Source organism: Cheilinus undulatus, linkage group 18 (genome assembly GCF_018320785.1).
Source record: "Cheilinus undulatus linkage group 18, ASM1832078v1, whole genome shotgun sequence".
Classification (NCBI taxonomy): domain Eukaryota; kingdom Metazoa; phylum Chordata; class Actinopteri; order Labriformes; family Labridae; genus Cheilinus; species Cheilinus undulatus.
Window position 1 is genome coordinate 41,053,449 of NC_054882.1, and position 136,877 is coordinate 41,190,325.

The following is a 136,877-nucleotide window of genomic DNA, read 5'->3' on the forward strand; positions in this document are numbered from 1 at the left end:
AGAACGTTCGCTTCAATGAATGTGCAATATGGGGCATTTACACGCAATTGTACTGGGAGGAGAAAATGTAAATATATTATTTTAGCACACGCAAAGCGATTCATCAAACCTGAAAGCAATTTTGCTGATAGAAATTGCAACTATATTTAACACGTCTCGAAGGGAGGTGCAAACCGTTTGTATGCTTAATTGCGCACACATGGCTGCAGTTATTGTGGCAAGAAGGAAACAAGAAACGATGGAAGAAGATGCAGAGAACGCATTTTTCACCCTTGTGTGAACATTTTTGGAATGAATGAGGAAACAGTCTTTTAAACACATCTCCTATCCAGCCTTGCCATTTTGGAGCTGTTGGAGGAACTCAGAGCAGATTTGGAGCCAGCCAGGAGAGGACTCATGCAATACCTGCAATGACAAAACGCCTTGAAAGTTTACATTTTTTGCATCTGGGTCATTCTGACGTATGGTAGCTATCACAGCTGGGATCTCCACATTCCGTTTTTCTGATGTTCTGTGTGAAGTTGTAACACTTGACTTTTCTCAAGTTAGCGTTAAGCACACACAAGGGGGAATTTTTTTTTTTTTTGTTGACAGTGGATAGAGTCAGAAACAGGGAAGAGAGCAGGGAGAGACATGCAGGAAATAGTGCCACAGACCGGAGTCGAACCCGAGTCGCCTGCGTACATGGCGCGCGCCTTAACCACTCGACTACCGGCGCACCACAAGAGGGAATTTTTAAGGAAAACAGAAACTGCAAAAAAATGCAATTAACAACAATTCTGAACAAATACAATCAATAAATCTCTCAAGAGAACATAATGAGTTTAAAGCACTTCCCATTTAAGTAACAGTTCCCCAGAACATAAGCATACGCCGTGCGTAAACTCAAATGAAAAGAAGATCACAACAAAATTAAAGATTTTATCTCGGTCTTTATAATTTCATAATAAACTAAAAGTCCAAATCTAATGAAAACAGCAACCTAGTCCTTATCAGAGCACTTTTAATTGTCTTTTAAGTCTTTTTATAATGTCTGAGATGCACGCAAATGCAAAAGTCTATAATTCAGTCTCCTCCGAAAAAACCCCCACAATAAATCCACATAGCAAAACCCCCAAAAAACAAAAATATGCTATCGACCTCTAATTACTGGTATACCAGATAAAAAATACAAAAACAAGACTATCTCACCCAGATCCAGGACGCATAATCCCACAGGGAAAAATCTTTTTCTTCTCCCCGACTCCCCGAGGGCTTCTTTGCTGTAGCTCATTTAAGTGTTTATTGGCTTCATCCATCAACTCCTCAAATTCTTTAAGGTCAAATTTCATTTTACATGTTCAGCCCTCATTCTTCTAACCATGAAACACGCGAAACCCTCATTTAAATAGGCGTATATCCAACACGTTTGCACCTCTTGTCATTTGTGTATTCACTCTTGGTAAATCAGCCGTAAACCGTGGTCCAATCCCAAACGCAAACTTCTAGATTGCACACACAAATCAGTACACGCAAATTGGGGTCTTAGTAGATCTGGCCCTCAGTGTGCTGAGACAAAAATGTTGGATTTCACTTTTACAGGGTCCTTAAGACCTGAATGTACCTCATGTTGTCATGGCTCCAGCCATGCCCTGGGCTGTGTTAGCTCCACTTTGCTCCATCCTAATTGCTGATTTTCTCCATCTGCTCTGACCTGCTCAGTTCCTCCACATTAGTGGAGTGTCCACATGGACGCTTTTATTCCAATCTGATTGAAATCAACCCGATTAAATGTTTTGGGTTAACCGTTTACATTGTGTGTGAGATCTATCTGGGTATTTATATGTGCCTGTTCTTATTAGCGGCCACCGCGTCAATGGTCACCACTAGCAACCATAAATCATGTGACACACAGGTCACATGATTTATGGTTGCTATTGGTTTCCAGTGGTATATAGTCCCGCTGCTCCATTATTTCTCCGTCCCACATTGAGGCCGACATCCCCTGAGTCTTGGCTTCTCCACTACCGGCGTTTGAGTCTAGTGTCCCGTTTCTGCTGGCGAGAACGGCTCCTGACAATACGTCACCACGCAGTTATGTCAAGACGAAGAGCATGCGCAGAAAGAACGTGTCAGATCAATTGGGTGAAGGTGTTTACATGGAAGAATTTTCCCTCTGATCAGGTCGTGAAAGGGTGTAGACCACCCCTCTGCAACCGATTAGATTTTTAATCAGATGGGGCTTGATCGAGTTGATTTAGGTGTTTACATTCAGCATTTCTAATCAGGTTGAGGGTTTCCCCCAATTAGAAGTGTCCATGTAAACACAGCTATTGACTCATCGAGCTCAGCGGTTTATCAAGCCTGATCCACCATCCAGTCACTGTCAGATCATTGTTTCAGCCACATGATGAACAGGATTATGGATAGGGAGCCTTATCTACCTCGTTGTAGCAAACATGTACATCCACATTGGTAGAATCTGTTTGCAATCTGTTCCTTGACTACCCTGATAAAGGCCAAGACTGAAAGGTGCTGTGTGTAAAACTGAATATCAACATCTAGAAGTGGGTTCTAGATTGCATTTCTCTGCTGGAAACTATGGCAACCAGTTGAATTTAATGTGTATCTGTAATGTGAAAACAATACAATACAATATAATAACTTTATTTATCCTTTTTTCCTCTATGTTATCATGGAAACATGTAAAAATCCAAGATGGCAGCATCCATGGAGGGGACCCTCCCTATGTATGAATTAAAGGTTTATTCTGAGGTTTTTTTTTTTTTTCAAAATAGCTATTTTTGACTTTAGATGACTAAACACTTATTTAGATAGACCGTTTTAGAAATATTTTGCTTTATTTTACCAAGTTTGTTCAGCTAAATGCTACTATCCTAAATATTACACACTGCACCTTTAAAATGCATGCTTAGCAAAGTTGGTCTCTAAAGTTCTACTATTTGTGAAGTTTTCTCTTTCTGCTTAGTTTCTATATGCAAAGATAAACACAGTAGGAGTACACTTCTGGTTTGTGCTTTTCAAAGTAAAAGCTCAGTTTGGCTTTTCTTTGGACAAACTCCCTTTGAGCAGAATTCTTTGATTCTGAAGAGTTCCCAGCATGGGTTCAATACATATTGAATCCAGTCACTTGCAGGGAGATTCACTGAGGTGAAACTTAAGAAGAATTACAGAGCTTTGACAGCAGGAAGACACGGCCAAAATGCAGCACATTCGAGCCTCGTGTGAGAGCAGTGACAGTAACAATAGCTGCAGTTACATGAGCTGTTTTTCACGATCAGATTAAATTCATTCAGATCAGAGATTAAGACGTCTCAGTACACATGGACACTGGAAGATACAATCCGACTCAGATACGTGTGCTGATGCAGCTCAATCTGATCTGAATAGAAATTTTCTGACATGCGCTTTATCGTACCACCGGTTAAATCTACCGACAATTTGCCGTAGGAGAAGAAATTCTTCTTCTGCACCTGTAAACAAACCACCTGACTTACGATGGGAACAATATGGATGTTTTTTAATATTAATTTTCAATATTTACATATTTCCAGTACAAATTTCCACTCACTTATCAATTTCTAGCTAAAATTATAACAAGGAAAGGTCATAATACGATGCAATAAATGAGTTAAATATGGTACATTAAACTGGTTCTTTGGAGCAGGGAGGCACATCATAAAAAGATGCACAGCAGAGCGTACAGCAGCGCATCACCAAAATAGGCTGATACAAACTGCATGATTTTCAAGACTGAAGGAGATAAAGGTATTTTGTCTCCTTTTGATGTTTTTTTTTTAGATGAATTATTTAACCACCGTGCACAGCTGCACTTCACTCTCTCCTTGAGTCCAGCCTTGCCTGCACCTCTGACTAGTTTTCTGCATCTCAGGCCTTAAAAGGATACTTCAACATTTTGGCAGATTCGCCCATTGCCATAATTCCTATAATCTTAGTAATAGGTTTGTTTCCTTTAGTTGTCAGTGCTATGAAACAATTATGGAATGTTATGGAGACGGAGATGTTTTAAAGCTAAATGCGAAGCAGGAACTACCAAGTAACTACAGCACTGCCACCAGCGCGCACTGTGTCACTCCGCCCAGTGGTTTACTCGGAAAGTAGTTCAGAGTATTTGCTTCATGTGTCGTAATGTTACATAATTATACATTATTATTTCATAATATGGTGAATGTGCAGGGCACGACTTGTCCATGAGAGCGTTTTGGAGTTGTTGGATTGTGTATTTGATGAGTTTGATGAGGGAAAGCCAAAAATACCGTATGTCTTCATTGAGTTGGCACAGCAGCACCGAACTCAGCAGTGGCAATCTAAAAATAGCTTGCACGGACAACTAAAGGTAACGAACCTATTACTAAGACTATAGGAATTATGGCAATGGGTGAATTTGCCAAAATGTTGAAGTATCCCTTTAACAAATATCAGAGCCAGAGGTTTTTGTCTTTGAAAAACAAACTTCTATTCCTGTGGGGGATTAAAACAGCTTTTCTCATGATAGCAAATACTTTCTCTGTGTAACAGTCCATCAGCCACAAGTGCAGACATCCTATCTCCCTTTGGTGAGTGATTCAGTTCAATGTCAATCTGATTTAACCCCTCATTATAAAAATATGTAATGCCAAACTAACACCAACTTACGGTTTAATTTTATGCCAACATGAAATGCAATTGTCTTGATCACTAAGGTTTAAACAGGGCATTGTTTATAAATCTAACTCCAAATCACATCAAAATTCCTCTCATAACTGTAAAAACAAATTCTTTATAACTAAAAATTTAATCCTAATCTGTACACAGGCTGTCCTATGACTTGGTGCAGTGCTGGAAGGCTTCCAATATTACGCAAGGAGATGGGTCAGTTCATGACGCATGCAGGGGTGTAAGGGGGATTCTGATAGAATGGATATGCAGAACAACGACTGTAGGGCTCATACGTGCCTTAAAGTCAAGTTTTCACTCAGTAGGTGAGGGTTGTAGCTCTATGAGCAGTACAGGAGTGCAGAAGTCCAGGCCAAATCTCTGCAGGATCCTCCTCTCTCTCTGGACTCTGTGCACTGATCCCAGGTCGGGTGAAATAATCTGGGGGTCTGATCAGATATTGTGGACAGCAGGTTGCCGTTTTAAAGCCATAAACAGTTCTGTTGAATGTATATTTATAATGAATGTTCCAGTCCTGTAAATTTAGCATCAGTGGGCCCTAAAAATGTTTAAAAATGTGAGAAAATTGCTATGTGATACAAGAACAGCATATTTACGCATGTCCTGTTTAGATCATATCTTCGAACATCGAAGATATTTTAATGGTTTAATGGGTGGAAAAAAAATTCCAATGTCTGTCCCTCGGCTTTCTGACCTTGAAATATTTTGGGATAAAAGCTGTTTTACACCTTTAGAATGCTCGCTCTTTTTTTCAACTCATACCCGTGCGAAAATATTGGTTTGTAGCATTTTCATTCTGATCAGACATTTATTCCGATTACAAGTCCATGTAAACATACCTATTGACATGTAAGTGCTCCAGGATTCTCACATTGTCTAGTTGCTCCGGCCTTGCACTCAGTTCTGCACCCAAATCATGACCTCTGCATTGTGTTGTGGAGAAGGAGAAGGCAGGATCGAAGCTTTCATGACCACTGGAGCCATTTATTCTGTGCAAAACACAATCTTTAACTACAGCAACTCATTTCTGGGCTTCAACATGCACACTTCTTTTCTCAGTAGGGCATTTGCCGTCTGAATAGATGCATGTTTGCTATTCAAAGATTTCACATACCTGTGCCAAACACAATGCTGTAACTACAGTAACTCGTTTCTGGGCTTCTTCAGGCACACTTCTAAAAAAGAGACAACAAAACTGGAGCACACCACGTAAAAAACACACACACACACACACACACACATGCTCCACTAGCCTAGCTTAAGGTTGCCAAGTTATCATAATCAAAATAAATGCAGTACTTTGCATAAAGACACTTTAAAATGTTTTGCAAGATAAGTATTACACTTAGAAAATATCCATGAGCCTAACAATACACAGTTTGAACCACTTTTTAGCACTTCAACCCAAATTTGAACAATGGATGAACAGGGACATAATCAGATACCAGTATGGCTTTGGCCAAGAGTAGAGCGAACAAACAGGAAGTGATGTCATCACATGACGTATGCAGAAAAAAGACCGATTTCAAAACAAAATACATAAACCCATGAAATGTACACTGAAACTTTAAAAAGAGAAAGATTTCAGTATCAGAAATTGGAGAGACTGTAAGACGTGTGCTAGCTTAGCAAACAAACGGCTAACAAGCTAACAGGCTTTTTCCTAAAGTTCAGTTGCAGATATTGCAGTCCAGCGAATTTGCATCATTAAAAACTTGTTCAGTTGTTTTTATGTGACATAAAGTCATATATTCATCAGCTGGTTAAGAAATATAGCATGATTTATTTGTCAATGGGAAGTGCTGGTAGATCATCTTGACCTTTAAAAACATGTTTATAATTGTAAGTGAAATGTAAGGAGGCATGATTAGACAAAAACTACTTATTTACCATACAAGAATAAATCTGAATGGTTTGATAAGTTAGCTTAGTTCCTTTTATCAGATGAGGACAGGTAATGACAAGTAAAGTCATACTTTATTAAACTCTGAAGGGAAATTCACAGTTTACACTCTACTGTTTTACATGCTACACACACATAGTCAGAGTGATGGCCTTGCTGCTCTCATTGAAGCGCTGCCGTGAGCTGTTGGAGGTTCAGTGCCTGACAGTGCTCAGGAAGTGATCTGGCACCTCTCCAGCTACCAGGCCAAAGTCCAGACATGGTCCAACCGGGACTCGAACCAGCGACCTTCTCCCTTATTCCCAGCCTAATTCCTTCCAGACTGAGCTACTGCTGTCCAAGCACTGTTATAATGTTATTTTTATTATTATTACATCATTATTATTATTATTGTCATTATTATTATTATTTACAGTCTAGACTTGCCCTCTTTGTAAAGCATGTCATCAACTTCGGATGTGAATTGGCACTATAAACAAAGATTGATTGATTGATTAATCGAATGATCAATTGATCAGTTGATTGATTGATTGACTGATCATAATGCAAAAGTTCTGCACTGGTTACGGCTCTGCTAACTGGTCAAACTGTGGACTAAAGTGGAGAGGGAGCATCCAGATTGTTCTCCTGGCTCAGGTCTAAAGCCTGCATCTCTGATGGTATGGGGTTGCATTAGTGCCTATGGCGTGGGCAGCTCTGACATCTGGAAAGGAACTATCAATGCTGAAAAGTAGAGAGAGCTTTTAGAGCAGCATGCTCCCATCCAGACAATGTCTCTATAAGGGAAGGCCTTGACTATTTCAGCACATACCACATCCATCACAACAGCATGGCTTCGCAGGAGAAGAGTCCGGGTCCTGAACTGGTCTGCCTGCAGTCCAGACCTTTCACCAACAGAGAACATTCGGATCGTCATAACAGGAAAAATCGGGGCACAGATGGTCTAGTGGTTAGGTTGCGGGTGGCTCGGGTTCAAGTCCGGCTTGTGGCCTCCCATCTGACCTTACATCACAGAAACCAAGTAAATACCCCCCCCCCCCCCATGTTGTTTGACTGACATGTAAATGCATCAGACTAGATTGTTTCCTGATTATCCTGAGTTATCCAGTTAATGTTGCAAAGTTAATGCACCCATTTTTGAAAAATGCTCTTCAGGGAATACTTTGTGAAAATGAACTAATCCTCAGTCTCTTTGACATTAGAAACCATGTTTTCTTTTCAGCATAAATGTGCAGTGTTTTTCTTTGTAAGCAGTGTTTGGTTCTGTTTCTGTTCTTTGTGCTGAGTCTAGTTTTTACCTTCAGGTTACAGCAGCTTTTTGTATGTAGTCCTCAAAAGGAAGAGTCTGAAAGTGCTAGAACACAAGGCCACTATGTGGGAGAAAGGAAAAAAGAGAAAAGATCAGAGTAAATTTGCACAACTAAGCTTCTGATTTAGCTGAACGATCACATTTTCTGTAACTAAATCATATCAGACATGAAAATCCTCCTTACATGAGGCTAAGTAGAGACGGCTTTTTGCCAGTACAATCTTACCAAAGATCAGAAGTGTTAATTACTTAATTAAGCATAATTATGTACTGTGCCTGATTAAAATCACATATCTCATTGATGAAGGCTTGATAATCTTAGCTAATGCTCCTTTAAATCTTTCCCTGGTAAACGGACTTAGAGCTGCATGCCTGGATTCAAGATAGGGAGTTTGAATCATAGTTTTTTCTTCTTCCTGATGCAAATCATGTCCAAAATGACCATTTAAACAGCAGTTCATGGCTGTAAATGAGTATGTTTAGGCCTTTTTGGTGATTCTCTGCACAGCCCTCTTCCTTTCAATCAGTAACCCACTACTGATCTCCTCCTCTTTGATTACCAGGTCTGCCAAAATGCCACTTAATTTAATTTGTGAATAAATCCCAGCATGAGGTACTTTGATTTACAAACAGACACAGAGGAGCTTCTCCTTTTTTGCATTCTGCTCGCCCACCAGCAGCAGACCTACTTTAAATGCTGGTGTCTTTGGGTTTTACATATTCATGAGCTCTTTCTGCGGTTCCACACTGAAGGCACGGAGATCCTGTCTGAAGCTTCTTTGTCATAATTTAAAGCAGCATCATACTTTGTCAGCTCTCATCCCCTGAGCACGATGGTTCTGCCTTGCTGGCTCTGAAAGTGGTGACTTGTGCAAACACCGGACAATTATGCAGCTATTCCTCCTTCAGAGTAACACAATGCAGCATATGGAATCCTTCATAGGAAAAAGAAAGAGTGACATATCTCTTTGCACTCTTTGCCTCACTGAAGACTCAAACTGATCAAATGTAGAGTCTGAAAAACTTTAAAATCATTTCTAAAACCAACTACAGCCAGTGAAGAAAAGCCAGGATTGGGTGGATGTACAACCCCTTGAGGATTAGGCTCTTCTTGATTAGAGCCTAATCAACATTTAAGCTTATTTTATCTTAATTTACTAAACCAACTTTATAACTCTAGCAGCAGGCGTGTCAGTTGAGTCTCATCTTGACCTTACGTAACCTTCATTCTGGCTGCCAGCCTGCTGCAGTCTGAACACATCGACCGTTAGGACGGTTTGGGATTTCCATGACAGGATGGGGATTAAAAAAAAAAAAAAGGAAGGAGGACTGTAACATAATAGGAGAAGGAATATAAAACTGCATTAATCACAATCACCCTTTCTAGTTAACTATAAAAGCCATACATTATTAAGTATAGTGCTGTCTGATTATGAGTGTTATCATAGGCCTTATATACAGAGACCCCACATTCATTAGTAGGACTGTACACTTCTTATATTCAAACATTTCTATTTATTCAGTTATATATGTGTGTAAAGCTTATATACTACATGACCTCAGGGGGAAAAGTCAGAACAGAAGTTTCTGTTTCTTGTTGACCCAGCATTTCAAACTTTAACTGTCAGCAAAAACAGTCTAATGTTAATATAGTCTGTAGCATGCTTACACTGGTACCTTGGTTCTTTTAAAGGCACTTTTCTTTTATCTGTTCAGTTTTATTTCTGACAAACTAAACAGGAACAGTCGATGTTTTCTCCTCCAATAGGAACAAACTTCAGGACGCGCCCTCCGGTTTGAATGAGAGCGGGTGCAGCTCTGCTCCAGCAGCTGCTCCGCTGTCTGTTTTTTCCTGGTTCAAATCTGCTCTGCTGATGCCTTCAGGGGCTTTAGGACACAGTGAAATGCTCTGTGGGTGGAAGTCAGAAGGCCATGAGTCATAGATATACAGGCAGACATGAAGAATGCATTTATAAACTAGCTGCATTCTCTCCATTAACTCACTGGAGATTTTGTTGCCTCCTGAGAAGAATCACTGTTCTGTTTTGAGCCTTTTTTCCTCCCTTTGCTCATTTTTGGAGCTTTACCCTCATGATTGTGTGGATCCATGGTGACAAAAAGGCAACAAATGAATACATATGTTAACAACTGACTGAGACATCTTTAATCTCCCTTTTTCCCAACCATTTCCTTTTTTTAAGAGTTTTGTTTCTTTCATCAGTCATTGAGTACCTTTGAAGGAAGTGCCTTGATAAGAATGCATCCGAACAGACAGAAAGAATTAGCTGCAAAAAATGAAAACAATGAATTAGGAGCTGCACATTTCCCCTGATAAGTCCCTTTGATTCTGTTTGTTACTTTGGACAATTTTAACATCATTACTTTTAAGCCATTGGTTCTCATGGGGCCTGGGACCCCCTAGCAGGGCATCAAAATCTCAGCAGGGCGCATGGCTTTTTCTGCTCTGAGGCTGTCAAGCTTAATTTGAACATATGGACATAGATCATGTTTTATTGTTTATATGTAGGCCATATGGTGAGAAAAACATGTCTAGTGTCTAATGTCAAGTACTGAGTAAAAAGTTAACAGAGAGGCCAAAACATGGAGGTCTGAGATTTCTGTCAACGACATGAAACGGGACAGAAGTTAGGCTTTGACAATGGAAGCACACAGGGCTGCCCCTGGCCAAAGCAGACTCTGGTGTGAGCCCCCCCTACACTGCATGAGCCCTCCACTGACCATCCTCAATCCAGGAGACTCACTCAACATTAAAACAAAAACAAATACAAAGTCTATGAAATGTTTTACTTTGCCTGAAACAGTGAAAAAGCTGAACTTATAAATGTCCTTAACCAGGATAACATACTAAACATTACCACAGACCTGTGACTTGATCGTTGCAAATGATCATTGCATTTAACAATCATATTCCTTGATACAATAATCAACCATTTTTAGTTATCATCAGTTTCTTTTTTTTTTAAAAAATGTTCATCACTGTGGGTTCATTATTTTCATCCTAATATTAATCCAAATAGATTAGATATGTTTGATTGGGATCTTTTCCTTAAAACTAACCTAAATAATCTCATTTTGAGGGTTGATTGACTCATGTGTGATGCCCAGTTAAAGTTTAAGTTTAGCTTATGCTTTGTATATATTTCCTTGATCGTATTCATTATGCAAACACCAGCCTGATGTGCAGAGAGGGGGAAAAATAAAAAAACACACAACACAAGGCTCCCTCCATTTGATGAGGCCTTACACGCTTTGTATGGTCTGCATATAGGGAGGGGTGGTTTTGGCAGCACATAACAACAAAATGATTTCATCCAAAAAAATCTGTTGCATTCTACATCTAATTATGCCACACTTTATAAAAAAAATATCCTGGTTGGAGATTCCTGTTCTCTTATTGTTATTGTACTGTAAGGAAATATCATTTTTCATTTTAAAAAAGCACATTTGGTAACCAAAAGTACCTACTCAGTACTTTGACTTTTCCTTGAGTAAATTCTAACCAAAGTAACTGCACTTTTATTTGAGTATGACAGTATTGTGCTTTTCCAGCTCTGCTAGAGCTGCATCAAAACTTCATTTTATAATACTGTTACATTCAAATACATAACATTAAACGTGTACCTTTAATGGTATATTCACCCTCTCATGTGACGAGCCAGAATCCATCTGCTTCAGGTTCTTTGATTCTGTTTTTAAAGTCATGAAAAACCCTCTATCACTATTTTTCGTAAATTCCAACGCAATTTCAGCTCTTCTGCACAGTTGTAGCTGCCACAGCGAGCCGTTCGCTGAAGTTTACAAGGTGTCACTGAACGCAGCATGACTGTCTCTGTGTTGTGCCCCGCCCCCTTCGGCCTCAGCTCAACTTCCTGCCTGCTGCCATAACTTCTCTGTTCACAACAGTACAGTAGGACAGTATTCATACAGCAGAGACAGCAAACACCTGATGAACACGGAGCTGTAAGTCTTCCACATCATATGAAGACGTTTTGAAACTGTTAAGCTTTGTCGGTGTTCTGTTAGATTAACGATAACAGGGCTAGCTTTAGCAAAAACACGGAAACTGCCTGTGGTTTAGACCGCCGATCTGCTTTAGATTACTGTACTATAATGAGCGGCTCAGATCTGCGTCTTCTTACACCGGATTGACGTCTTTTGTAACCGTGATTTACCGTAAGTCAACACGTTTCCAACGTTTATGTATTACTCTAACGGTAGCTTAGCGTGTACTCAAGTTATCCGTAGACAGTCTGCATGAAATAATCACCGACTTTAAATGAAATAAATGCATACAGTGAAAGCGGCTAGCATGACGAGCGAACAGAAGCAGTGGACGTTACAGCCGTTAGTGGGCACGTGCGAATGGAAAGGATTAAAGCAAATGAGTTAAGAGCACGAGCTGTCAAACTGAAGGGGGCGGGGCTTCACGCTGATGTACTATTTGATTTACTGGCGTGATTTTAAGCTCATGCGAGGAGTTTTAAGCTCTTTTTAAGATAATATTCAGTGTACCACATCGTTATTACCAACCAAAGCAAACTGTATTATCATGGGAAAAATACACAATACTTAATCAGTTATTTTCACTTCTTTAAACTGATGGTGTGGGGTAGGTGTCAGACAAGCTGACTAAAATAAATCCATGTCCTATTTTCATGTTAGTTGCATGATTTAAAATTAATCAGGCTGGGATGTTTTGCCAGTGAATACAGATAGATATTTTAGCTTACACCTTGCTAAAAGTTTTTTATAATTATTGTGCAATATAGCCTCTTAAAAAAACAAACAAACAAACAAAAAAAAAAACAAAAACAAAAAAAACCTTTGTGTACCAGTGGCTATAACCTATATTCCCTTTGAGCTGGACCTTCGTCCCTCCATGCAGCCCCATAGATGCTTCTCATGAGCCCCAAACCAACGTCCAAGCGTACAGATGAGGACAGAATTATTTGACGCAGCTTTTCCAAACATTCCTGTTTTATTTGAATGCTAACATTACTTTACTTTGCACACAAAATTATTTCATGAAACCAAAACCTTCTAGGGTCAAAATTATTAGCCCCCTTTAGAACTGACCTTTTTGCTGAGTCGTTGCACAAACCACTGTGTTACAATGATGTGATTTGACTTTGCAATGCTCAAAGCTTGTAAAATAAAGATAAAACTGAGGGTTATCTTCCAAGTTACACGTGGTGTAAAAACTTCAGTAAGGGGTTGAGAAAGATTTCAAAGACTGGAAAGGAAACTAGTGCCAGATGTGTCTAAAGACCCCAGGACAAGTGCCAAGACACTGACTTAGCCAAGTTGAGAATTGTATTCTCAAAGAAGACAATCACAAGAGCCCTGCATGGGATAGAGTGCAAGGTTGCAGACCAAGAAAAACTCCACTTTTGCAGAAGAGACGCCTTCAAACCAGTCTGAAGTCTGCCGAGGATAACGTGTTGAAAAATTATGCATACTTGAAGCGTGTCATTTGGTCATGAGACCAAACTAGAGCTCTTTGGCTATAGAGACATGGCTTATGTTTGGAGAAAGAAGTTAGAGGCGTATAACCCAAAGAACGCCGTCCCCACATTTCACTGTCAAATGCAGTCAAGTCTTGCTTACATTCACCTGAAAAGTTTCCTCTAGATTATTGGAAAAACACACACACTCCTTCTGAGTGTTTTTCTGACAATTTGCAGTTCTCAATTGGCCAGAATTGTAGAGTCTGTGTGAAAGAAAGCGCATGTCGGGTAGAAGGAATGTTGTGGTGGGGGAAAATGACTCATTCAGGAAAACGGACCATGCCGTCTGAGCTTTATTTTCCCTCTGAGAAATAATGTGGTGCCTCTTTGTGCTTCTGTGGTGCCAAGAACGCCCTCTCCATTTTTACTACCTCTGTCAGTTAAGTTCTCTCAAGGTTTTTCCTCTCAGCTGCATCTCCTGAGGGCATGCTGAGCTCCTGCACAATGCCTGCCAATGCTGCACAAAGCCTGTATGCATAGACGGTATACATGCACACTACTGGTTTTTTTCTATCATCATGTCTCTAAATCACACAAAGCAAAGGGACAACTTATCAAAGCTTGGTCTAAAATTGTCACGTTTTCACAGGGGAAACCTGGTGTTGATGTAACTTGATACTTCTTCATAAAGAACAGTCTCCTCTCATGTCATAGAAGGCTGCAGTAATGAGCAGTTCAGCAGCTCTGGGCATAGAAGATGGAATAAAATTAATCTCTGTAGACAAATTTAATCCTTTTGTGTTGCCTGACCCTTCAACCCTTCAGTGACCTAAGACTATTGATGTCTGATTCATTATCTGCTCTGTGGCAACTTTTCAGTTTTTAAAGTACAGCTGAGGCCAACGTTAAAGACCCTGTAAAGTAAAAATAAATCTGTATTTAGGTTTGTCGCATGATAGATCACTGTGTTATGAATCCCCAGGGCAAATTTCAGTCACATAAAGCATCTCCAAGTTTATAAAATTAAGCTTCAAATCATGAAAAATGAGGCAGTAAAATCTGCTCCAGGATGGTGTGGGTGTGGACACTGGCCACACGGGTAGTTTGCAGCATTAACCCCCTCACTCATGGTGTCATACTTGGAAAAATATTTTCCTCTGAAAACATAAACCAATAAACCAGGTAAGAAATGAAATGGCCTAAATCCAGAATTCAGTGTCATGTAGATCTCAGAGTTTTCCCATGTTTACAGCAACCATATTCCAACATTTCTAGAGTGTTAAGACAAAAACTTTGGATTTCACTTTACAGGGTCTTTTTCCAGTGGGACAGACTTCTTAAACACCTTGTCTGTACAATGCATTAACTGGAATTAGCCTGTATTCATTTTGGGCACGGGGATACCAAGCACTAGTGCCTAATGATTTGTGTGGATGCATGCTGAAAACAGTTTAATACGTGATAGCTCAGCCTGCCTACAGAGGTGGTCTGGGATACCTTCATCCAGACTGGATTAGTTATGTGGACATAACACTAGTACAAACTAAAGCATGACCTGGAAACAGAGGTGATCTGCTGTATTCTATAGTAAACAAAAGCACAAGTTTCTTTATATCCATCTAGCCAGAAGTGACACAGCATGTGTGCAAAGCATAGCCAAAGCTGCATTCTCACCTAGAAAGAGCAGTTACTTGAAATTTAGATCAACTTGCAATATAGTCTACTGCAATTATAATTAAACTGAAATGTGTGTCAAAATACCAGTTTAATGTTTTTTTGCAGCAGAGATGTTATGGTTAGGGATGTTTTTGAAACACCCGAGAATCAATAACGTTTTAGCTTATCGATACTGATAAAGAGTCTCACAGGCTCTGTGACATAACGTCATTTTAAGATAAGACTGGTGTTAAAACATGCATCAGTTCTTTTAAGGGGAACATAAACTAAAAGCACGTCAGCATTGTGCATCACATTAAACCAGAATGTGGAACCTTCAACTGTTGGCTTGAGGAAACAAAAAAACGCTGCCTGTGAGTTGCATGCAATCATAATCACCTGGGCTGGTAGTAATGGGCTCTCATATCCCTCCCTTCAGCTTCTTCAGAACAGTTTTCTTCCTCAGATGAATGCTGAAAAGTGTTCCGGAACTTTGTAGCAAGTCCTGTTTGTTAAAAATATTAATCCAGTGTAGAAATCCGCAGTGGAATCGGCAAAATTAAAGTTAGTGAGCAAACTTAAGGAACTGAAAGATGGAAAATATGATGTGTTCAGGTAACCTTAGTAGATTAGACGACTGTATTCTATATGTTATGATGTGTTCAAATGTCACATAAAAATGGGAAAATTTAGTTTTTGATGAGAAACCTTAATAAAAACAGTTATAAATATGAAGAATGTGTTCATATTTGAGAGATATACAATAGATGTGACAGACTGAATCATAGTTTTTTTAACGTAAACACTATTTAGCTAAGACCACTCGAGTGTAAATATTTGTCTCCATTTTGTTTTTCCACCAAACTATAGAAAAGCATCAATAGTGGTATCAATAACGACTCTGATCAATAAGGAGTATCAATAAGGGTATCAGTATCAATAAAAATTAACGATCCCCATCCCTAGTTATGATCCACATATTCAAACATTCAATTGTCAACATTTTTTTTCCTTTTTTAAAATCCTTCTTTAATTGTTTTTGTTTTTCTTATTAAAAATGAGAACAACATAAAAATGATCATTCCTCTCAATAAAGCAATTCATATCAAATTTGCTCTATGAGGCAAAATTACCTAAATTAGATTTTTTAAAAAGCTGTCAGCTCTGGTTTACTCTATCTAATATTGTGTTGGTTTTAATCTATAATGATTTATTGTAGGGTTACATGATATTGGATTTTTGATGATATTGACTATGTAGATATTTACAACATAATTTTATCCGATATCAATATTTAAATGTAGTTCAGATGTAAGACACCTAAAACACCAGTTCTTAGAACACAAAATTGCTGTTTTGAGGATGAACAAACATATTCAGTCCTTAAACACACTTCTGAGTGTAAGGAATGATGATGGATAAAGAAAAAGACTTTCGCTGAAGTAGATGAGTTGGTACAGCCTTAAAATCCGCTAACTTGTTTGTTCATACAGCCCATGTTTACAGCCTGTATAGGCAGATTTTCATAGGCAAAATATGGGTTGAAATGTTCATATTGGGTGATACTGATGATAAACTTTTTAAGCTAATATCTGCTGATACAGATATATGGCTGATAATATTGTGCATCCCAAATTTATTGCTGAAAAATACACACAGAGAGGCTTAAAAGGAAATCACATACATTATCACAAAATTGGAAAAAAATCACAAAGAGAGTATTTCCCCAAATCATTCAGCCATAGTTAGCATCATAAACTAGAGGGATAGTGTAACCACATCAGTTTCCCTTAGGTTTATGATGGTAGTGGTGGCCTGGTCTAGCCTGGCAGTTGGCAGGAAGCTAATTTAAAAAGTGAAAAAAATATGATACTTGGTGTTTCTCTGTGTTTCTGCATACAAACTTCATTCATTCCCTGGGGGAGACAGGGCCCAGGTCAATCCAAATGGAGGAGGAAGTCCAAGAGAAAATCAAAATTTTCATTTTTCAAAAACTGGATTTTCTACAAGGACTATTAATTGATAAAATTGATTTATTGTCTATCTGATAAACCATCTATCTTTTTCTGTCCCAGCCCAAATGCCAAGGCTGATACTTCCAATGCAAAGGACTTTCTCTTGTAAGCTCCAGGCTTGGTCACTACAGAGTCCTGTCATTTAGAGAAAGATACTGATATGACACAAACATGCTTAAATGGGATGAAACACCAAAACAAAGACCCTGTGTTTCCCATGGTGCATCAGTGCCATGTTAGAAACTGCCTACTTCCATGTTGATTTACATTTTGTATCACAGCTTACTGTCATAATGTGTTTCTGTATTTTTCTTTACCATGAATTACCAGCCGATAGAGTCATCCTGCTGCTCTACTTTCAGGCCTAGGTCTGGTCATGACGCAGCAGGAACAGCAGGACTTCATGGAGAGTCTAGAGGCGGCCCTCTCCTGGATGCGGGCTATCCAGGAGAGGCTGAAGGCCAACGACAACACCCAGGGGCCCCGTGATGCCCTGGAGGCCCGGCTCAGGGAGACAGAGGTGAGCTATTACACTGACCATTGACTTCACCCCTGATCTTTGGTCCTACTTTAGTCCCCTGACATCAGACACCAGAGAGAAGACAGCTGCTGCTTCAGCTCTCTAATCAGGATACTGTCTCTGAGAAGGCTGTACTTATGACCAGATAATCATTTATTTATAATAGAAATACAAACAATGAAGCAAATGTGGAATCAGACACACAGAAATCTTTATAACCTTAATAGGGCTGTTCAAGAAATAAAATATGATAGAGCATGTATCACAATGTTTGTTTTCATTTTTCTAAATCAGTTCACCTGCTGCCTACATCAGCACATTAATTGCATTCAAAAAGTCATTTTATAGAGGACGTCGATGGCCTAGCAGTTAGGTAACACCCCATATATGTGGGTAGCCTGGATTCATCTCAGCTTACTGTGACTCCTTTCCTGCTTCTCGTTCATGAAATATAATTAGCACTTAAGATACATTCCAACATGAAGCCTGTCATACATACATGTATTATTTATCATGCAATCCAAGCTATTTACTAGGAAAGGACCTTTCAAGCAAAATAACTATTTCAAGTTGTTGGCAATTCTTCAAACAATATTTGAATAACCTTCAAAGCACTAAATGATGCTAACAGACTGTGAAGCTAACAGATGTGAAGCTAACAGACTGTGATGCATCCCAGAGAGATGAAGAAATGCATGAATGCATACAAATGGTGTAGATGAATGGATTAAATACCTCACACTAAGGCATTTTTTATTATTTAATAGTAGGTGGTAAAACGTCATTTAGATGTACTACAGCCAACCTGCAGTAGTAGTACCGCATTAGAGCCAGGAGCCAGTAAATCATGGGAAAAATATGTTTTTAATGTGAGATAAAAGTCTTATGATATTTTTGCACACCGAATGACTTTTTGAATATTAGAATACTTAAAAACCATTTCATAACTTATTATTTAATCCGCATCCAAAATGCCAAACTGGTACCAAATGAAGAGCCGTTTGGGAGCCTGAAGATCAACTCTTATTGCCAAGCTGAGCCAAATGATTCAGATCTCTTTAAAGAGAGATCACAACAAGGGAGGCTGGACAGAGATCAGCAGTGGAAATACAGGCAAAATCAGGCTTTATTGTGACAAACTGTACTGAACCAATCCAGACTGTTTTTTGGAAACGGATCATACAAGTGTTGTCAGACACCGTTCCTCCAGGTTTAGGATGGAGGCTTTTATCTATTCCTGCTGTCATTTCTCTATTAGCTTCTAGAACATTTTTACTAAACGTGTTGCTACTTTTGGAACTCAAAAGTAGCGCAAGAGTTGTTTTGTTTTTTATTGTTTTTTTTTTTTTTACAAATTTTATTTGAACGGATGGCACTGATGTAAACAGTATGAAACTTTGATGTTTTGATAGCGATTCTCAATGCCAACATCACTTTCAGCCCCCCATCTGGAGATCTCCTGTGTGACTTGACATTATCTTCAAACCCCCTATTTATGGTTTCATTTTTATGTGTAGAAAATCCATCAGTCAGAGCATGAAGGTCGTGTAAAGATGGACATTGCGCTGGTGGCAGCTGAAAACCTTTTACAGAGCGACGATGAAGAGCTGAGAAACCAAACCCATGCTAAGCTCAAAGACCTGAAAAGCCTGTGGGAGGAGACCAGCACCTACATCATCCACTGTCACAGGTAATAAACAGTTAAATAACTTAGAGCAAACTGCAGCGGATTTAAAGGAAATATGATCTACAGTACATTGGCTGGTGGTTGGAGTGTGCCATGTGCATAGCCTGTGGTCCTCCAGGCAGGCAGCTCAGGTTTGAGTCCATTCCTACATGCTATTTCCCACTCTCTTGCCTTGATTTTCTACTCTTACTGTGTTTTCTTATGAAAGGCTTAAAAAAAGACTAAAAATCAACCTGAAATACACAATGAAATAAACTACCCTTGCAATGTTTGAATCACTTTGACATCTTGCTACCTTTTTGGTACAGTTTCTCTATGTTTGGAGAAAAGCTTCACTATGTCTTTCATGTCCTTCACTAGTTTTATTACTTTTTTGCTTAAAAGCTGAAGACTGCGAACTAAGTTGCTGTTGGCATGTTTGACATTGTGTGAGACAGCTTGATCCTTCTTTGTTGTATAAAATATCCAAGTGTTTTATTTGCAATCAACGATTTTTTGACAAGCCTTTTTGTTTATTATTCTCTTGTGCCATATTTGACTTTTTCCAAAGTTCAATTACAGTTTTCACATACTGTTGGTAGTCTGCAGTTAGTCAGACACACAGCTCCCTCTAACCCTTCTTTGTGTTCTTCCTCTCTCACCCAGTCGGATCGAGTGGGTGTGGCTGCACTGGAGCGAGTACCTGAAGGCCTATGAGGAGTTCGAGCTGTGGCTGACGAAGCAGCAGCGTAGTCTGGATGTCGAAGTGGAGCTGCAGCTGGGGGTGAAGGAGAAGCTCTGGCAGGTGGATCAGCAAAGAGTGATAGTGAGCGACATCCACGGGCAGGCGGCGCTACTGGAGCGGCTGCTGGACGAGGCTGCAGCACTGCACAACAGAACCCAGGATCCTAGTGTGGAGCCGCAGGCCCAGGAGAGGCTGCAGGAGGCCTACAACGAAGTCAGAGACAGAGCGAAGGTGAGGACTGACTCTGCTGAAGCACACAAGCACACATAAACAGTTTGTTTACGCTCAGAGCCATGGCAGCACGTGTCTGAGAGATGTGCTACCATTTAGTATTGAACTTTTTTGGGTTAGGGCTAGCATATTTAAAACAAATCCTAGCCTGTAGAGGTGTTCAACATAATTGGGGTCATTTGATTTTGCTCTGCCAGAGTGCTGTTTTAAACAGCAGCCAAAAATAACACGGCAATGTAGCTGTTAGATTTGAAACGTAGAGAAAGATATAGATATAGATATATCCACATATATATCCACATATTCTCTGAAATGTATAGTACATCCTGGCTGGCTGTGGTAGTACTTATTTCTGAGTAAGACTGTTGAAAGATAATGAAAGATTGTTCCTCCTTCAGAGCCCAACAGGCAAACATGGGCAGAGATTTTTTTGTCTTGAGAGTAAAAGGAGTGGGTTAATCTGCATTTGCAGGAACAATCATTCAGTTGGAGACACATTTTGATTTATTTTTTTCCCACATCAACAACTTCAGCACTTTAATGCCTACTTTTTAATTTAAAAGTTGGCTGTGGCTTATATACAAAGGCAACTTGTATATCAGCATAAAGTGATGAGACAAACGTCATTTCTGCAACTGCGTGCAGCTCCCACAGTCACTCACTGCATGAGACCTAACACCATTGAAATTCCATCCTCTTTCATTGTGTATTGCAAGTGGCTGCATTGGCTCCACTGCTCTGGTTGACACTGCTTGATCCAAACCACACCAGCATGGTTAGCCACTTTTTAATCGCTTTTTTCCTCATTAGGTCATAACTGTGCGTTTAAAGGAAATGGAAGTGTACTGTTAAGTAAATCAACTGTAAGGAGTGCTGGCTTGACTGGAAACAATTTTCAGTAATGACAACAGGGGACAGGTGAAGGAGGGCGGAGCGACTTGGAGGCTGTGAGTCTGTCTCATCACAGTAAGGCTGACATTTCAACTACCATAACATAACTAGTAGATGTGCAAACCCTATACAGTGAAAACAGATGGTACTAAAGTCCAGCTCAGACCAAAGATTTGTTGTGTGACTTGAAAGTTTTAGATTGTCTGGGGACACTCGCAGCTGTCAGAACTGAGCCATTGCAGTTCTTGGAAAACAATCAAGATTTCTGATCCAAAGAAATTCAAGAACAAATGAGAAACAAAGTGATCGAAATCTATCAGTCTGGAAAAGGTTACGAAGCCATTTCCAAGGCTTTGGGACTCCAGAGAACCACGGTCAGAGCCATTATCCACAAATGGAGAAAACCTGGAACAGTGGTGAACCTTCCCAGGAGTGGTCTGCCAACCAAAAGGCGTCCAAGAGTGCAACAATGACTCATCCAGGAGGTCTCAAAAAAACCCAGAACCACATCCAAAGACCTGCAGGCCTCACTGGCCTCAGTTAAGGTCAGAGTTCATGACTCAACCATGAGAAAGACACTGGGCAACAATGGCATCATGGGAGAGTTCCAAGGCCAAAACCACGTGACATAAAAGAACACAAAGACTTGTCTCACATTTGCCAAAAAACATCCTGATGATCCCCAAGACTTTTGGAGAAATATTCTGTGGGCTGACCAGACAAAAGTTGAACTTTCTGGAAGGTGTGCGGCCCGTTAGGGCTGGAGTAAAAATAACAGAGCATTTGATAAAAAGAACATCATGCCAACAGTCTAACATGGTGGTGGCAGTGTGATGGTCTGGGGCTGCTTTGCTGCTTCAGGACCTGGACCACTTGCTGTGATTGATGGAACCATGACTTCTGCTGTCTACCAGAAAATCCTGAACGCCAACGCCCAGCCATCAGTTCATGACCTCAAGCTCAAGAGCTCTTGAGTTATGCAGCAGGACAACGACCCAAAACATACCAGCAAGTCCACCTCTGAATGGCTCAAATAAAAAACAAAATGAAGGTTTTGGAGTGGCTAAGTCAAAGTCCGGACTTAAATCCACATGAGATGCTGTGGTGTGACCTTAAACGGGCAGTTTATGCTGGAAACCCTCCAGTATGGCTGGGTTAAAACAATTCTGCGAAGAAGAGTGGGACAACATTCCACCACAGCGATAAGAAAGACTCATCATCGGTTCTCACAAACGCTTGATCTCAGTTATTGCTGCCAAGGGTGGAACAACCAGTTACTGGGTTCAGGGGGCAATTACTTTTTCACGCAGGGCCAGATAGGTTTGTATTTTTTCCCTTAATAAATAAAATCATCATTTAGAAACAGCATTTTGTGTTTACTTGGGTTGTCTTTGTGAGATATTAAAATTGGTTTAATGATCCGAAATATTTAAGTGTGATAAATATGCAACAAATCAGTTAGATAAAAACCCTGATGTGCATGTTCCTACTTTGTAATGAAACTTTGTTTCATTATGACAGTATAAGTCACTTTCAGTATTTGATCCTTACATTAACAGTGAAGTTTGAACAGAGCTTTGCTTTCAGCTCTGCTCATGTTGGTGCAGGAAGAGAACAAACAAAGAGATGCAAGTTTATTTGCATAGCACTTTAATGCTTCCATGCAAATCAAAGTGCTTAACAGGGACATATAAATGCATTTAACAAGACCTTCAGAACACATTATAATGCTCTTAAAAGAAACAGTTCAAACCAAGAAGAAGACGTCTGTGTCTTACTTCATTTAAAGGTGCACCAAACAGTAATAATTTAAGTAAGGTGACAGATTTATCAGACCTCTGGTATTCAGAAAGCTTGTTTCTCAGAGATGCATTCCTTGTTTGATCCTTTAAACACTGAGAGAATCTTTTCCTGATCACCTGAGGGGTCTGGATCCTTCATAGCGTACCTACCAATAAATCATACAGATTTAGTCCCCAAACCATTTGGCCCTTAGCCAGGCAGTAGTATTGACACACAAGTCAAATGTGCATAAAGTGATTTAAGGACTGGTATAATGTGCTTTACTTTATAAATGCTCTAAACTGCAGCTGGCTGAGGGGATTTTTACTAAGACACGTAAGGACACTGTACGATCGTATCGTGAAGAAAAAAAACCCAACAGTTTTTAGTATGAACAAACTGAATGTAGTTTATTCTTAGGATTTCCAGCAGGTTCCAGAGGTACTTCAGGTGGGCCACGAGAGGTCATTTACAATAACTCAAACCTAGAGATGTGACGTATCCTTAATTATGCTGTGCCACAGTGGCAGTAGCATCTTAATATCTTTGTGGACATGTGATGGTTTCAAACGATAGGTTCTTCAGGCCAACAAATACATTTAGTTTTTTTTGTTATTTTCTGTCGAGCAGCACGAAGGGAAGTGGGAACTACAGGTACCATTGGCTCTTGTGTCATCCTTTGTGCTCCACTTTGTAGCTTGATCTTACAGTGTGAAAATGGTCGATGCTACGAGTTGTAAGGGAGAACCAAGTAAAAGAGTGGGGCGGCAATATGCCATCAATGCATCCACCTTGCCTAAACCAGGGAAGAAGAAGGAAAAGTAACAAAGTTTCTGAGATTATGGAGGCTTCAGTGACGTTCAAATGGGATGTGTGGAAGATCAGCGAAGATCAGAGCAGAATCCAGTCAGGCTGAAAGAGTCTTGAGGAAGCCTTCACAATCCTGATTCCAAACAACAGTGTGAGGGCTCAACAGATCTCAAGGTGTATCTGTGAATATATCACCAAAGACTTGCAGCTATTTCAGTCCTGGACTATGAAAGTTTTAGAAGGTTATTAAACACCCTGGAGCCTAAGTTTAAGTGTCTATTATTAAGTCAAATGCACACCTATGGAACTTTTTGCACATTTTGTAATATTTTAAGTGAAGTCTTTGTTTAATAAATGCAGACATCACATTTTTTCTTTTTTTTTTTTTGATACTACCATAAATACAGTACTGTGGACTTCTTACCTAGGTATTATTGTACCGTGACATTTTGATACCTGTACATCCCTTCTAAAAACCTTAGAAATTATTAAAAAAGAAAACTAGATTTTAAATGATAATAAAACACTTGATTGCAGGTTATTATTTAAATCTCACACATAGCAAAATATAGCCAGAAGTGTTAACTCATGTACCTTTTTAAAGGTGCAGTGTGTAATATTTAGCCTAGTAGCATTTAGCTGAACAAACTTGGTAAAATAAAGCAAAACATTTCTAAGACAGGTCTATCTAAATAAGTGTTTAGTCGTCTAAATTCAAAAATAGCTATTTTAAGAAAAACAACTCAGAATAAACTTTTAATTCATACATAGGGAGGGTCCCCTCCATGGATGCCGCCATCTTGGATTTTTACATGTTTCCATGGTAACACAGAGGAAAAAAGGAAAAAAAGGATAAATAAACTTATTGTATTGTATTGTATTCACATTACAGATGCACATTAAATTCAACGGATTGCCACAGTTTCCAGCAGAGAAATGCAATCTAGAACCCACTTCTAGATGTTGATATTCAGTTTTACACACTGCACCTTTAAGAGGGGTGAGAGGAGACGCTTATCTCATGAGATGAGACGAGATGAGATGAGATTTTGGCCCATGAGACATGAGACGAGATTTAACACTTTTTTTTAATTTTGGAAAAAAATATGAGTGGAAAATATGTCCTTCAGATGGCTGAAAGTCGTAATTGGGAAGCATTTAGGTCTATTCAGAAATGTTAAACTAACTCCTCTCGTACTGAGTAGGCTTCAATGCTTACACACAGTTTATCTTGTCTAACTCTGACTCAAACTGTACATTTAAATGCTCGTCAAATCAAACCTTTCATTTTAATATTCTACCACATCTTTATTTTACTACACTATGCACTCATTGCTGCAATTACAATAATTATATTCAATATCATATTTAATTCTATATAATAAAAGCATGTAGATTATTTTGAAAGTACTTTAAACACTGTTTACAACAGACTGAAATAGAAAGAGCTGCATAAATAAAATCAAACTATTTCTCATCTTCTTTAAGGACATCCATATTTAAAACACTCATGAGAAATCTTTCTGTCAATAACACATTTGCTGTAATGTAGAGAAATATACTGCCTGGCCAAAAAAAAAGTCGCCACCTGGATTTAACTAAGTAAATAGGTATCAGCCTCCTATTGAATAGTGACTGCATGGGCGATTATCTTTCGGCTGGCAACAAGTTATTTAACCCCAGCTAATGCAATGAGTAACTTCTCAATTCTTAAACAACCATGTCGAAAGACACATCCTGTGGTCGTGGAAAAGATGTTAGTCTGTTTAAGGAGGGTCAAATCATTGGCATGCAAAAAAGGCTTCAGTTTGCTAGGGAGCATAAAGATTGGACTCTGGAGGAATGGAAGAAGGTCATGTGGTCTGATGAGTCCAGATTTACCCTGTTCCAGAGTGATGGGTGCATCAGGGTAAGAAGAGAGGCAGGTGAAGTGATGCACCCATCATGCCTAGTGCCTACTGTACAAGCCTATGGGGGCAGTGCTATGATCTGGGGTTGCTGCAGTTGGTCAGGTCTAGGTTCAGCAAAATTATGTGCCCAAAGAATGAGGTCAGCTGACTACCTGAATATACTGAATGACCAGGTTATTCCATCAATGGATTTTTTCTTCCCTAATGGCATGGGCATATTCCAAGATGACAATGCCGGGATTCATCGGGCTCAAATTGTGAAAGAGTGGTTCAGGGAGCATGAGACATCATTTTCACACATGGATTGGCCACCACAGAGTCCAGACCTTAACCCCATTGAGAATCTTTGGGATGTGCTGGAGAAGGCTTTGCGCAGTGGTCAGACTCTCCCATCATCAATACAAGATCTTGGTGAAAAATTAATGCAACACTGGATGGATCTAAATCTTGTGACATTGCAGAAGCTTATTGAAACAATGTCACAGCGAATGCGTGCTGTAATCAAAGCTAAAGGCGGTCCAACGAAATACTAGAGTGTGTGACCTTTTTTTTGGTGGCGACTTTTTTTTTTGGCCAGGCAGTGTAGATCATTTTAACATTTTGTGGTCTTTTTTCACCAATGCACACACATAACGCTCATCTGAGCGTTATGTGTGTGCATTGGTGAGCGAGTGTGTGTCTCTGTTCTGCCAGCTGTCAGACAACAAACAGGGCGCGTTTAACTGGAGCTAGAACTTCGGGTTTTTTGGAGCTAACAATGGAGTCTACGGCGCTCAGACAGAATTAGTTTTGATAGTTTACTGCTGCAGGACAACAGCCCGTCGTGCTACGCATGTTAAGCTTCTGACTGATGATACGCACAGCCAACAGCTGATGGATGTGTGACTGACACATGGTGAGAGGAGAACGAGACATGGTGAAGCGGCGACTGTTTCGAAGTTACAAAGTCACAGACATCCGCACTATAAGGAAGTCTGCGCACATACACAAACTTGCTCAGGCTGCAAGGGTTTCCAGTTGCAGCATTTAATCATTTCCCTCCGTTATGATGAACTTATTATGCATTGGCGGATCATGTGCGGCCCCAAGTAACGCACGCGGAGGAGGGGGTGGGGGATGAAGCGAGAGCTGAATAGGTCACGGATCAGCTCTGTTACTTCACTAGCTGTCATACCAACAATTTTAAAGTGTCCAGGGAATCTCTGTCATCTTTTATAACTTCCGGTTAGGTATTGTTTTCTGTCAGGAGAGCTGCTGCTTCTGGTGTCTGTGCAATATTGATCTTGCAAGATGATTCTCACCTCGACAAGAAATCTCGTGACTTTTAGATCCCAAGATCTAGTCACACCCCTACTTTATAATATTTATTTTGTCTGATGTATACAACCATGGTTTAACTTGGATCAACCTGTGATGCTTGGTTTACTATTCTACTGACACTTTCTCCCAGTTTAAATAATTTATCAGCATCTTCAGAGACATTAATGCCACTAGACATACAGATATAAATAATAGAAATGGAAGTTTATATTAAAGTGATTTTGCAGATGCCTGATCAGAACAAAAAAAATGGCACAGGCTCATTTATTGTACTCTGTGACCCCACAGACACTTATGAGTAATGGTAATGTTGAAATTCTCTGTTTATAAAACAAAAATCTGATAAATATAAGGTAAATATTTGAGTCTTATCTTATAGATGTTCTAGACGTTTTTCCGCTGACCCAAACAAGAGTTTTAGGTCTCAAATTATGTCGTAGCTTTTTGAAGTTTTAGAAAAGCTGCCTTATAAAAACACAATATTTATGCAAAATACAACATGAAGACAAAATATTACTATTAAGAGGAATGTAAAAAGAACAGATACATCAGCTGTAAATATCGGCCATGTGTACAAATAAAGTCTGAGGCGTCTGAGGTAGACCTAGGTCAGCTAAAGTCTTTATTATTCATCCTCAGTGCTTTGACTTTGAAGTGTTCTTAGGTAGGACTGCAGTTTTTAGTCTGTACTACATTTATATACTGGTATCAGTATTGGTATTGACTCATTTGAATTTGAAAATATTGGCATTCCAGAGATCATCATCATCAGGATGTCCAGAAATCGGATATGCACATAAGTGTTAATAAAATAATCATTTTCAACATTTTTTTTTTTACTTTCACTGCTTCATATCTCTTTAACAACTTCAACCCTGACCACTAAAAAAAGAATGTCACAATGTCAAAACACCATGTCACTGTATTTTTTATATGGTAAAAAACACAAAAACACCATATTTCCCATATAAAATGATCTAGAAAAAAAAACTTTTTTTTTCAATAAATACAGTTTGGGCCGTGTCATTGTTGAGTAGTAAAATTGATTTTGATGCATTGAAATTTTTTGTAGTGCCAAATTCCTTACTTTAGTTCCATCTGTCCTTGTACATCCATTCTGGACATAGAGAAAACTGTTAATAAAATACTCATTTTTCTTTTTTTTTTTTTTTTTTTTAACTTTGACTGCTTCAAATCTCTTCAACAACTTCAACCCTGACCACAAAAAAAGAAAAAAAAACAAAGACATTCAAAGTTACACCCTTTTTATGCCAGTTATTGTTCACTATGCCTATGACTTGGATTCAATGAGATAGCGTCCATTCTAAACAGATGAGTCTATCGGAGCGAAAAACACACCAGTTTTACCATCCTTTTCCTCTACCAAATCATATGCAAGGGGAAACATTTGTTCATGTTAGGTTTATTTTATGTACAGGCATAAAAAATCTGAGGATATATGTAGGATATGAATCACAAACGCGCATTTTCGGCTCTAACCAAAATGTGATTGCGATTACGCTCATTACGCACATATATAAATTTACTGCATATTTGACATGATATAGTCTTACCTATTGATCAAAAGAACCTGTGCATCCTCATATATGTCTATCCACTTGCTATGAAGTGAGGGCAAAGTTTAAATTGGTCAAATGTCCCCCTTTCTTAGTCCCAGTCTGCAGAACACAGAAACTGCATTTTTCGACTATTAACACCCCACTTCCGGGATGTCTGGTTGTAAACATAGATGCAGATTCGCACCCAAGCACACACGTAGGAGCACACAAACTTTTCCTTACACATGTAGCCCACTCTCAGATATCCATATCCAGTGGCATGAATCATTCATTTAATTCTGATGATGTGTAGTGGATGAAATAGTGCTTCAAACTCTCTGAGTCCATGGAAGAAGTCCTGCATGCACTTTGCTGAAGGGTCAGTGGTACCTGATTCATCTGCTGGATCACTGTGGAATGGTGAAATTTAGAGCCCTGGTGATTGAGTGACTGCATAGAAAGGTTGCTGTACGTTGTTTTGGTGCCATAGACACACAATTAAAAAAAACATGTTTTTAATGGAAGTCTGTTGTCCAGATTTTGGACAAACACGGATGGAAGGATCAATAGTATATCAATAGTAATATTTGGTGTCAATAGAGTTCTATGGGCAACACACACACACACACACACACACACACAGACACACACACCCACACATATATATATATATATATATATATATTTATTTATTTATTTATTTTTTTTTTAATATGAAGAAAAATAATAACTTTGGCCAAATTTGATGCCTCAATCTATAAAATGTGACTGTCAACTTAAAATAAAGATGATAAAGGTATTGAAAGTCCTCAAAATGGACATAGAAGGATCCAAGTGTTAACTGTTCTGTTTACAAACATCAGCTATCAGCAACATAATGTGGAATGAACAGATCAGTTATCAGTGTTTATCTGTTGGGTTCAATCAGTTTTATCCTGTTATCAGGTATATATAGCTGCTGAATCAAATCAGAGGTTTTTTACAGAGAAGAGACAGAGACCAGTTAGACAAATTGTGCTTTGTTGTCCTGATGGCATACTCGTAGTCTTACACAAAAGGAGTTATAGAAAAAACATTGGTGTCGCCATCATCCCTAATTTTCACAATTGTTGCATCTCTACAATCTGAGGGACGTGTTCAAACAGGAAGTAGAGTGGAGCGACAAGCTCACCGTTAACTCCTGATGCAATCTGTGGCAACAGAAACACATTGATTTTTCATGAGTGTTAGCATGAGAAATAGTGCGCTGTCCTGTTACAGCTCTAGAAATGAAGGATTGCTCTGGCTTTGAAAACTACAACATTGCTGCAGTCATTTTTAAATCAGACATGTCAGTGTGAAACTCTACATACACATGGACAGAATAATTAGCCCCCCTATGAAAATTTCAGTTTTTCTCAAGTATTTCCCTAGTGCTGTTAAACAGAGTGGAGAGTTTTTCACACAGCTTTTCCAAACATCCTAGTCTTTTTTGGATTGGATATGATTTGATTATTTTACTTTGTCTCACAGATAGATTTCAAAGACTCTGGAATGAAAACTAGTGAGAGATGTGTCTAAAGACCCCTGAACAACTGACAAGACTCTAGTGAAGGACTTAGACAAGTCAGGAACTGTAGCCTTAAAAGAAGACCATCACTAGAGCCCTGCAGGAATGGACTAAGAGGTTACAGACCAAGAAAAGAGAAGAGACACCTTCAAGCCAGACTGGTATGCTAGGGACAACCTGGAGAAGGATTATGAATACTGGAAGTGTGTCCTTTGGTCAGATGAGACCAAACTACAGCTCTTTGGCCACAGAGACGTTGGTGATGTTTGGAGAAAGAAGGGAGAGGCAAGTCACCCAAAGAACACCGTCCCCACAGTGAAACATGGTGGTGGGAGGATTATGCTGTGGGGATGCTTCAGTGAGTCTGGAACTGGAAACCTTGTCCAGGGGGAAGGAACCATGAAAAAGAAGGCTATGTGGAGATTTAGAAAGAAAACCTGAAGCAGTCAGCAACAAGACTGGGTCTTCCAACATGACGACAACCCACAGCATACGTCACTCCTGGTGAAGAACTACCTTCAGAAGACCAAAGAGAGTGTTACTGACTGGTCTGCACAAAGCCCTGACCTAAATCCCAGCGAAAATCTGTGGGGTGGACTGAAGATGATGGGCCATGACAGAAGCATGGTCTGGAGGACCTTGAGAGATTGGCCAAAGAAGAATGGGATGGGATTCCTTAGGAGACGAGTCAGAGACTTGTTGAAAACTACAACAAATGACTGCAGGCTGTTATCCAGAAAAAAGGACACACTATTGACAGTTAGCACCAGGGGGGATAATAATTTTGACCCTGGTAGTTTTTGTTTTTTGTGGAATATTTTTATTTCTGTGTGTAAAGTAAAGAATAATAATTATAGCATCCAGAATAAAACTAGGATGTTTGGAAAAGCTGTGTTAAAAAAATCTTTGCTTTGTGTAACAGCACTTGAGAAAAACATTTAAATCAATGACATTTTCATAGGGGGGCGGATAATTTAGTCCTCGTGTAAATCAGACATGCAGTGTGAAAACTACATATTGCACCTTTTAAGACACATAAGTAAGCTGGTAGGATGTGCAGAGTAATGCACAGAAGGAGAGAAAACAATGAAATGGAAAACAAACAAAGACAGAAAGTGAAATTGAAGCATGAAATGAAAACGTTAATCCTCTTGAGTAAAACAGAAAATTCCTTTGTTTGAAGACGAAACAACTTCTCTGGACTTTAACAATTATAGCTGCAGCTTGAAGTGGAAAGTTTTAATGTGCTCTCGTTCCTTTCTTCCCCATAACGCTGAGTTATATACTTGTACACCTACACATGAGTTCATGTTGACTAAGATAAAAAGCTGGTTTCTTAAAGGATTTAAGGAAAAGGAACTGTGTCCATGTGCTGAAAAGGATGGTGTGGTTTTATTCAGCCTTTGTTCAAATAGAAAGGTCTCATTGGAATATTTCTTTTACCTTTTATGTCTGAAGAAAAAGGTAGGAGCAGGTGCACCACAACATAAAAACAGACTCCAAAGTCAAACAAAGCATACAGGAGCTCAACAGAATCAGGGTTGATTAAAGGAGCTGTTAAGGGCATCAAAAAGAAGAGTTTGACGCACTTTTGAAGCTGTCAAAGGATTAGAAATTTTGTTTGCCGTGCAGCTCTTTTTTCAGTCTGTAGGGTATAAATATAAAGGCAGATTCATAAAACTCTGTTCGGACCTGGAGGAGGGATTTCTCTGATAACACGCTTCTAGCTTTAGGTCACTGAACTTGTTTTCTGTGAATTGTTGCCCACAAATACTTAGTGACCAGGTCAGTGGGTAGATGGAAAAAATCCATCAGCCAAACATAATAAACAATGCTTTTGTGTCATATGTGCTTGCGTAAAAATTCACTAACAAAACAATAGTCCATTGGTCAATTAGTTGGTCGATGAGTTCTCCTTCAGCTAAAATGTCATGGTTCAGACTATTCTGCAGGGAGAGAGAAAGAGAGAGAGAGAGAGAGGGTGAGAGAAAGAAGAAGCTGGCAGTGGTGGGCAATCAAGAAAGAGCATACGCTGGCAGACAAATCAGCAGATGCAGATAAATCAGATGTTATTTTCTGACTATTTTCACAGCCATTCTAACAAACTCTTAAAAAACTTTGAACCGCATTGCCATAAATGTAGTGGTCGAGCAGGATTTGGTCTGATAAAACTGTTGAAGTGGTGCTATGAAAGCTGCTCTACTCTGTCAGGTTGCACAGGCATCAGGCGTGAACAGTCCTTTTCAAGTCCAGACAGAAATTCTCTTTTGGATAGCAGTCTGGTCTTAAGCTCAGCCACTCCAGAACATTCAGCTTGTTGTCTTTAACCCATTTCTGTGAAGCTCTCGCCGTGTGCCTCAGGATTTTCCTATATTATGCTGCATTGTTTTTACCCTCTACCTTAACAGTCCTTCCAGAGCCAGCTGCTGAGAAGCATCCCCACAGCAGGATGCTGCCACCACCATGCTTCACAGTGGGGATGATGTGTTTGTGGTGACGTCAGTGTTTATGTCCGCCCAACATAGTGTCCTGTCCAATGGCCAAAAAGCTCAATTTTGGTCTCATAAAACTAAACAACTTTCTTCCATGAAGCCTCTCACATGCCTTTTGGTGAATTCTAGTCCAGATTGAATCTGAGTTGTCTTCAAAGTGTCTTTCTCTTTGCCACTCTCCCATAAAGCTCTGACTGGTAAAGAAGCAGTCATAGGTGTCTTGGTGGCCTCTCTCACTCGTATCCTTCTTGCATGCTCTCTCAGTTTGTGAGGATGGCCTGATCTAGGCAGATTTACTCATGTGACATATTCCTTTATTTCTTCATGATGGATTTAACTGAACTCTAGGGGATGTTCAGAGCCCTGGAAATTCTTTTGTATCCATTGCCTGATGTATACTTTTCAATAATCTTTTCTCTGAGCTGCTTGGACTGTTCTTTTGTCTTCATGGTGTAATGGTAGCCAGGAATACTGATGAACCAGTGACTGGACCATCCAGACACAGGTGTCTTTATACTACTGCTATAACTGAAAACTAAGTAGATGACTATCAAGTATAGGGCAAGCCTATGGGAGATTCCGCATGCAAGTGTTGACCCCGCCTACATCTCTGATTCAGAGGGAAGAGAAAGATGACCAACAAATGAGTGCGTGTTTCAATGATTCTCTTCGATGTATTGCAGGATGACATGAGCTTATATACAGTGTGACAAACGAAAGCAAGTTTTACACGTGGCAATGTAATCTGTCTGAGAATTTTGTGTAACACGAACTAAGCAACAAAAGATATTACATGATGCATGATATAGAAAGTTTGAGTTACCCTTTGTGCATGACACAAGAACTTCCTGAATTATATGACTAATTACAAATTGCAAAGTAATCAAAAATAATGTCTGCCTTATACCGACTACAATCACTGAGACACATTCGCTGCACTCAGGTGATCCCTGTTTCACTGAGACTACTAGCACTGATAGCACTGCTGGACCTCTGTTGAATTAGGTCAGTCACTTTAAAGAGAGTGAATATTTATGTAGTCACTTATTTGACATTACAGATTCTTATTTAATTGACAGTACTTTGTAGAAATTAGTTTTCACTTTGACTTAAAAAAGTTTTTTGTTTTTTGGGTTTTTTTTTTTTTGTTTTTTTGTCAAAAAAGCCAAATTCTATAGACTATTATTGAGTTATAAAATCTATTTTAGGGGTAAAACATCTAGGGGGATGAATACAGGCACTGTTTAGCATTCATATTGCCTGTATTTTACATAATTATGGGCACTGATCTGTTTAGATGCTAAAAGCTTGTAATGTTTTTTTATGTTTACTTACACTTCCAGTAAGGGAGGACACTGTCAGTGATTAGGTTGATCTGGAGATAAAATACAGTTTTTCAGAAAACTTCTTTCTAATCATTTTTGGATAACCAGTGTGTTGGTGCTCAGGGTGTAATTTCTTTGTTTGACAACAGGCCTAATAATAAGGTATCATATTCTTCTACATCAGATCACAAGTTTAAGTTAATGGACTTGAGACTCTGAAGTGCTTTCTGAGTCGTCTAACCAGTCCAAGCACTTGTTACACTTTATTACTTTACACTGTCCAGACCCATAGGTCACCATTACACGTAAAAACATACAATACAAAACACCCATATTCACACCCATTCCCTCCACATTTACAGAACAATTGTAAAGGCTGCTATGTATTGTTGTCATCAGTTTTACTAATCCAATTCACACACATTCACAAGCCATGGATGCAGCAGTAGAGCTATTAAAGTATTTTGTAATTTTCCAGCATGTCCTGCACATAAGAAATGTTCACTAAACAGTGAACACATTAAATGTTTAACAAGACTGTTTATAGTAATGAAAGACAAAATTAGATTTTCGTAAAAAATGTACAGGGCCTACCTACAGTCACTTTTCTTTAAATGATGATTTAAAAAAACCCAAAGTGTCATTAGTGATTCTCTACTTTCTGTATTATGTACTTTCATATTTAGGTGATTGCATGCATGTCAGTGTTTGTGCAGGGCAGTGAGGCTGTCATCAATCTGCAGGTCAGTACCAGGAGACATCCCTGTGTCTGGTCTCTGCTCTGTAACAGACACTGAACGTTAATGCATGTATGTTTAAGTGGTGCTAGAGAGACTTCACAAAATGTTTTTGACTGGATGGCAAATGCTAAATCACAGTCATTGATGCTTGGGCAATTTAAAAAAAATGTTTTAAAAAGAAATGCATTGTTCCAGGCTACTAGTAAGAGCTAGTACTCCACTAGTTCTACTAGTACTCTGATTTTTAGCTCACTGGTAAACTAGTCAACAGAAATTTTGGTTAACTAGAGGTTTTTGGCTAACTTGTGTCCCTCCAGACCCTACTAGTAAAGCAAAATTGCCTACTGGTAGACAACTTCTCACTACAAGTACTACTATTAAACTAAAAGCAAATTATTTTACATTTTAAGGCTTACTATCACTATTAGTAGGGCTAAAAACAATCTACTAGTAGTATTAATGGGCATTTTTAGTTCTACTTATAACACTTACCACTAGTAGGGGAAGTCGTGTGCTAGTAGGGCCAAATTGAGTTTGAAAAGAAAGATACTTTTCCTGAGATTCTCAAGGATGCTATGATAATCAACCAGTAAAATAAAGAACGATTAATGAGTTTTATTGAAGTGCATTGATCATAATTTAGTTGAGTGCACATCTTTCCAACCTCTTCTGTATAGAATCGGTCCTGATGAAATTAATAAAATCCAGAACACTTTTTGTTAACTAAGCTGTGTCTGCCTCTCTAAGCAACACAGTGACTTCAGCCTAATTATTTGAAATGCATTCTCAGATAGAGCTGTTAAATCAGTCTGTAGTTGTGTCTAATAATCGTGATCTGTATATCAATCAGAATAATTAGGATTATTATATTTGCTGTAATCCAGCAGCTCCAGTGGACACTTGAGGAACTGCAGCTCATTGGTACTGAGACATTTTTTTCAGTCTTGGATATTGCTGCTTTGCACAGACATTTGCATCAGTTACAAAGCTCATGACAGCATGAAAGAGTTTGAAAAAGGATGAAGATACGTGCATATAAATTACATCATCATAGTCTGATACTGAAGAGACAAACTTCCATGAAAGTGAATATCTACTTTTTCAAAGAACTAAGTCAAACTTTAGTCTGATTTTGTTTGTGACTGTGGGCTTGACTGGTTATGAGAGTGTGATGGGGATGTTTATGCTGCTGTAATATGAAGGATTTCAATTAAACTTCTTTTTACTTCAGTGGTTTACTCTTTTTAAGTGAATTCCTCAGACAGCAAAATGAATCTGATCTTAATCAAAAGTGTGTTGATGTTAGTCTGTGCATTTATATTCAGAACCAATATTTGCAAAGTCAGACAACATTCGTCCTCTGTTGAATTTCAGATGTAAATAATTCACATTTGGAGTAAAGTTGTTGTCAGATTAGTCAATCTGGCTGATTTTCTCCCTTATGAGCTCCACAATGAATCTGCTCTTCCTCTCCTCTTTACAGATGACTCTTTCATGTGTCAGTCAGATTTAACCACACACCCACGTCCGTCTTTACCTACATCCTGCTTTCACTCCAACACACCGGCCCGCTGGCACGGCTGAACATTTCACTCCAGATGGGAAAGTGGTGATTTCAATAATGTTTTGTTAGTGTGGGAGCATCCGTCTCTCATGAAGTGACCCTGTTTGCTAGTCTCTTCGTGAAATAACAAACAGCAGAGAGAGTCACATGAGAATACAAATTTACATTCTGGCTCCTTGCTCAGAAACCTGAACCTGAAGTGTGTGATGTGTTCTGAAAGTTGTTCATTTTTGCTAAAAATTACCCCGAGGTGTTTCTCCTTCTGTGCTAGGAGCGTCTGTCACTGCTTCAGAAGATCGCTGAGGAGCACCAGACCTACCAAGGCTGTGTTCAGAGGTTCCAGTCGTGGCTGCTGTCAAAGACCAAGGAGCTGACTGATCTGATGGAGAGGGAGGATACAGCCGAGAACAAGCTCAAAGCCTTACAAGTGAGGAACAGAATTAGGATCAAGATGTTTGTTGTCGCCATGTTTGTTGTCTCAAAACTTTCTTATTGTTATTTTCAGCTCTGGAAAGGTAAGGGAATACTTTTCAGACCTGAAGTTGATATTCTGAGCTGTGCAGCTCGTACTTCTAAACTCTAAAACTACCAGAAAACTAAATTCAACTATCCTTATTGCTAAGCATGCTGTACAGGTCTAGGTTATGTTTCTAGGTGAAAAATTTCACATCTGATTAAATGCAAGTTATTACTGCATTAAGTCAAAAGTCAAGAAAAAACTCAGAAAACAGTTGAAAATGGACACTTGTAACTTTAAGGTCACATAGTGTGCAAAATGCACTTTTCTTACAAAAATATGTGCCCCTGACCTGTCCATAATCCCCCTAAGAATCAGACCCCCCTCCCCCAATCTTAGATTTTCATGATGTCATGTGAGGAGTTAGCCACGCTTCCAGGTTTTGTTGGCATTCCCTGTTTGGAATAAAGTTTGGCCCTCCTCTCCTGATTCTCCTCTCCAGCTGAGAGGTGGATCAGGAGAGCCACACCCATTAAGCCGCATCCATTTCCTGAGAGGGGAGGAGTCCTGGGCAGAGTCGCACAGCTCATTAACATTTAAAGCCACTGACACAGAAACAGCTTGTTCTGAACAGGCCTGAAACAGAGGGGGTTTTAGACATGCAAAAATCCAATACTGGAGTGTTTTTTTCTGCAACAAAATCCATAGGCATGTTTTGGGGACCTCTTAGACCAGTATAGACTTGTCTTAAAGGGGTAAAATATGTGACTGCAGTTGGGAAACTGTAGGTACTTGGTTAACAGAAAAAAAGCATTAATGGTATGGTAAATGATGCCCAGACAGCATGAGGTCCACAGGTCAACCGAAGATGTAAAACCGATCAGGGAGGTGGAGACATTGCTATGTCTCTCCTCTGCTCTTGCCACAACACTCACTGTGGCATTCTGCTGGAGTTCAGAAACACACAGCAGTGTTTCCCCTACCATTCTGTTGGCGCCCCTCGGCACCCCTCCGCCCCCCTTTAACGTTAAGTTAATTTATTCAACTGTATTTTCTATACAGTGCCAGATCACAACAGAAGTCATTTAAGGACATCTTTCCTATAGAGCAGGTCTCTACCTGGTCCTTTTATTAAACAAACTAAATGGCCTTTTAACTGATTTATCTTGTTTACATGAATGACTTTAATTTCTAAGTCCTGGTTTTCTGCTCATTCCCTCTGACTCCATGACCAGAGCTGAGCAAACCCACATGCTCACTGACCAGAGAGCCTCGCCCCCTCCTCCCCAGGTCAAAGCTGGGGTCTAATGTTTGCTAGGAGTTTTTGACTCAGTATCATGAGAGAGTGTTCTCCAATGCAACTGATTTATCCTCTAAAGTTGTGTATGAACCGATGCCCGCTTGTTTTACTTCCAAGATGGTTAAACGAGCGCTGGATTTCGGCACAAGATTGTAGCAATGGTGCACAATTTATTAAATTCTCACAATAAGTCTGACACTTGTAATACAGGGAAGTCATGCAATCCCCTATATATCACGCTGCAAATGGACAGACGCTGGGAAACATGGTTAAAATCAGTGACAGCTGGGCTCACGTCCGCTCCAACTCCCTCTTGATCTTCTCACCACAGCAGGCAGAAATACACACGGTCCCTCACAGGTGTGCCATGAATATCGGAGGGGATCAGTTCCTATACAGACTATGACTGAACGGCCCATCCGTGGGTCACATGACGATCATTTTATCATTTTAACATTTTAACATTCAATCCTCAGGGATCAATAAACTGGTGTACAACCCCTTTTGTCGTTTTATTCCTCGTGTGCAATTTCGGCACTCCAGTTTTAACTTATTATAAATTCTTAAGTTTTATTTTGAGTCATCACACTGACATGTCTTCTTGGTCCAGGCTCTGGACGACGTTGTAGCAGGTGAAGAGAAGACCCTGCAGCATATCGAGGGCCTGGCAGAGGGTGTGAGGGGCAACACGTCTCCTGCGGGGGCCGAGGTGGTGGTGGAGGAGGCAGAGGAGCTGAGGCTGGGCTGGCAGAGGCTAAGGCAGGGTCTGTATGAGGCGGAGGACGGCCTGCGCTCCAGCCTGGACTCCCACACTCAGTACATTGCCCGCTGTCAGCGCCTGGGAGAGGACATCGGACGTCTCAGGGGGCTGCTGCAGGGACTGGACCAGGAGCTGGTGGAGGGCCGCGAGGCTGGGGACCGTGCTGACCACACGGAGGAGCAGATGGTGGGACAGTGGAGGAAATACACAGTAAGTAACAAAAGTGACAGTTTTCATTATTTTCTCCTCTTCTTTGTGCTTTCTCTGGGAATCTAATTTTGGTGTAAAAATCAACAGTGATTTTAAGTTCTGTTGTTCATGCAGTTTTTATCATTTGAGGCTTTTATCCAAGATTAAATTGTTTTTATCTATTAATGACTTCACGCCAGTGATTAATGCATTAATTTCTGCTCGTTTGGGTAGCTGTCATGCATTTTACTTTGAAGGTAATAATGACACAATAACAGTTTAAATGCAAAAAAAAATTGAATTTTAAACACACTAAAAAGGATGCAAAGTTGGCAGGTAAGAAAAGCTGTCTCTGTATCATAAATTATTCAAATAAATATCTTAAAAACATGCCAGTAGGATAAGAAAGGGAATTTGGTTTAACTTTTTTTCAGTAAGAGGTTTAAACAATTTCACATTCAGAGATCACCAGTAAAGGAAATGTGTCAGTATGAATGTGTCCATCATAGGAAACATGAGCAGAGCACCGACAGTGGCATGGTATCGTAATAATATGTAGAAATATTTAATTCCAGTAGGTGTCAGATACTCATCCCTAATGAACATACTACCCTGATCCTGGCCTCCTGGTCATCTTGGAATTCAGTGAAATAATTTAATGGTATATTTTTTAAATCTTAAGTCAAATCAGCTCCCCCGTACATCTCTGACCTCTTAAATGTCTACACCCTAGGGCTGCACGATTGTGGCCAATATGATAACCACAGTTATTTGTGTTAATTTTGAGGTCATGGTTATTAATCCATTTTAATTCAAAGGACATTTTTTAATTGATTTTATTTGTTTTGTAAACCTTCCTGCTACTACTGTCTTTCGAGGACTGAGCATGCTTCTCTGCTAGGCTGCTAACAGTGGAGCAGTTGGTGTATTTAGATCAGTGATCATCAACTGGCGGCCTGAGGGCACGTCAGGCCCCCTTAGCTTTCCATCTGGCCCCCGAAGTTTGATAGCTCAGGAAATGTGAGGAGAAAAAATATGCAGTGGTATTTAGGTTATCTTTTTGAATCCCCATAGCTATTAAAACAGCCCTGAAAACAGCTGAGATTGGAACACTTTCAATAGGAATGACTCAGTATTATGTTTTACATAAATCCACCTATCAGCCATTATTAAACATGGTTCATGATTATCACAAATGAATCAGCTGTTCTCAATAAAATGTGCTGTTTTCTCCCATTGGGGTCTTTAAGAGGGCTATATCCATGCATAAGAAAAACCACTAAAGACCTGCTTCCTGCACAGATTTTCCACCAATCAAAGCATGTTAGCATCAAACCTGGTGATGGGCGGCACAACAGCCCCAGAATGATGTGGCAAAAATATCTCAGTCTATGTGATCTCAGTGCTAATGGCTAAAAATTACATAAATTTCAAAGAAAATAAAAATGTTTTGACAATAATTTGTTATAAAGGCTAGTGCTTGAATAAATATTGTTGATGAGTCCTAATATAGATATAAAACGTACATAGGAATGTGAAAGAATGAGACCTAGTGTTCAGTATGAATCCTCTTCTAAGAATATATTTTATAGAATGGTACATAAAGAAACCAAGACATTTTCTCATCAAACTGCTCTTTGCTGTGCTTTTTTTTGTCTTATTATAAATATATATATTTTTTTACTGTTTACAGATAATTTACTTCTGGTTTGTCAAATGCTCTTATTTTGAAGGACAAACGAACCTCTGCTTCATCGCCAGTTATGGTGCTAACTTAACTACAGCTAAATGTTCGTTCTCATCAGATCGTATTAAAGATGAATCATGAGTTAAACTGTCTTAACCGATAAATTTACCAACAATGCCATTAACTGTAGAGAAAAGGAGAAGCAAAGGCCAAGAATCATACTGGTGTTCTCTGTGTGCTCATGAGGAAGAGAAGAGATGAGAGACATAAGCAGGTTGAAGTCAAATAAAAATACATAACAGATAAAAGAGAATATTCACAAAACATGATGTGAAAGTGAATATGATTAAATAGGTTCACGTATTTCTAAAGACATATTTTACAATGAGTGCGTTTACATGGACTTGAGTATCCCGGTTTCTGTCGGGTTATATTTAGTATCCCAGTTTCTCTTTGTGCATGTATATGTCTTCATAAACAGGGATATTCCAGTATCCTGGCTACCTGGAGAACTCCACAAGAAAACGGGATCCTGTGTCATGTATACGCTGTTTCCCGTTTTTCTGTCAGCTGTACACTTCCTTTGCAGGCGCAACTTTGATTAAACTTAATTTAACTTAAGATACTTGTAAATACTGAGCGGCTGTGTCTGCAGCAGATCAGTCTATGAACTGACAGCAGTTTTGTGTCAAAACATGCTCATACTTAGATAAAACGTGAACTGACCAGTTTAATTTTTCAGCCATGAATGAAACGTGAGCGTAGTTTACTGTGGAGACAGAGAATGAGCGCTCACGCCATGAGTTATCAGGAATTAGAGCTCTGTGAGCTGAAGATGGAAAGACGGCACTCAGTAAGCATCCTGCACAGTTTGTCAACGCCTCCCAGTCCTGAAATTTAGAAACAATGACTCTTCCAGTGCACTTTTCAGAGTAAAAGCATATTCTTTTCCAGACTCCAGTTTAAGCACCCCCCGTATTTACATGCTTTATTTTGACAGTTATTTAGTGAAATAAGTCAACTGCAAGTTGCTTCACTCTTTTTTAACGTCTCTGCCAAACTTTCATAGTATTTAATCATAATAATTCTAATAGTCTAATAGTCATAATAATTTAAAATGTAAATTCATGTTAAGCTTATTCATTTAAGACCTCTCTTTCACTACTTGCCATCCTCTCAGTCTCTTTTTTCTGCAGATGCTTTATTAGCTGTAAGCACACATTCGTAATATTAACAAGATTAATTTTGTTTTCTCCAGTTGTTGGAACGAGGCGGATACCGTTTCTTTAACGTGATGTTGGCATTTAATTATGTTAAGCCCAAAATAACCAACAGTGAACTAATTTCTCTCAAATGTCAAACTTCCTCGTTTTACAATACAATACAATACAATACAATATAATACAAGAACTTTATTTATCCCCGAAGGGAAATTCAGTCGTCTCAGATTCTCATCTGTTTACTTTAGAATTATACAGTCTAATTGCTGATGGTATGAAAGATTTTCTAAATCTTTCTGTCTCTCTATGTCTATCTTTCTTTTATGGTGTAAAATAACATCACAGATGCCTGCACAGTGATCAGAAACCAGAGACTAGTTTTTCTCATGTGTACAGGGATATGAATAGCCAGGTTTTCCTGTGCTCATGTAAACACAGTATCCTGGTTATGATAAAAACCAGGATATGACTCATAACCGGGATACCTAGTCCATGTAAACACAGTCACTGATGACCATTTAGTTTTCTGTGGGCGCAGTACGTTATTAAAACGTAAGTGATTACTAACAGTTGTGTTTCTTTGGTTGTGGGAATGTCAAAATCATGATGGAGATAAGATAAATGAACTCCGTTACACCCCTTTTACATCCTTGACGTCTGCTGATCAGCTACGCCTCGTTGTCTAGGTGATTGAGCCTAAACTGTGGAACACACTACCTCCTGAAATCTAAACACCCCCACCTTACCAACTTTTAAATCGTGACTTAAAACTGATTTTTGTTCTCTGGCTTTTGATGATCCGTGAGAGTTAAATGATCTAGGTCTCTATGTGTCTTTTATCTGCTTAATCTCTATGTTTTTATAGCTTTTATTTGTTTTTATGTTTTTCTTTGTTGATTTTGTAGCGTTCTTATTTGTTTTAATGTTTCATATTGATTTTTTTTTTTTTATATTCGATGGGTTTTTATTTCTGTGTTGTGCAGCACTCTGGCACATAAAAATGAAGTGGATTGGATTTTTCAGAGCCTTTTCTCAACTTCACATTAAATATGCAGACACTGTAACCTCCGTCAGCTGTTGGTGTCAAAAGTGTAAAAGCTTCACTTTTAGACAGATTTCAGAGGTGTTGCTTGCGTGTGTTTCTCAGATAGTTCAGAGTAGTATTCATCAGAAACATATTGTACATTTCAGCGTGCTCTTTTAAGTGATATTGGCCTTCAACAGGCAGACAGCTCTGTGTCTACAGCGCTCTTTTTCTGAGGAGGATTATGTAAAATTACCTTGGAATAAACCAGACAGACGCTTTCTGTAGAGCTCTGCTGAACCCAGCCATCAGGAACGACAGCACTAAATATGAAATGGAACAACTTGCCAAACAGCTTCAGAAATTTTCTTCTTTCTCTTCTTTAACATTAAAATATCCCCTCTACCATGAGAAGGATTTTGTCACTTCCATCTAATTTTTCTTGTACTCGTGTTCTTTCCTTCTTACTTGAACAGCCTGTCAGCTCTACTGCTATTTAAACAACAGCCCATACATCATTTTTGTGGCTCTCTTCTAAATTCTAGACCTGAGAAATGGTCTAGAATCCCATATGGTCATAACACCGATCCACACTATCACCTTTAAGGTATACCTTTATTTTGAAATTCCCAATACACACTTTTTTCACAGTGACCACCCATCTATGATTCATCATGAGCCTTGTTGATTTACATCTGAGAAAGGCTGCATGACAGCAAGACAACAAATCATTGTGTTTGTTTATTCTAAGATTGATTTGATTGGGTCAGATTTTCTTAATTGGCTAAAATATGCCAAGCTCAGCTTCCTGTTGGCTCCTGCCCACTGCTGTAACTCACATGAGTGTTTACAACTTTCCCTTTAAGAGACACTGCCACATTTAAGCGTCAGACTCATCGTCAAGCTTGATACTTATTAAAATCTGCCCCCCCCCCCCCCCACACACACACACACACACCCACACGCACACAGCATTGTTCAGGATGTAATAATTTTTTTTCTGTGTTCTTTCTCCCACCGGTCAAGGTTCATATATTGAACATGTTTGAAGTAAAGCAGCATCCTTTTGATGATCAAAAATCTTATTTAGGAGGTTAAACTTTGATCCTGACAGTTTCTTCGTGTCTTTCAAGCTTATAAAAATGTTTTTTTAGTTTTGACCCCAGTATTTCTCCACAATTTATGGACTGCAAATGGAAGCACAGTCTCTGAGGGCTGCCTCCATAATATTTTGGGTCAGTCATAAAAGAAAATGCCCATATTTTGATGCACAAAGAAGAAGCTTTCAAACAAGCTCTGCTGTTGACATGATTTAAATGCAAGTGCTGGTCCTCAAATGACAGAAAAGCTTTGATCAGGATGGTGGTAGTAGGATAATTTATGCTTTTACACTGACTGGGATAACAACAGCTCTGATCACATCTTTACTACAGACAAATTTTGGTTTGTCATTTAAACTAGAGCTGGGGGATCTGGACCAGTAATCATGCCTCCATATTTTTTTGCTGAATGGCAATATACAATTTACATCTCATTTTTTTTCTAATATAGGCAGAAATTTACAGCAAATATATGCTGACATTTACAGCTGATACAGGCTGATATTTACAGCTGATATAGGCTAATATTTACAGCTGATACAGGCTAATATTTACAGCCGATATAGGCAGATACTTACAGCTGATATAGGCTGATATTTACAGCTGATTTAGGCAGATATTTACAGCTGATATAGACTGATATTTACAGCCGATATAGGCTGATATTTACAGCTGATATAGACAGATATTTACAGATGATATAGGCAGATATTTACAGCTTATTTAGGCAGATATTTACAGCTGATACAGGCAGATATTTACATCTGATATGGGCAGATATTTACAGCTGATATGGGCAGATATTTACAGCTGATTTAGGCAGGTATTTACAGCTGATTTAGGCAGATATTTACAGCTGATATGGGCAGATATTTACAGCTGATTTAGGCAGATATTTACAGCTGATATAGGCAGATATTTACAGCTGATATAGGCTAATATTTACAGCTGATATGGGCTAATATTTACAGCTGATATAGGCAGATATTTACAGCTGATATGGGCAGATATTTACAGCTGATTTAGGCAGATATTTACAGCTGATATAGGCAGATATTTACAGCTGATTTAGGCAGATATTTACAGCTGATATGGGCAGATATTTACAGCTGATTTAGGCAGATATTTACAGCTGATATAGGCAGATATTTACAGCTGATATAGGCAGATATTTACAGCTGATATAGACAGATATTTACAGCAGATTTAGGCTAATATTTAAAGCTGATATGGGCAGATATTTACAGCTGATATGGGAAGATATTTACAGCTGATATAGGCAGATATTTACAGCTGATATATGCAGATATTTACAGCTGATATAGGCAGATATTTACAGCTGATATGGGCAGATATTTACAGCTGATATGGGCAGATATTTACAGCTGATATGGGAAGATATTTACAGCTTATTTAGTTGATATTTACAGTTGATAAAGGCAGATATTTACAGCTGATTTAGGAAGATATTTACAGCTGATATAGGCTAATACTTACAGCTGATACAGGCTAATATTTACAGCCGATATAGGCAGATATTTACAGCTTATATAGGCTGATATTTACAGCTCATATATCATATATACAGTATATGATATTCACAGCTGATATTTTTGTTGTTAAAATTGTAAGAAATGTTCATATCTGCTAAGAGCAATAACTGACTGTCTAGGCGTATATCTACTGATACAGATACATCATGTCTTCAGTGTTGTGCATCTTGAGCAATTTTATCAAAGTAGTCCTGTCATCATTATGTTTTCTGTGTGTGGCTCAGTTAAGAGAGATTTGACACCCTTGATCTTTCCTCATATTCAGCTTTAATGTAAACAACAACATATTTCATGCTCCGTGGCTCCCTGCATCTTTCTCCTTTGCTATTATCTTTTTTATTGTTGCACACCCTTGCTATTTTTTCCTATTTGTCATTTTGATTCCTTTAGTCATACACAATCGTCGTTCCTCTTTTCGTCCTTCTCAGAGGTGATAAAGTGTGCGTGCCATGACATGATGACTGGAATCTCTATCTCCATCAGACTACATTCTACAACCTCTATATCTCACAGACCTGCCCCCCACCCCCTGGAAAAACAATCCTGCAGTGCTGTCAGTGAGGCTGCTTTATTACTTGGGAGAATCTCCTGAATGCCTTGGAGAGGTGTGGTCGCAGTCAGAGTATTACCTCTAACTCACTGCCTCACACTGTCACATATACCAGCTTATCATCTCTTTGTCTACTTGTGCATGTGGATTGATATGCAAGCTGCTTGTAGAAGGAAAGTGGGAATAAACGTGAGGAGGTTTTCCTTCACAGAGTTAAGATTTCATATCTTTTAAAATAAATGTGACAGATATAGAAGAGAATCAGCAGGAGGCTGTTCAGAGGAAGAGTTGTGTACCTGCGGACCTGCAGAACTGCTTATGCTGGGTGTGACTGGAATGCCAAACAACACGTGGACTCTTCTATCTGTCATCTCGACAAGCTGTCACCTCCCTGTGACTCTGTCTGTTTTCACTTTTTGGAAGATTGCAAACAACTTAGTTTATCAGCTACACACATATGGAGCCGAAGTGTTTTAACACTCTGAATTTGCATCTGTGTAATGGAAAGAAATGCCAAAAATGCTCCGCTAATGGCCCTAACATTAAAGAAAAATCAGAATGCTCTTATTAAATTGAGAGTGGGCGCTTTTCTTTTAGAAGCATTTTTGTTATACTTGATAAAAATGTTTCCACAATAATTCAAATCCATCAAAGAAAAAGTCACGTTTTTGTGGCTGCAGCAGGACTGCAAAATGTTCATCAAGATATTTAATTCAGAACAAATTAAATTACTGGTTATCTTACCTTCCTGTTGACTTAGCTATTTAGTTGTTTGTGTACACTCTGCTGGCTCATTTATTGCTCACAGTGGGACTTTTGAAAAGCTTCAGCTCCAAAAGTAGGAAAAGAAAGCCAAAGATTGATAGTACGAGCTCGCAGAGCTTTTCCTTTGGCTATATGATTCGGTAGTTAGATGTATGAGATGTCTGCATTAAACTGATCTGACACGACAGAGACATCTGTCTGTTAATACAGTTATTTAACCCGTAGAGCTCACAGCTATGTTTTTCACCATCATGTCTCGTCTGGACTTTTTGTCTTATAAAGCTTGTAAAAAATCAACCCTATGGTCGACAGTCAAGTTCTATACAGCTTTTTTTCAGGACAACCCTGGCTTTAAGAATATATCTACCACAGTAATGCCACTTAAACTTTAAAAAAGTTAGAGGACTCTAAAGTCAAAAGACAAAGACAAATTAGAATTTGAAACTCAATTTTTATTGATAACAGAGTAAACAATAGTAACTAAGCCTTTTCTTTGCCCAGACTTGTTCTCCCATCTCTTGGGGACAAAAAAATGAAGAATAAACATTTTGTGACTAACGGTTTACAAAATATCTACATATAAACATAAAAGTCCTTGCGCTTTTTTGCTGTTAGATTCATTTGTGCCATTCCTTAAAGCAGTAGAGATGCCAACAGCTTGCCATTGGTCGACATCCCCTCCCACAATGCATTGCGGGTAAAGAATATGGCCATGCCCATGGCAAAAAGCTGAAGTAAATGATCGAAAAATGGATTAAAAATTAATTAAAAAGATGCCTCTTATCAGATTTAACAACATGGATTTCATTTTTAAAGATACAGTTACAAAGCAATTTACAGGGGTGTGCCTGCAGAACAAATCCATCCCACCAAGCTCTAAGAGTTAAGAACAGCCAGCATTAACAGGGATGATGTGAGCCAAGACTGATGTTAAACTGATGCATTGGTGCATCCCTAATATCACTCTGTGAGCTCCAGCCCTTCAATCTTCCTCCTATTTTCTAGCTGCTCCTTCATGTCATTTTTATAGTTTTTTGGTAATTCTGATAAGAACAAACATAAAATCTCCCGATGACTGAGTTCTGCGAATCATATTTTAATCATTTTCCACGTCAGGGATTATGATTTTAATAGTCTGAGCATCATCTCATCAGTAAGAGTTCATGGACAGGTCCATTTTGCCTCAAGTTAAAAGGTTATTCTTGCATTTAATAAAGGTATTAGTGAATTAAATTTTCAGAGCAGATAGGCTTATAATCTAAAATATTCAAATTCAATAAATGATTTAAAAAATGTCTGAGCTAGAAGGACAAAGTGTGGTAAAGTCATTTTACGAGAAGTTCAGTTCCTCTTTGATGCTTCTGCAAAATAAAAACTGCATGAGGAACCTTTGGAAGGGAAGTAGCATTTACATGACAACAGCTAGATTATATTGCCACTTCCCTCTCTGCATCAGCACTAATAAAGGATGTCTTGGTGTGTCTCACTCAATAATTCACTGTCTGATGGGTTTTTTATTCAATCAGCTCTAAGGCTGATGAGTCACCGAGCCGAGGCACAATTTAGACTGGATTGGAGTTTTACAATGTTTATACTCCCAGTGCATTTGTATCTCTTTACAAAATATCTCCCAGACACAGTGTGAATCATCTAGAGGTGAGCAAAGTGACGCTTTCAAAGTACAATATCCTGAACTTTTGCGCTGAAATTTCTAAATTAATTAGAAAATCACTAATCCTATATCTCAGATACATTTTTAGTTCAATATTTTCAACATTTTTTAAATCCTTCATTTTGGTACTGTGGTTGTAATGGTGCTTTTTTTTATCAAAGCAGTTGCAATGACAGAGCTGCCAGACATCATATGATTATAGTTTCCTTGGAAATGCTACATGTGACATCAAACACCAGATACAGTGCCTATAAAAAGTATTCACTCTCTTTGGTACCCATTTATTAATTTTATGTATCAAAAATGGTAGATATAATTAGGCTTTTTTGACAGAAGAAATAATGACAAAAAAACATATTTAATGTCAAAATGAAAACAGATCTCTACAAAGTAATGCCAATTGAACAAAAATATGTGATGCAAAATAAGTGACTGCATGAATATTCACCTCCTTCAGAAAATAAATCTTCTCCTAAGCCGTATTTCTTTGCATACTGAATAAGATTGTCCTCCAGGATTTTCCTATGATTTGCAACATTAATTTTACCCTCTACCTTCAAAGCATTTCAGGACCAGCTGCTGAAAAGTATCCCCACACCACGATGCTGCCACCACTGTGCTTCACAGTACTACAGCTTTTTGGAAAAGCACATCATTCTACTGTTTACAGAAAGCGGAAGGGTTAGGGTTAGGAAGAACACAGTATCTACAGTCACACATGGTGGAGGTTCAAAGATGTTTTGGGGTTATTCTGCTGCCTCTGGTGCTGAGTGCCTTGACTGTGTGCAAGGAATCATGAAATCTGGAGACTATCAAAAGATTTTGGGTCGAAATGTAGGGCGTAGTGTCACAAAGCTGGGTCTGCGTCAGAGGTCATGGGTGTTTCAGCAGGACAGTGACCCGAAAAATACCTCAAAAAGCACCAAGAAATGGTTGGAGACAAAGCTGGAGAGTTCTAAAGTGGCCAGCAATGTCTCCGGATCTAAATCCCATTGAACACCTATGGTGAGATCTCTAAACTGCTGTTGCAAGAAGGCACTCTTCAAATCTGAGATACCTGGAGCAGTTTCCAAAAAAGAGTGGTCCAAAATTCCAGTTGAGAGGTGTAAGAAACTTGTTGATGGTTATAGGAAGCTACTGGTTTCAGTTATTTTTTCCCAAGGGTGTGCAACCAAATATTAAGTTGAGGAGGCCAACAATTTTGTCTGGCAAATTTTTTGAGTTTTGTGAAAAATTATGTCAATTTTGTCTTTTTCTTCTGCTTTTTTTTGTGTTGTTTCTGGAAAAATTCCAGGGGTGCCAATACTTTTGTCCATGACTGTAGGTGTCTTGGTGGCCTCTCTCACTCTCTTCTTCTTCTTGCATGGTCACTCAAACAGCCTTTATCAGTCCCAGCTAGTTTCACGGATAGTTTATCTTAATTTGACTTGGTTTATCAGTTTGTCTTTTAAAACTTCAAGTCATTATCATCTCTGCTGCATACTGTCACTCCTCCAGTTGTGTGTCTTCTGCATGCTGCATCCATAAAGGGTTAATTTTTAAGGATGTGCATATGTGAAACATACGTGATGCGTATTGCGTATACGTGATGTGCATTGGGGGGGCGGGATCACTAGTGGCCCCACTATACGATATTATAAGGAACATTTTGCAATACACAGAGTATTACTATACCATTTATTGTGATATATTGCTATTTATGCCATTTTTTCAACAGTTTAGCTAATTTAGCATTAGCCTTGCCTTCATTTTTATTGTATTGCTGCGGTATTTTATTTGCATGCCGCACTCTTTGCAGACCCCATGTGACATATCCATGTTGTTCATGCCTTGCTTGCATTCCTAATGCCCTTTCCCAGCTTGGTTATACTAACTTTCTCCTGCTGTATTGACTGGCACCTCTGCCGACTTCAGTGGACAAAGGGCGTAACAGCACCATCAAGTGGACAGTAAAGCAACTGATGCTCCATAGGGTCCATAGGGTTTAATATGATGTCGGTCCACCCTTTGCAGTTATAACAGCTTCAACTCTTCTGGGAAGGCTTTCCACAAGGCTTAGGAGTGTGTTTATGGGAACTTTTGACCATTCTTCCAGAAGTGCATTTGTGAGGTCACACACTGATGTTGGACAAGAATGCCTGGCTCTCAGTCTCCTCTCTGATTCATCCCAAAGGTGTTCTACTGGGTTGAGGTCAGGACTCTGTGCAGGCCAGTCAAGTTCATCCATACCAAACCCAAGCCCATCTCCTGAAAAACAAGCCCACACCATAATCCCCCCTCCACCAAACTTTACACTTGGCACAATGCAGTCAGACAAGTACCGTTCTCCTGGCAACTGCCAAACCCAGACTCATCCATCAGATTGCCTGATGGAGAAGCGCAATTGGTCACTCCAGAGAAGGCATCTCCACTGCTCTAGAGTCCAGTGGCGGCGTGCTTTACAGCACTGCATCCGATGCTTTGCATTGCACTTGGTTATGTATGGCTTGGATGCAGCTGCTTGGCCACTGAAACCAATTCCATGAAGCTCTCTATGCACTGTTCTTGAGCTAATCTGAAGGCCACATGAAGTTTGGAGGTCTGTAGCCATTGACTCTGCAGAAAGTTTGCCACCTCTTTGCACAATGTGCCTCAGCATCCGCTGACCCCGCTCGGTCATTTTATGTGGCCTACCACTTGGTGGCTGAGTTGCTGTCATTCCCAATGGCTTCCACTTTGTTATAATACCACTGACAGGTGACTGTGGAATATTTAGGAGCCAGGAAATTTCTCCACTGGACTTGTTGCACAGGTGGCATTCTATCACAGTACCACGCTGGAATTCACTGAGCTCCTGAGAGCGACCCATTCTTTCACAAATGTTTGTAGAAACAGTCTGCATGCTTAGGGGCTTGATTTTATACACCTGTGGCCATGGAAGTGATTGGAACACCTGATTTCAATATTTTGGATGGGTGGGTGAATACTTTTGGCAATATTGTGTATATATGTATATTTATGTCTCAACATAAGATGTTAAAATTATAAATGTTGTTTTTCGGAATTGCTGCAGTTTTTTCACAGATGTATAATAGCAGCATTAACACAGCTGCAGCTGATAAAGATAATTATAAATATGCATCCTTTAACAGCCACTCACGATGATTGTTTATCTATCTGCAGCCGGGTCTGTCTAATGTCTGTTCTCTGTTTACATGAGAAGCCATCATGGTGGTGCTATTGTGCGTGCTGGCTGAGTGGGTGAAGAGATGGCGCTTTTATAGCTGTTATTAGGGGCTGATGACATTTTCTAACTATGATTGTCCAAAATGTCAAACACTTAACTGTTTACTTCCTTGTATTATAAAACAAAAAAAACAAGGAAGAGAGGCCTGGAAGTAAAACAACAAAGTGATTGATCAGTTGGAGGGTAACAGCTACATGTAACTTACAAAAATGGGTATAAAGTAACACATAAAAAACTTCTAAGGTAGGCTTAGGCAAATGATGAGAGCACTGACAATGGAGCTGGGTCATATGGTCTAACATTGATATTCCTTTTGCTCTGTGAGGTAGCAGTATTATGTCACTGTTTCACAAAACTAAAAAGAGATAATGCGTTTTAATACTCTATTTCTTGTTAAGTTTCAGTTCACTCCTGCAGAGGTGTGTCTCACTGCTGCTGACAACACCACATTTCCTGTTGTGAACCTTCACAATAAAAGCACTCAAACAAAATAACAGTTATGGACACTAATTGAAAAGAACTTGTGGACAGTAGCATGTTTATTGTTGATTAAATTAGCTTTATTTATTAAATTAGTGAGTGTAAGGAGCCACAGTGTTTACAGTTGTTTTTCTGACCTTGTCTAATGCCACAGCCCGCTGCTTTAAATCACCACGGTCCTAAAATAAACATGTCATCATCTAAAACACACCTTTAAACAGTTTAACAAGAAGGAACACTGTAGTGCTGGGCTAACGTTAAACATGGTGGATCTGCTGCAGTGCACAGCTTGTGTTAAAGCCTCAGACTGGCTGACAGATGCTCTGAAAGTGTGAAAACTCACTTCATGTTGCTGTTATTGCAGACATCGAACTTCACGTTGGTTATACTGACACACATGGTTGGAGTTCAGCTGGCTACCTGGCTACTCTCTCTGTGGCCCCATCCACATAAAGACGAATTCAAGCGTATACGCAAAAATTTCTAGTCGGATTGGCATTTCATCCACACAGAAACAGCATTTTGGGTGACTGTAAACGATACTTTTTGAAAACGGGTCCCAGAGTGCATAAATCCGTAAATGACTACTGTTCTGTCTCCATGTGGACGGCTACCTACATCTTTCCTGAAACGATTATGCCACAGGCAGCATAGCTCCCTTAAGGCGCCTGCGTGGGTCCAGCCAAAACAATAATAGCAGACTACACAGTTGTGTTCGTGCTGCAGAAGCTACTGAGCTTGTTATGGCTTTTACAGAAAAATCTGATGCTCCTTTACCACCACCGTGAAACGCACGCACCATATGTCCTAAATCCAACGCGGAGAACAACCAGAAAGGCAACTAGAAGAAAGTTTGTGGCGGGTTTTCTGGGATCTTCTTCTTCTCTTTTGGTGCATTTCCGTGGCAGCAACACAGCGCCACGTACAGGCTTGGCATGTGCACTACAGCATTTCCAGTTGTTTCCAGTGGTTTCATGCTTATGCGGATATTTCCTGAAATGATCCTGTCTTTACAGAAAGCTTTTTCAAAACGAAACGGCAATATATCATTTCCGTCTCCATGTGGACAGGGCCTGTGACTGAGCTGTCGTCTGTCACAGATCTGTGTTACACTACATTTGTCTACCTATCACCATGGCTGGTAGTTTGAGCTAACCAGCCTAAGTTATGTCTCCTGTGTTCACTACAGTACTAGGCATGTGTTTTAACTAGAGATAACAGTGTTATTTCTGTGACAGAGTTTTACCGGTCACAATTGATTGATACCAGTTTACCATCCACCACTAATATTCTTTAATTTCCTGTGTCATTTGGTCTGTTAATGTTATGCCTTGTATTATCTTTTCTCATGTTTAATTTCTTCTTGTCTTGCAGGGTGTGAGGAATGCCCTAGCAGGAGAGGAATCCCAAGTGGAACTTTTGAAGGCTCAGCTGAAGGAGCTGTTCAGGTTCTCAGAGGACTCGAGACACCTTTCTGATGACGTCCTGGCTGTGGTCAAAGAGCATCAGAGGTAGGTGACGGGACTCCTGATGCTTTCTTAAAACAAGGAAGATAAGCTGCAGAACACATGAGGGATAATTAAACACCACAGGTTATTTCTTAAAAATATTACAACTCCAATTCCAAAAAGAGTTTGGCAAATAAAAACAGAATTCAAAGATTTTCAAATCTCATAAACCCATTTTCTATTCACAAAAGAACATTAAGAACCAATCAGTTGATGATACTGAGACATTTTACTATTTTGGTCTGTAAACGTCTGGGAAGTGAGGAGACCAGCTGATGGAGTTTTGGGAGAGGAATGTTGTCCCATTCTTGTCTGATGTAGTATTCTAAATACTCAATAGTCCTGGGTCTTCTTTGCTGGATTTTTTCTTTTATGGGAAAGGTGTGGACTGCAGGCAGGCCAGTTCAGAACCTGTACTCTTCTACTGTGAAGCCATGCTGTTGTGACGGATGTGGTATTTGGTTTAGTATTGGCTCGCTGAAATATGCAAGACCTTCCTTTGAAAAAGACATCTGGGTGGGAGCATTTGTTCTAAAACCTCTTTATACTTTTCAGCATGGATAGTTCCTTTCCAGATGTCTAAGCTGCCTATAGGCACTAATGCAACCACATACCACCTGAGATACAGACTTTAGAACTGTGTGCTGATAAATAGAATTTCAAATTTTGATTGCCATGACCACAGAACAGTTTTCCCTTTTGCCTTGGTCTATTTTAAATGAGCTTTGGCTCAGAGAAGACCGCAGTGTTTCTGGATCGTGTTCTCATTTGGCTTCTTCTTTACATGATGCAGCTTTAGCTTGTATTTGTGGATGGCGTGGTGAGCTGTGTTGACAGACAGCGATTTTGGACGTGTTCCTGAGTCCACTCAGTGATTCCCAGTAGAGCCATGCCTGTTTTAAATGCAACGCCGCCTGATGGCTCAAAGATCACCCACAGACCTTCAGCCTTGTCCCTTGAGCGGAGAGATTTCTCCTGTACCCTGAATCTTTTGTTTACACTGTAGATGGTGGAAGATTCTAATTCTTGAAAATTTTATATTGAGGAACATTTGTTTGAAATTGTTCCACAGTTTTGAGATGCATTGTTTTGCAGATTGGTGAACCTCTGCCTCTCTAAAATACTCCTTTTAATTAGCTGCAAAATTTTCCTCCACCTGTTTTTTTATTATTACTACTTACCTTTCCACCTTTTTATCACCCTGTCCCTACTTTTCTGAGCTGTGTAGCTGCCATCAAATTCAAAATGAGTTAACCTTTTTCATGAAATGGAACTTGACTAACATACCTAAGAGGCATACAACAGCAACAGTAGTTATCTAGGTCACAGAGGTATATGACCATCTGGCGTTAGTTTTAGTTATGTGTGACACATTTCTCTCCTCCATCCTCCTTTGGGTATGACACTCAGTTTTCCAGGTACCCAAGATTCATAGATCTGCACATGCAATCACAGCCTGTGTTTCTGGACATGTTGGGGTTAAAGATCTTGAGCGTTATTGGCTGGTTCCTGGCTTGCTCTCCCCTCAGGCAGAGACTTTGGGCAGAGGCTTAACCTGAGGCAAGGGAGGAAAAAACAGGAGAGAATCCTTTTGAAAGTGGTCAAAAATCCCAGCTTTGGTTCTCCTGGGATTGAGGTTTAGTCCAGCTTGTATACACACGTGTTGTGCAGTGGGAGGAGGGGATGCTACAGTGTTGTTACAGCAACAGATATCTGATTGTTTTCTCTCTTTGTTGGAGCATTTGATTCACTGATTGCTGCAATGTTATGAAAAAAATGACAACAAATACAACCAAATCTTGAAGAATAAATTGCCCACCCAAGCTTCAAGTCCAAACAAATCATTTCAGGTTCATATTTGTTTAGTTACAGATGAATCTGACTCGTCCAATCTTTGATTTGTTTAGCACACATATTGAATTCCTGCATGGGAGCGTAGTCCCCAGGTGATATCATGATTCATATCAGAGCCCCCCTGCATAGTTACAGCATGACATGTTGTTGTTCGCTATAATATGCACCAGAGAGAGCGTGGAGAGGCCAAGAGTGGCGCCTCCGGGGAATTGAAATGTCATCTTTATACACTCAGGTATATAATTACCCATCCACACAAAACAGCCCCTGTCCTTCAAAATAGGATTAACAGTCACAGTTCTCCCCAGAGTACAGAGGTGTTTACTGTTTGGAGAGAAAAAAATGTTGCCGGCTTGTAACAGCAGTTAAAATGTTTCAAATGGGCTCATTTTTAACGAGGTTGTCTTGTCGAGTTTTCCTCATTTTGACAGTGAAGGAGGTGAATTTATTTTAGAGTTCAGAGGATACAAGTTTAAATACTGCTGAGGGCTGGGAAATATATAGGGATATATTTCTAAATGACACAGAGGCTAAGACAGTGCCATTTATATCAGTGTAGGTTGTTTTACTTCTGATTAAAAGACATCAGACCCAATGCTCCATTAAAAGGTTGTTTACTGTCAGAACTACTAACAGTTATATGCTAATGGATCACAAGATAGCCTCTTTGGTTTTTTTTATTGGTCTCAGTTGTCATTTTTTGTTTATGGACTATAGTTTTTAGAGCGCTGTTTCACGGAATCTGTATGGATCAGTCTCCACCAGGCTGGGGTACAAAGTTGAAGCATTTAGTAGCTGATAGTTGTTAGTTAGCAGCATGACAAATGCAGACACTTGGAGAAAGAAAGGAGAATGTTAAATATTCCATTCCTTTGGTGAATAAGCATGTCTATTGCTGCTCTAACTTCACTACAAATCTTCATAGGGGTTCTCAGCAGTAAATTAATTTAACACCATGATGACACATTTTTATTGACCCATGAATTACAATTATTGAAAGTGTGGTTCTGTTAGTCTGTCAGCAGACACGAGCAGTTTCCAGGCTGCAGACACATGCTCTTGTGTGTGTTTGTGTGTGGGGGTGTGCGTGTGTGGGTGTGTGTGCGTGTGTGTGCATCCTGTATCATGTTGGTGTGTCTCTCAGCCCAGACCTGACATCAGAGAGCAGGGGAGCTGCAGGCCGAGCTGCAGCAGTGGTTCAGACAGAGAATCTACGCCCGTGTTGTGTTAAGCTGGCAGACCCTGGTATGAATGTTTACTCATGATGATGAGTTTATTTCTCTGAGTGTATGGACTCACAGAAAAACCGAACAGAAGGTAATTATGTGCATTGTTATCAAAACTATGACAAAAAATGTTTGTTAACCTTTTTCATGAGGAAGAGGGGACTAGGATTGGCAAAAAGTAGATTATTAAAAACTGACAATAAGCTTATTTTTTACAGCAGTGGTTCTCAACCTGGGGGTTGAGACCCGCTTGGGGGTCGCGAGACACTGAGAGGGGGCCACCAGAACGTTTTTGCCACTTAAAACCCATTTTTGTCCTTTTTAAACCCTTTCCATCACTTTTTTTCTATCTGTTTTTACCAATTCCAAACCAATTTTTGCCACTTTCTGCCTATTGTTGCCCCTGTTGACCCATTATTGCCTTTATCAGTCACTTTTTACAACTCTGTTTTCCCATTTTAACCAGTTTACCCATTTTTGTGAGTTTATGAAATATTTATCCCATTCCACCTAATTTCCACCTACTTTTTTTACATTTTTGGATCTTCAGCCATTTCAGCCACTTTTTAATCCCCTGTTACCACTTTTTGTGCCCATTTTTGCCACTTTAACCCAAATCTTTATAAATCTAATTTCAAAACCTTTTTCACCATTTTTGCCATTATCAACCAATTTTAGCAATTTTTAACCCAGTTTAATTATGTTTTGAACAATAGTTATTTTCATTTAAAGAAAGCTATTCACTACACGAATAAATAGAAATATTTGTTTATTTGATAAGAGTGGTTATTATTCTGGTCAAATATAAAATATAGTTTTCACAACTTAATTTCACAGTGGTCCATGGTTTTGCTGACCTCCACGGGCCCCCAGTTTGGCTGGGTCCCAGAGATCTCCCCCTTTATCCCCCCTTAGGGACATCCCTCTCTGCACTATTCTTCAATATGCATGGCTGTGTTCAACCACCTCCAGGTACAGTGGGGATCCCCGGTCCCTGGTACCTTTATTTTGGGGGTCACGAGCTGAAAAGGTTGAGAGGCATTGTTTTACAGAGACTAGGTGAGACCTTGTTCTGGACTGGTGTGATATTTCTCCTCTGTGTATAAGCTGCTGTCTGTTTGAACACAACCAGAGCAGAGAGAGAGCAGGAGGAGCAGGCGTGTCTGCGTGTGTGGAGCAGTGTGAGAGGAGCTGATATCATATCAGCATGTTTATGACATGATGGAGAAAAGCTGTTAAAGAGGCGCTGTTAGCCTCTTAGCTCATGGCTTGTTGGCTCCCATTCATTCTTCTCACCATCAGCTCCACAGCACACAGCATGGAGGGATACCAAGCCACTGAGAGAGCCACAGAAATGATGTATGGGCTGTTTGAATTAAAGGAGGGAGAGTGAGTTCTGGCATCACTGAAGACATGTTGTCAATGCAGAGGAGGAACACATGGGTTCCTTGGTATCAAAATGCATTGTCAATTCCTGATAATGCACTGTCTGAACAATCCCTGCCTTCCTTTTTGTCTCTTCTTTTACATAAAAAAATGTAAAGGTACATGTTGTTCTAAATTCAGCTCAAATATTATAATATTTCATTTTGGTCTATATTTCCCAGCCCTAACCTTGCTTACATTTTTATCAACTGTTTAAATGTATTTATCAAATCAACAAAGGTGTCTGAATTAGAGCTGCACAGGAAATAGCTTTCATAATAAACACATTGCACGAGTCTGAATTTATAGCAATAAAACTGAAAACAAAGTATCGTATACTGAATGGCTCAATGATGAGAGGGCATTTGACAGAGCTGACCCACATGCTACTTACTAAATAGCTTCATGGCTAATCTATGTAAACTTAATCTCCTCCTGCAGCCCCACATTGAACAGTGTGGATCTTTATGATTGGAGGCAGTATGAAGAATGTGAAGAAAGGTCAACAACAGACTGAACAACCATGACAAGGATGGTGGAAAGCTCTGCAGAGAAACTCATGCAGCTCGTTGCTTTTTCTGCATTGATCTCACCTTAATAAGATGTGAAGGCGTTTGCAGTGTTTGTTGTGTTTATTGCACAAGTTATCCACACACGGTGCTCGTCTTAGCAAAGAGTAATTTGGTCCTGAAGTGCCACCTAGTGGATATTTATGTATGCAGAAAAGTCAGGCAAGTGTATCAGAAGGGTAGGGGTGCATCCACAGTGCATGTCAACTGGCACCCATGTTTACATGCACTGTGCACACCATGAGTTGAAGAGAGGAAATTCTGATTGTGAAACTACATTAACCCTTTACCTACTGAGTCAAAAAAATGGCGATTTTGACATATTTTGTTATTATGGCTGTAAAATAGTCAGAAAATGCCCTAAGTCTGAGAGCTTTGGTCCCTTTTCCCAGGAGTACTTGAACTTGGCTTTTCAACCTCTGGTTAATGATTATTGCACATTATATGGAATTGTCAGCAGTTTAAAAGAAGAAAAACACAAAAACAGATTTGTTTTTCATGGCTTTTATGAGAAGAAATTTTGTTATTGCTCATGAAGTTTTGATTTGACATTTGAAATGTGAACCTATACATGTTTAGAACAATCACCAGTCATTTTTTGAGTCTAGGACTCTGGGTGTGCAAAACACAGTGCAAAAAATAACTATATACATAGGCGACAATTAGTGCAAATAAAGGTGGAAAAATGCATTCTCAACATTCTCAAGTATTATATTGTTATTGCACATGTCAGACACACACAAATGCCACTATCTAATGCTATTTTTTGAAAACAAAAACACCACTCTCACTCGCTCTCCTTTTACTCTCTTCCTTCACTCTCCTTTCTCACTCATCTTCTGCCAAAGCCGCCATTTTCGCGGTGCTGTTTGACATTACCGTGATATACAGAGCTTAACAAATTTATTAGACCACCTGTCATATTTGTCTCAAAGACCATCTAGCATCATGAAGTGCTTTAATGCGGACTCTTTCATTTTCAGTCAGCTCTCCACGTTTAACCATTTTGAACAGGAATGAGGGATTTCAAACTGAATTCACCCAAATTTGAGCTGGCTCACTGGGCTTCTCTGAGAAGTCAGAAATGAATCAAGCATAATATTCAATCACTAAAACTCATTTTTCTGTTCAGGAATGCAAGTAAATAACTATAATTTGACATATTAATCAAGAAATGTTAATGTGCTTTACTATTTTTTCAGTTTTTTTGTAAATCAGTAAATTTGAAAATTCATGGATAATAATTATAACTCTATTTTAGCATTAAAAATATCATTTGGGTTAAAGAGCTTCTACATATTGGTGTATTAACCATTGCAAAAACATAAAAATCATTCTGGTAATTTCAAATGCTGTTAATTTAGGGCAGCTGTGGCATAGACCTTACTTTGGTTAGGGTTAGGGTGATCTAATAAATTTGTTAAATTTGTTGGAATTTTTTAGATTGAACAAACTTTTGAGGAGTAACTGTGTTGAGAATCAGTGTAGTCGCAGTCTCGCGATACTTCTGGTGTTTTGCTGTGGTGTTTTGCTATGAATGCCCACGTCATATGGTTGTGAGTACCATAATGAATCATATATGTGCGCATGCCCACAATTCTCAGCTTTCCAACAGCATTAGAATTTTTCTGATCGGACAAACTTTGACAGAGTAACAGTAATAATACTCCAGACATATAAAATACAGCGCCGGCACTGGCTCAGTAGGTAAAGAGTTAAGCAAAGACAGCTGAATATTGCATTTGATATGAATACTTGGAATATATACTAGAGTATTTGAACTTTGCATCTCCATCAGTTTACGAGGTATGCTAATAAAAACAAGACCAATGCTGTATTAAAATCTGATTGAACATTTACATTTTTCAGTCTTTCCTCTTCAGTATACTCAGTAATACAGTAGGTCTTCTTCAGACAGTTGTCTCAGAACCTTGTCTCCACTTCTGGCACAGACTAAAAGCATGTTCCTTTGAGCACTGATTGGATCTTAGGAAAAGTCACACAGTGCTAGATCCAGCTAGGTCAATAGGAGGTTGATTAAGCACTGTGATTTGTTTTTGGGGACAGAAACTGCTTTGCAGAGAGCGCAGTGTGAGCTGGTGCATTGTCTCGATAAGAATGAAACCATTTTTCCACAGTTGTGCTCTCATTCTTCTGACTTTTTATAACAGTTTTTCAAGAACCTGTTTGTATAAGTGATCTTTCACTGTTGACCCCTCTGGAACCCACTCTTTCAAAATGATCCCCTTAATGTCAAAGAAAACAACACGGCCTTGAATTTAGACCTGCTTTCTAATGCTTTCATCCTTGGTGACGATTGGTCAATGCATTCACTACTGTTTTGGTTTCAGGATCGTATTCAAAGATCCAACCACTTCTGCTAAAAATCCTTCAATTTGTTCCAAAATTTCTCCACAAATTTGCTTTCGTTTTTCCTTCTGATCAGGAGTCAGAAGTTTTGGGACAACTTTTGCACACGCTTTTGTCATGCTCAGATTTTCATCCAGAATTTACCGAACTGTCCCTTTGTCTAGGGAGACGCCGCCATTCTTATACTGAGTCGCCAATCATTTCGGATGTTTTTTTTTTTTTTTTCAGTTTGTTGAATGTGTCCAGAAGTTTTAGATGTGCATTAGTGCTCAGAACTTTCCTTTCTGCCTTCACAAAATCTTTGGTGCCATTCAAACACACATGCAGATGTGCCACAAGATTCAGCTGCTGTTTTTTTTTTTTTCAGTTTCACCAAAAATTTCAAGTTCATGCATTGCTCAACTTGCTTCAAGCTTTTAATTTTCTGACATCTTAGCAAGAACACACGCACTTCAATCAGCAGCTAGCAGTGAACTAAAGACGTCACTGACTGGAAACTTACAGCAGCTGTGTGTGAATACCCAACTTTTTCTATACAGCACTGTGACTTTGAACCACGAGGTTTAATCCTCATATGAGCAGGAACATTATTTAAAAGCCATACGGATTTTACAAAAGCAAAAAGACTGTGTTTCTCTTTTTCATATTTCAGTCCATTTACATCATATTCATTACATGTTTTTATAATTTTTTATGTTCCCAATGGGTAAAGAAAGATGCTTTTCAGAGAATATTACTCGCACGAAAAAAGAGAAAATTTAAAAGGGTATTGTGGGAGAAAATGAAGACGGTAAAGACTGAGAACTTACCTTAGTTGTAACTCTGGAATGCAGAGTAAACCAGCAGTAGGGTCTTTCTAAGGCAGGGGTGTCAAACTCAACCAAAGCAGGGGCCGAAATCCAAATTTAAGTCTGACCAGAGGGCCCAACAGGGTCAACATTTAAACATAAACTGTCGACCTTATTTTCACAGGTAATACATTTAAGGGGGAGAAAAACTGATGATAAATGATTTTGAAATTTAAAAAAAAATGAAAATGATAAGTTTAAAGGCTAGAAAATCTGAGATAAAAAGTCAAAATACTAGTTAAAAAGGTCAGAACACAAAATCAAAGTGAAATTAATGTTTTCAAAAGGCAAATATATGAGATAGAATGTTAAAATCATGAGTTTAAAGGTCAAGATATGAGATAAAATACAAAATTATTAGTTTAAAAGGTTGAAATATGGGGTAACAAATCAAAGTTAGGAGTTGAAAAGGTCACAATATGAGAAGAAAAATCAAAATGTTGAGTTTAAAAGGTTGAGAAGTAACTTAATATTTAAGATGGTGAATTAAAAGGTCAAAATATGCTATTTAAATTCAAATTTAGGAGTTAAGAAGGGCAAAATATGGGATTAAATTTGAAATCATGATCTTGAAATCTCAAAATATGACTTGAAATTTAAAATTGGAATCTAAAAGTTCACAATATGAGATAAAAAGTCAAATTTCTAAGTTTAAATCAGAATTTTGAGATGCAAATTGAAAATATTAAATGAAGACACAAATGAATTTCTCTCCCCCATTCCTTACTTTCTGTCTCATTGTTGTTACTCTTAACTTTTTCAAAATTTTACAACTTAAAGTATATGTTAAATCTTCATGGTTAAATTTACATTTCTATACTGGAGGAAATCTGCAGACCTCAGACCTGCCGGCCAGTTCTAATTAAAATATGATGTGATCCTGCGGGCCGTGCAAAACTGCACCATGGGCCGGATTTGGCCCCCGGGCCTTGAGTTAGACACCTGTGCTCTAAGGCATCACATTTTGCCCTCTGTGACTCACTGATAGTCTCACCTGTCCACATTTTATTTGTTTTGCATGTAACCAAAGTTTTCCACATAGATTTAAACAAAACAAAACAAAGATTTTTCTGTCTGTAGCACTTTATTCTAACCTTACATTGGCTGAGGGGTTCCTTTGACCATCTTATTCTGTTGTCCAGTCTTTCAAAAGCTCTTTTGCTTTCTCCAGTGCTGGTATTAAGGTGTCTCCAAACTGAGACTGCGTGTTTCTGAGTGCTATTTACTGAAGCTGCCAAGTTAAAACCTGTAAGTTTCTGTTTCTCCTCCTGTGATATGAATTTGTCTGCCTCCTCAGTTATGTTCAGGGATGTCCGGGTTCTTATTCTATTTTGGTTAGAGTGAGCAAATAGTTGAATACAAATCTGAATGTAGAGCTTTTTTAGCTCATTTCTCTGAACAAGAACAGGAAAAGAAGTTTACAAGGAGACAAAAGTACAACCCACAATTGCAGAAAAGTTTTAATAATAATAATAATAATAATAATAATAATATCTTGAATTTATATAGCGCCTTTCAAGAAACCCAAGGACGCTTTACAGGAACACATATACATGGACAAACTATGTGAGGGGTAGGATGAGTGTAAGGGGTGGTTTAGTGAAGATTGTAGGCTGTGGTGAACAGGTGGTGCTTGAGACGTTTTTTGAAAATGTCCAGAGATGGAGCGCTACGAATGTCTGCAGGAAGAGTGTTCCAGAGGGTGGGAGCTGCAGCACTGAAGGCTCTGTCTCCATAGGTTCGGAGTTTGGTTTTGGGCATGGAAAGTAGGCCGGTGTCTGAAGATCGAAGGTTGCGGGATGCTGTGTATGGATGGAGGAGATCAGAAAGGTACTGGGGAGAAGGAGCATGGAGAGATTTGTATGTGAGGAGGAGGACTTTGTAGTTGATACGGGACTTGATAGGGAGCCAGTGGAGGTTTTAAATCAGCTGTTGACTTTAATTTAGATAAACATTTTTCATGCCTAACCTGTGTGGTTTGTTAGAACAAACTCGAGTCTGTTTGCAGAGTTAGTGTGGTTTGTTTTTAACTCCTCACCATAGCTCGGTGAAGACTTCACAACTGTACCGAGACCGCTTGAAAAGATGGCTCTCCACCCACTTTTAATCAGACTCTGGTTTGTACCAAGAATGAAACCCAACCTCAGTCTGAACTGCAACTGCAGGAAGGGTTAGGCAGTGAGCTTTTTGGATTAAACCAGCTACCGTAGCTTGTCCTAACCTTGCAAAGCAGATGGATACGCCTGTTTCCTTGTTTTTCACTGGAGAGTCCATCTTGTTAAGCTCCCGTCTGAGCCATTTGGGCCCAGTTAGCCAGCGACAGGACCAATCAGCGACGAGGGGCAGTACTTTCAGGCAGTGTCATGACGTAAATAAGCAGCAGCAAGAGCTGGTGCAGTTATGAAGGAAGAGATTAGCGTGGATGCTGCTAAAGCACCAGTTTTGTCAGAACTTGATGACATGTCTTCATAAAAAGAAGAACAAAGATCAGCATGAGTTGTTTTCTTGTCAAAAACGACAAAAGTTGAGTACTAACATGTCTATTGTCGCTATGCTTCGCGTTAATCCTTGATAGCAGCGCAAGCGCCGCTAGATAGCTGCTACGTCACGTGTTTTGTTGCTCTGTTTGGCCCGTGGAGATGTGACAGACAGAACGTTCATCCAATCACACTCCAAGTTTTTTTCAAATCCTCTGCCTTTTCTCAAATGTTTTTTATTGAAGCTTTCCCAGATGGATGTGTGAAACACATCCATCTGGCGTGTCAGGTTAAGCTTGTCCAGCATGTGTGAAAGAGTACGACAGACTTAAAGAAGCCTCAGAAACGGTTCCATGTGTCTTCTCCTCAACTGTCTTGATAAACATCTTCAGCCTCTTCAGTAACTAAGCATTTTATTTTGAAGCTGAAGCTGAACTCCATTTTTAAACTGTTAGATTTGCCAACAGTGATACATACAAACAATAAAAGCGATAAGCAGAACCAGCATCAATACTTGGACTATAAAGTGTCTTTAGGGCAACAACAGCCAGGCACAAGTCACCTAGTCTTTGCTTAAACTCTGGGCAGTCAGAAAGCATTTTCCTTACATCACATCTACACATTTTAGTCTGCTTTTGAACGTCCCCCTGTGAACGAAGACCAAACTGAGGATTTCATGCAACAATGAAACAAACTAGTCCATGATTCAGACCAGAACAAACCAGTTTTAGGGTAAGCCATTCTCATCCAGGATTGATGGTTGCTGAGAATATCTTTCTGCCCACCTGTACATGAAAATGTAATTCAGTTATGATTAAAAATCTGCTGTTTTATGCTAAGATTATGTAATTCAGCCATAGACTGTAGAAAATACTGAGTGACGTCAGCTTATCATTTATCATTTATCATTTATTTATTAAAATAGTACAAAAGAATACATGAAACATATTAAATGCACGGGTGGGACAAAAGAAAGCCCTAAGGGCTTATAAGAGGGTCCCACACAATATTAAACACAAACATCTACTAGATCCTGTCAGGGAAAAAATATCAACAAATTCATATTCTCAAAGTTAAAAACAGGAACATAAAACAGCTTACAGGAAAACAATTTTTGTGCCGTAGTACAATGCACTTAAAAATTGCTATATGCAGTTAAAAGCGTTTGTTTAAGATCTCTTTTAAAGGCAAAGATGGAAGTGTGACTGTGGAGTGAGGCAGAGAATCTGTCCCAAATTTCTGGGCCTCTGAACCTGGTTGAAAACTGTCCAAGGCTGATTCTATAGAATGGAGTATGGAGAAGATCAACAGATCTGGTATCATACTGGTGGATATCAGACCTAGTCACAAAAAAGCCATTGAAAGATTCAGGAAGTAAATTATTATGGTACTGAAAAACAATAGTGCCTATTTGCATAATATCTATATCAAATATATTTAATATTAGTAGGCTTTGAAATAATTGAGCAGTATGAGCATTCCACTCTGAGTAGGTGACGATTCTAACAAATTTTTTTGCAATAGAAAAATGGAATGAAGATTGTTTTGTATGTATTGGCCCATACTATATGACCATAAGAAATGAAAGGATAAACCATACTGTAATACAGATCCATGAGATTTTTTCTTGACAAGATGTGTCTTACACGCCGTAAAATCCCAATATTTTTTGCTAATTTATTGGATACAAATGATATATGCTTTTTCCAGTTGAGCTTGTCATCGATAAGAACACCTAAAAACTTAACATATGGAACATGTTCAAGCACAGTATTAGCTATGGCAATAGGCTGGATGTTATCAGACAGAGTTTTACATTTAGGCTTGAAGATTATGTAAGCACTCTTTTTAATATTAAGAGATAATTTGTTGCACTTGAACCAGTAGTCAATCCTATCTAAAACACTGTTCATTCAAGCAGTCAATCTCTGTTCATCTTTATCTGTGATGAAAATGTTTGTATAATCGGCATATAAAATAAAAAATGTATCATTCGATATTAAAGGTAAGTCATTTATGTACATAAGGAATAGAAGTGGTATGAGTCCAAACCATGGTAGCCACCATACTGAGAACGCTGTCTAAAACTTACTTATGATCAAGCTAGTAGAAGGCCTCTGCTCCAGAACTGGAGGTAAGGCAGGTCTTTAGCCTCCCAACAAGCAGCTCCATCATTCCAGTTGTCAGCTATATCAGCCACATCCCTAGTTATGCATAAATCAGCAGGCATGCACAATATTGGAAATTTGCTGATATCCAACACGCTGATAACATTGTATAAGGTCTCATTCACACCAGCGCTGTTTGGTGAAACAGCCATGCAGCAACCATGGCAACACGTCATGGTCTCATATAGGCTCGCCTCATTGGTACCAGTTCATTCATCTCATGTTAACGACATGCTGGAAAACTCGCAGCCTTGCAGGTTGATCATAATGGTCCAAGACAAAAGCAAGAAACCCAAGACAGCATAAATGTAGTGATGTTTCATTGTTTATGTGGTAAAAAGAAGACTGGTGGAAGAAGATAGATTCTTTGTCTTCTGTTGACATCATCCAGATTGTCCAGATTGTTATTTGGTTCATTTGGCCAAGTGCAATGTGTTTGCAAACTGAACTACATGAATGCACTACAATGCTGTAATTAGAGCAGTTTGGTCCTGCCTTAAACTCCCCAGACTTAATCATACAGCCAACATGTATCAGATTTATAACCTTGCAAAGAAGAAAGATTGGCCAGAATCCATGTCTGTCATCAGGCAGATCCATCTTGCAAAGCTCCAATCTAAAACATTTTTGAAAGGTCTGAGAACAAATCTGACAAATCAGCATCATTTGAGCAGACAGAGGCGGTAACTACAGGCAGGGTTTAGTTTTCAGCTGTCACCGGTGTAGCCATTAGCTCAGGAGTTCCCGTGGTATAGCATCGTGTTTATTAAAAAAGAGCAATGAACAGCACTTAAACCTTTTCATGGTAGCAAAGATGTTTCCTGGCCTGCTTTGGCATAAGTTTGCAAAGGTGGGGTTTAGTCGTACTTCAAGCTAGTAGCAGTGGCTGCCACTAGTGAACCTCAACTTAGATGTAGCTCTAGCGGCAGTTTTTATCAGATCTGGACAGCATTCTTTACTGAGAGAGGAGCACTTTTTGCACTTCTCCCTACTTGCCTCGGTGTGAGTTTTATCTAACAACACATTCACCGTTGGTAAACTATGACAGAGCCTCACTGCCGAGCTCACATTACTTACCTGAGCTGTGCATGCCTACTGCCTCATTTAGTCGTGTCACTCTGATTGGTCCAAAATTAATGTGACAGACAGAATGTTCATCCAGTCACCCTCCAAGAATTTTTTGAAAAGTCCTGCATTTGCGAAAACTTTGTATGGAAGGTTTCCCTGATGAATATGAAATATATCACATGCAATGGTTGTATTAAATAGTATATCTGGCCTGACAGGCTAACAGATTTAAATATTGGTAGAATTTTCATCTACCACAACCGAGAATTAAGTTTCTAAGCTACTATCTGCCGATATTGTTGATAATATTTTACATTCTTATAAATCAATATCCTTATTAAACTCAAAACACGTGAGCTATAAAAAAAATCACCCTCTGTACAGTGTGACCATGAAGACATGAACTATTCTGACCAAAGTGTTTTTTTGACCAGGCTGTAAACATGTTTATTTTTTCTGTAAAAATTGACCTTTAAAAATGGGCTGTGGGTGGGGATTCTGCTGCTTCTGCACACAGCTTCTAGGAACTCCAGGAACTGCAGCTTTTTACTCTTTTGCACTGGCTTCATTTTTCAACCACTTTGGGGAAGAAGAGGCCAAATGACCTCTGACCTTCAGAATGTTATCAGTTCAGCTGGAGTGAAAATTTGTACAAAACTTGAAGTACATCCTTCAAAATGTTAAAAAATCATCTTCACAAGAATGGCCAAGAGGGACGGCCTGAGGCTCCTGCCTCAGCTGGGGTGGAGGCTTAAAAAAGTCCCAAGCACAAACGTGAACTTTGGATTTGAAAATGTAATGATGGTGCCTCTACCCCAAAATATTTTAAGTTTTGCTTTTTATTCATTAGGAAGAAGTCCAAAAACACAGACCTCTCTATGATGTTCACATCGGAAATAAAGACAGCCAAACTGACCCAGCCGGAGTCTTTGCAGTCTACCAGCTTCATGTACTCCCCTGTGTGTCAAACTGCCAGTGGAGCTTGGTGTCTGCCATTAAAACATTAATGTTGCTTCACTGTCTGGATCCACACGAGCTGGCATTGATTTAAAAAGTTGTTCAGACCCCAGTGACCCACAATATTCCAGCATGATTAGCATCAAAGTTGTGATGATTGAATTCCTCAGTCTCCTGAAATGTTGAGGGACGCCAAGGTCGGGTGTCTGTGCAGGAACTCAGCATGTATTGATCTCTGAACAGTGGTTATGCTTTGAATGCAGCTGAGCCAATCTTTTCAAAGTGTTTTAGAGTTCAACAAGCTTCTAACCCTCTGAAATATCACGTCTAGACTTGATTTCATAATGACAGAGCCAGTCTTTGCTTTGAATGATGAGTTCAGATTGTTGCAGACTCTTCATCTCTCCTCAGGCAGAATTTAGCCAGCTAAACAGATGCCATCTGATTATTAAATCTTGTTATCAACCCCTCAGCTGTTAAAGCATTTATTTTTACCAGTTACAATAGAGGCAGCAGCATCCAAAATAATCAATAAAGAGTGCCCCGGAGTAACAACATAAAACAGAGGCATTAAAAATAAAGCTGTTTAACTGTACACTGTCATCTGTGGGCTCTAAAGAGGTGATAAGAGGCAGAATTATGGAGGTCGCCTTGTTGGGAATTAGTGTTGCATAATTTGTTAATAATGTGCAGTTGTGTTATATACTAGAAAATATTGCAACTTGTGATTGCATTTTTGATAACGTGTGTATTGTCTCATGAGTCTATTTGCTCTGCTATCAGAGAAATGGTAATAATGTAATGATAATAATGTAGTTTAGTTATATATTTAGTTATTGAAGTGTATTACTCAGCTTAAAACATGCAAATATAGTATATAAAGATGCTGTTAGATAACCTGTGTTTTTTACAGAAGTACTTTTTTTAAAATAGCTTGTTATATCCCAAAAAATACAAAATAAAAGTGACATAAAATCCAAGTTTTTTTTTTTTTTTTAAACAAAGGTACTTCTACAAAGTGCAATAGTGGCACTACTGTAAAGTCAAAAGCCTTTCTACAGACATTTTTGTAAACTTTTTAAATACTACTTTATACAAAAATAAATATGTTGATATGTAATTGCAACATGATTGTAATTGCTCTAGTAGCTGCGTAAACTAGATAACAGAGCTACAGAGCCAGAGTAGCTATGTAGCTAAAGCTAAGCTCATAAAGCTGCTACGTAAGTTCTGAATCTGTTATCCATGTAGCTAAGTTAGCTTTAGCTAGGTTTGCTAGAGCTCATGTTGCTAAAGCTAACAGAGCTAAAGCTAAACTCATAAAGCAGCTATGTGGAAATGCTGTCTACATAGCTAAGTTATCTTTAGCTCTGTTTGCTGAAGCACAAGTTGCTATATCTAACTAAGCTACATTGGCTTCATTAGTAATGCAAATGACGTAGCTATGTTAGCTTTTGCCAAAGCTATTGTGATCCATCCATCCATCCATGCATGCATCTATCCATCCATCCACCCATCCAGCCATGCATGCATGGCTGAAACTTTGCAGAATCTGTAATGTTTGCTATGTGGTTTTTCATGAGTGTAGCTGCCAGACTTTGTTAATGAATAAATGAATAAATAAATAAAACTGGAAAATTTGTACTGGCCATTTATGGCTCTCCCTTTCTGAGATATACAACTTCTCAGACCCCTTTTGATTTTTGTGATTCAAGTAGTTTTGCTATGCTGGAAGGATCCAGGATAAAAACTTAGTTTGAATTACTCAGCATCCCCACTAGTAATACCTAATTTTTCTGCTGTTACACTCAGTGTAAACATGCATCATGAAGCTTTTTAATACATAGTGGTAAAGGGCCGCTGTACACTGTTTTGCCCTCCAGGCCTCCACACCAGTAATGTGACTGAAAGTTATGGATTCTCTGGGGATGATTTAGCTTTTGAATATGAAGACCAGACAGCTTTTTTCCTATTCAGGGTTTTTATTTACAGTGTTATTAACAAGCTTAGACCAGAGAATAGAGTTACATTTCACAAACAGCCTCCAAACTAGAGCGCTTTTGCCATACAAACATATATCTGTGTCTATAAGGGCTGATAAAAAAATTTATTCTTAGTCAGTCAGGTTCCAGCTCTGCAGTTTGACTGCTGCATTTTTCTCTCCACATAGACTGTCTGAGTTTATACAACCAGAGCTTGCAAAAAAATGTTCACCTGGTAGAATTGTCACTTATCCACAGGTTCTGTAGTCAAATGCAAATATGTGTATTTTTTTTTTTTTAAAGATCCTCTACACCTGTCTCTAAAGAGTTAAATTGCATCATTCTGGTCATTATTGCCGATCATTTATCAGTCTCTCTGAATGTCAAACCCTGAGAAGTGTTTTCGTCTTTCCTGCACAACCTGCAAAGATCTTTCATCACACTTTAAAAATGCATTTATTTTGCATATTTCATTGTCATTCTTTCAAGTTTTTTTTGCATATTATTCTGTTATATTTCTATCCTATGTCCAGTGTGTTCCACAGTTCTTTAGTTAGAGCGGCTGCCTTGACATGACACACGGTCTTCTTTAACAAGCATTATTATAAAAATAAAAACTACTAAGGTCACACCACGTATGTGTCATCATTTCGGCTGTTTTTTAATCTCTAATTCTGAGTTAGTTTTCATGGAAAATGATTTCTTTTATGAGGTGTCTCTCTTCCAAACCAGGAGTTCACAAACTTTGCCATGCCAACAACCCCCAAAATCACATTAGCCTTTTATGCAGAACCCTTCTTGCAATATTTCATTAGATTCTTGGACATTCTGAGAATAAATCTTAACATTAAAAAATTCCACTTAGTATGTGCCCCTAATTCTATTTACAGTTTTTAATCCATTCATCTCATATAATGTATTTCTGTAGTCTTTTATCATTTCTGTTTTAACAACTGATGAGAAGAATCCATCCAGACACGGGACCCAAATGATGCCGGCCCCTTTACTTCTGATTTGAAACCATTCCATCGATATGAACAGCAGTAAAATTGAAAGACAATGCCTTTGGGGATTTAAAAGCTCAAAATAAGAAAACCTTGCAGTTTAACTGTTATAAAGAGCTAGAATCCAATGGCCAGTTAGGTAAACATAAAATGTGCAGACTTTTCTGAACAATAAATCAGCACTATAAAATTACAAACTGTATATTTTTGAAAGTATATATATATACATGTAGGTGTAACTGAGGGTCTGTTCAGAGTGTCTATCAAATCGGAGCCTATGTTTTTGAGCAGAGATGTCATAAACTGACATGACGTACCTTGTGATAGTATTTTAAGGCTGGATATACCATAAAGCTACTCTTCTTTAATCTAAAGCAGTGATTCTCAACTGGTCCAGCCTCAGGACCCACCAGTCTGCCTAACAAAGGATTGTGACCCAAGTTTCAAAAACATTTCAACAAGCATTGTTTAGTTAATTAAATATTTGAAGTTTGGAGCAGGATTGGACAAAAACACCCATTATTAAAAAGAAAAAGAGACAAAACTGACACATTTCATACTCCCTTCCCCATCTTTATGTGTCAATTTTTGCCAGTTTTCCAAGAACTTGTGAAATTACTTCATTATCATGGGAGAAGTAGCCATTTATTGTTACAATGTTACAATGTTACAATGTCATTTAGCAGACGCTTTTCTCCAAAGCGACGTACATTTGAGAGCAAGAACAACACAAGCAATGATCTAGACAAGAAGATCATTCATTTATTGCAAGAAGAAGAGATAAATTAGTTAAAATACTGATCAGAAATTTAAATTTACCCAATTTCACAGTAAAACAGGGTAAAATTAAAGGTAGGGATGCATGTCCAATCAGGACTTCAGGACTTTTGCCACCAGGTTTTTCCAGACACCTAGTCACAACCCACTGAAAACTGCTCCACGACCCACTTTGGGTCCCGACCCACCAGTTGAGTACCACTGATCTAAAGAGTTGGCTGCAGGTTAAATAGCATTGCTATTTGTTTACCATTATGGAAGAACATAACTGTGAAGTCTAAGAAAAGAGGAGTAAAGTGTTATCATGAGTGCTGGTTTGACTGGGGTAACTTAAACTCTAGATTTTGGGTTATTTGCTGTTTCACATATCATTTGTGTACGTTTTCGTCTGTGTCATGTGCTTAGTTGTAACTGTCCACGAGCTGTGTTACTGGAGAATAGAGAGAGCTCACTGTTCTAGACTCCCACTAAATACTGGTTCTGTTTGGGCTAACACATTAAAATCACCTCCTTGGGTCTAAAGTCCTTCTTTGAATCTGCTCAGCCCGTGTGATTTTATGTTGCAGTGTGAAGTGCCGAGCTACACGGTTGTGTTCAGAGTCAGAGTCTGGGCTGAGAAACATCCTGCAGGACCCCCTGCTGGTCTACACCCAGTGGAGCCACATGGTTGCCCAGGTTCTGGAAAATTCTGCAGAGGTCTCTGACTTCTCCCACATTGCCATGTTGGTGCAGAAAATTGAGGTAAAACACATATTTTTATGTTTGTGTGCCTTTAATAATAGTCACAGCTTTTTCACAAGGAAAAACAAACCTGGAAAACTTTTAAGGAGAAGATCAGAAAGTTTAAAAACTCTACAGGAAAAGAAATTTCAAAGTCAAAGTTTGTGTAATGGTTGCATCACTTGTGCTGTCAAAAAAACTCAATGTGGAAATCTGTAAAGAGACATTTTCTGGATTTTGATCTTTATGAAAATAAAGGAATTGATAATAAGATTGCATAAATATTTCACATATGCTCTTATATTTCTGTATGCAGTGAGGAGAATTCGAAGAGCGTTTGCCTGAATAAAAACTGCCTAAAACAACAAACCTTTCATGTGTTCTGTTTGTGTCCTTCATGTTAGCGTCTGCTGAAGGACAGCGTGCAGCTGCAGGAGCGTTTCAGTCAGCTGCAGGTGAAGGGTGACCTGCTGGACTCAGTGTTTGGTGCGGAGAGGTCTGACGGTCTGCAGGAGGAGCTGAGTGGTGCTGTGAGGAACAGAGAGCTGCTGCACAACCAACTGCAGCTGAGGAAAAATAGACTACAGGTATAACAGTGTTCGAGGTCATCTGAAATTTATATGTGAGCCACCAAGACCATGTAGAACAAAGTCAACATATCTCAAGAATAGATAAACATGGCTGCTTTTTTTTTTTTTAAATAAAACCAGTTGTAAATGTAAAAAACCTCAAAATGAGCCAAAAAAGAGGAAAACAGATGCACAGCAACATATCAGTCACTGCAATCAGTGAATGCTTAATAATTTGTAGATAAGCTGATTTATGTCCAGTGCTCAGCAGAGATATGGTTGCATCCCCATAAAATGCATGCTTTAAAACAGAAATGCAATGATGTAAATGAAGACTGAAGAGGACAGGCATGTTAGGCTGCATAACAACCCACCTAATGACATTTTCCTCATTCAGGGTTTAATCTCAAGAACGAAGGACTTTGGAGATGCCTACGAGTTAATTTGCTCCAAGCTGGCCAGCCTCAGGGATCGACTGATGGCAGCAGACGGACTCCAGCCTGACATCCTGGCAAAGAAATCCCAGTCAGACCAGTTCAGGGTGAGTCAAATCCCAGTTCAGACTAGGGCTAAGACGCCATGGGCACATTGCCAAGTAGATTATTGTTCTGTCATGATAATCAGACTCCCAAGCCTTGTTGGTTAGGTAGAAACTCTGTTTTTAAAGATGGTTGTGATTTATTTATCAAAAGCATTTTAAGGTGATATCATACAGAATATTTAAGAACCCGTGTAATTTAAGATATTTTTGATGTTATGTTTGAAGTGAGCTTTCACTTCATTTATTTATTCTTAAAACTGAAACTGATACCAAAGTTAGTTGTTTTGTTTTTTCACCCGTCACCTTGTGTGTCTGGTGGTTCCCCAGGTGATCTTAAAGGATCTGCAGGATTGTGAAGCTCACATCTCAGCTCTGGAGACACTGGTCTCGTCCAGTTCAAACAACAGAACTCAATTTGAGAGACTTTGTGGCGACTGGAAACAACTGCACCAGGCAGTCAGGGTAAGACAAATGGAGTTATGACTAAAACAGTCACAATCCATCCTTAAATTTTGATTTTAATATTTATATATTTTCCATCCACTTGCCCACTGGCTGGTGATTTGCAGGGAAAGGCTCATGACAGTGAGGAGAGCATCGCAGACCACGAGAGCTTCCATGAAAGTCTGCTGAACATCGAGAAGTGGCTGATGATCATGAAGCAGAAACTTGAGTCCTTCTACAGCCCGACGGGGGGCTGGAGCATTGAGGGACGCCAACACGAGGCTGAGGTGTGTCCCGGTTTTCTGTTTTTAAATCAGTCAAAGAGGGATGCGTGGTAAACTTTCATCAATACTGGCTTGCCTTCAGTCCAGAAAATTAGAGAACTGGGCTATGACTCTTGATTAGTGATCAAAGGAGTGGCTGTAAGTACTGTACCTCCCTACTTACCACTGATAGTGGCTTTATTCATTAAAGGACAAACCCATCATCTCCCCCTTAATGTTGTCATGGGGTAAAATACTATTCAGCTAATAAACCAGGTGGGATACTGGTTAGAGTGAAAAGACGACTCAATTCAAGATGGCAGATATGAGTGATAGTGACATGTTTTAATGAAGGAATGAAGGAAGCTGGTTCCCATTTTTCTGTTTTTGTTGTTTGATAGTCATTAAAAGGCCAAATTATTACCAAATAAGGAACTTTTTAGAAGCTGAAAGACCAGATCTTGTTACTGGGCTGAGCCAAATGGTCTCTAAAAAGAGCTGTAATACTCGTCACTCCAAGTCAGGCTGGACTGATGTAAAAAAAGCATACTTTCTACTTACTGGCAGATGGTTTAAATGTTGGCAGCTTTTTTCAATTACAGTCTTTAGATTAATATGTCTTTGAAGTGTAGACACATTTTAGACATTTTTAACCTTTGTAACCTTAATTTAGCCCAGTTTTAGTCAATAAAACGTCTTTACTTTTAGTCAAGGCAATTATTATGTTTAAACTAGTTTTCTTTGCCATATTCTAAAAATAATATAAATATAAAACACTCAGACTAATGCACCATTAGTCCTTCATTTACTTTAATATACACTGATGAAAACACTGACATACTGTACTTCTAGACAATCTCTGCTTATGTTTTACCGATTATGAGCACAGTGGAGAAATACCGAGGATTTTGAATGTCCAACAGTCCAGCACTAAAACTTTAATCTCATTTAAGTCATCTTGACAAAACTAAACTATCACCAAAGATATTTTTTAATTAGTCTTAGTCTAGTCTTTCTCATTGGAGAAAAAAAAGTTTGTCCCAAAAATTTTGAGTTGAGTTTTAGTCAGTGAAATTAATGTTTCTGACAGACTGCATTGTTTGTCTGTTGACAGGGCAGTCTTTAATGTGTGCTAGCATCTCAGACCACCTCTGTATGCATTCTGAACTATCAGATATAAGGTTATTTTTAGTACATGTTGAGGTGTGTCCACACATAGCATTAAGAATTACCACTATCTGAATGCTCAAAACAGATGTAAATTCCTGTTGCATTGTCTAAACGGGGTTGAACACTTCTGGATGTCTCAATAATGCAAGGTTGTGCATCCGTAACATCGGTAGAACGTTATTTCAACATTGCATTCCCATGCGTTTTGCTCATGCCTGTGCTCCTGCTCCATGCTGAAGGCCACTTCCTCTAACTGTGCCAGGGCCAAGGTAGTGTACCATGCTTGATCAAAGCATGAAGCACTCACATTTATCAAACAAACTGGACTTGTAGTGAAAAGCTGCTGAGAACTGGTTTATACAGGGTCAAAAACCTCCTCTGTTGCTTGATCCATTGCGTGGTACAGATGCTTTCTTTAGACCACAGGGGGGCTGAGTTGGAAAATTCTATCAGATATCAAACTGACTTCAGTATACATTTAGGTGTGTTAAAATGTACGATTACCACTTGGTAATTTAAATAACTGCTGAAGGCCCAAAGCAGATGTTAATCCCTGTTCATGCCTAGAATAAACAGGGTCTCTGTTTATGATGATCACTGTTTACACATACTCTCTACAACTCTGCAGATGAGGTTGTGACTGGATACTGAAGTTCTGCTACTTATATAACACAAGGTATATTTACCAAATCCAACAGCACATTGAAACAATATTAAAACTGTCAATTGAAGCAGCTTTAAACCAATGATGATGAGAGTTTCATTATGATACATTATCCCTGTGACTTTAATTCAGGAAGTTTCAGCCTGCAGGGGTCTCGGTTCATGATGGATAAACTAATCAATTCATTAGATCCATTTCCTCTTCTCTTGATTTCATATCACTAAAGTGTATTCTTCCATCAACTGGCTCGGTGTGAGAGCTGATAGCTGCTCACTGTGACCTTAAGTGATGCTTCCAGATCTGAATTTTAATGAGAATACCAAGAGACTCTTTATAATTACAGCCATCATTATGTATAACAGCAACCTACCTGCCAATCTCATCAACACCTGGGGGAGACCCTTCACGTCTGCATTTCATTAACATTTAAACTTCACTTTTAAATTCTGTCCAGGAGCTTTGCTGTTTTTAACTTTATGATAGCTTTCAAATACAAGAGGCAGCGTGGGAAAAGAATAACTCATGACTGTCTTAGGGCTGGGTAAGAGCTCAAGTTTTTAAGATGTACTGATATATTTCCAACCTAAATCCAGGATGAAATTTCTATTTCTGTTCTATTCTACTATTTCTTAATAGTTTATGTTGATGATGATCAATCAGGCCCAATGCTTTATTAAACCATTGTAAGGGTAATATGCTCAGTGGCCACAAGATAATCTGTTGAAACGGTTCTCTAAATGGAGGATTTAACATTTATTTAGGCCAGAGACGTGAGAGAAGGGCTGTCCAAACTACAGCTTTGGGCAGTGGTTCCCGGAGTGGGGTCATGAGACACTGAGAAGTATGTGGTATATTTTACCCATTTTTGTAAAAAAAAAAAAAAAAAAAAAAAAAAAATTAAAAAGAAGTAAAATAGAATAAAGATATATGGCCCCGTTCGGAACATGAAGCTGTGCTTGACTTTATTTTATCTCTTAGTTTCAACACCAAGGGGTGCTGGTGTGTTCATCTTGTAAACAGACATTTTATCACAAATGCGTCGTTGTGGTTTTTTTTTATGACTAAGTTGAAACAACAATGTAGATGGTAAATGACAATATCTCTGTTTATTGTACCATGATACATAAAACACAAGGATTACAGCAGTAAATAGCAGCATGAATGCCGCTTATTTGCCCTCTGTTTCCTCCGTTTCAACATCTGGTTTCCAAATCATATCGCTCTAATCATCTTCAAACACCAACACTCCAACAAATAAAGTTTGCCAGCCTCAGTTTTCTCTGGTTTTGCATCTGAATGTGGAGATGAGCCATTAGCATCTCCTCTCTGCTGCATGGAGCATCATTCTTATCCTGACCAGCCAGTGGTAGCATGGGCCAACCAGAGCACCTGGACTTTAAATGGTACCCCCAATATCATAAAATATGACTGGCTTGTTAGCCAGTAGAAAGTTGGAAAGTTATGATGCTGGCTTATTTTCTGTTGACATATTCAGTCGCAGAGTATATCTTAGCCTCCACTGGATCCGATTTACTAATTTTAATACGATAAAGGTGAGAGATAACAAAGTGGTCCTGTCATTCTGATATTTTTCTGCATGCAGCCCTCAGTGGAAAAGGTTTGGACACCACAGTCACTGTTTCTATGTTGGCAGCTCTCGTTCTTCTTCTTTTTTAAAGATGTATTTTTGGGCTTTTTGTGCCTTTATTGATTGAGACGGACAGCTTATAAAGTCAGAAATAGGGGTGAGAAAGTGGGAAATGACATGCAGGAAAGGAGCCACATGTTGGACTTGAAGCAGACCACCTTCTCAGATCAGATGCTGCCTAACCACTTACCCGGAAAATATAAATTTAAAAATCAATTTATCAAGGTATGATTTTGGGGAATATTGCCTAGCTCTAAGTTGTTTTAGGAAAATTATTTGCCTCCTTATCATACACCACTAGATTACTAGAGAGGAGAAGTCCATTATAGAAAAATAATTCAACTTTTCATTGTGAAAAAATGAATTCAGCTTTTCTTTTAGTGCAGCAAATGCCCCAAAGGCCTGTTTAACACAGCCGAGCAGCTGCTAAACATAGAACTGGCAGCTTGTTTTCTGCAGTGTTAACCCGCTTTAACCTTCTGATGTCTGCAGAGAGCGCTGGGAGAGTTTCCAGAGAAGGAGCTCCAGCTGCAGCAGATGGAGATCCAGGGTCAGGGCGTCCTGAAGAGGACTTCTGAGGAGGGACAGGTCCACATCATCCGGGACATGAAGCGCCTGCGAGAGTCCTGGTTGGCCCTGTACAACATGAGCCTCAATATTCACGGGTACCTGAAAGAATTAACATCATGAGTGTTTTTTTAATTATTTAATCTTGCTCTACAAACTACACAAAACACAATATACTCCAGCAAGATGCAGCAGTGCATGCTTCAGAAAGAATTAGCATCATATTAACTGAAATTTCTATATAATTCATTTAAGTGTGCTTGAGCATGGTACAGATACACTGCATTTTAATAACATGTTGAGGGTCTTATTTGGCTCACATTGGCCCTCATTTATCAAACTCATGTAGAAACCAAAGCAGATTTAGGTGTAAAAATCATCTTACATCAAGCTCCATGTGTGGTTTATGAGCTGTCATATCTGGCCAGTTACAACGCACAAATGAGCAACAGTTAATAAATGCTGGTGGTTAAAAATGATCATAGTTTTAAATATCACGCCCCTATATTCACAGTTTCACCAGCCTTGTCCCAGAGTTTACAACATAGAGGTACGTAATACAACAAAACAGACTGGTCCCCTTACTGTGGTATCAACAAATATAACATTTGTTATTTTTAGCCTAAAAAGTGGCTTTAAGAGGATCCAGAAACAAGAATTCTTTCAGATTTGGAACAAGTGGAATGATTTTATTACATCATTGCAGACAGATTTAGTTTGACTTAACCAGACTTTTCATTATTCCTCTCCCTGTACATGTAGTGAAACTGCCTTAAAAATAAAATTACCCCAAAAAAGTGGATAGTGTGTGGAAGGAAATCACAGCTGTAGTTAACAGGGTTGTTAAGGATAACTGAACCCCATGTTGTTTGAATATGTACTTCCTACATCCAATATAGCTTTAACTTGTTTATTAGAATGACTACTCTTTATATTTGAGTTTTAAAAATGTGGTCAGCTTTTTAAGATAGCAACAAAAAGTGTGTTGTGGCTCTTAAAAGACGCAGCACTCAAACAGGAGAACAGCAGCTGGAGCCCAGCCTAAAACTGTCCTGGACTGAGAAAAAGTGGCTGGAATACCTCAATTTAAAGCATTATCATCAATATAATCATAAACTTTGTGGGACAGGCAGTATAGCAAATGAAGTGTTTGTTATAATTTCTATTGCTCATTAGAATAGCTTACTTGCTAAACATATCATTTGTAATTCTTACATCAGGGTGTCTACAAGGTCCAAAAAGTGTTAGAGGTTCAATAATCAAATTTTCAAAACTTAAGGCTATAAAAGGAAATAAAATGTGTTTAATTTAAGACCATAAGGTTTTACGTTTTGTAGATGTTTTCAGTTTTTGTATTTGTCAAAAGAGGTTGCAGGCTAGTTTTCCTGCTTTTATTTTTACATTTAGTTTTAGGCCCAAATAAGATTCTGATGGAACTGAACGCCATCTGGCATCAGTCTGCACGACTGTTAAAGGCCCTGGGAAGTGAAATCTAAACTTTGTGTTTTAAGACACTAGATGTGTTGGAATAAGGTTGCTACAAGCGTGAAAAAAATGACATCTATGTGTGACTACATTTTTTATTTAGACCGTTAGAAAGTTGTTCACCTCTTTCCTGGCTGGGTTCTTTTGGGCAGGGCAAGTAGAGTAGCCCAAGACATCACCAGTCTTTAAACTGGCCCCCCTACGCTACAATGACACAGAATCACTAAGCAGTTAATCTCAGTACAGTCTGATGTTAGCTGTTGTCACTGCCTTCACTGTAAGTTAACACACTGTTTTTGTTCTTTGTGACGTAAATTTCCCAAATCTATCAGCCGTGATGTCCTGAAGGTCATTAAAAGTATCATAATGGAGAAATTTGAGCCAGAAAACCGGTTAATTTAATCCCCAACCTCTGTCTTCCAGTCTTCTGTGCTCTGATCAGAAGGAGGATCGTAAATCTCCTGAGTGGGCGTGGCTTCAGCTCATTCAACAGACATGCCCACACCATCATAGAACAGATTTTACTGCCTTATTTTTCATGATTTTGAAGCTTAATTTTATAAACTTAGAGATGGTTGTCATGACTAAAATGTGGCGTGGTTGTCCATAACACAGTTGCCTGTCATACAACAAACCTAAAATACAGATTTTTTTTTTTATCACTTCTCAGGGACTTTCATGTTCTGGCCCGCCTTGCTATCAGTGCATCCTTAAAGCTCTGCTGTGTCTCTAGCTAGCAAGTTTACGATGTGATCGAGTGATGTGTGCATGTAAAAGATGAGTTCTGAGAAGTGGTTGGAGGAGATGGAGTGGGAGCTTGTCACCATTCTCAATACCATCCCCATTCCCAAAGACAGCTTTGTTTGCTTACTATAACAAATACTATCTGCATTTTCTTGACTATGTAGTCTCATTTTTAACTCTCAATCTGCACAAAACATGCTCATAACTGTATCCTATGTGACTGATTAGAAATTTAAGATGAAATGGAGCCTTAATATATGAGGAGGGTCTTGAAAAGTATTACAGATTTTCTGTATACACCCTGTTTAGAGTGCTGAATGTGGTTCTGTCTCTGTCTTATGGCCTTCAGCTATGCATCGGCATGGAATTACACAGGAGGCGCAACAGTGGATTAGATAGATGTTGATGTCTCTAAACATGCTGACTGATTATGAATAAATGTAGAATAATGTTTTGTTCATTTATGCTCAGCTCTTACATGCTCTCCAGGTTTATACAGTTAAATAGTATAACACTCCTCTTCCTGATAAATAACAACCCAGTCATAGCAATCTACAATATTTCCTGTTCAAGAATGTTTAATTTGTCTTCTATCAAGTTTAATCTTTTGGTCCAAATAGCTACAATTTTTTTCTGCTTGAACCTCCAAAAATATTAACCAAGTTGATGTTACTGCAAATGTAAATCAGTAAATTTATATCAAATATAACAAAGAATGAGGAAATCAGCTGAAAGCTTGCACTGCTCAGCATCATTTAAAAAGCAGTACTGCTCACGTGGATTGTCAGGAGTTGGGTGTAATGTTAAATTTTAAAATCCATGTGTAATCATTCTGTTAATGCTGCACAGTGAGTCCACATGTACTTAAACATGTGGATACATGAGCTGAGAGCTGGCGTGGAGTATGAGTGTATCCTACGTTGGAGTTCAGATTGGTAAATGCTTTTAGGAATGACTGCACACCCAGATTTCTGCCACACACATTTGATAAACGAGGGCTAATGACTTTAACTCTTTTCCTGAGAGCTCCCCTTAAATTTATCCAGCCACCAATAAACCAAGTGAGATTTTAAACCAGACGGATACTCTCATTTAGATTCTTTTTTCAGATTTCTTGTTAAAAGTTTGTGTCTTGCTGTCTAAACTCAGTCCCTGCAGTGTTATGGGAGGCTGTGGTAGAGAATTTAAATGCATGCATATAAACAAAACAAAAACATAATAAGCGTCTGTCTGACTGAAAGTTTATTGTTGCTCGAAGTTTTATATCGGTTAAGAAAACTAGATGGAAGAGAGATGAATTATAGAAACTCTGCAGAGCTGTTCTTCTCTTCTGATTGTAATGCATTACAGGTGGTGAGATATAAAAACAATAACCTCTCTGCCCGTTGTTTCCCTCACAGGCTGCTGAACAGCTCCAAGGAACAAGCAGAGGCTGACTTAAGGAGGGTCGGAGGCCTCTCACCACACAGCACACCCCTGACAACAGAGCTGAGTCTGGAGGAGGGAGATAGTCATGAGGCCGGGGTCTCCAAGATCCAACTACCAGCAGAGGTGTATGGACTCATGGCGAGCTCCATGGAGGGGGGTAAAGGAGAAGGTCACAGTGGTCAGATCAGCCCTCCAAGGACAGATAAAGACAGCAGGCGTCTCACGGGAGATGAAGCCGATTCTGCAGCGTGGAGTCTTCGCAGCCGAGCAACTCAGAAAGTTTTAACTTCTGACGGAAGTCCTGACAGCGATAGACCAGCAGGGGGCCACAGTATCATCGTCACTGGAGACGGAGGGGGAGCATCGTTCAGCACAAAGGTCAGCGGTGGAGAGGGATTAAGAATGAGCGCTGGTGAAGGATTGAGTCCAGGAGGAGGAGCTTTTGCTCTGTTTAAAAGGGACCAAACCAAGAGCTCGTCAACACCGTCACAGCAGACAACGGTAACCTTGAGCAGCGTTTGGTTGTGTTTTTTGCTCCGCCACCATTAGACAGCTGGCTAAACCATTAAATTCTCATGTAGCTGGCACCAGAATCAAAAAATCTTTTTTTTTTTTTTTTTTTTTTTTTTTTTTGCCAGTTCAGGCCAACAATCCCAGTCAAACATTCCATTTATGCTGTAACACTTTCGCCCACCACTAGTGGCCACTGTAGTTGTTCTTACTACTACTTCCTTGCTGCCACAATATTCTTTAACTTAATATGAATACCCACTAACTGCTCTAACGCCAACAGCATCCTGTAGGAACACAAGGGTTAAGCACTATTTTGATTAAGAAAATGGTGATAAAGATAAAGAAGCTTTGACAGGTTACATTCACATTTACTCAGGGTTTTGTTTGACAATATTTAGCTGGCTAGCTTTTATGTCAGTGCTGGACTGTTCTCGGTCTACCTCCTAGCAGGTGTTAAAGGTCACATATTATGCAAAATACACTTTTTCAGGCTTTTCTAACAAACATATGTGCCCCTGGCCTGTCCACATTTCCCCAAAGAATCAGAAAAATTCACCCCCCCCTTCCCACCTTTCAGAAACAAGCCGTTCTCAGATTTTCCCCTCATGATGTCCTGCGGGGAATTAGCCCCACCCCCAGGTTCGGTTGGCCCTCCCCGCTTGGAAGAAATATACTATATGTATATATGTGCTGTAGATATATCTTATGCTTATTTCGGGTTTTTTTCCAGGGAGCCGATGGTCAGTACAGCTCTAGAAGGAGGGAGTTTGAGGCCTGGCTGTCCAGAGAGAGTGAACTCCTCTCAGGGATCCTCAGCATGAAGACAGCAAAGCTCAATGCTAAAGAACTCAAAATCAGACAGGATACACTCAAGGTCAGTGTCTGTTTGAATATCAAGGAAGTTTGTCTGTTCCACCTTTTTTTGACCTCCCTCTACAGCTTTAAACCATTTGGTTATATTATTGACAACCTGACTGTTACCTCTATACATTCACAATTTATCAGAGATTAAAGCACACCTTTTCAGACTGTTTACTTCTGTTTTATCACACAAAAGAAGAGGAGGAGGAGGAAGAAGAGGTGATGGAGTCATTGATATCAGCCGAGAATGAAAACTACTGGTAGCCAGTCGATTCACTTTTAGCATTCCTATTGGCTAAATGCACTCATTCCGCCTTAATTAAGTTCCTCTAGCTGGTCTGCTTTTTTTCTGCTCTGTCTTCAAGCCACTTTACCAACCCTCCTCCACTAGGGCTGACTGAAATCACGTACTACTACGGTGCTAGTCCAACACATCTGATACCTGCTAAGCAGAATCAAAAACCCAGATGCTAATCATTCTGGTACCCTACCACCGCAACATGACCCTCTGCCCCTCCAAAAGAAATCCGTAATTTGTGTGCACTGGTTGTATTTCAACAGAGCATCAATATGTTTTGATCATTCTGCTGTCCAGAGCTGTGTCTTACTTTATGATTTGTCTCTGGTGCAGTGCCAGTATCTGGATTTTTGGCTGAGTCTACATCTAACAAAATCACAGGTTTTTTTGATCTTATGTTCTACTGGCTTCTTTCAAAAACATTTTTTGAATCATAACAATATTTAATTATTAACAGTTTAATGTATTAATTGGCACGTGTGAGTGGGCTACTGGTACTGGTTTAGAAATATTGATTTAGCAGCAGTATCAGAATAAAACAAATAACCAACACTGTCCTCCACCCCAGCTCCTCCATTATGCCGACACTGCTTTAAACAATGTCGTCATGTTGTCATCAGTGCGCTCCCTACCTGTGGCTTTCCATGAATGCACCACATGAGCAGGGGGATCCCAGATCTACAGTTCAAAATCCATCTACAATAAAATACCAGCATTAATAACTGCAAATGAAGTACAAAAAGAAATAACTGCACATTCTGTGTTTCTTGACAAAGCGATCCCGACAAACACATTTCATCATGGTTTGCACATTGTGTATTAGATTCAGCATGCTGGGTTTCTTTGTTGGTCCTTTAGCACCATCTAGTGGTGAGAGAAAGCAGCTACAATGATAAAGGAGGGTGTTTTTGGTCCTAAATGATCAAAAAAGAACTGACGTCCGAGATCTTTCTCTTTCTTATGAGCTTAAAAAAGGAGACTCACACTAACACAGGTCAATAAAACTGCTCCTTTTTTACATGTGACATATTTATTTTATTAAATCCTACCAAACAAAATAAAACACTCTGTCTCTGCAGAACAACAGGATTATAATCTTGTCTTGAAAGTAGAGTGCTATTTAAATCTTTGTCTTGAGCGGTACACTGCGCTACGTATTCTTAAACACTCAGGCCATTATACAAACAAATTTTAAAAATGCTGAAACGTGAGTTACTTTGCTTTTACCACAGATGTCTGAAGATCTCTTTTAAGGATACTTTTCCTTTCTGTAGTCTTGTAAATGAATTTTTGGATTTATGCACTTTAGTGTTGTCTTATTTTATGTGGTGGTGTTTCACATGTTTTACAGTTGCAGCTCAAAAATTAAAATATCATGAAATAGTTCATTTTTTTCCTGCAGTATAATTAAAGTGGGGAAAGTTCCATATATTCTAGATTCAATATTACGAAGTAGAATATGTTAAAATGTTTCTGTCTAAATGTTGGTGATAACAGTTTACAGCTCACAAAAATCCACTATCTCAAAATATTAAAATGTCATAAAATATCAGTCCAAAAAAGCATTTATAAAACAGATATGTTGACCTTCTGGAAAATGATGCTCATTTATGCACACAATTTTTTGGTTTGGTCCACATGGCATGGAGCCGATCAGTCCGTGACACTGCTGGGGTGTTTTGAAGCCCAGGATGCGCTGATAGCAGCCTTCGGCTCGTCTGGATTGTTGAGTCTGGTGTCTCTCATCTTCCTCTTGACATTCCCCAAGACATTTTCTACATGGTTCGGGCAGACCAGTTGGCTGACCAATCAAACACAGTAACACCAGGGTCAGAAAACCAGTTTCTGGTAGTGTTGGCTTCACTGTGGACAGGTGCCAAATCCTGCTGGAAAAGGAAACCAGTATCTCCATAAAGCCTCTCAGCAGATGGAAGCATGAAGGACTCTTAAATCTCCTGACAGCACTGATTCTGGACTTGCTTAAAGCTCAGTGTACCAACAGCAGCAGATGACGTTCCATCCCAAACCATCACTGACTGTGGAGACTGAAAACACTGGACTTCAAGCATCTTGGATTCTGTGCCTCTCAGATCTTCCTCCAGACTCTGGGACCATGATTTACAAATGAAATTCAAATTTTTCTTTCATCTGAAAACAGGACTTTGCAACAGTATAATTCTTTTTCTCCTTGTAACATTTTCTGTGGTTCTGGATTGGCTCCACACTGGGAACAACACGCTTGCAGTCCATTTCTTGGACCCGTCTGTGTGTGGTGCCTCTTGATCCACTGACTCCAGCCTCAGTCTGCTCTTTGTGAAGCTGCAAACAAATGTTTGTGATAACTGGCAGCGAGTCTTTCACATCGCTGTAGAGGAATTTTGGCGAGGAGGGTCTTCCAGCATGACCAGCCTGTGTAAGGCCATGGCACAGATTCTCATGCAGATCTAATTCCAGACTTTGACTAGACCACTCCACAACCTTCATTTTGTTTTTTTGGGTTTTTTTTTAACATCTTTCAGAGGTGGACCTGCTGGTGTGTTTCAGATGCATAACCCACACTAACCCTGCATTCTTTTTCAGAGCTCTGTATCTGACACTAAAAACCCCAGCAGCCCTTTACTCTTCTGACTTCATATTAAATGTTGATTTTGGAGCATGTCCTTCAGACTCGCTGTTACCAAACATAGCGAGGGTGAACTGAGGACACAAAATACACTTTGGTCTTTTGAAGCTTTACACCAAGCTTCTGCTGTTTCAGATAGTAGAAATGTTGGTTATGTGTTCTTGCCAGTTTGATTTGCTCATTTCTTAACTAAACAGACTACAAAAAAACAGGCAGCAGGGATTTCAAGCTTTGGGTCAGTTATATCTGAGTCTCTGTGTTTCTCGCTACAGGCTCTGAGGAACGGAGTGGCCTGGGGTCAGGAGCAGTTTCAACTGCTGCTTCAGGAAAGTCAGGGAGGAGAGGACGGTTCTGGACCCACAGAGGACATCAGTCTGGAAGAACTCCGCTACCGCTGGATGCTGCACAAGTCCAAGCTGAAGGACATGGGCGACATCAGGACCAGGAGTGGGGCTAAGGTGAGAGCAGACACAGTCAGGTTTTATTAAAGAGTACAGGCTGTAGGACATGGGAGACATCACGACCAGGAGCGGAGCTAAGGTGAGAGGAGACACAGTCAGGTTTTATTTAAGAGTCCAGGCTGAAGGACATGGGAGACATCAGGACATTTGCGAACCACTGAATAGAGTAGGGTACAAACAAAAACAGCGCTCTAAGAAGATAAGAAGAAAAATGTGCATGAACACTTTTGCAGTTTAGAATTAAGCCTTTGGGTTTGAACTGCATTTCCATGTGTGGCTCACAACCGCATGGGTCATAATGGCTTTGATTCAACACAGAAGTTTTCACCAGGATTTAGAGTGGAACTTTCTGGGCTCATGTTGAGACAGTTCAAGGAGCTCCATAGCATAAAGTTTGAATGTTTTTAGTTGTACTTGTTGGCGTCCTTCCTTTACTATTTTCTCCACACAGTAACATGATGTTTGGGGGTGCAGTGATTCTTTTTCACCACAGGGTGGCAGTGTAGCTTTATTAAACACTTGTGGCTGACTGTGTCATACTTGAAAACAAAAACACTCAGCACATAAAATCCCCTTCTGGGTTTGGTAGAAAACTGTGAGCTACTTGTTTTTGATAAAAAAAACTTATTTTGTTTTTATTCATGAACTTTTTGAAAACAGTCAACATAAATGAATCAGCTTGGTCCTTCATATGTCAGTATTCAGAGGGGCTCCAACAATTGCATTTAATAATGTAGAGATTGGGACTTGTTTGCTCTTCTTTCTGAGGCTTAGTTAACTTTGTGGATTAATATGAATATGTTATGTCTCTGCAGAGAGTTCAAGCCCAACAGGAGCAGCCAGTTGTCGCAGCAAAGGTGCAAAAGGTAAAAACAAACCTATGATGATTTACTGAACATGAGTCAACATCTCTCTCTCTCTCTCTCTCTCTCTCTCTCTCTCTCTCGCTCTCTCTCTCTCTCTGTCTCTCTCTCAGTGTGCAGCAGGCAGGTGTAAATGTGATTCTAGCATCACCACTCTGCATACTATACCAAACATTTTCCTGACCTTATTATGAATAAAAATCAAAATTGAATTAAAACAGAATAATGTTCGCTGCCTGGCCATGTGTCACAGAAATTCATCCTGTTATGGATTCTGTTTAAATCAGCTTATTTTGTCTTTCTTTGCCAGCCTAAAAACAAAGCCAAATAACTTTTATGTAAAATTACACATGAGCAGGCTTCTTTTGTAACGCTGCAGTTGAGGGAAATCTGCTTATCTTTAACATGTCATAAAATAAATATTATTGTGTAAAACTGTGCCTGATGAATAAAATAGTTTTTTAAAAAAGGAAATAACAGTAGATCATACATTTTAAAGTTTTACAGAAAATGCAAAAACTGTCTCTGTTAAACAGATTAGAAAGCAGAAGAGTAAATGCTTTGTGCTTAGAATATTCTGGGGAAAACCTCCCAGACCCCACTTGACTGTATGTGCCATCTGTGAAATGGTGAATTTATTAAATATGTTTTAATCGACACTAGGCTTGGACGGTATCCACTTTTTAACACCGTCATACCCTCCCCAAATTTTACCGGGGTATACGGTATTACCGTCAAATTGAAATGAAATCATAAGCAGGATTTCATATATCATGTTAAAGCATCTTCACACACTGGCAGTGGTGCTGCTGGTGGAGAGAAACACATGTTTTCAAGACATTTGTTTAAAAACCTGCACTCATCACATGGCCCTGTCTTAATGACGGTAATTGAGGCAATACCGTGGCTATTTTTTAATACCCCGGTGTATGGTATTACCATATTACTGCCCATTCCTAATCGACAGAAAGATTGTTGCAAAAGACAGGAATAAAAGAATAGGCTTGACTTTTTAAGCATTAGAAACAAAGAGTTTGACTTTAGGTCTGTAACTTGTAGACTTGTCTTAATCAGAGCTATAAATATAGGCTGTTTATTCAAAGTAATCTTAAAGCTAATTTATATTCTCTGTGTTCATTGTAGGAAAGGAGAAATAACCTGCCTTAATCAAAGATAAGGTTTTAAACCACCAAACGTATCTCTCCTTCATGTTTGGACTCCACCTGACCACCCAGCATCTAGTCACGCATATAAACCTCCCAGCCCCCTCCACTATTCATTTAGAGCTGTGGGTGGTGAACAGATTAAAGAATAACCCCCCTCGTTTACCAACCTGTTGACCCCTCAGACTCCTCAGCTCTGCAGACATTCCTGAATCCTTTCACATGTTTTTTTTTTTCTTTTTTTTTTTTTTTTTAGCCTGAGGGTTTTTGCTGCTTTTATCACGCTTTGCCTCAGTCTTATTTTTAAGTTATGTCCTCAGTGGCCACTGATGGCAGCTACATAAACAGACAAAACAACATTTTTAAACATTTCAACTACTGTGGCTCCTTCCTCACATGTCATTCTCCACTCTTCTCAGTTTCCAACTCTCTCCATTGTTCTGTGTGAAAAGTAGAGGCATATAGGCCGGAAAAATTAAAAACCTAAAAAGAAACAAAGAATGATGTCCTCTAGGGCTGAGCAATTAATTGAAAATTAGATCAAGTCACTATATGGCCTGCCAAAATTTTCAAATTGCAGAAGGTGCAATATTTCTTAGACCTGAAATTTGTGTCAGAATAGCGGTGTTAAACTTCTTTTTTGCAGTAGAGATGCTATGCATGACATATTATGGAACCATTCAAGTGCCATTCTTTAGAATAGTATACAAAAAAATCCTACCTTCATTTTTGTACTTATTTCTTCTTAAATATGAGAACAACAAAACCCCTTCATTTGCAACAGTTCATATCAAATTTGCAATACGAGTCAAAATCTTTAGTATAAGATATTTTTAGATGACAGTTCAGCTCTTGCTTAGGAATAAGATAAAGTTAAGGAATAATTGCATATCAAATCACAATATTGGAGAAAAAAATCACAATTAGATTATTTTTCAAAATCATTCAGCCCTAATGCCCTCTAACACTCCTCGATTTTAAACGTTGATTATACATCATGACAAAACCTGAGTGTGTGCTCTTGCATGAGCAACAGTGTCACACTGAAGCCGACCTCTTCAAACCACGCCTAAGCCAAGGATGTGCTAGAGCATGGTGGAGAGGTCTTACAGTGGTTAGAAAATGGACTTTGGGAGTCAAACATGCTCAGACATGGTACAGATTGCCTTGTGCAAGTGTGCATTAATTACACAGAGAAAAGCACCGATGGAGTGGATGTTTTAGGGTTATTCACACTGAGTGCCATTAAAAGCATTTGTTTGATTTGTAGATGAACATTTGGGGGGTTTGGTTGTTGCTGAGTTTCTGTAAGTAAAAAGATTGCCAGAAGGAGAAAAATAAAGATCCTTGTTAATAATGTTAAATAAAACTGCAATGACTTTAACTGGGGTTTCTTAAACTTGCATCATAAATCTGGTGTCGTCTGGTATTGTGGTCTTTCGTTATACAGGGATAATAATAGGGGGTTAGTGGGAAATAATGCATGGCATAAATCAAGAGAATATTGTAATTAGAGCTGTCAAATGATTTAAATTTTTAATCTCAGTTATTCTCATAATGTTTGCTGTTAAACATGATTAATCCCATCTTTTAGCCTGTTTTAAAATTGCACTTATTTGTGTTTAAAACTTATTTTGTGACATTTCTGATTCTCTCCACTGTCATAAACTGAGAATAATTGACTTTCTGTTTGGATGCATACCTTCTATCATAGGTAGATTGAAGATTTTAACACAAACTTAGCTTCAGAAAAAGGAACTTAATATGGATTAAGAAGGAAATCTGAATGATCTTAAATAATTGCAATTAATGTGATTATTTTTTAAACTGCTATTATATTTAATGCACAGACACTTCCATTTTCAAAATGAAACTAATGCAGTTCAGCGTTTAGACGCTCAGTGCAGCTGTTTTTTTCTTTATGGCTGCATCGCATTTACAACCAAGGAAAGAAATTTCAGTTTTTGCTGAGATATTTGACATGTTAGTAATATAAAATAGAAATTACAGATGGAGTCATGACATTCATTCCGCACAGCTTTAAGCACTTCTGTTAAAAATGAATGTTTGTTTTGTTTTTCTACTAAACAATAAAAACATATCAATGGTAGTATTGATAAGGACATGGATGTTAAGAAGTATCATTGAGGGTGTAAATATCAATATAAATCAAAAATCCCCATCCCACTCTAGAATGAACAAAGCTCAACCTTCTTAACCATGTAAACCAAACATGATTGGTTCAATCTGTGTGTTTTCATTGTGTTAGTTTTTTAAATGTTTCTCTGACATTCTCTGGGTATTTATTCTGAGCTGGTCTGAAGAATCACCTGCATACCTTTGACCGCTGAGTGTTTGTCTTGTCGGTGTGTTTAGCTTGTTTAGTTTCCTCTTCAGTCAATCATTAACCCCTAAGACACACACATAGTGACACACACAATGACTTCATGCACTCTTTCTTCTGTCAGTATACAGACGGACAGACTCTGTTTGAAAACAGTGTTTGGTTTGGATTTGTGTTCATGTTTCCGCTACCATTTTACCGTCTGCTTTGAAGAAACGCCAACATTTAAAGGTTTGTTTTCAATCAAAGGATCTGAAACACCATCAGAAGTTAAATGACATTATTTCTGTCTGTTATCATTGTCCTAACTAGCTTTTACCCTGGATTCAACAAGAGTTTAAGCGTTTGATTATCACCTTCAGGATTTGTTACAAAGTTTCCACAGCTGCTTTAAGCAGAGATGACTGATCCACAGCAACAGCAGACACTTCATAGAAGCTGCTGCTTCTCTAACTATGTGGAGGAAAGAACTCAACTGCAGAACAAACTTAGAGTATTTCTTCAACAAAACACTCAAACGGCGTTCTTCTAACAAAGTCCATAAATCAAAATCACCCAAGGTCCAATGAAAAAGTCAGAACACAAGGGCTCATCCACACAAGGAGACTCACTTAGCACTAAAAAGAGAGCCTAAGTGAACAAGGGGCAATTAGACACAGGTATGACAAAAACAACAGGTGAAACTGGTGAAGGATGGAAGAAAACTATCAATGAAACACTAAGAACTCTAAAAATAGCAAAGAGACTTGAGCTTGTGTCATTCTTTTCTAGTCTTCTGGCTGCTCAAAGCACTTTTTTATTTATTTATTTATTTATTTATTTAAAAGGGACAGAGCACATTTATGAACATAAGAGACAAATATAAGTAGGCCAGAATAAGTGAAACTGCTCATTTGCATCCAATGGGACGTGTCAGTGGACATCCACATGTGAATGTAGGAGTGGGGGATCCAAACCTTCAACGACTTTATCTACTGAGCCAAAGTCAGAAAAAGAAAACACCAGAAACTAAATTTGACAAAAAAAATTAGAATGAAAATAAAAAAGAAGGACCAAGGGAGCACAAGGAAAGTTAAATCAGAATTAGATTAGAAACTAAACAAGCTTTGCAGCAACACAAGAAGGGGGATGGCTGGATAAAAATGGAAACACTAAAAACTCAACTTTAGAATGAAATAAACACAAAGAACCAAAGGGAAAGAAGAAAATTAAAAAATCTGTACAGTATAGCAATACTAGAACCAAATGAAGGAATATGATAAAAAAAAAAAAAACACAAGGAATGCAGAAACACAAGAAAGGGGAAATGACCCAAGACAGGAAACACGGGCAACTAAATCTGCAAATAATAAAGGAATACTGGGAACAACAGGACAGAAGGAAAGTTATAATGACAAAAATTAAACAGGAAAGACCAGAAAACAAACGAGGGAAGACGATGAAGAAACACAAGGAGGGGAAAATGACTTAATAAAAAAGAAAAAAACTAAACTTATGAATAAAACAAAGAAACTGAAAGGACCAAAGGGACACAAGGAAGGTAAAATGAGTCAAATATAAGTAGAAAGACTAGAAACCATTCAGAGAATGCTATAAAGGAAGACAAGAGGAACACAAGAAGCAGATTAAAAGGAAATTACAAGTCAAAACAAGGAAACATTAGAAATTACAAAAAGCACTCAAAAACATGCACTTGACAGCTTTTTAGTTTTGTGCTGATACATTTCATACTTACTCAACTTCAATTTTATCTTTTATTCAGTTATATTTATTAGACCATCTCTCTACCAGTTATTTGAATTAACTGACACAACTGAGTTTAGATGACGCCCCTTTACTGAAGAGCTCAGCATGACAGATTTTTGGGTGTCGAAAAAAGGGAACCAGATCATCACAGAACAGAGTTCAGTCTCCAGCCCTAGGACTGAGGAATAGATAAAAAGCAAAAATGCCATTTAACTGAAACCTGATTATTTTACAGCACTAGCCTAACACTGCAGTGTCTTACTTAAATGAATAGTTGCATGTAATATCTGGACATTAGTTCTACACAAAACCATCTTTTATTCTCTGTTTTAGTGTGTTACGGTTTTCATACTCTTTCTAGTGTGGCAGATTTCAAAAGTGACTGTAGGAAGTAAAAATTATTCATTGAATAAAGTATCTGAGAAAGAGAGTTCAGGATGGATCTGCGTCACCTCAGTTTGGTACGTGATGTTTGTGAGCGAGTGGGCGAGCTGCTGCTGCTGTTTTCATCTTCTGACTGTCACAGAATCTCTCTGCAGATCTGTCAGTGTGATGATAGAAAATGTGTTATTTTAAAAATGTCTCCAGTGTTTAGGAGTAAAACGAGCCACCAAGAATCTGTCACATCAATGTTTTGATGCAGGATGAATACAAAAGATGTTCAAGTAAAAAGTTCAGATTATATCTTAAAAAAAATAGGAATAGCAGCCAAGGCACTGATGGATGTGTATTAGAAAGTTCTGAATACAGAACTAGATTATATGGTAGGATTAGAGCAATAGTTTTCTACGTAGTAGTAGTTTTAATGAAAAATGTCACATTTTGGACCTCAGACTGTAAAAACATGGGACAAAACAAGAGACTGAGGGGAACAAATTTGACTCAATTTTTCCCCCAGGCTCAATTCACAGCACCATGACCCACTTTTGGGTCCAGACCCACTAGTTGAGAACCACTGGACCAGAGGAAAACTTATCCAAACTTCTGGAATCTACACATTCGAGCAATCTGGAGCAGATAATGATACTCAGAGAAAAAACATTTGAAGAAGGAAAAAGAAAGATCAATGCTATGTCTGTGCACTTAAAAGAGTTTTGATTTTAATTTAGTGTTCAAATGTTAGTGTTAACAGAAATTAAGGGAAAAAAAGGAAACACTAGAAACTATATTTAAGAATGAAAAAACAAAAGGAACATGGAGACACAAGGAAGTTAGACAACAACATTAAACAGGAGAGACTTGAACAAATACTAAGGAATTCTGTTAAGTAAGGAACACAACATTGGTAAAATAAAACAAACAAAATAAAAACAGGAAACACTGGAAACTAAATGTAGGAATTAAAAAACACAAGGAAGGAAAAAATAAGACAAAACAGGAGAGGCCAGAAACCCAACTAAAGTATTCTAGAGAGGAACACAGGAACACAATCAGGGTAAAATGACAGAATAAAAACAGGAAACACTAAAGAGTAAACCTGAAAATAAATGTGAAGATACACAAGAAACACAGGAATTTAAGGAGAGTAAAATGACACAATAAAAACAGGAGAGACTAGAAACCAAATTAAGGGGTAATATTAATAAACACAGAAGGAAAATAGGATCACATGGAGGTTAAAATGACAGAAAAAAAACAGGAAACACTGGAAACTAAACTTGAGATTAAATGTGAAGAAACATTGCTAACACCATATTACCTAGGAACAAACTTAATCATCATTGTTGATCATCTGTACGTTGAGCTGTTTGCTGTTCCACATAGCTTCATCTGAAGGAGACTCTGCTCTATGTTTATGTGAGCTTTAGGGATAAAGTACAGTTAATGCTCTTTTCTCTCAGGATACCTTGTATCAGAGCTGCCTTTAAACCTTCGTTTGGCCATTTTTAGAAGTTATAACGATAAATTTCACTAAAACTGCAGGAAAATCAACTATTTGAATGCTTTTCTGTGGAGATCAGTGAGCCAGATGTCTGAGTGCATTGCTGAGGTGCGCAAATGTGATTGGCTCATGGCACTGGGGGGTGGGGCTAAATAATATTTCAGTTGTTTAATATTGTTGTGGCCTAAGAGGCTGTAGGTGATGCAGTTTGGTGCAAAAACACATGAGCAAAACTATTTGCTTTATTGAAGACTCGTCAATACTAATCACCACACTTCTGTTTTTCCACCTTCAAAACAAAAAACTAGGAAAAGTAATACATGCTGTTAGAACTTGTTCTTACATGTGAAATCCTCCCTTTTTGTTTACTGTTGTTCATTTACTTCTAACCTCTGTGTTTCTGCAGAAACCCGGATTATGCTATCGGGTGTGTCGTCTGGCTCTTCCTCTGTGGCTCCTCCTCCTCGCTCTGCTCCTCTTTGCCTTCCTCCTCCCCTTCATGGACGAAGGCAACAGCTGCTCCCTTTCCAACAACTTCGCCCGATCCTTCAACATCATGCTGCGATACGACGGACCCCCACCAACATAGGAAACGAGCACCGCCAAAGCTGGGACAACATGGAGAAACCTTTGACCTCCATAGTTTGAGTTTGAACGTTCCTACATCTCCTCTCCCTCTGATCATCATGGAGCATAAACAACTGCTCTCATCATGTAACCACTCAGTGGCATTTTAGCTGTCAGGATTTACAACATTTAATACCATCTCTTTTCTGATGCAATACAATCAATGAAGGAACCACAACCTCTAGAAGCACGCACATCTGCAACCAACATTATTCATTTTGCTTCAACAGCAAAAACACATCTTTGATTTATGTGCAGCTTAAAACCATGACCTTAACTTTGAAACTTAACCTTAACTTTTAAATTTAACCATAAACTCCCATTAAGACTCCGTCAGGACTCAGAGCTACCATGCTAATGATTTCAAAGTGTCTGTAGGAGCTTTAACGTATTTAAACCAAAGTCATCATGACTAAAAATGTCTTCCTAAATGTTTCTTATAAATAAACTAAGGTTAGTTAATCTAAACTCTAAATGGCCTAACCAAATTTCCATCATCAGTACTTCATCTTAATTTAAGAGCTCATGTTCAAAAGAGCTTCAGTATAATCACTCACAAATGGCAAACTATGGGACGTCCTATTACACAAACTGAAGTAATCATGAGAAGATGCGCAGTAATAGAACCATTATTTATACACAATCTCAGGGGGCTTTCACACCTGTAGCTCGTTTTCTTTGGTCTGATTCAGACAACAAAATGACCTGGCTTTTTTTGTGTTAGCACTGCATTGTTGTAAAGTTTGCACAAAAGCAAATCCCACATAAGACACTTTTTAGTGTGGATCGACTGAGCAGCTAGGGGGTGAAACATCTCATCACATTTAGGTGAGCAGTTTTATCAAATGTTTAAAGCCACTCGCTTAAAAAACGAAACACATGAACGACTGGAGCTTTCAAAGCTCTGCTGGTGTTGTGGTCTAGCTTGTGACCATGCTAAATGTTCCCCACATAATGAGACTTTTCTGGGGTGGTAGGGGTGGCAGAGGGCTTCATTACACATGCCTCGTTTATTTTTTGAGCATCTCTGCTATTTTGACAGTAGGGTTAGGACACAGCCCTATCCTGGTTGGATAGACAGGACCATTAATGAGTGAAAGAAGTCACTTTAATAATCATTAATGGTAATATTAAGTTTTATTGTTTAATCTGAGGTCTCCTTCTTATTCTGTGCTCCCTCTCTGCAGCTATTTTTACTTGTACGTTAGTTAAAGAACATTTTTTTTAATGTAAATAAGATCGTGGGCCGAAAATCAAATTCCTTAACTTAAACTCTGAGCAGCTGCTGAAAACAGACTGAAAAATAGGTGTGAGTCTGTGTCTGTTTTTAAAAGCCTCTAATTTTCAGACCATTCTCTGTAATTTAGCTCTTTGCCTTTTCCTGAATAGAAATAATCGTTATTATAACAATAAAAACGTATTGGTTTATAATTTATGGATTTAATTTGTGTAAAGGCCACAGTTCTTGTTTAAAAAAATGAGTATTGCAGATTTCTGTGCAGATGAGATGCAATGATCTGAAACCAGGGTCCTAGTATGTATCATGTATACAGGGATATTAATAACCAGGTCTCTCTGTGTGCATCTAAACACAGTATCCCTCATATGATCCTAACCTGGTAAACAGGACACTTAAGTACCTGGTCATTATGGATTTGAAAAAAAGAAAAGAATAATGGACAGTAAATCTCTGGGTGGCTGTGAATATGGGTGCTCCACCTGAGTATCATCTCTGTGTGTGAAACGCCGGCGTCCTTCCAAAGCGTTTCTTTGTTTAGTTTCCAGTAAAGATGTATGCGATTAGCTAGTTTGATGTTCCAAGGAATAACTGAACTAAAAAGTATTTGAAAGATGTTTTTCTGTTGTGACTAACGTGTTAGCTCCCCAGCCACTGTGGCGAGTAATTTTCCAAAGTTACTAGCCACTCTGAATTTTCACTAGCCACAATTTTCTTGTTGGAAGTACCGTTTTATATGATTAAGGTTGACTGGGGCATGATAAAGTTTACTTGAACTAGATCTGCTATCCTTTGAAATGTAAATGAACATTGTACTTCAATCCTTAAAGTGTTTTTATGTGGGAGAAAACACAAGATAAACAACAAAGTTTGTGGTCTAATATAAAGTGGGCACAAATCTAGAACATCGCATTTATTTTGGGGGGGTGCCCCCTTTCTATGCAATAACCATCTACCACTGTAACAGTGTTCACAAACACTGGCGCTAACAGCTGAGCTGCTACAATGGCTAATGGGAATTGCCGCACTACCTGCCAAGGCTGAAATCTACCTGCATTTGGATGGTTGACGAATTTTAATGCCAAGCCCTGGTCGTGACTACAGCATCACAGACGAACGGCTAAAAGTCACCAGTTAACACGGTGACTATTTAAAGCGTAACAGCTGTTAGCAGAGAAGCTAGAAGGATGTAAAAGTAGAGAGCAGCTTGCTAAAAGTGAAGAGTGGTTCGATCAGCTGAATGAAAATCTGTCAATGTCCTGTGACACTCTGCTAACCAGATGCTGAGGAACATTAGCCTGTTGCTAATTTTTATGCTAATTGGTGCTCAAGGACCAAAAGACTCCCATTAGTGCTAGAGTTGGGATATGACCGTATGACCGTAGCTTCAGTACTCGAGTACTAGTGAATAATAATTACTGTAAAAAGAATAAAAGGTATGCAGCTCACCACAACTTTAAATCACAGATCTGATTGAAATAATTTGCAACATTAAAGTAACTTAAGAATTTTTCAACTGAATAAGTGTTACAAAAACTTTAACACGGAGCACTGTAGTATGATCAAGCTGATCCGAAATTTGTTAGGTCATTGCTGTCAGCTCCTCTGCAGACCAAAAACACTTCTGCAAGAGAAAACCGCTAACAGTTAGCATATAAGTCCATGCAGAGACCTGTCCATGAATCTGTCGTACCAACGGCATCAGCTCACTGAAGCCTTCTCCTACTTCATATGAGGGTATCTCCTCCCCAGTAGCTATAAAGCAGTGGCTGAATCTGGATCACTGTGCTAATAAGGCAAGAGACATGGCTGGAGAGCAGGGTTGTCAAACCCAATGACAGCAGGGGCTGAATTCCGAATTTGGGTCCAACCTGAGGGCTGAACATGGTCAACATTTAACCATAAACTGTCAACCTTATTTTCACCAGCAATGAATTGTGGGGGGGAAAAAAACTTAGCACTGATGATGAATGATTTTGATATTCAAAAAGTCAAAATGATGAGTTTAAAGGCTCAAAATCTGAGATAAAAATTCAAACTCATTAGCTCAAAAGGTCAAAACATGGCATTTAAATTCAAAATAATTTTTTTAAAAGACAAAAATATGAGAGAAAGTTTAAATCATGATTTTTAAAGCTCAAAATATGAGATAACATTAAAAATCATTGGTGTAAACCATTAAAGTGTGAGAAAAAAAATAAACTTTGTGTTTTACAGGTTAAAATATTACTTAAAACTTAAATTGAGGATCTGAAAGGTCAAATTATGAGGTAACAGTCAAAGTAAGGAGCTAAAAGGGTAAAAAGATGAGTAAAAACACAAAATCATGAGTTTAAAATCTCAAAATATTACTTGAAATTTTAAAATTAGGATCTAAATAGACAAAAAAATCTAAAAGTCAATTGTGAATTGAAAACGTCAACATATGAAATAAAAAGTCAAACCATAACTTTGCCTCGTAACTGAGATGCAAAATTAAGAATATGAAATGAAAACAGAAATGTATTTTCCCCACATTCCTGACTTTTTATCTATTTATTTTGACTTTTTACTCTTTCTAATTTTATGACTTAAAGATACTTTAAATCATCAAGGTTAGGTTTACATTTTTAAACTGGAGGAAATCTGCAGATCTCAAACCATTAGGCCAGTTAGAATAAAAATATGATATGATCTGGTGGGCCTGGTATAACTGTGCCTCAGGCCTTGAGTTTGACACCCCTGCTGTAGAGTGAACCGTTTATTATTCTCACTGTTTCTTACCAAGTGTATTCAGCTATTCTAGCACACTTCACGCTCACTCAAATACTGCTGCTTAAAAACAGCCTGTGCACAGTGCATGAGTAACGAAATGTTACTCGAGTAATGACGGCCACAACAAACCTGTACCCATCACTAATTCAGACTGTAAATGACTATTATTATTCCTATTATTTCATCATCAGATGAGATTAAAATGACCTGTTCTCCATGTTATTGCTACTGTTCATACTGCTGGCTGCAGGAGTGAAGAGACCGCCAGTGATTTGTTCTGGTTGCTGGTTCATTTTGAAGCTGAGACCACCTCTTCCAGAAATCTTGTTTGTTTTGTTTGATTGGCGTGTTCACATCTACCAGGTCAAAGAGGAAACAGCCCTTTCTTTCAGAACAACTTCTCCAGACGATCCAGGTGTGAAAGCTCCCTATCATAACTCTCTCTAACGTTTATCCAATGAAGTCACCCTCCTGTTCATTTACTGTACTTTAACACATTACCTCATAAAAATCACACTGAGTTCTCTGTAATAACCTAGAAGGATTCAAAGGCTTTAAAACATGTTAAATATTTGCAGAATGTACTTTGAAGAACCAAAATCCTCCTGATTCTGTCTGCAGAAGGTGTGCAGACAGAATAGTCCACTTACATTCTTGCATGTTAGCTTAATATTTTCTCACCTTTGTTTTTATCTTGATTTCATCAAGCTGATCTGCTAATATTGTTCCAGGAATAATGTGTCCATGGTTTTGGGTTTTCTTTGTTCTCTTAAAGCATCTCATGAGAGCCGCTTGGCTGTGGTGCTGATTTGGCTTGAACAGTGTGATCTAAAAACAATTGGTAACCCGTGTAATATGCCCCCCCCCCTTCCCTGACATGTTCTTGGACCATGGTGTGCATTCAATGCCAAAGCTGAGCTGCAAACATTGGCAGTCAACTTCTGTGTTAAACCTAAAATAGATCCTAATTGCTCTTTTATCCTGCATTCCCGTTTTTTTTGCACCACGCACACTCCTAAAAATACACCCCAACACCTCCATGCTTTACCTTTTCTGGCTGTTTTTGTTATTGACTGCTCGCTACCACGGAAACCAAACGGACCTAATCTATGATGTGTTAACATCTCTGTGTTCTTCACGGGGTCTTCACTGTGGTTATTATTCCTACTCCAAGTTAAATTCAGATAATATTAGGGAATGAGAAAGCACAAGGAGAATAACGGAGGAGACATTTGTTTCAAACATTCAGTATCACTGAGTCATCACTGTGCCATGGCAGCGTCCCACAGCCTCCTTCTGAAAATATTTTGGATTTTCTTCAAAACTGGAGGAAGGAGCTGCTCATCATGCACATAAAAATTCATGATTTAAGATTTATTCTCATAATAGTTTTGTTTTTAATGGATGCATCATCCTCTTACTTGGGCTTTATTAGAAATTAATGATGGTTGAATGTAGGCTAATCTTCAGTGCCATGATGCTTCCTGGACTTGTTGATTTCATGCAAACTTTAAATCAGAGGCGAAAGATGTATCTTCAAATAATGTTCATAATGAGGATCTGGAACAGAAATTGCAGAGATGCATATTTACATAGTCAGATTTGCACTCCTTTTCCCAAAAACTCCACTCATTTGTATGAAAATTCGTCAGACTTTTATTGTGTAAATATTAAGTTGTAGCATCATATATTAGCAGAGACCTACAGTGAAGATGGCCTTAAAGCTTAATGTAACCAACCATGTAATCTCCAGTGCCATGACTATGTGTATTTATTCAGTATGTAGCTTTATAAAGCATTACATCCAGTGTACTGTACAACAGTATATCTCACAGTTATAGAAGCATTTTAATGATAAAATCAAATGTTGTAGTCTGTCTTTGTATTTTATAACGACTCCATAATAAGGCTGAATGTTGCTGATGCTTGTTGCTCTGCTTGTCTCTTCTGCACGCGTCCCCTTAGAGAAGCCTATGCAACGCCTGTCTCTGTGTTAACGTGTCCATTCAAACTTTATGCAACTCATGAAATGACTTGAATCTCCTGAGCACAGCTGGTTCCTTAGATACAGGATGTGTAGCAGAAATAGTCTGAGCACACTCGTTATGCAAAAAAGAGTCCAAAAAGCTCTCAGATGGAGGTACTTGTTCTAAACCATCACGGGTAATGATTGAAAAGTGAGAGCTCTGTTTTTGTAAGAGGATAAAATTCTATTTTATTAATGTTTGAAACAGTAGAAGTGCTTCATATTATGCATCAGAGCTTGTATTTAACCCATGTTTTTGTATTCTTATGAAATAAAAATGCTATTTAAGCTTTCTGTGCTTTGGTTTCTTTTTTGTGTGTCAACTTTAGAGGCAGAACTAATGAAGACCTACAAAAGGAACTGTAGTTCCTCTGCTAACCTCTAGAGGCTGGCATTAAAAGTGAGCCAGTCTGCATAGATCATCTTTATTTTCTGTACAAAATCATCAAATCTTTTGTAGAAAGAAGCAAACTGGTGGGAAAAGAGTCAGCCAATGCTAGATTGCACTCAGTTCCCACTAGAAAGTTCTGGACAAGTTGTCTAAAGCAGTGGTGGTCTGGAGACCCCGGGGGGGGGCTGTCTTCTCTGATGTCAAAATTAGATGTTCACATTTAAAAAAAAAAAAAAAAAAAAAAAAAAAAAGAACATTATGTACCATTCCGTTTTAAGACCATCATAAAAGATTAAAATATACGGAGAATCAAAAGGTCCAAATCTGTTTTGGAGAACAAAATTCCTAATTTTTGAGAGTAGTCTTATATTTACAACATGTCAGAGTTTCAAACATCAGGAAAAATCTAAATTTCAGAGTTTAAAAAGTCTTAAATTCTGACATTAGAAACGCAAAAATTTCAATTTTTTTTAAGTCATAGTTTTACAACAGTGTACAGTAAAAAATTTACAGGAAACCAAACTGAAAACAGTGGTCAGATTTTGACTTTTGAGCTTTATTATCTCAAAAATTCTTACCCAGGGTTCAGAGATATTTACTACTTTTAAAGTCATACATTTTTCATCTTTCATCTAAAGCAATGCTTTCATCCTAGAGTGGCCCTGATACTTTGTAATAATAGTGAATAGTTTGGAAATAAATTTTTAGTAAAGAATAAGACTGTATACAGTCATGAACGTAAGTATTAGCACCCCGGAATTTTTCCAGAAAATACACCATTTCTCCTAGAAATGGTTGCAATCACAAATTTTTTTGGTATACACATTTATTTCCTTTATGTGCATTGGAACAAGACAAAACAACAGAAGAAAAAAATTGACATAATTTCACACAGAACTCAAAAATGGGCAAAAAAATGTTGGCACTCTCAACTTAATATTTGGTTGCACACCCTTGGGAAAAAATAACTGAAACCAGTCACTTCCTATAACATCAATAAGCTTCTAACACCTCTCAACTGGAATTGTGGACCACTCTTCTTTTGCAAACTGCTCCAGGTCTCTCAGATTTGAAGGGTGCCTTCTTGCAACAGCAAATTTGAGATCCCTCCATAGGTGTTCAATTGGATTTAATCCGGACTCATTGCTGGCCACTTCAGAACAGTCTGCCTTCTCTTTGGTTAGATGATGATGCTCTGTTATTTTGCTCTGTGTCTTTTTGGCAGATTGAGACATCCAGATTGCAGCACAGCTCGGTGCGACCGGCTGGGGGGGCGAGGTGAGAGTGGCGTGGGCGGCGGCAGCAGCACTCTGAGTGAGAACACTGAAAATGACATGGGTTTGGAGATTAGAGGATGAAAATGAAAGGCAATGAATTCTCTGGAGAAAGTGACTGTTGAAACCGGAGACACCAATTACTAAAGATGAATGTATTTATTATCTTCTTTTTTAATTTTTGGTGTAAAAGATGTCAGAACTATGACTGGAGCAGGTGCTTCTCCTGAGATAATACGTCTAAATCGGTCTGGGGGTTTAGTCCTTAGAGGGCTCCAAAGCTGCTGCACAAATTTCCAAGTTAAACACTAAACGGAGACAAGAATTTCACTAAAGACAGACACACACCTCTCTCTCCTGTAGTGTGTGTTATCAAACAGTCTACGTTGGCTCACAGTTCAAGTACGCAAGATTATGGGTTTATTTTTGTTGTCTAAGAATGAGGCTGATATTTCTGAACATCCAAACAATCCCATCAGGTAGCTTTACATAATTAAGGACGATTTTATTTCTGATTTGCACCAACCTCCCACATTTGGAGGCAGCATGGCCTAAACTGATGCTTGTTTCAACCATTAATTAGTCCAATCTGTGACTATGTGGAGTAGATGACTGCTGATCTCAGAGGCCTATAGCACGAAGCGTGGTCAGCTTACCCTGGGTAACTCACATCTATCCAGGGTTGACTAACCCCAACAATAGCAATCAGGATAATCAATAGCATGACGCGGGTTATCCACACGGTAACTCAGCCCAGGTTTGTCTCATCAAGAGTCGTGAACGAGCATGTACAAAGGGAGGGCACAGAGGCAGCTGACCAATCGCAATCATGAGCGCTAAACAGATGGAGAATCGCAAGGAAGCAAGTGACAGGGTATCCTACTTCACATGTGAGGAGCAAAAATTAATAATGATGAAGTACGAGGAGGAAAAAGTCAGAATCCTGGAAAAAGTAAACACCGTGGCAGCTGCCAATCGCAGGCAAAAATGCGGGGCAGTGCATAGCAGACTGTGTAAATGCGTAAGTCACTCATCGATGGCTCAGTCTGACACTGATCACACTCATGAATCTCATGAAACAATATACTCTGAAAATTAATTGCGTGCACTACAATTATCATCTCATTCCCCCAGATGTAATCCTTCTGGAGTGAAAAGAACGTGGGGGCAGATTAAAAATAAGTATAAAAACATCATTGCATCTGGTAAGCTGGTCTGTTTCATGTCTTAACATCATGCTACAATTAAGCTTAAAGTTGTTGCCACACTGAAATCATGCATACCGAGTTCATGTCTGACCTAAATTAACAAATAACAAATCAGCAGCTGGATTAAAATACACTCTTTCTTTTTAAAGAAAGAAAGCCCTCAAACACAATGAATGAAGTGTAGGAATGACATGATAGAATAATGTGCTGTTTCACATTAGCATTACATCCATTTTATTTGTCAAGCACTTTGTGTTGCATTTGAATGTGTGAAAGGAGCTACATAAATGAAGTTTGATTATCCCTTCTAGTATATTACCTCTAACTGTATGGTTACGTATGATTTCATATCATATTGGACAATCACACCACTCCTGCGGGTCGCACGGGCAATAAACGGCTCCAAGATTTCGCACAGGTAGATGAGTCCGGGCAGCGAGAACTGGTACCTCTCATAAAGTGCATTATCGGGTTGATCCAGTGGGTTTAAACGGTCTCTGAACACTCTTTCGCGTCTTAATGCTCTCCTCACTAATTGTGCTCCTCTGTCTACTGGGTTTGGGAGAAAAGGGCAGGCCATCGTTTTAGAGAAGCTGATTGGCCAGTGGGATGGGCATTTTATGGGATCAGATTCAACCCTCAACTTACCCTGCTCCGGAGCAGGTTAGCCGTTCAGAGTAAGTCACCATAGTGATCTACCCCGATAAGAAATGAACTGGCTTTGTGCTATCGGTAACCCAGGGTTAACTCTGAAGTTACCTTGCTAAGACATTAATCCTGCTTTATGCGTTAGGCCCCTGCTGGACTGCACCGGTGTGGCTTGATGTTATGGCTTGATTCCGTGTTGTTGTTAGCATCTTGCTAACATTAGCAACATAAGCTTTCATGGCTTGATCCCGTGTTGTAGTTGTCAGACTCGTTGTGCTTCGGTGTAAAGACAGTTCATCACTGCCGTATGTACACACAACTCTCGTTTCAGCCAGACTTCCATTAGGCAGCTTTTTAAATCTAAATTTGCTGTGAAGCAGACCTGGGTCTGTCTCCTCACTCATCACTGCTGGCTGCGTTTGACCCGCCTTTAACCTTTTCACCCCAGGGATGTAAACATCCATGCAGGAGAACTACGGGAGGAAGTTGTAGTCAAACTTAGTCATATGATTAAATTGCTAAATTGATAAAATCATATTTTTAACGCGTTAAGCTTTCCAGATTAATCACGAGTGTTAACATGTCAATATTAACAGGCCTAATATGTATACATACAGTTCAAACCAGAAGTTTACATACACTTTATAAAAAGGCACATGAACTTTTTTTTCTCACCGTCTAACATTAAATCAGATTAAACTTTTCCTGTTTTTGGTCAATTAGGATTACCAAAATTATTTCTATTTGCTAAATGCCAGAATAATGAGAGCGATAATTTTGTAGACATTTTTTTATTATTTTCTTGAGAGTCAGAAGTTTACATACATTTCATTAGTATTTGGTAGCATTGCCTTTAAACTGTATGACTTGGGTCAAACGTTTTGGATATGCTTCCACAAGCTTCTCACAATAGTTTGCAGGAATTTTGGCCCATTCCTCCAGGGAGAACTGGTGTAACTGAGTCAAGTTTGTAGGCCGCCTTGCTCTCACATGCCTTTTCAGCTCTGCCCATAAATTTTCAATGGGATTGAGATCAGGGCTTTGTGATGGCCACTCCAAAACATTGACTTTGTTATCTTTAAGCCACTTTGTAACCAGTTTGGCAGTATGCTTAGGGTCATTGTCCATTTGGAAAATCCATTTGAGCCCAAGCTTGAACTTCCTTGCTGATGTCTTGAGATGTTGCTTCAGTATGTCCACATAATGTTCTTTCCTCATGATGCCATCTATTTTGTGAAGTGCACCAGTCCCTCCTGCAGCAAAAAAACCCCACAACATGATGCTGCCACCCCCATGTTTCACAGTTGGGATGGTGTTCTCAGGCTTGCAAGCTTCCCCCTTTTTTCTCCAAATGTAACGATGATCATTATGGCCAAAAAGTTCAATTTTAGTTTCGTCAGACCAGAGAACATGTCTCCAAAAATTAAGGTCTTTGTCCCTGTGTGCATTTGCAATCTGGCTTTTTATGTTTCTTTTGGAGTAATGGATTCTTCCTGGTAGAGTGGCCTTTCAGCCCATGTCAGTACAGGACTCGTTTGACTGTTGATAATGACACACTCTCACCAGCTTCAGCCAGCATCTTCACAAGATCTTTTGCTTTTGTTCTTGGGTTGAGATGCACTTTTCGGACCAAAGCACGTTCATCTCTGGGACACAGAACCCGTCTCCTTCCTGAGCGGTATGATGGCTGGACATTCCCATGGTGTTTATACTTGCGTATAATTGTTTGAACAGATGAACATGGCACCTTCAGGCATCTGGAAATTGCACCCAAGGATAAACCAGACTTGTGCAAGTCCACAATTCTCTTCCTGATATCTTGGCTGATTTCTTTTGATTTTTCCCATGATGTTACACAAAGAAGCAGTGTGTTTCAGGTGTGCCTTAAAATACATCCACAGGTGTGCCTCTAATTAACTCAAATGTCAATAAACCTATCAGAGGCTTCCAAAGACATGACATCATCATCTGGGCTTTCCCAAATTGTTTAAAGGCATAGTAATCTTAGTGTATGTAAACTTCTGACTCTCAAGAAAATAATAAAAAAATGTCTAAAAAATTATCTCTCTCATTATTCTAGCATTTAGCAAATAGAAATAATTTTGGTAACCCTAATTGACCAAAAACAGGAAAAGTTTAATCTGATTTAATGTTAGACGGTGAGAAAAAAAAGTTTATGTAGTGTATGTAAACTTCTGGTTTCAACTGTATACTGTATGCTTGGATGTTGCCTGTTGGTTTTGATGTGAGACACACTTGCACCATGAGTGAAGTTATCCACTGAGTTACAGTTACCACCTATAATTTTAAATGCTTCTATAAGTGGAATTGTGCATATTCTGTATCAGCATGCATTTCTTTGCTATGAGGTTGAGTCTGCTTTGTTCTTACCAGAGTTCCTCCTCACCACAGATTTTCATGACTGCAGCGCTGTCTTATTATAAATATTTAACACTTAAAATGTGTATTTTAACTATATATAGAGAGTAGAATAATAGACACTTCTAAAATGTTAAATTTAACTCTATATATGTCTGATTATCACTGTCATTTTTTTCTGTAAATATAACTTTATTATAGAGTTGTGAGTTTCTCTTAACAACCAGGTTAGAGAGCTAAGATCATATTTTACTGCACAACGCTGCAGCAGCTGCTCAGCACTTACAATTGACTTTAAATAATATACTTTTGACTTTTACCTGAGTAGATTTATAGACCAGTACTTTAACTGAAGTACATTTTAACCAGAGTAATTTCCCATTTACTTAAGTACAATAGTCATGTTCTTTTAACAGCAGAAGCTAAACTACTCCGTTCAGAGTCAGAGATCTGATTCATAACCTCGTTTTTGTAAAACTTTAGGAGACAGATTAAACATGATAGATTTGACATGTATGATTTCAGGAGAATAATTCCTCTGTCTTATGCATGTTTGTGTAGAATGACCATCAGCTGCTCTTCAGTATGAAAATGTAGTTTCCCTGTAATAATGATGGGCTGTATCAGTGAATCTATTAATCACTATCAGTGCTCTATTAAAACAGGAGTCCACATTACCTAATAACTGTATTACTGGAAGTTTGCTGTCTTCATTTAAGCAGTCACACAAATATGACTCATCCCATCCTGATTTAGCATCAGAGCCTACAAAGAAAAGCTTTGTGAGCGTTCACCGACACAGCACCCTTATCTTGTACAGCACTGACTCCATTAGAGCTCATTATGAGCCAGCTTTGTCTGGATGTTTATACAGACACAAATAGAGGCTCCGCTTAACACAAACCAGCTCTGAGTCTTCCATAAACTCTTTGTTTTGCCACAGAGATGCTACTAAGGCACCATTCAGGATCCCAGCACATTTTCAAAGATTGAAGATCCTCTGAATAATCCCTGCAGTGGATTCAAGGCCTACATCCTCAAACATTAATCCTGAAACCAGTTCCTAAAGCCTCAGTTCCCTGTTAGTCCCTGGTCTGGGACAGTGAAGAGAGAGGGAAAACTTGGAGAGGGAGAAAGAGAGGATAACGAATTTGAACCTGGGTCACCTGCTTGGAAATGTAACCCTCATATATGACGCATACAACCTAACCACCAGCTCATCTGCACCCCAGAAAAGCATTCAAACCTACTCTCTAACCACCTGCTCTTATATTTTGGATGAAAATGTTCCTGCTGTTTCTCTTTTGGTTACTGTTGTCACTCCAAGAACACACTGAACAAGTTTGAGCGCCACAGAAAGGCGTCTGTCACAGAAGGGCGAGCTTTCTGTGTCTTACAGAGGCGTTCAGGGACAGCTCTGATTATTTGAACAGATGCAGCGGGGAGCAGTGGTCTGGCTTAACACTCACAGTGATTTAGAGGGACATCAATTTATCAGACAGCTTTCAGAAGGCAGTGCTGCAGAAAGAGGCTCGACAAAGCTCACACAGAAACTTCATGAAGGATCACAGCAACACTGCTGTAGATTTATCATGTTAGAAAGTTACTGTGAAGCTTTCTTGCCCACAGAGAAGAGCTACTTATATAAGATAATAAACATTTTTGAACAAAGATGGGACATTTCTGATGAATGAGAAGTAAATGGATCAAGTTTAAAAGTTGTGTTTTTGTTTTAAAGGTGCAATACGTGGAATTTTCTCATGTGTGGAGGCTGGCACAGACTTACACCAAAAGGGACTGTAGTGTCATTGTATTCAAATACATGTACAGAATTTAGGTATGGAGTTGGCACCCTTTTTGTGACTGTAACAGCCTCCACTCTTCTGGGATGCCTTCGATAAGATTTTGGAGTTTGTGAGTTTGGGCCCATTCATTCTGCAGAGCATTTATGAGGTCAAGCACTGATGTTGAACAAGAAGGCCTTACTAAAAATCTCTATTTTAGTTGATCCCAAAGGTGCTGGATGGGGATGGGGTTGATGTCAGGGCCAGTCAAGTTCTTCCATGCCAAACTCATCAAACCATGTCTTTATAGTCCTTCCTTGTGCACTGAGGCGAATAGAAAAGGGTTTTCCCCAAGCTGTTGCCAAACAGTTGGAAGCGTAGCATTGTCCAGAATGTCTTTGTATGCCGAAGCATTGAGATTAGCCTTCACTGGAGAGAAAGGGCCTGGTATCAACCCCTGAAAAACAGCCGCATACCATCATCCCTCCTCCACCAAACTCCACAGTCAGGCAGGTAACGTTCTCCTGGCATCCGCCGAACAGAGAAGCGGGATTGGTCCCTCCAACTAGCACGTTTCCACTGCTCTACAGTCCAGTGCGCATTACACCACTCAATCTGATCCTTGGCATTGGACTTTGTGATATGAGGTTAACATGCAGCAGCTTGGTCATGAAGACCCAGTCCATGAAGCTCCCACTGCACAGTTTTAGTATTTACATGAATGCCAGTGGAAGTTTAAAACTCTTCAGCTGTGGACTCAGCAAAGACTTGGCGACTCTTATGCACCAATGCACCTTAACAACCATTAACCCACTCTGGGATTTTATGTGGTCATCTGCTTCATGGCTGAGTCGCTGCTGTTCCTAATAATATCACTCACAACAGGGGTGAAATTTCAAAACCATTGTATTGCAAAGATGGCATCCATGCCAGTACCATGCTTGAAGTCACTGATCTCTTCAGAACGACGCATTTAGGATCACATACAGTCATGGACGAAAATATTGGCCTCTGGAATTTTTCCCGAAAATGCATCATTTCTCCCAGAAATTGTTGCAATCAACAAATGTTTTTGGTATACATGTGTCTATCGCCTTCATGTGCATTGGAACAACAAAAAAAAATCTGAAGAAAAAATACAAAATTGACATAATTTTACACAAAACTCAAAAAATAGGCCAGACAAAATTGTTGGCACTCTCAACTTCATATTTGGTTGCACAACCTCGGAAAAAAATAACTGAAACCAATCACTTCCTATAACCATCGACAAGCTTCTTACATCTCTCAACTGGAGTTTTGGACCACTCCTCTTTTGCAAACTGCTCCAGGTCTCTCAGATTTGAAAGGTGCTTCTTGCAACAGCAGTTATGAGATCTCTTCATAGGTGTTCAATGGGATTTAGATCCGGACTCATTGCTGGCCACTTCAGAACTCTCCAGCTTTGTCTCCAACCATTTCTTGGTGCTTTTTGAGGTATGTTTGGGGTCATTGTCCTGCTGGAACACCCATGACCTCTGATGCAGACCCAGCTTTCTGACACTAGGCCCTACATTGCAGCCCAAAATTTTTTGATAGTCTCCAGATTTTTTGATTCCTTGCACACAGTCAAGGCACCCAGTGCCAGAGGCAGCAGAACAACCCCAAAACATCCTTGAACCTCCTCCATGTTTGACTGTAGGTACTGTGTTCTTTTCTTTGTAGGCCTCATTCTGTTTTCTGTAAACAGTAGAATGACGTGCTTTTCCAAAAAGCTCTACCTTAGTCTCATCTGTCCACAAAATGTTCTCCCAGAAGGATTGAGGCTTACTCAGGTACATTTTTGCAAACTCCAGTCCGTTTTTTTTATGTCTCTTTGTCAGCAGTGGGGGTTCTCCTCAGTCTCCTGCCATAGCGCTTCATCTCATTCAGATTACGATGTATGGTCCCAGCTGACACTTTTGCACCCTGAGTCTGCAGGACAGCCTGAATTTGTGTGGAAGGTGACTGAGGATGTTTATCCACCATTCCAATTATCCTATGTTGCATTCATTTGTCAATTTTTCTCTTCCATCCACATCCAGAGAGATTATCCACAGTGTCATGGGTTATATACTTCTTGATTATTTCACACACAGTGGACAAAGGAATTTCAGGATCGCTGGAAATGGTCTTAAAACCTTGAGATTGTTCATATTTTTCCACAATTTTGCTTCTTAAGTCCTCAGACAATTCTCAGCTCTTCTTCCTCTTCTCCATGCTTGGTGTGACACACACAGACACACAACACAAAGGCTGAGTCAACTTTTAGACATTCTAACTGGCTTCAGGTGTGATTTTTAGATTGCCAGCACCTGTTACTGCCACAGGTGAGTTTAAATGAGCATCACATGCTTGAAATAAAGTGATTTACCCCAGTTTTAAAAGGGTGCCGATAATTTTGTCTGGCCCATTTTTTGAGTTTTGAGTAAAATTGTGTCGATTTTGTCTTTTTTTCTTAGTATTTTTTTGTGTTTTTCCAATGCACATGAATGAAATAAACGTGTGTATACCAAAAACATTTGTAATTGCAACTATTTCTGGGAGAAATGGTGTATTTTCTGAAAAAATTCCAGGGGTGCCAATATTTTCATATCCATGACTGTATGTTAGTGAATAGAGACTGCATGGTGAGGTGAGTATTTCATATATCTGTGGCAACAGGTCTGATTAAATCACCTTGATTCAGTAATTAACAGGTGTGGCCAAATAATTATGTCCATATAGTGTTTATACCAGAGCATATTTTTTCCTGAAAACATTTAAAAACCTTCTTGAGCTCAGATTAGAAGCTGAAGGGAGGCTGATGCCCTCAGGCTGCCAGCTGATGGTCAACATGAAGGGATCAGAAAAGCAAACCTGACGATGTGTGGAACGTGTTCATTAGATCAATTAAAGCTTGAGGAGGATTTAAAGGCATGAGATCAGTATCAGCAGACATTAGCTCCCAAAGATCATATTTTTACAGGCAGATATGAATATTTCTGCTAATTATTACAATTGATATCACAGACATAAATACTGACTGTATGTTCTAGAAGTTTGTGGAGTTTTAGGCAGGAGCTTCAAATCTACATCAGCGTAAGTTTAAAGTGTGTTTTAAGGATTGCAGTTTGAGGTCTAAAACAGTGGTTCTCAACTGTTGGGTCACGACCCAAATGTAGGTTGCAGACAGAGGTGGGTAGTAACGCGTTACATTTACTCTGTTACATGCACTTGAGTAGTTATTTTTAAAAATCCTACTTCTGAGAGTAGTTATTGAGCAGAGTACTTTTTACTCCTACTCCGTTACATTTGTGATTAAAAACCTATACTTCTACTCAGTTACATTGGGCATGCACTGGTCGCTACTTTTACTTGTCTTTAATTTATTTTCATGAAGTATTTTTTACACTTAGCTGAGCTCTCACTAACCTGACACGCCAGATAGATTTGTTTCACACATCCATCTGGTAAACCTTCAATACTCAGCGTTTGGGAAAGGGCAGAGGATTTGAAAAAAACTTGGAGGATGACTGGATGAACGTTCTGCCTGTCACATCCTCATGGGCCAATCAGAGCAACAAAACACATGACGTAGCTGCAACGGAGGTGCATGTGCACAGCTACCCAGGAATAACGTGAACCATGGTGACTGTAGACATGTCAGTACACAACTTTTGTTGTTTTTGAAAAGAAAAAAACTCAATGCTGTTCTTTGTTCTTTTAACAAAGAAATGTCTCCAAGTTCTAATAAAACAGGCGCTTTAGCAGCATCCATGCTAATGTCTCTCTCCAGTACTGAAAGTACTGCCCCTTGACGCTGATTGGTCCTTCTAACCGAGCCCAAACAGTTCAGATGGGAGCTTTGCGAGATGGATTCATCAGTGAGGAACACAGAAATGTGCGCATCCTTCTGCTTTGCAAGGTTAAGCTCTCACAGCAGCGGGAGGTAAAATCCTCATTATCACAGAGTAAACGGAGGAGTGACCCCCCCCCCCCCTTAACTATCAACAGTTGGAGATGATGGCTGAAGATGTAATACCTGCGTCTCCTTCAGAGGAGCGTGTTCATCCCTGGTCCAGCATCAAGACTCTTTGCCTTTCAAACGACGAGGAACAACAGCCACAACAGCGCTGCCTGCTGTGTCTACCTAAAACGGTGGAAATGTGAAGCTTCAAAAATAGCACATCAAATCTAAGAAAGCACGTTATGATAAGAAAGCTAAACAAGCTAACGACTGCACTGCTAGTTAGCTAAACGTTTAAGTTTACATCTGTTTTAACTGCAGACTGCAAAGACACAGTTGTGTCAGTGATAAATGATGTGTCCAACCACCTATGAACTCTGACACAGATGTGAATTTACACGCTGTTATTTAACGTTAGGGTGTATCATGTGTGTGTGTGTGGCATATCTCTGATATCAGTGATTATACCTAACATGGTTTAACGTGGGGCTAGTGGGCCAAAGTTGTCTTTGGTTCAATATGTTTCAGTTTGGCTTGCCAAATTTGTTGAGTGATAATCAGGATTAAAGTTCATAAATTGGAGCTAAAAAGTAAAAATTAAATTAAATTAAAAGCGCAAAAAGTCAGAAATGAGGCCAGTTCATAAGATTAATTTCATACAAATGAGCCAAAAAGTCATTAACACATGATAAAATTAATCTAATGTGATTAAAAATTAAGAACTGCAAGGTATAAATTCATATATGTGGGATTAGAATCATCATGTAGAAATAAGATAACTATAATGAGAGAAAGAGTCTGTTTTTTCTCATTATATTGAACTTTTCATCCCATAATTGAGATTAACAAACATAACTTGACTGCTGCTTTATGTATTAAGTTTTTTATTTATTTTACTTTTTGGCAAGCTATGCTACTTTAATTATGACGATGTGCAGTTAATATTACTACCCCTGAATAATATCTCATAATGCAGTACGTTTTAATAAAATGCACAAAATGAAGTTACTCACGACTTGAGTAGTCTTTTAATAAGGTACTTATTTACTCTTACTCAAGTACTTATTTTTATGAGTACTTTTACTTCTACTTGAGTAATTATTATTGTTAAGTAACATTACTTTTACTTGAGTACTGTAACTGTGTACTCTACCACCACTGGTTGCAGAACAGTTTTCAGTGGGTCACAAATAAGTGTCTGAAAAAAAATGATAGCAAAATGTCCTGAAGTCCTTATCGGACATGCATCTATACCTCTCATTTTATCCTGTTTTACTGATTGTAAGTCAATGTTGGGTCAACATTTCAACTATTTTTTCTTCTTTTCTTGCAATGAATAAAGCTTCTTTTCCCATGATAATATAGAAGTTTCTCAAGATCTCTGCAAAATTGGAAAAAAATGTTCACATAATGATGGGAAAGAGGTTGTTAAACTAGTCATTTCTTACCTTCTATTTTTAACATCATGTATTTTGGTCCAATCATGCTCAAAACTGCAAATATTCAACTACCTAAACATGCGATGTTGAAAATGTTTGGAAATTTGGGTCATGATTCGCCATAAGAGAGACTGGTGGGTCCTGAGGCCAGACCAGTTGAGAACCACTGGTCTAAAACATGCATTTAAATATTGCTGGTCGGCTTAAATGAATTTTGGAAATATCAGCATATTAGACATCAGCAAAAATCCGTTATTGTGCATCCCTGGTTTGAAGGAAAGCTTACACCATCACATGCATCGATGGTTAACTGTGATGTTTTTGTTAAATCAGTGACTGTCAGAGATTCAGAGTATTTTTAGAACCACTCCCATGAGGCTGAACTCTCTGATTTTAATTATTTAATAAAATATTTTAAGATCCATTCAAATATTTAGGAGTGTGCAGCGTCCTTGGAGAGCTCTGAGTTGTTTTTGGTGATGTATTTCATTCAATCTCTGAACCTTTCCTCAGACCCTCTCTAGTGTTGATTCAGCCACAGATGCTTTGTTCAAAGTTTTAATTCCAAAATTCATTGCATAAAGCCACAGCTTTCCAAACTGTGGGACGAGTCAGGGGTTGGCCTGGACCATCCTGATATCTGATTGGCCGCCCAAAAGTCACAAACTGTGATAGACAGATGGATAGATACTTTATTAATCCAGAGGAAAATTCAAGAGACCGTATACCTCGTCGGATGTGGGATTTAGGTCAAGGATGTTTTAGCCTGTTTAACACTGACCCCACAGTCATGAGGACTGAAGCAACAACAAAGTAATGCCTGGTTACTTTTCAAAGCAGTAACCCAGTTACTAACTCAGTTACGACATCCATTTCCTGAGAGGGGCGGAGCCAGACAGCTCATTATATTTAAAGCCACAGACACAGGAACAGCTCGTTCTGAGCAGGGCTCAGGGCACCTCCGGCGAATTCAGCAAGTAATTTGCGCGAGTGAGGTAAATTCTCTTGCATCTTGTCGGCACTCACACATGGGATTTGACGCAGAGACTCAGTTAGTTTTTGATGGAAGTAACTGTAACTAGTTACTATTTCCTAGTAATTCTTCCATCACTGCCAATCAGCCTCATTAGAGTAGAGCTAGGTAGCAGCTACAGACAGGGTTTAGTTGGACTAGAAGCCAGTAGTAATGCAGCTCTGCAGTTTTATCAGAACTGGACCAGATTTCTTCACTAAAAGTGCAACAAACAGCACTGAATGCTTTTCATGGTAGAAAGGGTTTCTGCTCTCCTCCTATCCTGCTCCAGCAGAGTTTGTGATGGTTACAGGCAGGTTTAGTTGTACTGTAAGACAGTAGCAGTGACTGTGAAGCTATTAGATGTCAGATGTAGCTTTCGTGACAGTTTTTTTTTTTTTAAATCTGGGCAGCATTTATTCTAAAACAAGAGCAGAGAACACTGAGAGCCTTTCTTAGTGGGGAAGATGATTTTTGCACTTCTTTCTACCAACTTCAGCATGAGTTTTATCCAACAACAAGCTCCACCATTGGTAAACTACGACAGCGGCTTTCTACCGAGCTTACTGGAGCTGTGCTTTCCTGCTACCTCATTTTGGCTTCCCTCTCTGATTGGCCCATAGTGAAAGCAACAGACAGAATGTTCGTCCAATCACCTGTAGAGATTTTTTTGTATGTGAGGTTTCCAGGACTGATTAGAAAATATAGCAGTGCAATAAGAAACCGTCTATCCCAGCATTACTCAACCCTTCTCAACCAAATAGCCCAACTGTTAAAAAATACCTTTGCAAGAGCCACAATCTAAGTGGTGAAAATGGGCAAAAATGGGTTAAAATGGCGATAAAAGTAAGTTAAAGCGTGAAAAGGGCAGAATGGGGCATAAAATTCCAAATACTGGGAGAAAAGTGACAAAAAAGGGGGAGAAAAAGTGGCAAAAAAAGGGCAGAAAGTGGCTAAAATGTGTGTGAGAAGTGACAAAAAATAAGTTACAGGTGGCAAAAATGGTCAAAAAGTGGTAAAAACATGACAATAAATGAGTGGAAAGTGACTAAAATTGGCAAGAGGCAGCAATGAGTGGCAAAACTTTGGAAAAAAGTGCCATTTAATGGCAAAAGACAGCTTAAATGGGTAAAAAGTGGTGAAAATTGAAAGAAAATTGCAAATAGTAAAAAGCAGGATAAAAGAGTCAAAAACTAGGTTAAAAGTGGCAAAAAGAAGTGACAAAAAAATGGATTAAAAGTGGCAAAAAATATTTCAAATAAGGGCAATGGAAATGTACAGACAAATTTAAAAGATGATAAAGCCAACTGTATAAGTGGGAAACAAACGGATTAATGTGACGTGCAATGGATAACTTCTGAGGTCAAAGATTCCCATTTTAAAGATTTTCTGGGGGAGTAATATTTCAAATTAAGACATAAAAAAAACACAAATCATCACAAAAGAGCCGTATGTGGCTCCAGAGCCATACACTGAGTAGCTCTGGTCTCTCTGGTGTTTCAGGTTAAGCACTTGGTGGGACTTTTAGCCAATCAGATGGAGGCAAAGCACAAAGCACACTTTTGGATTTATCTATTTTAATGATTATCTGTAAATTACAACACTGATACATAATCAGCCAGGCTGTTGCCCCCTGCTTCAACAGCTAAAATTATGTGCCGGTCCCTAAAAAAAAGCCCGTGTTAAATGATCTGTTAAGTCACTAATGCTGTCCAATATGAACCTAAAGGAGCTGAAATGAAAGCTGGGTGTCAGAGTAAAACAGACCGGCTGGGTGTCTCTGATTTGAAAGTGAAATGAGGAGCCTGAGAAAAGAGGTCAACTAGGATTCAAAAATAAATATTTGATGGCAGGAGAAAGGATTTTTCATCACATTTAACCATCTGCTCTAGTGTTTACCAAGTCCTACTCCTTGTAAATGTCTAAAATCTTGCTTTAAGACTCTCTATTTCCACCATTTCTACAATAATAATGTTTGATATTCACATCCAGACTGCAGGGCTTCCAATGAAGACAAGACTGAAGCAGCTCTGTGTTTGTGTATTCATCCATGTGTGTCCGATTCTGGCGTCCTCCTGTACTCAGTCACACGACAGATGGACGGAGAGCTGGACACTCGTCACAGGCAGAGGACGAGCTTGTGTTTGTGACAGCATGTGTAGATAAATGTGTGAGTTTCTGTTAGTGTGTGTTGTTTGGAGATGAGGATCAGGAAGTGTGAGAATCTGCATGAACTTGTTTTTTATTCCTTTGACTCTGTGTTTGTGATGATTTATGATTGGAAATGTGCTGTGAAGAGTTATTTTAACTGCAAAAACCAGAATCCTCAAAGTGGATTGTGTGGAACGAGTAGATGTCTTAGTTTTATGCAAGTATTGGCCCCTTTCTTGATTAATCAACATAAATTACTTCTGAATAATTATTACTATGCCTATCTACCTCTGTGGATCATCTTTCTTTTTTGATTATTTCTAGGGCTTCTTGTCTTTATTTGGGCAGGACAGACAAAGTTTGGAGGAGGAGTGGGGGAAGATGTGACCTACACAGCACTGAGACCGGGAATCAGTCCCACAACCTGTGCATCGAGGATTTTACATGAGCAATAAAGGGCACATTTTAAGGAAAATACACTTTTTCAGGCTTTTTTAGAAAATGATGTGCTCCTGGTGGGTCTACAATCCCCCCAAGAACAGAAAAATCCATTCTCTCCCCTCCTCTCTTTCTCCAGCTTTCAGAAAATGTGTGCTGAAACAAGCTGTTCTCCGATTTTCCCCTCATGATGTCATGTGGGGAGTTAGCCCCGCCCCAAGGTTCCGTTGGCCCTCCCCACTTGGAAGAACATCCCGCCTCCTCTCCTGATCCAGATCTTCTAAACAGGACAGCCACATCCATTAAGCCGCATCCATTTCCTGATAGGGGCGGAGTCAGACAGCTCATTATATTTAAAGCCACAGACACGGAAACAGCTCGCTCTGAGCAGGGCTCAGGGCACTTCTTGTGAATTGAGCAAGTGCTTCGCAGGAGTGAGGTGAATTCTCTTGCGTCTTGTCGGCACTCACACACGGGATTTGACGCATGAGTGGAGCAAGATATTCCCCCGAATGTAAAAAATTAAATGAGTAAACTCCCTTTATTCGCACACTCAGATTTGTACAAATAGGTGAGCGTTCGTCAGGCTGCAAATTTAGGCAAGAAAATAAATGCTTAGACTAAAAGTAAAGACTAAAATGTGAGGACTTTCTATGGACTAAAACTAGACTAAAGCTAAAAAGGGTAGAAATGACTAAAATGGGACTAAAACTAAAATGCTTTTAATTTAAAGACTAAAACTAAAACTTAATTAACAAATAACTACCAAAATTAACACTGGCAACTTGTAGATTAGTCGTTGAAAATCACAAACTGAATCTGAGACGACGGCAGACCTGACAGAAAATGTTTGAAACTCTCCTATTGATCTTAAAGGACCTGATTGATCTTAAAGGACCTGATGGTCACTATGACAGCCCTGGGACCCCATATTCCCACAGTACAGCCCACGAGACCCCGGAGGGAGATGACTATGAGCCTTCTTTAAGTCAACAAAACACAAGCAGAGTGATGAGCAGACTCCCATACTCCCTTAAGAAGCCCTGCAAGAACTTTCTGCCTTTTATTGCATTTTTAATCTCTTAACATGTTGCTGCATTGTTGTTGCATACTTAAGGTGCCCCTTAAGCATTTCTATTTTATTTTGAACAAAGAATACCCTACACGATAAAGCTGAAAACAGCTAATATGTTTAACCTGATGAGACATCCCCTGTCATCATGTTGTGCTTGTTTTTGGTGTGAAAGCTGACGAAACACTTGAATAAATGCTACAACGCGCTGAGAAACCAAACCTTGGGAATAAATGATGATGCATCATGTACACAGCACGTGGATTACAGATTCATGAATAATGAATGTAAAGCTTGCAGAGAAGTCACATGCATCCTTCGACCTTGAGTGGAGCTTTGTGAATGAGCTTTGATTTTCTTCTTCTGCAGAATTTAAACAGCTACGTCTGCAGAATTAGCTCCCCCTGCTGTTCATAGCGGGAAAACGTCTCAAATTTGCTTTGCAGAGTTTCATAGACGGACATTTAGGACAGGTAAATGCTGGGCTGAATTAGGATGGAAGTTTTGCAGATCTACAGGACTTGACTTTGTTATTTTCTTAGACATTTGGTGGATTTGCATAGACAGAAAACACAGGAAGCAAAGTTTGAAAAATCAGTTTAGAGAGCTCACTAGCTCTCGAGCTGCCTCTAAACATCAACTTATCCTGTTAATATGCATAATTTAATATTAGCGTTTGCCTGGATTCGGTTAGATATAGCTGTCCCTGGCTGATGCCCTGCAGGAAATGATTCCTTCCTTCAGCCTGCATCTGGATTTAGAGAAAAACATTTCCACTGATAGAGAGATTTACTGAAGATGCTTTGAGGACGACACCTGAAGAGAAATGGCATGAACGCCCACACGGTGAACAAATGAGTCATAGACAGCTGAGGAGGAAGAGCAGCTATGTTTACTCTGCTTTTACACCATATAGAGGAAAAAAAGCTGATATAGATAAAGTATAGATATTATAAAACAATAATAACAGAGGACGTGAAGATGAACATATCTCCCATGGATCAATGAAAAATGATCCGGCTGAATGATTTGAATCCGGATGAGAGAAAATAATTAAGTTATGGCTCACATCCTGTTTACGTCTTCACTGCCAGCTCTGTCAACGCCAAATGTTCTGCAAAACACGACATGATGTTCCCGATAAAGAGCAGAGAAGTTCAGCTTTTCACTCAGCACATCAATGTGAAAAGTTTATTCAGGATTATGACTCAAAAGAAAGTCAGTTACCAGAAATAATGTTTGAGTCATACATTAGAAACTTCCTCCTCAAAACATTTAAAACTTTGATCCTTAAAAAGAGTTGAATATCACTAAGATTAAGATGTGAGTTGACAAAGTAAACAGGGATGGAATTCAGATTCACTCCATGATCTTTCTTTTTAAAATAAGGACTCCAAAGTTTGTTGCTGTTTTTAAAACTTATAGAAATACTAGTGGTTACAAGATTTAAAAATTCAATAATTAACAATAAAAAGGGTCAAAAAATAACTTTGGAAGGGAGGGCAAATTGCAGGTTGACTTAAGATGAAAACAATTGTCCTCACATACTGCACAAAATGGATCGCCAGATTTCTCCCTTATGTAGCAAATGTCAAAGAGAGGTTGGCACCTATTATCAATACCTCTGGCAATGCAAACTAATTCAAAGATTCTGGAGTACAATATCTCAGGAGCTTAGCAGCATCTTTAAGGTGAAGCTTAAGAGAGAGCCAGGCCTCTACATTCTTGGCCTTCCCTCTAAGAGTGTAACTTTAACATATTTAGAATTTAAACTTTGAGACAAGTTACTACTACTGGCCAGAAAATGTATTCTGATTAACTGGATAAAAGATAAGCCCCCAACTGCCACATTGTGGTATAGGGAGATATTTAGGGTTCTCCCTCCCGAAAGAATCAGTGCAGGACTGAAGGGGAATGAGAGATACTTCCCAGAGATGTGGTCTCCTTTGTTTGTGTATTTGCCAGAGGAACTGACTCAGCTGGTGCTGAGGGGCCAACGTTCTATAAAATGGTCAAACATATCTACTGCAAACTCATTAGTGTCCTTAATTTATATCTTTTGTTTTACCACTTAAACACTATTTTGTTAATACACCTTGAGTTAATTAAACTTACCCTTAATTGTTAGATTACTGAGTGACCAACAATCTTCATCTGGTCAGTGTCATTACTGGGTAGAACTAAAAGTGACTATGCAAATGGTGGGTAACAAAAGTGGTTAGTTAAGGTGGGCAGCTTTGAAAGTTTTATCTATTTATGACATGGATGGAAGTTTTTTTTTTTTTTTTTTTTTAATTATTATTACTTTTTTCAACCTTACCATTTGACATTGAAATTACTATTATTTTTTTATTATTATTTATTTTTCTTGATGTAACACAAAAGATGGCAAACTGTATGTATTCTATGTTGACCCTTTAAAAATTCAATAAAACTCTGTTTAAAAAAAAAAAAAAGATGAAAACAATTGCATTGATCCGGGTCCATAGTGATGCAAAGGTTCTTCAAGAATGTCCCTGGAAAAGCTTCCAAAATGAATGGATTGTCCAGATTCCATGTCCATCATCAGGAGGATCCATCCTACAAAGCGTCAAGCTGATTGCCTTGTCCCTGGTCTGAGAATGATCAGACCAATCAGCATCATTTGTGGGGAGAGAGGCACTCGCTACAGGTGTGGTCAAGACAAAGTCAAAACAGAAATTTAGAAATGTTTCCAACTTCAGGAAAAAAACAAAAAATTAAAACATCACGTTGGCAGAAGTATTCAGACCCTTTGCAACAACACCTGAAGTTTAGCTCAGGTTACTCCCATTTCTCTTGGTTGTTGCTGCGATGTTTCTACACCTTGATTATAGTCCACCTGTGGTAAATTAAACTGAATGGACATGACTGGGAAAGGCATACACCTCTCTAATAGAAGGCCTCACAGCTGACAATGATAACAGAGCAGAAACCAAGCCATGAGGTCAGAGGAGCTGCAGAGCTCGGAGTGGAATGTTGCAAGGCACAGATCTGGGGAAGGCTACAGAGAAAGTTCTGCTGCACTGAAGATTCCCAAGAGCACAGTGGCCTCCAGAATTCTCACATGGAAGAAGTTTGGCGAAACCAGGACTCTTCTAAGATCTGGTCGCCCCGCCAAACTGAACAATCAGGGGAGAAGGGCCTTGGTAAGAGAAGAGACCAAGAACCTGATGGTCACTCTGACTGAGCTCAAGAGATCCTGTGTGGAGATGGGACAAAGTTCCAGTTACTGCAGCCCTCCACTGATCTGGGCTTTATGGAGTGTTTAAAGGTGTACCTGAAAGACTTTCAGACTGTGAGAAGCAAGAATCTCTGGTCTGATGAAATCAAGATTGAACTATTTGGTCTCAATTCTAAACATTTTGTCAGGAGGAAACCTGCTCATCACCTGCCAGATACCATCCCAACAGTGAAAGATGGTGGTGGCAGCATCATTCTGTGGGGGTGCTTTTCAGCAGCAGAGGCTTGGAGACTCCTAATACCCCTTTCCCACTGGCCGAAAAACCCATTTAAACACGCTAACAATCGGCTCCTGTCGGCAGTGAGAAAGGCTCTAATCAGCATTCAGACCCACGTCGACTGACCCTGCAATGGACACGGGTTTTTATCAGCGGGCCTCCGATCGGCTCTAGTGGGAACATCACACCCGGGTGAACGCGCGATGACTTTGGCGTAATGTGCCTACGTTTATATTAATACAAGTAATATGTTTATATTACTTGCCTGTTGTGATCTCAGATCCTCTTTGTTGTTGTTGTTGTTGCATAGAACCTTTATTCTGTCCACTGTGCATTTAAGCCTGATGTGCTGGCGGAGGCAGGAGTTAAAAGGCAGAAATTTAGCAGCACAGCAGCGCAGTTTAACAGCACATATAAACACAAAAATGCCCATGTCATAATGAACATATCCGCTGAGAATTTTTTTTTTTTTCCCAAGGACAGATTTATTCATTCAGCCTGTTAAAATCTCATGGATTAGCTCATAAAGCACCGTGCATCCTGTCCGTGCGCTGCTGGAAAGAGAGATCCTTTTCAAACAATATAATCTATAAACCCTTTATTTATATATTTTTTGCATTACTTGCCTCTTGGAAATGATCACATTGATCCTCTTTTTTTGTTTGTTTTTACACAGAACTTTCAGCCTGTCAGCTGCGCATTAAAGCCTCATGCGCTGCTGCTGGAGGAGACAGGAGTAAAGGCAAAGGTTGCAGCACTGCAGCGCAGTTTGACTGCAGATATAAACACAAAAATGCTTTTCTGGCTCAATCTTGTCATAATGAAGATATCTGCTGAAAGCTATTATTTTTTCGTGAACAAGTCAGGCTTCTATAGCCTTGGATCTCTCATGGTTTATCACATGAAGCGCAGTGCTTCCTGCATACAAACACAGCTGGAGAATGAAAGACTTTTCTAAAAGGCTGTTTCTATTTCCCTTTATCATATGTCTGCTCCTTGGAAATGACTATATATTCTATTTTTTTAGGTTTCACCCTTAAATCTCAGTCTGAAAACTCTGCCATCTCCTCCATCAGCTGTTAAGCTGGATGACAGCTGATGGAGGAGTCTGGAGTCTGATGGAGTTCAGACTGCTGCAACTCATTCTAGAACCGTCTCGTTGCATCATGAATCTTTGGTCTGAACTGGGCTTTAACTGTGTTTCAGCGTGCTGATGATGATGTCTCCAAGCTGATGACAGCTTGGAGACATCATCATCAGCGCGCCAGAGGAAAAATAAACAGCCACGCAGGTCATCTGCTAGCGATCAGATCTGGGTCTGCTGGCAATGGGAAAAGAGTCACTTGCCGACACGCTAATTTTAGCGGGAAAGCTGTATAAGAGAAAACCTGTTCTGCAGGACCTCAGACTGTGCTGAAGGTTCACCTTCCAACATGTTAAAGACCCTAAACACACAGCCAAGACCTAACAGGAGCGGCTAAGGGACAGCTCTGTGAATGCCCTTACCCTAACCCAGACAACTGGAACCTTAACGAACATCTCTGGGAGACTTAAGATGATTGTCCACTGATGGTCCTCACCCGGTTGGACTGAGCTTGAGATGATTAGTAAAAAGTAATAGCGTGTAATCCCTCAATCCAGGTGTGTAAAGCTTGTTGAAAAAAACATTTATGACAGGCTCTTATTTTGAAGGATATGTCTCCATCCCCCTTTATATCTTTATACCCCCATTATATCTTTTGGTCCACTTCAAGTCCAAACTGCACTTTTTTTCATTATAAACAATTTTTTATGATTGCAAAATGTAAGAAATTTGAATCACGATTTGTTGTTAAGGAGATATTGTTGGGTCCTGACATTAGATCAGTTGAGAACCACTGTTCTTAAAGACTTGTGGTTGAGTTACTGAGTCAAGTGTCTGAATACTTATGTCAACGTGTGACTTTTTAATAAATTTGCAAAAATGTCCAAAATTCTGTTTTCACTGTCACTATGGAGTACTGAGTGTAGATTAATGTGGAGGAGGGTCTGATTACATCCTAATTGCTCTGAACTTTTCTTTGGAAGTGGCGAACGCCAACTTCAGGCCCTGATTTGTGCATGCACAATGTTTATTAATGAGACCACTGGGCTTTTACAACTGAAACAAGAGAAAGTGCACACTAAATCTGTCATAAATGTTTGTTTTCCCTGGGAGAATCTGCATCAGTACTTCCTGTCTGACAGCTGATTGGCTCATGCTAAATGTGTACCCTCCTCTTGTTGATTGTTGGGCAGCTCACTTCCTCAGACTTCTCACACGCCAACTGAGACAGAAGCTTTTTCCTCATCTGTGACATTCTTTACATTCCTCAGCAGCAATCACACTCTGATGTACTCACTGATACTCTCCCCACCAGGGTCACAGAGACCAACATGATTACATACTGGATACGAGATTATAATCCACATCAGAGCCTCAACAGCAGCGGAGGATAAACATGCAGATCCATTTTTAGCTAGCTGGCTGGATGCTGTGTACTGACTGTATGACAGTGATCAGAAGGACATTGTTGTGGTAGAAGTCTTTTCGTGTGATTTGATTATTGGTGGAGAACAGCAGGCAGGGTAAAATGTGCCAGATGGCTTTTAAACAGATTACTCCTGACGGTATCGGCCGGCGTAGGGCCGGTTTTAGCTGTCCAAAGATTAGGATCGACTCGAAGGTTGTTTGAGTGTTTTTCTTCTCCCAAACATCGTGTTTCTATCGGTAGGAGGATGATCACTTTGAAATGCTTACATAACAGCTGCCTCTGCTCTGTAACGTGTGGGCAGGAGAGCATCGACTCCATGAGAGAGAGAAAAATAACCTCCTGACTGTTGCAGAGGGATAATGTGGGTCAACATGTAAATATGCTCCTCTCCCAAAGCTTCTCTCTCATGTTTTTATTTATAGATATCCGTGTGGGCGTGTTAGCTTCTACAGGTGGGTCAAACAGAGATGAAGCTGGAAAGGAAAGAGAATAAATGATCCTGTCATGCAAAGTTAAACACAAAGTCATGAAAAGAAAACTTAATGAGACATTCAGTGTAGAAGATGGACTTTAAATACCTTTAAAGGGATACTTCAGCATTTTGGCAAATTCGCCCATTGCCATAATCCCTATAGTCTTAGTAATAGGTTCGTTTCCTTTAGTTGTCTGTGCAAGCTGTTTTTAGATCTGGGAAGACTGATATACCAGCTGCAAAGCTAACGCTATGAAAGCAGACGGTAATTTTTGCTTTCCCTCATCAAACTCATGAAATACACAATCCAACAACTCCAAAATGCTCTTGTGGACAAGTTGTGACCTGCACATTCACCATGCTATTAAATAATAATGTATAATTATTTAACATTATGACACATGAAGCAAATACTCGCAACTATTTCTTGAGTTAACCACTGGGCGGAGTGACACAGTGCAGCAGCCATGCCTGGAGTGTAGTTCCGGCTTTGCATTTAACTTGAAAACATCTCCGTCTTGTAATGTTCCATAATTATTTCATAGCATGGTGAATGTGCAGGTCACAACTTGTCCATGAGAGCGTTTTGGAATTGTTGGATTGTGTATTTGATGAGTTTGATCAGGGAAAGCAAAAAATACAATCTACTTCCCTAGCATTAACTGTGCAGCTGGTGTATTGGTCCCCCAAGATCTAGAAACAGCTTGCACAGACAACTAAAGGAAACGAACCTATTACTAAGACTATAGGGATTATGGCCATGGGCGAATTTGCCAAAATGTTGAAGTATCCCTTTAATGACGCCTCAAAGCTGGTGATAGCCAGGGTCAGAGAGATCCTGTTTCAGCATGTCAATCCGTCTGCCTTTAGGCTGAACTAGTCAGATTTTGGAGGTCAAAGCTCAAGGTCATTAGGCTTATTTTCAGTTTTTGATTTTTTTTTTTTAAGTATGGCTTTGTATTTGTGTCAAAAACTGAGAGATCGGTGGGTGATTTTAAGCACAAAAACATACTGTGCAAGAAATGAAGCTCTGCTAGTTCATGCAGGACACAATAGTTACACAGTTATCACCTCCCACCTCCTGCAGCCAATCAGAGCTCTTTCTCTGAACACAGTGGTGTATTTAAATATGACGTACTTCCCACTAATCCCTGCTTGCATCAATGCTGATGCACCATCCATGCTGCTGCTGGCAAAACTCCATCTCCTCCACCCCAGCCTCCTCCTTTATAGCATAAAGCTTGTTGCACCCTCATATTGAGATTCATGCTACTATGTACTAACTTCTTTTGAACTAATTTTATTGTGTTCAGTTCACAATGTCATGAATGTATCTATCCATATGGAGATTTCTAGCCATGCACTCCACTGCACTTATCATGCCGTTCATAGTATCATTATTAAAACGGTTAGTGAAAATTTGACTTTAATACATTTGTGAATAATAGGCAGACATTTTGTGACATAGGTTTGTTTACTGAGGTCAGGTATGGGAGCAGATGCTGGTTTGGTACTTCACCATGTCATCCTTGGTCCTGTAGTGCTCCAGCCTCCTGATGACCATCCTCCAGGCCCATACCCCAGGTCCCCAGGTATCCTCCCAGCTGCCCCTTTCACAACACACACGGTTGCCCCTGGTGTCTGGACCAGCTCACCAGGTCCTGGACACCCAGTATACAGTGAGCTGGATCAGGCTTTGGAAAGTGTTTTGGGTGCCTTTAAAAGCACAGCTGCCATTCCCATCACTGCTTTCCTGAGCACTTCAGCATTAGACAAGTGGTCTGGTAAACCTCTCACAGATGGCGTTTAGGAAAGGGCAGAGCCTTTGAAAAAAACCTCAGAAGGTGATTGGATGAACGTTCTGTCTGTCACATCTTTATGGGCCAATCAGAGCAACAAAACACGTGACATAGCTGCTACCGAGGAGTAAACTCCATAGAGAACTACATAACGCGAACCATAGTGACTGTAGATATGTCAGTACACGATTTTTGTGGGCTTTGAAAAGAAAACAACTCACTGCTGTTCTTTGTTCTTCCTTAAACGAAGAAATGTCATCAAGTTCTGATAAAACTGGCGCTTTAGCAGCATCCACACTAATGTCTTCCGCCATAATTGCACTGGTCTCTTGCTTGCGTCACTACTCTGTTGTGTCCAAAAGTACTGCCCCTCGACGCTGATTGGTCCTGTCACCTTCTAACCAGGCCCAAACAGTTCAGACGGGAGCTTTGCAAGATGGATTCACCAGTGAGAAACACGGAAACAGAGAATGGTCCCTTTGCAGGTTAGTGGTCTGACCAATGATACCCTAAGGTGAACCGAAGAGTAGTTGCCACAGAAGAGTCCAGTCAGCGCCTCTGGGCATCAATCAATGTCCAACCTTCACAAGAGTATAGTCAGACTGGGAGGACCAAGGACGAAAGGACTCTCGGCCCATGTGCCAGTCCAAGTCTGGCACTTGGTAGGTAGGTAGGTAGATAGGTAGGTAGGTAGGTAGTGTTATTGCATTGTAAAAACACAACAAAATTACGTTTGGCAGTCTCTTCTGTAGCAGCAAACAGTTGTCCAACTGGTGGTTAGAAATCTGCAGCCTCACGTCATTCATCTTGCTGGCGAGGGAGCGGGAACCCAGGAGAAAGATGCTTGGTACAACAGGTTTGTGTGGCGCAGCTCTTAGCCCGCAGCCCAGCTTGTTTGCCCCACTTCTGCCTTCTTGCACAATGCCATCTCTTCCTCCTCCCCACTGGCTGTGGGTGTCTTGCTGCTCCAAGTCCTTCTCCTTTCAGGCTCCAAGTCTCCATTGGGAAAGATGCAAACTCACCGCTGTGTTTGTACGCACTGCCACTACCTCAATAGATAGCATTCAGTAGTCTCCTGTTGATCAGACAAGACAAGATGAAGACATTCAAAATGTGGTCTTGAGACCGGTCTCAAAACAAGGACCGTTCTCAAGTACTACAACACTAGTTCAGAGCATAGGCAGAGATAAGTAAGTACCAGTTAAGCCAAAGGGGCATTTTAGCCAAAAGTTAATCAGTTTAAACCAAAACGCAAAAGCTTCAGCTGTTGGCTTGAGGCTTGAGGGGAGAAAAAAATCAGACTGTTGGAGTGGTTAGTATGCACTCACCTGCTTTAGCTGCTCTTCGTTTGATTAGAAAGGACCTGAAAGCACTCCAAGACTCTGTAGTGAAACCTGTCAGTTAAGGATATAAATACAGTGTTGAAATCTGTTGATTGGAGGTTAATTAGCTCACTTAACGAGCTGACTGACCAAAAATAAAACAAAAAACAAAAACAAAACAAAATGAAACAATTTCGCAAATGTAGATAAAATGCCATGATGTGTTTAAATGCAACTTCAAGAAGGGTCAGCTTTTGACAAAAACTGAAATAAAAATGCTGTGGGGAAAATACATGTGCGCTCTGTTTTTCTTTGGTATCCTTGGTACTTTTTCTCCTAACAAATGTAAACAATAATGGATTATATTTCAATTAAACCATGTGGTTTAAATAAAGCATCAAAAATGTTGCCAGCCTTATTAATAAATAACCTTTAAGTTCTTATGCTAACTTTTGGTGATCATAAAAACTGAAAGTGTATAGTCCTGTGCAAGAAATGATAACAGGATTTACAATCATGGCATTTTAGGTAGTATTTAGGTGATAGTCGTGATAATTAATTCTAATATCAGTGCCTCTAATATAGACATCAGCTGCCAGGTTCTGGATTCAGGTCTGACCTGAGGGCCTAACAAGGTCAACATTTAACCATAACTGTCAACCTCATTTTCACCAGTAACAAAATGTGAAAAAACAGCATTGATGATAAATCATTTGGAAATTCAAAAAAGTAAAAATGGTAAGTTTAAAGGCTCAAATCTGAGTTAAAAAATCCAATTCATTAGTTCAAAAGATCAGAACATGGTATAAAAAAAATAGAAAAACAATGTTTAAAGAGCAAATATATGAGGAGAAAGTTGAAATCATAAGTTTTAAAGGTCAAAATATGAGATCAAATTTGAAATCATGAGTTTAAAAGTCAATTATGTCTTAAAATTTTAAAGAGTCTGATGGGTCAAAATATGGGATTACAAAGCCAAACTTAGGAGTCAAAATATGAGCTAGGATTCAAAATGATGACTTGAAAAGTTAGAAATATGACTTAAATTCAAAATTGGGAGTGTAAAAGGTCAAAATATGATATAAAAAGTAAAAATTATGAATTTAAAATGTCAAAATATGAGAAAAAATTGAAATCATGTGTTTAAAAGTCAAAATATGGGATTAAAAAGCCAAAGTAAGGAGTTGAAAAGGTCAAAATATGACTTAAAATTTTAAATTGTGAATCTAAAAGATAAAAAATGTTACATTTAAAGTCCAAATTATGAGTTGAAAAGGTCAAAGCATTAGATGAAAAGTTAAAATTATAAGTTTGAGTCTTAAGCTTGAGATGCAAAATTGAAAATATGAAATAAAACCCAAATTAATTTACCTTTACCTGATCTCATGGGCCAGATATACTCGTTCCATGAGCCGGATTTGGCCCCCGGGCCTTGAGTTTGACACCTGTGACTTAAGGTCTTTCGGCTGCAGACATTCTGTCCCCCCAACCCCCAATGAAAAACCTAATCTGGATTTTCCAGAATGTTTACCTGTACCTGAGAGGGTAGATGTCATATTTTGTGTCATTCTGAAAAACACACATAGTTACGTTTGGCTTTAGTTATGGGTAACTCGCACATTACACCCCACACGCGAGGAACCCATGGAGGGATTGGCACCAGTAAGGCCCCAGGCTTACGGGGGGCATCGTTGGCAGCAGCAGATCTGGAAACTGTACCCTAGAAATACGTCTCAGGCCAGTACCTCAAGGATGGTCTCATTAGAATGTGGGGTCATTGGTTTTTGTGGAAAGTTATAATAAAATGATGAGTTTTTCCAGAGTTGGTGCTCTATGACTATGGCTGTTTGGCGTGGCTTATTTATGAGACTTTTTTAAGTCCTCTAGTATCTGAGAGCATGACTTCTGTTTGTGGGAGCCTTTAATCTAAACTTCCTCTGTTTCATCCTTCAGACATAATAAACCTGGTCTTCTACTGTAATCTGAAACATGGCCATGCATATCAGCAGGCTGCACTAATATGATCCTCATTTCCCGTGTGGTAAAGAAAGCAGACACAGCTTCAGCCTGGACTTAATGATGGCAGCACAGGAAGAGACGCATCACAATTACTCAACTGTTCACAGAAAGGCCACGTCTGAACTCTGTTTAGGAGTAAACTCAGAGAAGAGAAACGAAACAGGAAACAAATCTGCAGAAAAATCATGTTCTCGTCTAGTCCTTTCTACCTGCAAAAACAGAATTATGACACAACAGGAGCAAAATATTAAAATGGTTTAGCATCAGTTCAAAAGTAACATTTATGTGTTTAAAAATGTGAATGAAAATTCAAAATTCTGAGGTGAAAGGTCAAAATTATAAAATAAGTCAAAATTATTCATTGTAAAATCAAAATTATGAGATGTATGTTTAAATTAAAATTTTGTAAGATGATTCTGATTGTTTTCTCATCATTTTGACTTAATCTCACTATTTTGACCTTTCCCTCATAATTTTAGTTTTAGATTTTCTTAAGTAGAGGAAGAAAATATAAGAAGGGCATATTTGATCGAAATTTGTCCCTAAGAGAGCCCAAATGGACACTATGAAACCACCTAAAAAAAAAAAAGTTAAAAAGTCCTAATTATGTGATATACGGTCAAAATTATGAGCTAAAAAAAATCAAAATTCTGTTTTAAAAAGTCAAAGTGATCGAATAAAATTAAACTGTCATAAGCATGAATCAAAAAGTCACAATTATGTGATAGAAAGTTCAGTATTCTGAAATAAAAAGTCAAAATTACAAGTTAAGTCAAAATTATTAGATACAACATCAAAATGAAGAGATAAAAAGTCAAAATGATGAAATAAAGTCAAGACAATGAGTTAAAAATTCTAAATTATTTGACATAAAGTTTAAAATCATGAAATATAAAGTCTAAATTATGAGTTTAAAAATCAAAATTATAAAATAAAATTAAAACATCAGAATTTTGAGTCCAGAATATAAAGTTATGTGACATAAAGTTTGAAATCATAATATATAAAGTGAAAGTTATGAGTTAAAAGTCATAATTATATAATGGAATTCAAAATTAAATCAGATAATTCTAACTGAATTTCTTACAATTTTACTTTTTGTCTCATCATTAAGACTAATTTAAAATGCAACTTTCTAATAATCTTCCCTTTTTATTTATAATTATGACATTTATCTCATATTTTAGACTTTTTATCCCATGACTTTGACTCGCTTCTCATTATTCACCTTTCTATCTAATAATTTCACTTTTTACCTCAGAATCTTGACATTAATCTGATAATGACTTTGTAGCCCCATAATTTTGACTTACTTTGTCTCATATTTCTGGCTATTTTTCTCATAATTTCACCTTTTTATCTTATAATTTTGACTTTTTCACTCTAAATTTCGATTTTAGATTTTCTTCTCATCTAATAACCTTACCTTGATTCAAGTGGTGAACATCAACATTTTCTTAGGACATATAATCAATCAATCAATCAATCAGTCAGTCAGTCAATCAATCAATAAGTCTTTATTTGAATAGAGCAAATTCATAATTGAAGTTATCTAAAGACACTTTACAAAGAGGGCAGGTCTAGGCCGCTGCTGTGGCCTATTATAATAGACCAGTGTTATTTTAGTAATAATAATTATAGCAGTTGAGTAGTATTGCTCTAAGATTCAATGGAACTGTTCTAGTAATGATTATAGTTTAATCTTATTATAGAGTATAAAGTCAGAATGATGATAATGTATGAAGCAATGATCACTGTTACACTAGTATTAACAAAAATAATGGTGCTGAAGAGAAAAATGTATAAAATATAGATAAAGGTGATGATAGCAATGCAGTTTGAACTGTTGTTAAATTCACTTTACGATATGAGATCATTGTTGTAAAAATATATAATAACAATAATGATAATAAATAGTAATAATAATAATAATGATGATAATAATAATAATAATTATAAGAATAATAAACAACAATAATAAGAATAAGAATAATGCATAATGATAAAATAATAACAATAATAAAGATGATAATAATAATAGAATATTAACAAAAGATAACAATAATAATAAAAGATAATAAAAGTTGAAGTCAAAGGGGGCAGTGTTGAGCAATGTAAGCAAAAGTTCAAGCCAGAGCAGCAAAACGTGTTTTTTACAGGAACTTTGCAATGGGATATGTCTATATCTATCTATATATGTCTATATATAAGTCTATGAGTATTTTCTGATTTTTAGATTCTACAAAGATGATTTTACTCACCTGGGTGCAGAGACAATGATAACAGAACTGCAGAGAGGAGGACAGATGGAGCAGCAACCAAGGAGCAGACAGCAACCTCTAGTGATGTCACCACAAAAGAGCAGACTGCAGTCCGGACTCAGACCCAGGTACCGTCCTATTCTGACCTGTTCACACCTGTATTTTCATTCTGATGACTGCCTGAATTGGTAGAAAAATTAACCTTGAACCTTTGGACCTTGTGCTGATCTGACTTGAGTCATGCTTTTTAGGAAACTGAAAATTACAGAAATTGAAAGAAGGAATGTGTGTTTTTGTGTTTTACTGCACGAGGAATTTGATGTTTTCTTCACATGGGAGTCAGAAGAGGAGGATTCAGGTTCATGGCATGGATGAAGCCCACACCTCAGTATGAATAATGAACGACTGTTGCATAACCTGCTGAAAACCATCATCTCTGCAGAAATAAAACATGTATGTAGAGCTGAATCCTTTCACAATAAGGTTCCATTTACCTTCACAACCTTCACCTATGAAATCAGCTGTCAAACATGCAGTTCATCCAAGTCTTTCAGAAAAATACTCCTTCTGTATCAACTGTGGCTTTATTTTTTCTTCAACACAGCTGAAAACATCCTCAGGGTCAAAGTAACAGACGTTTCCTTTCTTTACATCAAACCCTAACGCAGTAATAATCATTTTAAAGTGTATAATCTGTTTTCTTCTATTTTAATCCTGTTTTTGTTTTTGCTGTACATCACAGCAGCGGTTAATAATCCCCCACTGAGAGATTAATGCAGGATTATTTTCTTTAATGATGAAAGCAGTGTTTTATTATTGTACTTTCTATTCAGATTTTCTTATTGTCAATCTAAAAGTGATTGCTCCCATTATCTAGGCATTAAACACTGGTTTGACGTTCACAACTGGAATTCAGGTTAAGTGGGACGGTTAAAAACAGCTTTATTTCCTTATCCCAGGACTGAAAATACAAACTTTTTCTCTAAGCCTGAGCTGAGATACCTCAGGATGAAAAAATGCATTACCTTACTGATGTGGCATAACGTAGGTGGGCTGGGGCAAGCATCTAACAGGAGGGTGATTGTTTAAACAAGGAAAAGGGCATTAGATTTCATCTTAAGGTCTTAAAAGTGTCAACAGGTGATGCAAACCCAAACCTGTTGTTCTTCTGCAATAAATAGATGATTAATTTTTGGAATAAGGTTAAAAAAATTCAACAAAACATGATTTAGGTGGATAGGACAGTGTTAAAATGCCTATGATATGAAGAGAATTATCAGCCTGTTGATAGCCAGACTGTTGATTCTGTGAGCTTCAAATAAGTGTTTTCAAACCTCTTCATGTGTGCAGACACTTAAACAATCAAGTAAATGCTTGCTATAGCACTGATAGTTCCTAACTTTCTCTCTCCAAATCACCCAAAGTTTCTGCCCCATTTAACCAAATATGACCAGAAAACAATGGTTTTGGACCATTTTCCTCAAACATCTGGGCCATTCCTCCTATAAAACCTTCTTCTCTTCTTAAATACCCCGCTGGATATTCCACAGTCAACTGTAAGCAATATTATTAGAAAGTGGAAGAGTTTAGGATCAACAGCAACTCAGCCATGAAGTGGGAGACCATGTAAAACCACAGAGCAGGGTCAACGACCGCTGAGGCCCATGGTGCATCACGCTTCTCTGTTTGGCAGACAGATGGGTGAGTCTGGGTTTGCCAGAATGGAGGAGGGACAGTGGCAGGGGTCTGTTTTTCAAGGTTTGGGCTAGGCCCCTTATCTCCAATCTTAATGCTTCAGCATACCAAGACATTGTGGACATTGCTATGCTTCCAACTCTGTGGCAACAGTTTGTGGAAGGTCCTTTTCTATTCCAGCATGACTGTGCTCCAGAGCTAACCTTGCAAAGCAGATGGATACACCCTTTTCCTTGTTTCTCACTGGTGAATCCATCTTGCAAAGCTCCCATCTGAACAGTTTGGGCCCAGTTAGAAAGTGACAGGACCAATCAGTGACAAGGGGCAGTAGTTTCAGGCGCGGCAGAGTCATGACGTAAACAAGCAGCAGCAAGAGCTGGTGCAGTTATGGGGGAGGAGATTAGCGTGGATGCTGCTAAAGTGCCAGTTTTATCAGAACTTGATGACATTTCTTCGTTAAAAGAAGAACAAAGAACAGCAGTGAGTTGTTTTCTTTCCAAAAATGACAAAAGTCGAGTACTTTTTGTTTCATGTTAATCCTCAGTAGCTGTGCACGCGCAGCTTGATAGCGGCTGCGTCATGTGTTTTGTTGCTCTGATTGGCCCGTAGAGATGTGACAGACAGAACGTTCACCCAATCACACTCCGACTTTTTTTCAAAGCCTCTGCCTTTTCTCAAACATTTCCTATTGAAGCTTTCCCGGATGGATGTATGAAACAAATCCATCTGGCGTGTCAGGTTAGCTAGGCCTCTTATCTCCAATCTTAATGCTTCAGCATACCAAGACATTCTAGACATTGCTATGCTTCCAACTTTGTGGCAACAGTTTGTGGAAGGTTCTTTTCTATTCCAGCATGACTGTGCTCCAGAGCACAAAGCAGGACTAGAAAGACATGGTTTGATGAGTTCAGTTTGGAAGTACTTGAATGGCCTGCATAGAACCCTGACCTCAACCCCATCCAGCACCTTTGGAATGAACTGGAACAGAGATTGTGAGCCAGGCATTCTGGTCCAACAGTGCCTGACCTCATAAATGCTCTACAGTGGAGTGGAGGCTGTTAAAGTGCACATATTCACTGAACAGTGGTTGGAGTGCCTTCTTCTTGGGGTCTCTGGGTGGAGTCCTGAAAGGGGTGCCACTTGGTGACTTTAATGAGTGTGTGGACAATGATGGAGACACTCGGAGGGGGTGCTTGGGAGGAATGGCCTCCCCGATCTGGCCATGAGTGTTGCTTTATTACTGGACCTGTGTGTGAGTCATGTATTGGCCATAACAAACACCAACATAGGGATGCTCATAAGTGTACCTGGTACCAGGGCACCTTAGGCCAGAGATCAATGATGGACTTTGTAGTCGTGTCATCTGATCTGTTATATATGAGGGGGTTCAGGCATCTGGTTTGGGCTGGAGCTAAGAACAGAGATGTCTGAGATGACCCAGCCCTGGATGAGCGGAAGAAAATGGATGGATGTAAAAATGTGCCTTACAAAATGAAAGGTGCTGTTAGTGGTGTCATACTTTGTTGCTACCAGGGAAATGGTGATCTAACTTTCGACATAATGAG

At 39.0% G+C, this 136,877-nt stretch overlaps 1 protein-coding gene across 2 annotated transcripts; it reads left to right on the forward strand.

The window, feature by feature from the left end:
• The first annotated feature begins 11,552 nt into the window (after nt 1-11,552).
• On the forward strand, nt 11,553-99,166 carry syne3 (spectrin repeat containing, nuclear envelope family member 3). 2 transcript variants are annotated; one of them, XM_041813163.1, is made up of 18 exons: nt 11,553-11,870; nt 17,359-17,548; nt 19,066-19,238; nt 19,881-20,190; nt 36,404-36,559; nt 38,500-38,859; nt 53,490-53,626; nt 72,915-73,089; nt 73,473-73,655; nt 74,035-74,178; nt 74,506-74,640; nt 74,748-74,909; nt 78,860-79,032; nt 82,564-83,092; nt 83,835-83,978; nt 87,159-87,344; nt 88,163-88,213; nt 95,752-99,166. In XM_041813163.1, the coding sequence occupies exons 2-18, from the start codon at nt 17,405-17,407 to the stop codon at nt 95,932-95,934; spliced, it is 3,345 nt and encodes a 1,114-aa protein (XP_041669097.1). In that variant the 5' UTR covers nt 11,553-11,870; nt 17,359-17,404; the 3' UTR covers nt 95,935-99,166. The 2 variants fall into 2 exon arrangements, with proteins under 2 accessions (XP_041669097.1, XP_041669096.1); XM_041813162.1 differs by having other exon boundaries at nt 17,391-17,548.
• Nucleotides 99,167-136,877: the final 37,711 nt, after the last annotated feature.

What these genes read in the sequence shown, in the direction of transcription:
- syne3 (XM_041813163.1), top strand. Translation starts at nt 17,405, where the DNA reads ATGACGCAGCAGGAACAGCAGGACTTCATGGAGAGTCTAGAGGCGGCC. An exon ending in ACAAGCTCAAAGCCTTACAA is followed by an intron (nt 36,560 to 38,499) that starts GTGAGGAACAGA and finishes TTCTTGGTCCAG; the next exon opens with GCTCTGGACGACGTTGTAGC. An exon ending in CCCAGTCAGACCAGTTCAGG is followed by an intron (nt 74,179 to 74,505) that starts GTGAGTCAAATC and finishes GTGGTTCCCCAG; the next exon opens with GTGATCTTAAAGGATCTGCA.